The 135,610-nt window shown below is 45.7% G+C and overlaps 2 protein-coding genes across 2 annotated transcripts; both read right to left on the minus strand.

Annotated features, from left to right (window-relative positions):
• Positions 1-37,562: 37,562 nt before the first annotated feature.
• SMIM12 (small integral membrane protein 12) lies at positions 37,563-43,027 on the minus strand. The gene is made up of 2 exons (XM_054571943.1): positions 42,933-43,027; positions 37,563-40,715 (listed from the first exon to the last, which is right to left on the minus strand). Exon 2 carries the CDS (start codon positions 40,708-40,710, stop codon positions 40,432-40,434), a length of 279 nt encoding a protein of 92 aa, XP_054427918.1. The 5' UTR covers positions 40,711-40,715; positions 42,933-43,027; the 3' UTR covers positions 37,563-40,431.
• Positions 43,028-48,032: 5,005 nt separating this feature from the next.
• Positions 48,033-103,841, minus strand: DLGAP3 (DLG associated protein 3). Its single transcript, XM_054571944.1, has 12 exons — positions 103,781-103,841; positions 83,684-83,766; positions 81,090-82,247; positions 76,721-76,926; positions 76,356-76,428; positions 65,773-65,986; positions 65,189-65,502; positions 64,705-64,790; positions 50,455-50,939; positions 49,359-49,450; positions 48,960-49,103; positions 48,033-48,248 (listed from the first exon to the last, which is right to left on the minus strand). Exons 3-12 carry the CDS (start codon positions 82,194-82,196, stop codon positions 48,033-48,035), a joined length of 2,937 nt encoding a protein of 978 aa, XP_054427919.1. The 5' UTR covers positions 82,197-82,247; positions 83,684-83,766; positions 103,781-103,841.
• Positions 103,842-135,610: the final 31,769 nt, after the last annotated feature.

Consider the following 135,610-nt stretch of genomic DNA (forward strand, 5'->3'; position numbering starts at 1 on the left):
TTAAGTTTACAACTCAATAAAACATCATCGGCACACAGCATCATGTGCCCATTGTCCAAAGCAAAGTCTCTCTCTGTCCCCATCTCCCCCTTTGCCCAGCCCCTCTCCCTGTGGCTATCACCACACTGTTGTCTGCCTTTGTGTTATGTATACTTTTTTTGGTTATTCCCTCCCCCTTCTTACCTCTAGTCCCCCAAATCCCTTCCCCGCTGACAGCTGTCAGACTGTTCCATATGTCCATGCTTGTTTCTATTTTGATTGTCAGTTTATTTTCTTCTTTAGATTCCACATGTAAGTGAAATCATATGGTATTTGTCTTTCTCTGACTGGCTTATTTCATTTAGCCTAAAAGTCTTCAGGTCCCCCCGTGCTGTCACTAAAGTAAAATGTCGTTCTTTTTTACCACCATCTAGTACCCCATTGTGTAAATGTACCGCAGCTTTTTTATCTAGCCATGTACTGATGGTCACTTGGACTGTTTATGTATCTTTTTTCTTTAAGATTTTATTTATTTAGTTCTAGAAAGAGGAGAAGGGAGGGAGAAAGAGAGGGAGAGAAACAATGTGTGGTTGCCTCTCACATGTCCCCAACTGGGGACCTGGCCTGCAACCCAGGCATGTATCTTGACTGGGAATCAAACCAGTGACCCTTTGGTTCATAGGCTGGTACTCAATCCACTGAGCCACACCAGCCAGGGCCTGTTTCCATATCTTGACTATTGTAAACAATGCTGCAATGAACATAGGGGACCAAAAAAAAAAAAAAAAAATGGAATTATCTTCTAGAGGGCAGGGCCCTTGTAGTACAGGCTTCCCCCGCTAGGTGAGTGTTCTAAGAACCCATCTGTTTCAGTGTACCAACGGGTGTTGTTATGAAATGCTATGTTCGGCTTCAGTCCAGTTTTTTTGAAGACTCTTTCAACAGGTTTGCCCATTTCATGACGGATGATTTATGAGCACATCTATCCAGACCGCCCTGAATAGTCAGCAGTTTTTGACCAAAACCGCATGACGCCTGTGCCCCACCCTCCCTATTCACCTGGTCTCACCCCAAATGACTTTTTTTGTTTCCCTGGATGAAGAAAGTCCTCAAAGGGAAACATTTTGCCAAAGTGGAAGAGGTGAAACAAAACAGGGTAGAAGCACTAAAATCCATCAGAATCGACAAGTTCAAAAACGTTCTGAGCAGTGAAAAAAACGTCTCAGTAGGTTTGTTGCATCAAATGGAGAGTTCTTTGAAAGTGAGTGAGGTTTAAACATGTAAGAGTAAATGCACAATTTTTTATAAGTAAATTCCCAGGGGTTTTTGGGTCCCCCCCCCACCTCGTATTCTTTCAAAGTGGTGTTTCAGGTTTCTTAGGTCATATTCCCAGAGTGGGATCACTGGGTCAAAAGGCAGTTCCATTTTTTAATTTTTGAGGCATCTCCATACTTTTCTACAGTGGTTGTACCAGTGTGCATTCCCCCCAGCAGTGAACCAGGGTTCCCTTCTCTCCACATCCTCACCTGCACTTGTTGTTTGTTGATTTATTGATGATAGTCATTATAGCAGGTGTGAGCTGATATCACATTGTGGTTTTAATTTGCATCTCTATATGATAAGTGATGATGAGCATTTTTTCATGTCTATTGGCCATCTGGGTAATATGGACATTTTATTGATGTTAATTCTTCCAACCCATGAACACAGTATATGCTTCCATTTATTTCTATCTTCCTCAATTTATTTCTTCAATATCCTATAATTTTCTGAGTACAGTTCTTTTACCTCCTTGGTTAAAATTATTCCTAGGTACCTTATTTTTTTGGTGCAATAGTACATGGGGATGTTTTCTTAATTTCTCTTTCTGATAATTCATTATTGGTGTATAGAAATGACACTGATTTCTGAATGTTAATTTTGTATCCTGCTACTTTGAAAAATTCATTTATTAGATCTAGTAGTTTTTTGTTAGTCTTTAGGGTTCTACGTACACTATCATGTCATCTGCAAATAATGACAGTTTTATGTCCCCCTTTCCAATTTGGTTGCCTTTTATTTCTTTTTGTCTGATTGCTGTGGCTAAGACTTCCAAAACAGTGGTGAAAGCTGACATTCCTGCCTTGTTCCTGATCTTAAGGGAAACACTTTTAGTTTTTGTCCATTGAGGATGATGTTGGCTGTAGGTTTGTCATATATGGCCTTTATTATGCTGAGGTAGGATCCCTCTATTCCCACTTTGGTCAGAGTTTTTATCATAAATGGGTGCTGGATTTTATTAAATGCTTTTTCTGCATCTATTGATATGATCATGTGATTTTTATCCTTCATTTTGTTAATGTGAGGTATCACATTTATTGATTTGTGAACATTGTTCCAAACTTGCATCCCTGGAATAAATCCCATTTGATGATGATGTATAATCTGTTTACTGTATTGCTGGATCCAGTTTGTTAATATTTTGTTGAAGATCTTAGAATCTATGTTCATCAGGGATATTGGCCTATAATTTTCTTTCTTGTTGTGTCTTTATCTGGTTTTGGAATTAGGATAATGCTGGCCTCATAAAAAGAGCTTGGAAGTTTTCCCTCCTCTTAAAGTTTTTGGAATAGTTTGAGAAGGATAGGTGTTAGTTCTTTGAATGTTTGGTGAAGTTTGCCTGTGAAGACATCCAGTCCAGGACTTTTGTTTGCTGGAATTTTTTGACTACTGCTTCAATTTTATTAGTTGTTATTGGTCTATTCAGGTTTTCTGATTCTTCCTGATTCAGTTTTGGAAGATGGTATATTTCTAGGAATTTATCTGTTTCTCCCAGGTTGTCCAATTTGTTGGCATATAGTTGTTCACAGTATTTTCTTACAATCCCTGATATTTTGAAGATGTCAGTTTTTACTTCTCTTTCATATCTGATTTTATTTATTTGGGTCCTCTCTTTTTTTTCTTGATAAGTCTGGTTAAAGTTTTGTCAATCTTGTTTATCTATTCAAAGAACCACCTTTTGGTTTCATTGACCTTTTTTTTTTTAAGTCTCTATGTCATTTATTTCTACTCTACTCTTTATTATTTCCTTCCTTCTACTTAGTCTGGGCTTTGTTATGTGTGTGGTTTTGTTTTTTTTTCCTAATCCTTTTAGGTGTAGGGTTAGATTGTTTGAGATTTTTCTTGCTTCTTGCGGTAGGCCTATAACGCTATGAACTTCCCTCTCAAGACTGCTTTCATTGTGTCACATAGATTTTGGTTTGTTATGTATTCATTTTCATTTGTTTTCAGGTAATTTTATATTTCTTTCTTAATCTTGTTAACACATTCATTGTTAAATAACATGCTATTTAGCCTCCATGTGTTTGAATGTTTTTCAGTTTTTTCATTGTAGTTGATTTCTAATTTCATACCATTGTGGTCAAAGAAGATGCTTGATATCATTTTGATCTTCTTGAATTTGTTAAGACTTATTTTGTGTCCTAACATGTAGTCTATCTTTGAGAATGTTCCACATGCACTTGAGAAGAATGTATATTCTCCTGCTTTGGGATGATATGTTCTGTAAATGTCAATTAAATCCATCCAATCCAGTATGTTGTTTAAGGTCACTATTGCCTTGTTGATATTTTGTCTGGAAGATGTATCCATTGATGTCAGGGGGTGTTAAAATCCCCTACTATGGCTGTATTGCTGTCAATCTCTCCCTTAATGTCCATCAAGATTTTCTTTACATATTTAGGTGCTCCTGTATTGGGTACATATCTATTCATGAGGATTATAACCTCTTGTTGGATTGATCCCTTTAGTATTATGTAGTGACTTTCTTTGTCTCTTCTTTTGGCCTTTGTTCTGAAGTCTATTTTGTCAGATAAAAGTATTGCTACCTCAGCTTTTTTTTTTTCATTTCCATTTGTATGGAATATTTTTTTTTCCATCCTTTCACTTTCAGTCTGTATCTTTTGTTCTAAAGTGGGTCTCCTATAGACAGCATATATATGGGTCATGTTATCTTATCCATTCGGCTACCCATGTCTTTTGATTTGAGCATTTAATCTGTTTACATTTATAAACTTCTACCTTTATTACCTCTCTTTTGCATATATGTTACAATTTTATTTGGATTATAAAAACCTCTCTTTTGCATATATGTTAAAATTTTATTTGGATTATAAAGGTAATGCATGATCATTGTACACAATGAGACCCCACCATCCAGGGGTAACAACTGTTAATATTAAAAAGTAGAGGGAGGTGAGTGATGGGGGCATGGGAAAGCGGTGGCAGGAAGGTGGAGACAGATGTATTTGAACAATTAAAAAAATAATAAATGTGAAAAATAACATAAAATAAAATAAAATAAAAAGTAATTCTGCGCTGGCTGGTGTGGCTCAGTGGATTCAGTGCTGGCCTGTGAACCAAAGGGTCACCAGTTTGATTCCCAGTCAGGGCATGTGCCTGGGTTGCGGGCCAGGTCCCCAGTTGACAGAGCATAGGAGGCAACCACACATAGATGTTTCTCTCCCTCTCTTTCTCCCTCCTTTTCTTGGAAAATAAATAAATAAAATCTTAATAAAAAATAGAAGTAATTCCTTCCAGCCTTCTCCATGCATATTTTAAAATAAAATCTGAGTAAAGGTATACCTATAATTTCACTTTCTGCTTTTTTCATTTTACATTAAATTATAAGCTTTCCCTCCATGTCATGAAGTATTTTTGGAAATACCACTTAATGGTTTTATCATATGGCTTTATCATTATCTCCTTTAATGTGATCCTGATATTAGATTTCTAGATTGTTTGCAACCAATTATCTATTATCTATTATAAATTGTACTGTGCCTGTACTTAAATGTTTTCCAAACTGGCTATTTACTTAAAAGAAAGACATTCCAAAAAGTAAAATTACTGGGTCAAAAGGTATGAAATTTAAATGTAAAAAGTTAGGGGCTTTTTTTCTGATTGTGAAAGTAATTCATTGTGAATGATTCAGAAATACAGAAAAGCACAAGTAAATTATAAGAAGTGAAGGCACCAACGACCACTGAGAGTGGGAGAGAAGGTAGAGGTGAGAACAGAGAGCTGACTGATAGCCGCCCATGGATCCCCTCCTGCACCCCAAGCAGCTAGGCAATTACCCTTCCCCCACGCTGAGGAGGGCTGGAAGCTTATTCTCTGGGAAACGCAGGGCACAGTAGAGGGTGGGGATACCACAAAGAACATAAAGTAATTAAGTAGAAGTTCACATACTGAATGGTGAACCCTCAGCCTTCTCCCCACAGTTGACTACCCGAATGCAGGTTGATAGGTCAGGCTACAAAAAGAGGATCTGATCTAGGCTGAAGTTTGTGGGAGACTGCCTCGAGGAGGTGAGTTTCAACACCTGAAAGGTGAGGGGGAATGATCCAAGGAAGAGATGGGAAGAGCATCCCAGGCAGAGGGAACAGCATTCTCCACGGCTCTGAAGAAGGAAGGGGCTCAATATATTCATTGCTCAGGATTATTTTTATATGAATTGCAAGATGCTTTCCAGAAAAAAATCACTTATGTGTTCAATAGCATTGCAGGAAAGTGCCCATTTCAAGTTACCCATAACAGCCTTATTAAAAAATTTTAATTCATTTGCTTATTATTAAGCAGGCAAAAAAATATGGTATCACCTTTCAATGCATAAGCATTTGATTATTAGTGAAGCTAGCATTTTAACATATACTTTCTCAGCACCTGTATTTTTTCTGTACACTTTTTTGCCCATTTTTCTCTCATAATCCTATCGATAGATGCAGAAAAGCATTTGACTAAATCCAACACTCATGCATGAAAAAAACTCTGAGGAAATTCAGAATAGAGGTGAATTTCCTCAACTTGACAAAGCATATCTACAAAAAATAACAACAACAAAAAAAAGCGGCTAACACCAGAATTAATGGTGAGAAAGTAGATTTCCCACCGAGATTAGGAACAAGGCAAGGATGTCCCCTGTCACTACTCCTTTGTTGTACTCAAAGGAGTTGAAAATTAAGGGCACACAAAAACATGCACATAAATGCTTATAGCCACTGTATTCATGGAGACAACTGAGATATCCTTCAGTAAATGAACGAATAAACAGTGGTACATGCAGACAATGGAATACTATTCAGCACTAAAAAGAATAAAGCTATAAAGCCATGAAGACATGAAAGGAATCTTCAATGAATATTACTTAGTAAAAGAAACCAACATAAAAAGGCTACATACTATATGATTCCAAATAGATGACATTCTGGAAAAGGCAAAAATGTGGAGACAGTAAAAAACAATGAATGGTTGCCAGAGGTTAAGGAGGGGTGAAGGATGAAGAGGCAGAGCACAGATGATTTGGGGGCAATTAAACTGTTTTGTGTGATACTATAATGGCGTGGTATTACTACAAGGATAGATGGAACAAAATAGAAAGTCCAGGAATAGACTCATATGCATGTGGTCAGCTGATTTTTTGACAAAGATGCCAAGGTAAACAAGTGGGGAAAGGGTGGGTTTTTCATCAAATGGTGCTGGAAGAATTGGTATGGAGGGGGGAAGAAAGAACCTGAGCCCTATTCTCACACCATCATTCACAAAAATTAACCCAGAAGAGGTCAAAAATCTAAACATGAGAATTAATACTATAAAACTCCTAGAAGTTAAAAAAGAGAGAGAGAAATTCTTGGGTTGGGTAAAGATTTGTGAACTTAGGGTAGAAAATTTTTAGATAGAACACAAAAAGCACAAGCTATGGAGGGAAAAGCTGATGAATGGGACTTCATCAAAAGTAGTAACTGAAATACTCAAGAATATTAGTGACTAAGGACATGCAAATTAAAACCATAATAAAATTTCACTACAAAAAAAAAAACACTAAAAAGGCTAAAATGAAAAAGACCATCATACAAACAGCATGGATGAATCTCAAAAACATGCTAAATGAGAAAAAAAAAACAAACCCAGACCTAAAAGATAATATCACACATGATCCCATTTATATGAAATTCTAGAAAAGACAAAACTTCAGTGAGGGAAGGCAGATTGATGGTTGCCAGTTCTCTGAGCTGCAAAGTGGGCAGTCATGTCCACCGGTACCTTCCTCACAGGGTTGTTGCAAGAATTAAATGAGATAAAACCTCCGTAGGGATATTAGCAGAGTATCATGCACATGGAAAGAACTCAGGAAGTGTTGACTGTATTTTTTAAGTCATTGGTATATTTGTGGCAGAGCCTGCTAGGGCTCACCCATTCGATGTTGTCCTCTTCTTTCGGACACACTATAGACCCCGCTTCAAGCCTCCTTGCATCATGGAAATCTTGGTAGGACCATGCCGCTAATTCTCATACAGAATGTGAATGAATGTGATGGGAGTTGCCTTTGGACAAGGCTCTTAAGAGAGGGTCCCCTGCTCCACGCTCTCTCTGTTTGCTGGAGGTTGGAGAGGATCCAGTGGAGGACTCTGAGACCCTAGAAAATGATGGAGCCACAATATGGAAGGAGCCTGATGGGACTGCAAAATAAGCAAAAAATAAATCTTTATTGTATTAGGCCATAAAGGATCGAATGAGTTTTTATTGTCTTTGTAGCACTAGCCTATCTGACTGATCCAATATACATATCCAGGGTGAGGCAAAAGTAGGTTTACAGTTGTGGATACATGAAACGGAGTTGATTCTTTGATTATTATTTATTAATTATTGTATTATTTTCCATACCAACAACTCTAAACTTACTCTTGCCCCTCCTTGTATATATATAAACCTATATATATGTAGATCCATATACAGTATTGCTCTGTCCTTAGTCTTCCTACTCTGAACGCTCTGAAGTACTAAGTACTTTCTACTTGAAGTTAGGTTCAGAGAGGTTAAGTAACCTGATGAAAATCACACAGCCACCAGGTAACAGAGCTAGAAATTAAACCTACCCATATGTTTGACTTTTCACTGATATAGTCAACAATTATTTCTGCCATCTGCTCTGTGGCAGGCCCTGTGCTGAACCTGAAGACACCAAGATGCAGGGAGACAAAGTCCTCAAGGTGCTGGTAGGGAAACAGACCTATAACTCATTAGCTACAGCCCCAGGAAGAATGCGGCCTGAGCAGTGCAGGTCCCTCTCGGGTCCCCTCCCCCAGCTTCGCTACCTCCCAGAGCTGCGGAACCCCAGCAACAGCCCAGAGACATTTCCTGAGGCCTCTGTTTTCCTTGGCCCTGCCGTGGGAGACAGTGTGCCCAGCAAGGTGGAAAACAAGACGGGGTGGGGGAGGTGAGGGGGAGCAGACCTCCCAACAACCTGTCCGTGTGGCTGGTGGGAGCTGCAAACAGAGGGGGCTGCCCTTCCACCCACCCCACCCCCAGCCCATCCAGGCCATTGTTCCCTTGTTGTGACAGGGGGTTCAGCTTGCTCTGGTGCAGACCGAGGGCTTCCTCCCCGCCGGCCGTGCTTGGACAGCTGGAGGAAACAGGCGGCTGGAGAGCCAGCTCACCACTCCAACAACAACAGGCTGCCCGCCCGATGGCGGCCTTGCTGGGGGGCCAGCTTGGAGCCAGAGAGGCCACTCTACTCCACCCCACCGCTGGCAAAACATGTTTTCTTGTTTTCTGAGGGGGGGGAGGGATCCTGTACCCATCCTGAGCAAACACGGGAGCTGATAAGCCCGGACAGGCCTGGCTGCCTGGCTGCCAGGCGGCCAGCTGGGCCTGCCGAGGCAGGGACCCAACCAAGACCACCCTGGAGGTCATTCAGGCCAGAAAGCCAGGTTCAGAGTCAGGCGGGGCACAGCAAGCAAGGTCCTGGACCCTCTCGTGATAAAGTCCCCAAACCCAAGTCTTCCTTCACCGCAAAGGGAAGGCTGCAGGGCTGCCAGGCCACAGGCAGCATGGCTGACCTCGGAAGCACAGCGGGCCACCCTCTGAGGCGGGCTGCTCCCACCCACGGGGCACCTGCTTCCCGCTCAGCCTGTGCCTTTCCCAGCACCACCACTGTCAGTGCCCACAGAGAGTGTGACAAGGAAAGATTGCTGCCCTTACCTTTGTCAGATGCGGAGCCTCAGAGAGGCAAAGTGACTTGTGCATGGCCACACAGCAAGTGGTCCACAGTTGGGATACAAATTCACATCTGCCAGACCACAGAGCCCATGCTCTCTCCATCAAGCCCTAGCCAGCCCCCCAGCCACTTCATGTTGCAGGTTATGGTGTTAACTTCCTAGGGCCATAATGGGGGCCATTATCAACCTGCCATAGCTGCCCCTCATTTTTTTAATCAGGAAGCTCAAGCAAGCCCATTAGGTTAATGTCTTAGTTTGGAGTGCCCCCAAGTAGACCCTGAAGTAAGGGTCTGAGTGCAAAGCAGTTTCTTCGGGAGCTGGTCCCTCGAAAGCTCCCACAGGGAAGAGAGAGAGAGAGAGAGGGAGGAAACTAATACAGGGTGCACCAGTGGGCCAGGACCACTGCGGGCATCCGGGGCTTGTCCCATGGGGACCTCTGGGACACCACATAGAACACAACGGTCCCCTGAGATGCAAGGAAACTGAAATATTGACCTGCCACTCCCACCCATTCTTAGTTAAGGGCTGATGCTGGCACCCTAACTATTCAAGCTTCCAGACTGTGCTATGAGGGGGCTGAGCATCTTCCTGAAGCCAGAGAATGTCCTCAGGCAGAAAAATGCAAGTGGACAGGAACAGTCAATGCCAAGGGGACATGAGTGGGGCACAGACAGGCCCTGCTGCAATTAGTACAACAGGGATCATCACCCTCGAGTTAATAATACATTATAAATAATGCATGATTAAGGTCAAGTTAAGAGGCTTTTATAATAGTCCAGAGGAAAAAGTACAACCCACTCAGCCTCCCCCAAGCCTTACAGGGAACACTGAAGAAAATGTTTAAAACTTATCTGTGCAGAACTCAGATTGAACAACATGGATCTAACCACCACCCACTTTGCATTGCATTAATGACCCTAATCCTTCACCCCTCCCTGAACCCACAGCCTTTGTCATTTGATTTTGTAGTTTTTCTCTCTGCAGACATGGGTCTACTTTCCTACCCCTTGAATTTGGGCTGGCCTTGCAGCCTGCTTTAACACACACACACACACACACACACACACACACACACACACACACACAGAGGCAAGATGTGACATTGGGCCTATTCCGAGCCTAGGCTCCCAAGGCCTCCGCTCCCCTGCATCTCCACCACTTCAAGAGAACATTCCCAGGCTGGCATAAGCTAGGGGGAGAGATGTGTGGAGCAGAGCAGAGCAGAGCTACCAGCCACCCCACTGAAGGCAGCCTAGGTCAGCCGACAGCCGTCCAACCCCTGCACACGTGCATGAGCCCATCCAAAGTCAGCAGGTCTGTCTAGCCAGCCGCCCAGTTTACCCCCAGCCTGAAAGCCATGAATTCTTGTTGTTGTACACCACTGAGGTTTTATGGTTATTACGCAGAAAAATCTGACAGAGATACTACCCAACTAGGTATTGGATCATTGCACTCTAGCCTTTCCACCAATGGCTGACCAATTTCTGCTCACACACCTCCATCAACAGGAATCTGATTATCTTCAAAGGCAGCCTATTCCCAAAATCTTTTCATATTTTGGGGTTCAAATCCCTCTCTGTCCTTCAACCCTTGAAACAAATTCTTAAATCGACACGAAAGGGGCCCAACCGCTCTCCTGGGCCCATCCGCACATTCATATGGATGTCGTCCAACCACTTCAACGTCAGCATGTCCAAAATGAAAAGCCTCTTTTTCCTCTCTCTCTGTTTTGCACGGGGAATCTCTGAACTCTTGCTCTTCCTCACCCCCTACATTGAAATGGCTGCCAAGTCATGAAGATTCTATCTCCTCAGAGTCACACATCGCTCTCCAGTGCTGGCCTCATGTCTCTGACCTGGATCCCTCCAGCAGCTGCCTCCCTGCCAATAGCGAGTCCCACCCCTCCGCCTCTTCCTACACACCAGCCACGCTTCCCCATGCATCTATCTCTCATTCAAAAAATGTTACCCTGCACCCACTCTGCCCTAGGAGCTCTGCTAGGGATAACAAAATAAATGTCACAAGCTTTATTCTCAAGGAGCTCATTTAGTGACGGATCTCACCTTTCTAGCACAGAGATCTGATAATGATAATATTGTCTTTTATTGGATGACTATTATATACCAAGCACTTTTTTTTTTTTAATTTTGAGAGTACATTTTTAAAAAGATGACAGTGACACAAAAGGAAGGGCCTAGGACAGAAGCCACAGGAAAGCCTAGGTGGGACTGCGGTGGCTCTAGAAATCTTATGGGAAAGAAGGGAGCCAAGGCCGGGCAGCTGTCAGCTCACTGGGGAGTCAGAGAAAAGGGGCCTTGGGAACAGGTTCTGGGGGTTGGCCCAGGACAAGCTGCTGCTGCCCATTGCTCCCCTGGTTGCAAGTCTCGTGAGGTCCCTTAGAGGTCAGGAGATGCCTGCCTGTGGGGGAAGAAGAAGGGGAAGGGAAAGGTGCTGGCTGCTCCTGGGAGGGAGAGTGCCTATCCCAAATATTTTATATCATAAAATATCTCAAGTCCTTCCAACAATTCTCCTGAGTTTTATCATACCCATTTTTACAGGTGAGAAAACTGAGGCTCAGGAAGCTCAAGTGACTCACTCAAGCCATAGCTCGTAAGTGGCAACATTTGGTTTTTGGTCCCAAAACCCAGGCTCTTCCTATGGCACCTAACTGCCTTCCAGGCTGTTATCAAGTCTCTCCCCTTCTCAAAATGCTAGCAACTCCCATGTCTGACAGAACAAAAGCCCATCTCTTTAGCACGGACTTGGGTGCCTCAGCTCTGGCTACGCTCACACCAGGCCATCGTTGTCCAGTTTGCCCACCTCCCGTGGCTTGTGCCGTTTCCTTAGCCTGAGTTGCTCTCCCTCATCTCCCGACCTACCCATTCCTCAAGCCCCAGCTTCGGTGCACCTTCCCCAGGAAGTCTCCTCCTCAGCTAGCACGACCTGCCAGGGTTCCCTGGGCACTATCTCCCAGCAGACCTGGGGGTCCTCGTAGACAAAGGCTGCGCCTGACCCATCTCTGGGTTCCCTGGCTGCAGTCCACTGATGGTCTGCACTCAGCAGCTGTGGAACCAGACAAAATGAATTGAATTGGGTTGTGGAAAATAGGAAGTGGGCTCAATCACGGGACAGAAATTGGTTACATAGATTCATTCAACTGATATTTATTGAGTACCTACTATGTGCTCAGTCAGGATTCTAGGTTGTAAACAGCAGTAACAACCGTGGCTAACATACCTGGAAAAAAGTATTGAAGGGATATAGGGTAGTAACAGGAAGACTTAAAAACACCGTTTGAAGGACCACTGGGAGTCTAGGGTGAGGCTCATCAGGAGGAGCTTACATTTTGGAAGAAGAGGTGAGGAAAGATCTAAGAGGTCATCCATTGCAACGTTTCCCGGAGTGTTCTCAATGGAACACTAGGAGGACCGGAGCAGGAGAGAGGCTAAGTAAGCCACCCCAGCTAACAGGTCTCTTTACTTCAGGACTTCGCAGAGACTTTGCTATGCCAGCATGCACTGTGAAAGTCCAGGACTGGAAGAAGTCATCAACTTTGCCCTCATTTGACCATGCAGCCCTCTTGGTGGACTGATATTCAACAGGGAAACCCCGACCTAATTCAACCCTTAGTTTCAGACAGGGAAACTGAGGGACTTTCCTGGCCTTGCTGGGTCCCCAGCCTCCAGACTGTCAGCCCAGGGCTTAGGGGAGGGACTCGTTCCATGGAAGGGGAAACAAACATAAGGCAGGAACCTGGGCCACGGGGCTCGCTGAGGCGCTCCTCTGTTGGCACCACCAACATGAGCTCACCCTCCAGGTGCAACTGAACAATGCAGCCCCTCCAGGCCTTCAGGGCCCACTTCCACCCTCCGGAAACTCCTTCTGGGAAAGAGGGGAGAACCGTCATGGGCAGCACTAAGCAATGAAGGCCCAGCCCCCAGCTGCCTCAGCACCAGAGGACAGGGGGCAGCACGCCCAGCCATCAGCAGGGGCGCAGGGCCTGGCAGCGGAGCAGGTACGTCAGAGCCCAGCCCCAGCTCTGCTGTGGCTGTGGGACCTGGGGAAAGGTCACTTAACCCTCTGAGCCTTTGTTTCTTTAGCTGGAAAAAAGATCAATTGAAACATAAATGATTCAGTAAAGTATGACGCATTCTTCAGATATGAAGAGTTATTGTTATATTAGAGGTCAGCTATGAAACACGGGGGGACTTCCCCAAAAGGAGATGTCTCCTATTTGGTTTTATCTGGCAGACATAAGAGAGCATTAACACTGACATCTGCATTCCAAATATATCTCCCGTGTGCCACCACTGTGCCAGGAACTGTACTCAGTGTTACACACACAACTTCACCGCCATGCCTTTGATCTCTCAGCCCAGGCTGCCCACAATAGGCTTTCCCATCTTCACCTGGTAAGTTTCTCCTCATCTTTCCAAACTCAGATGAGGTGCCACCTCATCAGGGCTTCCTGGGCTCCCCTCCCTCCCAGATAAGTTGGGTGCCTCCTCTGTGCTCCGCCTGTACAGGTCCTCAGCACCGACCTTCCTACCCCAGAGTAATCTTACCTCTTTGTACCCTTGTCTCACCCTATAGATTGTGGATGACTTGAGGACTATGGGCCGATACAGGTTGAATGAATAAATGTGTAACCCAGCTTCCAGTTCTTTTTGCTGTGGGAAGCCTGGGGTTTTTCCTCATACCAACCCTTGAAGCAAGAGTCCACATGTCTTCACATTTGCCCCAAAGAAAATACATTCCACAAAGCATCTGCATGCCAGAGAATTTGTAGGGAAGACAGAGGGCATGCACACCCCACGGCAAGATCCCTCAAATACTCATCAGACATGTTCATTCCCAGTCTCCTTCTCACCGCCAGTAGTCCTCAGTGGTAGGCAGGATGATGCTCCCTGCAAGATGTCCATGTCCTAATCCCCAGAACTTGTGAATATGTCAGGTTACACGGCAAAGGGGAATTAAAGTTGCAGGTGGAATTAAGATCGCTGGTCAGTACTGACTGGTGTGATTCAGTTGGTTGGGCATCATCCTGCAAACTGAAAGGTGGTGGGTTCAATTCCCAGTCAGGACACAAGCCTAGGTTGCATTTTGATCCCTTGTTGGGAAGCCTATCAGAAGCAACCAATTAGTGTTTCTCTCACACATCAATGTTTCTCTCATTCTCTCTCCCCGCCTGCCATCTATCCCTATCTCTATCTCTTTTCCTCTTTCTTAAAAAAAAAAAAAAAAAAAAAAAAAAAAAAAAACAATGAAAAATATGTTCTCAGGTGAAGGTAAAAAAAATTTAAAAAGATTGCTAGCCATCTGACATTAAGATAGGAAGATTATTCTAGATTATCAAGGGGGTCATTAAGAAGTGGAGGAGGAAGGCGGAAGCGGAGTGATGTGAGGACTCAGGCTGGCTTTGAAGACAGATAGAGGAGAAAGGGGGCCATGCGCCAAGGAACAGAGGTGGCCTCTAGAAGCTGGAAAAGGCAAGGAAACTGATTCTCCTTTGGGGCCTCCAGGAAAGAATGCAGCCCAAGGACACCTTGATTTTGGACCGATGAGACCCATTTTAGACTTCTGATGTCCAGAACTGCAAGAACACATTGTGTTGTTTTAAGCCACTACATGGGCGGGAATTTGTTACAGCAGCAATTGGAGACTGCCACATCCTCTTACCCTTGTCCCTTACCATGCCCAGATCTCAGGCCCTGTCTCAAGCAGTTCCACTAGGGCCCCAAATTTGCAAGACTCCCCACAAGCTCTGCCATTGCCGAATCCCACCTTCCTAAAAAGGCCGTTTAGCGGCCATCTGTTGTTACGCAAGGACATATCACTTGATAAGAGGGCTCACAACCTAGCAACAAGTCAAAATATTCCTTCCAAACAGAGCCCAGTGTGCTCTGTCATCTCCCCGACGACTCTGGGACTCCAGGGGCGAGTTCTCTCCGTTTCAAACCTCCGTCTTTCCATAGAGGGTTAGAGCTTTTATTCTTGGGTCCCCTGATACCAGTTTTTGTAATGGGGATTTCTCTCTCTCTGCCAGTTACAGAGGGACAACCGCATTCTGGAAAACCAGCTGGATGGATGGTGTATCCCCTGCTAAGTGTTTGTCTCACTGGACTTCTGAAAAGGACAATCTGGAGTACCAGTGGCCACTCTGGGGATCTTCTGAGATTCTGAAATTACTATACTTACCTGCACAATTAGAGACTCCTAGAAATGTGAATCAAGGTGAATGGAAGGCCTTTTTCCATTGGTATTTAGAGGCTTCTAAAAAATTAAATGATTCAAAGAGAGTCTCAACATCTCTTTGGTCTTTTTGTCTAGCTGTGCCGGCTCTCAGGGCATTTATCTTTAGCTCGAGGTCTTCACCCTCTACAAGTTACCTAAAGTTTCCTTCCTCGGAAACTCTAGCTACTAATGTAGACAGACATTTTGGCCCTTTTCTCGTGTCTTTATAATAAAATGGACCAACTGAGTCAGAATAATTAAAAACTCCAATGGTCATTAAGGAAAAGTTTTGTTTGAAGTCCACCTCAAGGACCTTCCCTTGAAGAGAGAAGTCCAAACCTTCCCTGGACAATGGAATCCATTCTTTTATTGACATGCAGAAGCTTCTAACAGACAAATTGACTTCAAAAACAAAAAACAAAAAACAAAAACAGAAAAACCCTTCTAAAAGGATCCTAAAAGAAACTTTGCCCATCTGAGCAGGCATTTAAAATTTTCTTACTGTTTTCTCTCACCTGAAACCTGACAAGATATAGGAAAGGAATTAATTTTTTATCAGAAATGTGGCCAAGTTGGAAGGTAAATATTCAGTCTGGTAGGAATTTTTTTTAAGCCTCCTCTCCTAAGCTAAAATAAAACTATGTGCCCAGAGAGAAAGAAACAAATCAGGAAGATGGATGGGTAGATCCACCTATGATGTCACTTAAGTTCTTTGGAGATTGAGAGCAAACATCCTTAGCTGAGACATTTGCAAAACCAGAAATTCAACCCTAGAAGCAGTTCAAAGCCACCTGCCTTTACTGACAACCTCCGTTGCTCAGGCTGGGGAAAAAAAAAAAAGGATACAAGGATTTATGTAAAAAACACAAACTGCCGCTCTGGCTCCAAAGCTCCTTGCCAAGGACAAGTACACATCTTAATTGTCTTCTCCACAATTTGTCACAAGTATTAAAGAGAAAAAGCCTTAGCCATCTGAATGAATAAACTTAACTTATTGCAATTGTTATAAATTAATGGCGGGGGGGGGGGTTGCCTTATTGTACCTGTCTCATGGCTAAAATTTTAAAACAAAACTACCAGGTCTCTGGTTGTGTTTGTATATGTGTGTGTATGTCTACCTCCAGAGGTATTGCTAGAAATGGTTTGTAAAGAACTCTATTTAATTGGCTTAAAGGAATTAAGTACTTATAAAAATTATTAAAAATACAATAGACACTAATCCAAATGTTTTTTGGGATCCAAGAAAATACTTGATATTAAAACTAGTGTGAGTTTGGTTTGGTTAAACAGGCATGTCTTTAAAGTGCCAGCATTAAGTACAGTACTTTTTATTTTCCCTGGGACTACAAAAATAAGTTCACGTCATCTCTGTGACAAAATTTGTCAGCAGCAAAAAAAGTCTTGGGATAATACTCAATTATTATTGTTGCCTGACATCTCTTGGAATTTTCATGAGTAATCTAAACACAATTATTAAGAACGGATAGACTACTGCAGTAAAGTCATGTAAAGTCCCTGGGGCTGGGGGAGAACTAATAAACGAAAAAGATGTAAGTAGGATAAAAGGGCTTTTTAAGGCAAAACTTTTTAGCAATAATTTTATGAAAGATATACTTAAAGATAATTTCCCAAAATCTTTTGGTAATGTCAAACCTTAGTGTTTTGCTAAATGAAATTAGGAGTCAAATTAAATTCATTGACTATCTAGGTCATATCCAAATAAGACACTAAAACATTAACTGTTAAGTAAGTCTATCTGCTTTTGACTTCTTACAGAGAAACTAAGAGATAAATTTGAATCTGTTAATATGTTTTGTACTTTGTTGAGGAAGTATATGGTTCTAAAAATTATGAAATATATTTATTAGTAAAAGAAACTGTATCTCCAAGAGTTATGATATATACTCATAATTTCCCAATCTAAAGAAAGCAGATTGCTTACTTTTTAGTTGTCTTTAGAAATTAGGTTTTTAAGGGTTAAGAATTCTGACTAATATGGAAGGAAATAATAGGTGTTTTCAGTAAAAGAAGATAAAGGAATGGAAATGCATTTTTTATGAAATTAAAAGAAAATTGTTTACCCTAAAATAAGTTGGTTATTTCTAAATAAGAGAAAAACTGAAAGAGACAGGACAATTGTAGAGGTTTATGAAAAAGAAATCCTGAGAAATGGCTTCTATGTGTAGTCAAGTTGCATAAAATTTAAATTAATTTAATTAAATAAGTGAATTGAAATATTAAAAGTAAGCTGTTTCAAAATTAGAGCTTGTTTCTTTCTTTGTTAAAAGGACGAAGTTTTCCTGTACTATTGGCATGCTCTAAGAAAAAATTATAAAAAGAAGGAAAAAATTTTGTGTTTTATTAAAATTATTTCCTGTGCTGTCTCATTAGTCTTTGATTGCTTAGGTAAACAAAGTCTTTTTAATATTAAAAGAGCTAAATTTTGCTTATAACTAACATTCTCTATTTGCCTGTGAAGTCTTTGTCACAATGATTAAATAGATAACTAAATATCTTTTCACAGTGACTTATGATCCTATCTGACTGTTTTAAAACTTTTAATATGTTTGACCAAGTTCCCCAAAATTAAATCGTTTTTTTCTTAACCTGAAAATAACTTTAAAAATTTTAAGAATGATCCCTAAAACATTTAAAAAGACAGTACTCTCTCTTTATAAAAGGGCAAAATTAAACTAATTAGGCCTATTTGATATGCTAAAATTACACGGGAAGCATTGTCAAATAAGAAATAATAATTAAATTGTATTTGTATGCATATATTATCATTATTAAAAATAAATGTTCCAGAAATTATACAAAATTTCTAAGAATCTACAATGTCCTGATATAATGTTTTTATTTGTAATTCTAGTTGTAATATTAAAATGCTGTGTATTGCAGAAAAAAGTAAATTTCTTAGTCAATTGCACTGTGATCAGATCTTTAACCCTGTCATTTTAAGACTTTCTCATTAATGGAGTCATTATTTTGATCATACTTTTTGCAAATATATTTTATCTTCACAGAGATTCAGAGCAAGGACTCTGACACTTACTCCAAAATACAGGTTTCTGAAAAACTTTCAGATCATACCTTAAACTGAGTGAGGATTTGCTGAACTCTAGGTAAAAGTGGATTCATAAAACTGCTAACTAAAAAAACCAAGATCAACCCTGGCTGTTGTGGCTCAGTGGATTGAGCACCGGCCTGTGAACCGAAAGGCTGCTGGTTTGATTCCCAGTCAGGGCACATGCCTGGGTTTGGGCCAAGTCCCTGCTCGGGGGTGTGTGAAAGACAACTGATGGATATACCTCTTGCATGTCAACATTTCTCTCCCTCTCTTTCTCCCTCCCTTCCCCAATCTCTAAAAATAAATGAAATCTTAAAAAAAGAAGAAGAAGGAGAAGAAGATTAAGCCCAATATAAATTAATTACATGGGACTGAATAGATTTATGAAGATAATTATAATTTTTGTAGCTTTTTATTTAAAATCTTACTGATTCTTTAATCTTTTGTTTTCCAGACATATATAAAGAAACCTTTTCTCTTAAGTTGCTTTTCGAGTTCATTCAACACTACCATGAGTGGAAATAATAGAAGATTTGGAAGCCCTTACTGTAGGCCGAGCACTATTCTTAGTGCTTTACATGTATTAACTCATTTCATCCTCCCAGCAACTCACTGAAGCAGGTACTAGTCTCAGCCCCATTTCACAGTCAAGAGAACTGAGATAAAGGCTGTAAGTTACCTGCCCATGGTCACACAGCTGAGATTTCAATTCAGGCAATCTGACCCCAGAGTCTTAGTTGTTCACCACTTAGTTCACCAATCCTGTCTCCCAGTGCACGAGGAAATGAATAAATGAGGCATATGTACCGGGATGCATATGTGGATGTACGCCTGTGGGTACAGATGCTGAGAAACAGTCACTATGGCAGGGTACCCGTGCTCAGTCTCTCACCGTCCAACCAGGAGGCATAGACACACCTCATGCACACATGCAGTGCTCTGACAGCATCCTGCGTGGAGCTCTGGGCACACAGGGGAATGGTGTCCAGATGGGATGGGAGGGGACAGGGAAACCTTTCTGGAAGAGGTGGCACTGAGCTGAGTTTTGAAGAGTACGTGGGCAGGCAGCCATGGAGTGAAAGGTAGCAAAGGGCATCGAATCAAAAAGACCCTGAAGATTGAAAGAGAAATATAGAGACAGGACGAGACACTGAGAGACAGAGAAATCCTGTCTGAGGATTGTAGAATCCTCAGGATTGTAGAATTGTAGAGGCAGAGAAAAAGCCATAGAGAGAGAAGCAGAAACCAGCTGACTGTGTCGTGACTACTGCTCCTGGCCTGACCTCCAGCTCTGGGACAGAAAATAGCCTGGCTGACCCACAGTGTGCAAAGCATTTCCTGTGTAGCCCTGGGGACCCCTGATCTGTACTTTCTCAGGGGTGGGGCTGGCTGCAGGCAGTGGGGGCAGAGAAGGAGGGTCAAGAAGTCCTGGGCCTGGATGAATTCTCCAGGACTAGAGTGACTGGAGATGGGAAGGAAGTGGCAAGACCCCTTGTACGTGTGCGGGTGTGCGTGTGTGTATGAGGGTGGCTAGGGTGGGGGTGACACGCCTCCACATGTGCAAGCCTGGGACTCCGTGCCTCTTCATGAAAAATAAAGACTAGACGGACACACAACTGGTCATGGTGGCTACCTCCCAGCTCTAAGAGCCTTTCTAAGTACACAAGCCGTGTCCCCTGGCAAGCTGCCAGCGTCAGTGTTGTGGAGCAGCTTCCAGAACACTCTTTTGCCTGCCTGGCCCTCCAGGACACCACCTCTGCATGCTCCCTTCACAGGTCAATGATCTGGTCCCAACTTTGGTTGGGGACTGAGTGATCTAGCCAGAACCTTCTCTGAGCACCCTTCACAGGGAAAAGGGGAAGTGGATGGGGGACAGCTAGGCCTGGCTCCCACAATCCTGACATCCAATTGGGGAAGGTCTCCTCCCCTTAGGAAGGTCCCACACATCCCCCAGTGACTTCTCCATGCCTTCCGCCCAGCCCCTTCCCCAACCTCCCCACTGAGTGCCTGTCCCCACCATCTTCAAGGTTGTTCTTGAGATCAAACCGGCTCTCCCTGTCCTGCCTTTATCCCTCTATCCCTGACACCCTCTTTCCCTATTAGAGTCTTACCTTTGGATCTAGAGCAGGTCTTTTCCCATTTGGTGGACCTGCTCCCAGCAGCATTCTAGCAGAGAGCGCTGCCGCAGAAGGACCGCTACACAGGGAGTTCCTGCCAGGAGGGAGGCGGGGCTTCCACTTCAGCCAGGTAGACGTGCACACAGCAGGAGGTGTTCCAGGTGAAACAGGGGTTTTCAGGACACCCAGAATTATTTTCTCTCCACTCTCCACCTAAGTCTGAGGTCTCAGCCAGGTTACCTTTCCACAACCTTTTGGCTCAAACCCTGACACACCTAACCACCAGCCAGGATCCTTGATTCCCCTATGTGGGGATCCATGGGGCTCACCCCAGAAGATCACAAAAGGGCTGCTGGGCTGGAAGTACACTGGCTTCATCCATCTGGGCCATGCCAGGCCCTTCTGACCCTCACTGGGCCTGATCCCCTGGTCCCCAAGCAGCCACCATCCTATCTTCCCAAAAGGAGACCAATAGATTCCTGGATTAAGGAAAGGAGAGTAATATTTGGTGAGTACCTATCGTGTATCTCCTTTCCCTGACACACCAGCCCTTCTAAAAGGGAATTGCTTATCCTAGTGAAGAATGTTCCAGGTGATGCTACCTCAGGATTCAGAGTTGGGTTGTGCCTGACATATGGGAAGGACAGTGCCCCTTCCTCCCAGCATCCCTTCACAAGGGGAGGGTCTGACTTGGGGGTGGAGCGTATAGGATGCAGGATCCCAGAGAAAAAGAGGCCAGAGCAAAGTGAGATTTCCCCAGGCCAGCTCCCAGGACTGGGTGAGAACCTTGGGGAGAAAGGGGGCGGGGAGGCTGCTGGCAATGAGCTTTCTTTCCTGGTAGTTACGTGAGAGAAGGCTCACAGGCCACACTGCTCTGAAGCATGAGGACCAGGTACGATCTGGATTTGGTGAGAGGCGCCTTCTCCCCACTTCTTCACGGAACTTTAAGTGCTCCAGTTCAGAGAGGGCTGAGGGAAACAGGATGGGACCTGGCGCCCGGTCTGTCTGTGGGTTGGGGGCTCTGGGATGGCCCTGGACATGGCCTAACGGCTCTTTCAGGGCCCAAAGGCCTTCTGCGGCTTGCAGGCCAGGGCCAGCCACAGATGAGCGGGCTACTAACACCTGTGAGACAGCCTGGGGACTCTGAGTAGGTGGAAGTCTGGGTCCTAGGGATGGGGGGCTACAAGGCAGAAAAAGTGAGGTATTAAGGTCAGTGGGATTTCATTTGTAGCCACAGGTTGGCGAGGCAAGAAGAGGTCACACTTCATTCACTTTTAGGGGGAGATCAAGTTCAAAGAGGCCAAGTCAGGGCCGGAGGTGGTAGAGCTACTGCCTATCTGGGCCTCTGGCTCCACAGCCATGCTCTTTCCAAAATCCTAGTCCTCTAGGGCCACCTCTAACGCCCAACTCAATGCCAAGGTCCCAGGAATCCTCTGGGTGACTCCCATCTCAGTTTCATGTCTAAAGCCAGTGCACTTCCGGAAGAAGCCACCACAGCACAGAGAACTGAATGCACATGGCAAATCCCTGCCTGCCCAAGAGGCGTCGCACCTGTTCCTCCTCTCATGTCATCTGAGAGGCTGTCTGCCTTCTCTGGGACCTGCGGCCCTATCCACCGGCCGCTCCAGAAGCGGCCGTGTTCTTACCTAGTACTTCTTCTCCAGCCACTATCTGCAAGTCAAGGGACAGGTGGCTGGGCCGGTGTGTCCCGTCCCTGAGATTTTTGGAATAGGAAACCAAGGATCAAAATTGGTCCTGTGACAGAACCTGTAAGATCAGGCTTGGGAGCTCTCAACACCCCTGGTTTTCTTTCAGTGGGAGAAACGGGCCTGCAGTGAGAGGCTGGAGCCCCCATAGACAGAGACACGGGGGCGAGGGGGAGAATGCTGGTGTGCTGGCGGCCCTCCTGCCTGCCACCGAAGCTGCTCTGTGAACTGCTAAGATCTTTCTGCCTGAAAAGTGTAAGTTGGATTTTGGCCACTTGCCCAAGGCTCTGTCCAGCCCCCACATGCCCTTTTCCATCCATCCCAGAATAGGCAGGACAAAGAGCAGAAGCTCTAGGGAAAAGCAAAGCTGGAGAGGGAGGTGGACCAGTTGGGCTGTCCCTTGGGTTTCTCCCAACAATGGCGTGGGCAGCACATTGTGCATTTCTGGGCTGAGACACCTCCCCGGATACCCCCACCCCTCACCTGGCAGTCAAGTGAGGCGGAGGCAGGAATGGGTGGCAGGGGCAGTTGCTAGTATCTTTGGAAACCTTCGATGCCTGGGGACCACCTCTCTGACCCCAACTCACACAGGCAGGAATGGAAAGAGGTCAGACAGGAAACAAGAAAACAACTTGTTCTGTGCTAAGGAGGAAGGGAGTGACCCCAAGCTTGGGTGGGGAAAGGGACTGGGAGACCTATGGCCAATAGAAGCAAGATGGATGCTTGACCCTACTCAGACCTCCACTGTGACCCTGAGTCAGCCATTTCACTTTATTTTCTCTCAGAGTCCCCAGCTGTGAAAGAAGCAACCAGTTCTGAGCTAGAGAACCCTGATCCCCCTCAAGTCTGAGGACAACTTGGCCTCACGGAGATCCCAGACCCACTCCTAACCTTAGTGCCTGCCAAGCTCCTCCACACTCTTACTGCTGTGACTTGATGTCTGGGTACCTGCCCAAGCAAGGTGGGCAAGCTGATGGGACTAACACCAGTGGCCTCAGATGCCAGGTATGCAGGGATCTCACTGTTGTACAAACTGATGGGAAAGGACAGGAAGCTGGGACTCTCAAAATAGGCAGGGAGGGTAAGCTGCTCCAAAGGCAAGGTGCAGCCCAACACTAATGTCTTTAGGCCAGTCTGATGTGCAGAGCAGATCTCAGAACTGGAGTTTCAGGAGATGGGTGGATTCAGAGCAGGACCACAGTCCACATCTTAGGAGCTCAGAAACCTAGCCCAGCCCCTCCGGGGAGTTGAGGGGACAGGGGGAGAGGAGTACCTGTGAGCCAAGCAGAGCTTACAAACTGTATAAGCTGGGGCAGTGCAGCTGGGGTTAGACAGCACAGGTCCAGGGGTGCCCAGGTCTCATGCACACCAGGCTGTCAGCAACAAAGCTAATTCCAGGGCCCAGCGACCTGCCAAGGCTCAGGGATCAGGCCAGGCTGAGGAGAGGGATCGGCACCTGTGGCTTAGCATGGGCATTAAGGAGAGACTTAGAGTCATGTGCAAGAACTACGGTCTACCCTTGGGAGGAGGGTGTGCGATTAACATCAGGGCAAGGCCACGTGAATGGCTCTAGTTTCTAGGCCACAGATGGGAGACAAAGCGGGAAGAGAGTCTAGAGCAGCAGCCTTGGGAATAGAGAGTCTCATGGCAGTTGTGGCTCCCACAGCTACAGTTCAGGACTGCAAGGGGGCGTGGAACACAGGCCGGCTGTATTCGTCTGTAAGTCCCAGAGGTGACCCAACCCTGAAGGGCAGGGTCTACCTGGGCAGCTTTCTCAGCCCTGCCTCAGAGGTCCCTGGCATTTGAGTGTGGGCCCGAGTGTCCTTTGGGTTAACTCCACTGATGGAGGAGGAGTGCCACATGAAGAGTCCAGACCCCACAGACGCTCCAAGCAGCAGAAGACCCCTATTTGCCTCAGCTTGCAGTTACCCAAGTCCTCTCTTCCATTAATTTACGCTTATCAGGTTCCATGGTTGAGCACATCCTCCAGCTCAGCGCTGTCCAAGAGAACCCTCTGCAATGATGGACATGTTCTCTCCCCACTGTCCGATACAGTAACTACCAGCCATGTATGGCTATTGGACATTGAATTATTAATTTTAGCTCAAATTTACTTTTAATCATTGTGTGTAGCTAGTAGCTACCATATTGGACAGCTCAGTCTTGGCTCTTCCACATGGTGGGTGGGGCAGTAAAATCCTCTGAGGTCCAAACACTTAACTGTATCCACATGCCAGCGATGATCAGAGAGGGCTCTCTCTTCAGGGAAGGGCTGAAGTGACAGAGACAAGAGGGAAAAAAGAAAAGAAAAGAAAGGGAAATACACCCGGGTGGCGGGCTTATGCATTACCTTATTTCATCCTCGCAGAAATCCTTACAAAGTAGGTAAAATCATCCCCACCTTCCAAAAGAGGACACTGAGACTAAGCAAAGTCTCATAAAGTGCTGAGGGTCACATAGCTAGTTAGAGAGAGGGTCAAGGTTTGACCCCAAGTGCCTGCCTCCAAAGTCCACGCTTTTCTGCCTTATCACATAGATGAGGAAGAAAGCACCTCTTCCTGGCACCAACGGGTTAGCACTGAGCAGGGCCAAGCCACAGGCTATCACACAGTTCTCCAACGTGCCCCTTCCTGAGCGAGGTCTGCCCCGTCACAACTTCATTATTTGGCTTAAAGTGAGTTCTATTACTAGAATTCAGACATAATCAAATTCACACATAAGGCCAAAGGCACATGGCCAAAGAAAAATTATCTGCTTCTAGGCCGTCCATTAGTGCGGGTAATTAACGGCTGATTTGATATTCTTGGCATAAAGGAAGGCAGAGCTCTGCTTTGTTTCGGCTGATATTAAAACACCTCTTACACATGCTGATTCAGTCGCTCGCTGGAGGACCGGACAGCAGGGTCAGAAGTGAGCTGGAAGGGAAGGAGATGAGGGTGGGGAAGGAATGAACATTCCTTCGATATCTGTTCTGTGCCAGGTGCCAAGCTAAGAAGTTCAGCAGATTATCTCAAGTGATGATCATCCCTCGGAGGCAGCTATGACTATTGTTTGCCCAGCTCTGAAGCTCAGAGCAGGGAGGCGACTTGCCCAAAGTCACATACACAGTTGACAGTGGCAGAATATGGCCTGCCTGACTCCAAGCTCATTTTATATCACACTGCCTCTTGGCAGAGATCTAGAAAACCCAGCAACACTAAAAGAAGTCCTTAACTCCTTTCCAGCTCTATCTGGCATACTGCTGCAGCCTTCCCTTCTCCCATTTTCCCAGAAGTTCAGGCTCCCATGAGCAGGAGAGGACCCCCGCCCCCAACCCCATTGTGCAATCAATGACAATGAGAGGCAGGCGTCCCCTTCTTACCCACCACTTTCCTCCCCACCCCATGGGGTGCTGCCAGTTCAGCACAATAGTGCATTCTGTGTCCAAGAGCCTCTGCTGGCGGCCCCCAGCCTTTTGCTGCCCCTCCAGACAATGGCAGAGCCCAAAAGCCCTGATAGCCGGTGACAAATATATGTGAGCTCACGGGAAGTGGCCTTCAATAGTCCGATAGCTTCCTGTATCCTGACATTGTAAAGGGCCACTTCCTGTGCTGTCTCCGAAAATATAGCAAGGCAGTGCTGGGGGCAGGGGCAGACGCAGGGCTTCCCTATCTACCCCCCACCCTCAGGCCAGGCTCTCCTACAGATTTCCAACATTCATGTCCTTCAAGGATGCCACGCCTCACCTGCTCTCTAATCCAAGGGTGAATTCTCTGCTGGCCTCTGATCAGTCCCTCCACCTCCTGGCCAAACCCTACCCAAGCCCATTCACAACAGAGCAGCCTATTTTTAAAAGTTCTACCACCTTCCTAAATACCCCCTTCCCCGCCCAATTCCAGGATCTCGGGCTTTCTGCTGGGAAAGGTTTTCCCATGTCCACGCACACTGATCTCTGGTGTACATGAGACACATTTCCTGGTGTTGCTGGTCACTGGTCTCTGAATGATAACCTCCGATAGGCTTACAAATGCTTATTGAGTCGCCCCTTCCACCTTATCTTTGCAGAGTGAACATTCACAAATCCTTCAGCTTCCTCCCTGTCACAAAAAGCTAAGCACAGCAAGACAGCAGGGAGCCAGGTAGGGGTCTTATGACTTTGATTAAATTTAGTTTTAAAGCCTAGTTCTTGAAACCATATCCCTATAGGTAGTATGGAAAATAATGCAATAATTAATAACTAATAATGTAATAAACTCTGTTTTGCATACTCACAACTGTAAACCTACTTTTGCCCACCCTGTATCTACCCCTGAGGCAGCAGAGGACAGTAGCCTGGACTTGACTAGTGGTCACAAGGTCAGGACCTCTGACTGACTAACCTAACCCCTTTACCTAAGTTATGTTTCAGTTCCTGAGTCCTAAGGTGGAACCACCCCCTGGCTATTTTCCCATGAGAAAAGACCTCAGAGCTGTCCTTAAGACCTGAAGAAATGATCCATTGCTGTTACCTCACCTCTGACAGTCAGCTCCCAGAACGGCCCCAAACCCCTAACCCATGGTGTCTTGTGATTTTGCCCTACATAATCTGTAACCTACACGCCATCTGGGAGTTCAGGCTTTTGAGCATTAGCTTCCCGTTCTCCTGGGTGGCACCATTCATAATAAAATAGCCAATACTCCCCCACTGCATTTCCCGGTGTGCAGTGTTTGCCTTTTCTAGCACCGGGTGGACAAACTCTTTCTGTTCTGGAACACAGGGAGCCTCCCTACTCTCTCTCGAGGCTCCAGCTGGACATGGGAAAAATCTTTCCCACACACCTTGCCTGTCTGCAGAAGCTGGTCGAAGAGATCAAGACTGCCTACCAACTGTCAGGGAGGCAGGGGCAAGAAGGGAGCTGATGTACTGAGTGTCTCTGTGGAGCCAGGCATTAGGCTTCCCGAATGACAAAGGTGGTGACGCAGGGAGTAAATCCTCAGTAAAGACAAGGAGGCAGAGAAGTCAACTCACTGGCCCAGGGACACCCAGCTAATGAGAAGCAGAGCCCTACTACGCCCAGTGCTCCTTGGCACTGAGAGACAGGTTTAGTTAGGTCTATGGGAAAGGGAGGATACCACTTGCACCCTCCTCTCACACCCCCTTAGGATCTCCACGCCATATCCCAGACATTGAAAGCCCTCCCCCAACTTCCTGGCGCTGGAGGAGCAACCCTGCAGAGGGGCATGGGACTTCACCCACCCTGCCAGCAGCCTGCCTGGGGAGGGGAGTATTGTTCTCCACATTCAATAGAGCAGGCACTGAATCAGCCTCAGGCTATTGTGGTCATCTGGGGGGTGGGGGCTGGTGAGGAAGACAGAGACGGGTCAAGAGGTAACAATCCATTCATCTCTCCTAGCCACTGGAGACCTCAGAGCTGCAGCTCAGCCAGTTCAGAGCCCCAGGTCCAGAGTGTCCAGGAATTAAACAAAGAGGTCTCTGGAGATAGGAGGAAGGAGAAGGGGAAGAAGCTCTCCTTGACTTTCCCACCCTCCTCCCACCACAGGACACTCCTATCACAGGAGCAGAAAGGCAAAGAGCACAGTGAAATTGGGAGGGATACATCCTGCAAGCCAGGGAGACCTCACCAGAGACCCTATCAGTTGGCATCATGGTCTTGAACTTCCCAGGCTCCAGAAAGAGACTTCCAGTGAAGACAGAGGTGTAGGTAGACACACACTTCGTCTCCTCACGCAACCATAGACAGAATTACAACCAGATCTCAAAACAACACCCAGAACCATCAGAAAATCGAGCTGTATGGAAGTCTGACAACCAAGGGTTTAAAGAAAACACATTCATCCAGACAGGTGCCTTTTCTACACAGGCCATGCTACTAAGACCCGAGTCATAGCACTTCTACCTAATACACAGAAACAAACACAGGGAGGCTGCCAAATTGAGGAGGCAAAGAAAAATGGCCCAAATGAAAAAAACAGGACAAAACCCCAGAAAAAGAACTAAATGAAACAGAGATAGATGCAGAATTCAAATCACTGGTGATAAGGATGTTCCGAGAACTCATTTAGTATGGCAATAAAATAAAGAAATGAAGTTTATACTAAGTAAAATAAAGGAAAATATATAGGGAACCAACAACGAAGGGAAGGAAGCTGGGGTTCAAATCAATGATTTGAAACAAAAGGGAGAAATAAACATTCAACCAGAACAGAAAGAAACAGGACTTCAAAAAAAAAAAAAAAAAGTGAGGAGAGGCTTATGAACCTCTGGGACAACTTTAAACATACCAATATCCGAATCATAGGGATGCCAGAAGAAGAGGAAGAGGAAGAAATTAAAAGTTTATTTGAAAAAAATAATGAAAGAAAACTTCCCTAATTTGGCAAAGGAAGTAGACATACAAGTCCAGGAAGCACAGAGAGTTCCAAACAAGTTGGACCCAAAGAGGACCACACCAAAACACATCATAATTAAAATGCTAGAGGTTAAAGATAAAGAGAGAATCTTAAAAGCAGGAAAAGCAGAGAGTTACCTACAAAGGAGTTCCCATAAGACTACCAGCTGATTTTTCAAAAGAAACTTTGCAGGCAAGAAGGGACTGGCAAGAAGTATTCAGTGATGAAAAGCAAGGACCTACAACCAAGATTACTCCATCCAGCAAAGCTATCATTTAGAACAGAAGGGCAGATAAAGTGCTTACCAGACAAGGTAAAGCTAAAGGAATTCATCATCACCAAGCCATTTTTTTAAAATATTTTTTTAAAGATGTTATTTATTTTTACACAGAGGGGAAGGGAGGGAGAAAGAGAAAGAGAGAGAAACATCAATGTGTGATTGCCTCTTGCATGCCCCCTTCTGGGAACCTGGCCCTCAACCCATGTGCCCTGACTGGGAATTGAACCAGTGACAGTTTGGACTGTGACCAGTGCTCAATCCACGGAGCCACACCAGCCAGGACACCAAGCCATTATCATGTGAAATGTTAAAGGGACTTATTTAAGAAAAAGATCAAAACTATGAACATTAAAATGACAACAAACTCACAACTATCAACAACTGAATCTAAAAAAACAAAAACAAACTGAGCTAACAACAAGAACAGGAACAGAATCACAGATATGGAAATCATTTGGAGGGTTATTTGGAGGGAAATCATTTGGAGGGGGGAAAGGCAGAGAATTGGAGGGAAAGGTACAGGGAATAAGAAGCATAATTGGCACAAAATAGGCAGGGGGATATAAAGAATAATATAGGAAAGGGAGAAGCCAAAGAACTTATATGTACAACCCATGGACATGAACTAAGGTAGGGGGAATGCTGGAAGGAATGGGGGTACTAGGCAGGGGGACAAAGAGGGAAAATTGGGACAATTGTAATAACATAATCAATATAATATACTTAAAAAAATAAAATTAAAAAAAAAACCCATAAAAAAAAGAAACCAGGAGGGACAGCTGAGCCAGCTTGACTTCTCCCCCACGACTGAGAGGGTGACTGCCTCTGTGTCTCCCTGATCTGCAATAACAGAGACATCGCTCTCTGCCCTGCAGGGACTGGAGGAGGGTTAAATGAAATACTGTGAAGTGCCCAGTCCAACACTTGGGCTGAGTTTGGTGAGCAAGCAGGTTCCCCTCTTTTTCTCTGGGACTGGTCTGCCTCAGTTTTCCGAGACTAACAAGGTCCCCAGGGGAAAGAGGGTGGCTGCCTCCTGTCCCTTTTCCAAGCCACAGAGAATCCTGGGACTCAGAGAACTGCTGCCTCCTCTTCCGTGGCACTCTGACAGAAAGCACCCATCTTCCCACCTCCTCTGCTGGCTCCTGGACCCTGGGGAACCAGCGGCCACGAGAGACCCAGGCTGCTGACCTCAGAGGGAAACACCGAGATCTGGAGAAGAGCAATATGCCATCAGAAGGCCCTGAAATGCTCTCTAGCCCACCTACTGAGGCCGCATGAAAGTGACAGGGAAAGTGGGGTTCCAGGTCAGGTCCAGGTGCTCACGTATTATCTGTGGCCAGTTCAGATTCCTAGAAAACTACTTCTGAGCCACTTCCCCATCCTGCATTCTGCTTACATGAGCTCAGTGGGGAAAGGCTTTACTAGACCATCAGCCTGAACCAATCCAACCAGGCAGGCCAATCTTCTGGAAAAAAACAATGAGAGCGACGTTTGGGTTCTCAGCGCTGTTTCTATCGCTCCCTACCTGGAAGAGCACGGAGAGAGGCAGGGTGCAGAGGTACAGAGTCATAGGGTACACAGGGTGCCGAGCACGGCTAAAACAAGGGCGGCCCCTTCAAAGTCAGTGTGCCCCCACTGGGAGAGCCTGGGCCGCGGCCAGCCTGTTAACAGTCGTCTAGAGGAAGGGCATCTAGGCTCTGATAAGGCAGGGGAAGAATAGGACCCGCGCTTGGGGCCCCCCCGTCTGTTCCTTCACCCCAGAGACCACAGGGATAATCAACTCCTAGGGCCTTCCGGCCTCAGCCCTGGGAGTTTAGGTCCTACCCTAAGGCCTCTTGGGGACAGGAGGAGGAGGAGCCAGCCCCGGCCTCAGCCCAGGGCCAGGCAAGCAGCCAGGACTCGCAGGAGCTTGCCTCCAGAGGCTGGCACCCCACGTCCAAGGCTCTAGCTGCTGCCATTCTCCCCTGGGGAGCTTTCCCAGACAGTCCCTTCCATGCTTCTGTCCTGTCTAGCCTCCTGTTACAGGCTGAACCATTCCCCCTACCCCCCAAAAATCCATGTGTTGAAGCCCCAACCCCTGTACCTCACTCAGAATGCGCCTGTTTGGAGATAAGCCCTTTAATGAGGTGATCAAGTTAAAATGACGCCATTAGAGTGGGCCCTAACCCAATCTGGCTGGTGTCTTTACACGGAGACTTGGACACAAAGAGAGATACCAGGGCCTCCTGTGCACAGAGGGACACCGTGTGAGGATGCAGCAAGATATAGAAATCATCTGGAGGGTTATCAGCTGGGAGGGGAAAGGCAGAGAATTGGAGGGAAAGGTACAGGGAATAAGCAGCATAATTGGCACAAAAAAATGGCCACCTGCAAGTTAAGGACAGAGGCTGCAGAGGAAACCAACCCTGCCGGACCTTGATCTCGGACTTCCAATCTCCGGAACTGTGAGAAAATGAATTTGTTGTTTAAGCAGCCCAGCCTGCGGTATTTTGTTGCAGCAGCTGTAACCAACTAAGACGCCTCCCTGCCTCATCTGGGGGATCGTGTGGAGAGACCTGGGGGGACTTCCTCCTCACCCACTCTCAGCTGCTCCTCACGAAGGGTTGGTGCTCCAAGAGCCACAATAACCAGGCAGGACCCCTTCAGCCCAGTTTCTACAGCCTCCTTCTGAAATCTCCATTTGCCTGCAGGCCAATCAATCCGTGAGCCAACCAAGGTAGGGCTGTGTGGGTGCTGGGGACCTGCCCCACAGTGGGACAAAGGCATAATTGCCACTGTAACGAGGAGGTATCTCAAGATCGACAAGCAAAGCAGGCAACTCCACGGAATATAACAAATTTATTATAGGGTAATTTACTCACAGGATGTGGAGTTGGAGTGGACAGATGACCAGAGGTTCTGTGAAAATGATTTTCCGCTAACACGCCCCCGTAACAGTACTTTTTTTATAGTGTAACTCAGGTACTAACAAATGAGAAGACCAAGAATGCAGGGCACATACCTCCTGGTGGTCTGTGATAGGTGACTGTGTACAACGGATACTCTTACCAGTTCAATATTTAGCTTGGTTGTAATATCATTCCAGCTATTACTAACAAAAATATTTATGGCTACATATCTAAGGAACACAAATGATCACCTAGGCGGCTTTGCTATGCTTTGCCCAGGACATTAAGGTTGGTCGAAGGTCCCAGCATGGAAATTCCAGGTTACAAAGATGGAGTTGGTTTTGTTCACATCTACATCTATATCGGACCCCTCTGGGGCTGGGGATGCCACAAGGTTCCAAGGCGGTGCAGGAGGGGCTGGGTGGTGGGGGACCCAGCAGGAGGCGGAGAAGCATCAAATGGCAGAGCCTCAGGGCCTCAGAGCTGAGCGTCAGTGAGCCTCACCGCTCTCCAGCCTTGGCCACAGTGTGACTGTGGGCCTCAGTTTCCCCTCTACACTCAGGCAACCCCTCACAGTGCCCAGAGAGAGACCAGAGTCTAGAAGTGTGGGGAAATCCATGGGATGGAAAAATACTACTAACCAAAATAACCAATTCTTCCTAAGTGCTAATTATATTTGGGTCTCTGCTCCAAATGCCTTGCATGTTTTATTTTAATCCTCACAATAACCCTATGAGATAAGTAGTTCATTAACCCCACCTGACACATAAGATTGAAACACTGAGACGTTAAGCAGCTTGGCGAAGGCCACACAGCTACAAGTGGCTGGGCTTTGAACCCAGTCTAACTCCAGAACCGAGTTTCTTGGAGGGGCTTAGGGAGGGCTTAGATCTGAGCCCACTGAGGCCCCAGCATGTGTCAGCAAGGCAAAAGCCAGCCAAGAACAGGCCTTTAGGGACAACAGCAGCTGAACAATAATCCACCTTGTCATCAATTGACCAAATTATAAACGCACAGGATGCCAGCTGTGGGAAAGGCTGTGACCTCCTCCATACCACATGTGAGGAAAACAACGTGGAGAGCATCAAAGGCACAGGTCTGTCTCTGGTCGGTGCGCTGGGAAAGAAACCGGGAACAGGGCAGGGAAAGCCAGCTGCCGCCTCCACCAGAGGTTCAGGGCACACGAGCTGCCGGCAGAGGGGCTGTAGCTGTGCCCACTCTGTGCCCGACAGCAAGCTGGCGCTGCACGGTGTTTACCCTCATCAAGTCAGCTGGTCTGCAGGGCAGCTGACCTTTGTTTGGTGGGATGACTAGATGCAAACCGGGAAGGGGACAGGGGGCACAGGGTGGCTGCCAGCCCAGTTCTGCCAAGAATTCCCTGTTATCTTGGGTGAGCCATTTCCTGCTCTCCGCCTCAGATCCCCATTGTTAGCCTGGGGAGAGCCAGCGCTCTCTACCTTCTTTTTGAACTCCTTGGAGATGAAGGACACATGAAAAAAGGACTTCATATAAATGCAAGGAGTTTACATCAGCTTCTTGATGAAACAAGGGAAGCAAAGCCTGCCCGGTTTGCAAGGATTCCTTCTGCCTCACCCTACCAGTCTGCTCTCCCCTCCCAGGCCTCCGCGCTAAGGGGCAAATGGAGACAAAGCAGAGACCCAGGAGCAGCGGTCCCTCAGGCCCCCAGGCATTTCCACACCTCCTCCTCAGGATTTCCGTATCCCCGGGGTCAGCAGGGGTGTGCTGAGGCTCAGGGTGAGCCCCACATTGCAAGGGCTTCAAGTGGTCCCCTGGGCTCCAACCCAAGGCCTTGCCGGATTCCTTGGAGCGTTCCCACCCACCCTGCTGAGCTGCTGCAGCGCTTTGATCGCTACTACACGAAGGGTTTCCTGAATGCTTTCCTGAGGACATTGTTCCCCACTACAGAGTCATCAGGGTCAAATGCATCATGGGCTATGCTGGTCCAGGTCCTACCCAGTGGGGAAAGCCAGCCCTCTGCCCAAGCCCTGCTTCCCCTGGGAAAAGTAAGGCAGCCATTTCTTTGGGTTTAGCTCTTTACCAGCCTCAGGGAAAGCAAAGCTGTAGCAAAATACTGCTGCCCCGAGCTCGAGGCTGCTGGCCCCTCAAAGTCACACCTGGTAGTCCCGTCTTCCAAAGGGGCTTGCTTCTGCACCCAGCCCCAGGGCCTGCTCCATCCCAGAATCACTCTCAGGGGCCTCTTCCTTCATTCAACATTTATTGGAAACAACTCTGCAACCCTCTGCAAGGAGCAGAGATGAGCGAGACCTGGTCCCCACCCTCAGGGAACTCAGGGTCTAGCGGGGAACAGATACAGGCCCGTGACAGAGCCTTGTAGTAAATGCTGCAGTAGAATGGACACAGGGCAGCAGAGGCAGAGAGGAAATGACAAGCTCTGCCTAGGGGAGGGCGTCTGGACCACAGACACTAAACCTTGTAGTGTGCCAGGAGCTCACCAGGTAGCCAAGGAGGCATGAGGCACAGTGCACATGGAGGGGTCAGGATTTGAACAAGCAGGCTGCACTCAGGAAATGGCAAATGCTAGGTATGCCAAGTTCTGTCCTGGGGGTGATGGATGAGGTTGGGAGGCAGTGAAGGATCTTGCGTGGCTCGCAAGGGGCTTTGATGAGGAGCCACAGGGGTCTTTAAGGAGTGACCTTAATAAAGATGTGTTTGAGAAAGAACACGCTGGCAGAAATGGGGAGAATTTTCAGATCAAAATTTTAGGCACAGGATAATGAGGGCCTGAAGCAAGGATGTGCGAGGAAGAAGACAATTCCAGAGAAGTGGGTTGCCACAGGTTGGTGGCAGAACCCAGGAGGGGGGGTGGAAGGGAAGACAGTCAGGAACCACTTGAGCAACAGGACAGAGGAGTCAGACTCTAGGCCACACCGTGCTGGGATGTTTACAAGCATCCTTGCAGCCTTCATCACTCTGTAAGGCAGGTAGAATTATCCCTACTTTATGATGATGCTTAGAGAAGTGAAGTGACTTTTCTAGCCACACTAGATCAGAGTGAAGCTTCAAACCCATACCAATTCTTTTAATCATCAGGCTATTTGGGAAATCTAGACAGTGATGTGCAGTAAGCTGTTTCAGAGAATGATCTAGAGTTTAGGAGGAAACTCACAACTAGAGATAGACATTTGGGAGTCATCAAGTTACATACAGGTAGTAGCTGAAGCCACAGAGGCGGCTGAAACGGTCCCGCAAGAAAAAGCCAAGGATGAAGCTGGAAGAAGGCTCACATTTAGAAGAGTGGGGAGAGCTGAGACAGGACACTGCAAAGGTGCCGAGTCAAGAGAGAATCCCAATCAGAGGGCTGAATCCTGCAAGTAGCCACCGTCTGACTAGGACCAAAAGGAGGATGAGAGATTTGAAACTACAGAGGCTTTTAGCCAAAATGGCTTCGCTGCTGTCGAGGTGGAGGAGGAGAGCAAGCAGCAAAGGGCAAGGAGGAGCCCAGGGATGGGGTGCGGCACTTGAGGAACTTGGGTTTAAAAAAAAAATCTTGAAGATTGGATCCAGAAGCTATAAATGGAGAGCGCCAGGCAACAGGGTTATGCAAATATTTCCAGCTGCACTTGGCAGCTCAGGCCTCGGGGCAAACAGAAATGGACAGTGGAGCCCAGGCTGGAAGTGAGGGAACGGGGCAGTGGAGGGGGCATAAGGGCATAAGGTCTTTGGAACCTTCCAGAGAGAGCTGCCCCTGCGAGGATGCTAGTAAAGATCTTTGAAAATCTCAACTATTTGGAGGACCCATTTGGCATTTTTAAACAAAAATAAAGCCAGGATCTACCTTTGTGTTATGTAAAAAGGATGTGATAAACAGATAACTGATGTTAACAAATTCAAAATAAATGAATTTTTTAGGTCTATCTCTGAAGCACCACTGGAACTGATCACTAATGACTAATTATTCCACTTAACTCTTAAAGCTGATTTCCCAAAGACTTCTATTTAGCAAATACTTTAAGAGACTGTGTAGGGAAAAGGAATAAAAGAGCATTTACTTCTTTTTCATTAGTTAGATTGGCTGCCATTCCAAGTCAATAAAAGCGAGGTTTTACTGGGATGTAATATACCACTAGCATGTTTTCAAAGCACTTTCTAAACTGGTTTCTCACTCTTTTTACCCTAGCAGCAGGGAACACATTAGCACTCCCATTTTGCGGTGAGGTCACCAAGACCAGGAGAGGTGAAGGCACATGTCCCTGGTCACCCAGATGTCTTGCCTCAAAGTCCAAGGCTCTCCTCTACGCATTCTCCTGAATGTGCCACTCCTGGGTATGACCTTCCTCCCCACCTCCCATCTCTGGCCTTGCAGACAGCACCAACGGAACTACGCCTCAGCAGCACAGGTCTAGAGCTTGCAATCCCCCAGCCACTGTGGTTCTTATGTAAGGCAGTCCTTACTGTAAAACATCCCTACAAAGCCCTCAGCCACCAGGCCTGAGCTGCGACGGTCCCTTTGACCACTCTCCCAGCCAAGGCCACTCTCATCTCCAGCTCCCTGCCTCACCAGGCTGACAAGACATGCAACTATTGCAAAAAAAATTAAAGCAGCTAATATACGAGGGGGAAGCCCCCCCCCCCCAAAAAAACCCTGAAATTACCTTCTGGAGGGCAGGCCCCTTGTAGTACAGACTTTCCCCACTACATCTCTATCAGTGTACCAGCTGGCGTTGTGAGATGCTCTGTTCGGCTTCAGTAAATTATTTTGAAGCCTCTTTCAACGTTTTGCCCATTTCATGATGGGTGATTTACGAGTGCATCTGTCCACACGACACTGAGTGTTCAGCAGTTTTTGACCAAAAACAGCATGACCCATGCCCACCCTCCCTATTCATCCCATCTCACCCCAAGCAACTTTTGTTTGTTTCCCCAGATGAAAAAAGTCCTCAAAAGGAAGCGTCTTGCCAATGTGGAAGAGGTGAAACAAAACAGGGCAGGAGCACCAAAAGGCATCCACATCGATGAGTTCAAAAACTGTTTATAAGCAGTGGAAAAAACAGGTGTATTGTATCAAATGGAGAGTACTTTGAAGATGACTGAAGTTTTAACATTTGGAAATACACAATTTTTTATAAATTCCTGGGTTTTTTGACCCGCCCCCCCTTGTATACTGAGCATGTACTGGTTGCCATGGACTCTGAGTTACCTTCTTCTCACAGCCACCCGACAAAAATAGGCCTCCTTGTCCCCCTTTTACAGATGAGGATGCTAAAGTTCAGAAAAGCTAAGTGACTTGCCCATGGTCAATCAGCTAGTTGTTGAGGCTGTATTCACGATTCAGGTCTGTCAGAATCCATTCCACTTTATTTTCACTCTACCACGTTGCCCTGCTTCCCCATTCTACAAGTACCTACAGGCCCAGGCCAAAGCATAAAAGTGAGCTTTTCCATGGACATCTGGCCCCCAAGTGAGTCTGGGGAGCCTAAGTCCACGGTGCTTCACCTCATTGGCAGCTCCTGGGAAGCCAAGAGTCAAAGGACTCCCTGGCAGGCTTGTCCAGGCAGCTGCTCAGCGGACTTGTGCTAACACAGCAACAGGCACAGGAAAGGCTCCAGAGGGAATGGAAGACCACCAGACGCTGGGCTGCTGAGGGAAGAGAAGGGATTCCTGCTGTGCCCAGGCAGCATGGCCCTACTCTAAGGCAGCCACCATCACTGGGCCGGGAAGAGACCCAAGGCAGGGCAAGCGGGAAGCCCCAAGCAGGTCTACTTACTAGTGTTTCAGTAAATGTGACTGCTGGGCCAGTCCAAGACGGTCACATGCCTCCAAAGTGAATCAGCAGGCATGGAAGAAAACCAGCTCATGCCCTGGTTCATCCCAGCAGCCCTGGCCTGCCTTTGCTCACACCCACTTCCACCCTGCCACTTCATGTCGCCTAGCATACAAGAAAGCATGCATGCTCTTACTGCAGCAGATCTCAGCCAGCCGTGGGAAAGAAAGCTCACCGAGAATATTAATAGACTTGCTGGAAGCAGAGATTCAGTGAGGGCAAGACCTAGGAAACGAAGTTATTTAAAAGAGGGCATAACTAACATGAGCCTGGAAGAGGGAGCAACTTGGGTTTCCAAAGAAAGGGCTTCCTCAGTCAGGCCCTGGGAGGAGATACACCGGCAGTGACAGGAATCTTCTAAAATATCTGAAAATCCACAATGTCTTAGTCTATCTATGGAAAAAACTTTTTGGTGTTTGTGTAGCTTTTTCTGTCCGCTAATGTTTTGCTTAGGCTGACCCTACGTTTGTGCAATATGCTCAAAACTGTTCCAAGGGTAACCACTCCTAGGATCTAATATTTGCCACAAATCGTTAGGTTGCCAAATAATTAATCACTCAATTAAGAGGAGAGGGACAGATGAGAAGTCACAAATTGGCGGCCAATAGGTCCAATTAACCCCATGGGTATGCTAGCATGCTTAGAACATTTTTAAAAAATGAATTGTTGCCCTGGCTGGGTGGCTCAGTTGGTTCAAGAATTGTTCCATGCAGCAAAAGGTTACAGGTTCAATCCCCAGTCAGGGCGCATACGGGAGGCAACCAATAGATGTTTCTCTCACACTGGTACTTCTTTCTCTCTCTCTTCTATTCCTCTCTCTCTAAAAATCAATGAAAATAATAAAAACATATCCTTGGGTAAGGATTAAAAAAATTAAATGAATCAACATTTAAAAATCAGAAGACCACATATACACACAAACACATGCGCAAAAATCCTAAAAAAATCTGGTATCAGCAGCAGAAATTGGAAGATGCTGAGTAGTGACTGCCCCCTTTAGGCAGACCTGCGCTTTCCAGTTCCTGGCCTGGCGCAATCATTTGAGCCACCTGACTGACCCCTGTAAGCACCCCCATTTGCTGTTCCTAGTTAAGCCCAGGGAAGCGATGCCAGGCTTGGTCATGCTCAGGCCTGCCACAAGGGGGAGAACTGGTCTGCCAGTGCCTGCCCATCAGGCAGAGCCTGTAACCAAGCTCAGCCTGGCATATCCTTTCAAAACGAAAAGCTCCATCCTTGCTTCAGTAGCAGACACTCCTTCCCCATTCTCCCCATCCGATCTGTTCCCAGAAAAGCAACAGCAGCTCATGTCAACATTCCCTCTAGGCCTTGGCAACCTGACTGGCTCCTCCTCCTCTCTAGCCACCACCTCCCACATCTTCCCAGCTCCTCTCATTCCACAGCTAGTGCCCCAACCTGTTCAGGAATTCTACCTGCATCACCTGTTAGCACCATCAGGCCTCAGATCCTGAGATACGAAGCAGGTACACACCCTTTCCCTTTTTAAAGGCACTTAGTTCTTCATCAAATGCACATTACCCGTCTTTGAAAGCTCACTTAGGTTAACTGTCAGTTGACTTCATGAGGCAATAGGTTCTTCTGCCTCCTCCTGCCCTCTGCTCTCACTCCCCTTCCAATCTCACCGGCAGCACCTTAAGTGGTAGCTTCTAGTATAAACTTCTACAGCCCTTTAGGAAAGACATTTGGTATAATGTGTTGAGATGCTTAAATTTGTTCTTACCATTCCACCCAAAATGCCATTTACTATTCCCACCATTTAGTCCAAAACGCAGGAAAAGCCTTATACCCATGTAAGATACTCATTGCACTATTTATGCCAATGAACAGTCAGAAACAATCCAAATGCCCACTAGCAATAGGGGAATTGTTAAAAAAACGTAACAAAATGGTAGCCTTTTAATTGTGTTAAGGGTTCTGGGAGTTGTACTAGAGCCCTTTTCTTAAAAATCCCTCTCCAATGCTCTTTAAAGGACATACGTTACTTTTGTAGGGAAAAGGGTGTGTTTGTGAAATTGGAAAATTTTATAACTGTTAAGGTTCCTGGTCTGCTCTTAGATTTTTGAAAGGTCCAATAAGCCTCTTAACATCACAATAGAAAAGCTCCTGGGAACCTGCGCCTCCAGAACGCAGGCCTCCAGGACCCAGTGCGACCACACCAATAAAAAGAAGCTCCAGGACCCTGGAGTCCCCGGTTAAGGGCCAATGTTATCCCACCCTGAAATGCCTGCACTTGCATAACTCCTAAGGAGACCCCAACCACCACCTGGAAGATCGGATTAGATTACTATGGTTCTCAGATGCCACTTTAATCATCTTTTGCACTACACAGTGACGGGAGGTGGAAGATGGTGATTTTCAAGCAAATTCACCCGCCCCGAGGTGAAGCGCCTGGGCTGCCAAGAACAGAAAAGTGCTCTCCTTCCCAAGGGAATCCCCCACTTCCTGAGCTGGGAGGGCAGGATTTCAGAAAGCGAGCACAAAGGGCAGGGCAAATGAGTGAAGGGAACCAGGTGGATATCTGAATTCTTCCCATTCAAACGGGAACCAGAGGTGTGGGAGCTCTCCTAAGGCAGCACCCCAATCCCATGCACTGCTGCCTGAGGCCAGCTGCCTCCCCACAGAGACAGACAGCCAACGTCCACTTCATAACACGACTTCCAGCAGTGCGCCCAGCAGCCCAGTGGTCGTGGCCACCACGCAACAGATGCAGCCTGCAGGCCGGAACCCTCCAGGGCCTTCCTCTTCACTTGGCCTTTCAGCGCTAGTGTGTCTTCCTGACCAAAGAGCAGGCGGTTTGTGCGTGGCCGGGTTGTGCCGAAGGGGCCAGAATAAGCAACAAAGCAAATCAGATGTGGGTTCTGGAGCTGGGTCAACATGGTGGCCAGCACCAGTCACAGCCCACAGAAGGGCCTATATGGCCCCGTGTCCTCTATTAATTCTTCTCCGGGCGGTTTCTGTTTAGGACAGCTTTAGGGGCAAATTCCAGCTTGTCCTTAAGGCTCACCACCTGCGTGTGGTCCTTGCCTAGCAGCTCATCCAATTTGCGGTCCTCCCGACGCTCTGAGATGCTCTTCTCCTCCTCCACAGGCTGGGATTCCTTTCCCCTGATGAACCATTCCAGGTGGTAGCCCACAGCCCCAACCACGAAGGCCACAGGAAATGTGACATAGGGAGCATAAGTACGCACCACGGTCCAAAGCACAGGCCACATGACATCTGCAGAAGAGCACGAGCAGCATTAGGGAGACACCAGCACCCCCTCCCCACCAAATGGACCACCTACCAGGGCTCCCTACTTACCAGGCAGCTTGGCACAATTTACTGAGCATGCACCCCAAACAGAGTAATGCAAGAGGGTACCCTGATTTATGCAAGAGTTAGGTTCCTAACACAATCTAGAAAATTTCAAAAAATTCAAGTGTTAGAAAAGGGGAGAAGACTCTCCATTTTACTCATAGGTACTACACTTTTTGACAATTATGCAACCATGTATGGCAAAGTTTCCCTTGAGGGGACCTCTGGGCCTTACCTAATAAAGCTTCCAGCCTGTTCTTGACACCAGGCCTTCCCTCCAGTTTGCCAACCATTCAAGAATGGGAATGAAGTCTTTTTCTCACGTCCACCTCCTGAGGTGGATGCCATTATCAGAGAATTAAGTAACTTGCCCAAGTCTCAACTATAAGATCATTCCATTTGTGCACCTATAGATACTCCTTCAACTTGGCTACTTCTGGTCTAAAGTGAACAATCAAAACCTCACCAAGGTTAAGATGACTCTCTCCCTTTCTCTCTTTAGGTCCAGTTCTCTTTGGAGAAATCCCAGCATTCTGTGGACGTAAGACTATAATGGGCGATCATCAGGGAAAAGAACTGCAGCAGCTCCAAGATTCCCCTCCAGGTCCTGTCTTAGCGCCAAGCTGGACAATTCACCCACCAGTCCCCACCGGATCCTCACAACACCTCTATGAGGTATGAGCCCAGATTTCTAAGGCCACAAAAGCTCTGGGACATTATAGCAATATGCCCCAAATCACTAGAAATGACATGGCCACTGATTTTGAACCCAGGCCCTCCAAATTCAAATCCTGTGCTCTTTCTCGTGGAAAGAACACACTGCCAAAAGGTGTGTGGTTTTGGTGCAAATCCTGAATTTGGGGTGAGCATCTATGGTTTTTTTCCCATTAGCTTGGCATTTCACTGCCTAGAAGAGCTCCCTTTTCTGCAAACTCTAAGGTTATACTCAGAAATTTGAGCAATTATGAAATTTAGAAGTTGTTAAATGAAGCACCACTGAAGAATCTCAAACCTGACACTTCTCCATCCTCTTTCCCACCTTTTGAGCAAGTTTTCTCTTTTTAAGTAAATACTTTCCTTAAACAGCTACTTGCCATTCAGAGTTCCAATTTTCCTTAAAACATAACAAGTCTGAGTCCACAATTACCTGTCACATGTAGAGCAAGGTCTCTCTGTCCTCCTAGTCACACCCTAATCATTTTCAAATAAGCCAATTAATTCATTTATTTAACACTTATAACCACTCCCTGCGTAATGCATGGTGCTGGCCTACCCTACTTGTCTTCATTCCTCAAAACACTTTAAGCTCCAAGAGGGCAAGGACGATGTTTGTAGCCCCCTGGGCCCCATCCGTTCCCCCATCGCTCCCACCTGGCCTGGCATAAAATGCTCCAAAAAATGTGCTGAATGAACGAGAGCTCACTAATGTAAAACCACAGCAGTCATCCTCCCACCCGCCTTCAAAAGGTAGCAGGAGCACAGCAGGTGCCTTTGCTGATTACAAGAAGCTAGATGCTCTAACAAGTCATCTCCAGGGTTGTGACATTAAAAAGGGAACGTGTCTAGCAAGTGCTGTGACGCCTATTTCCAGCCATGCTAGAAGGGAGCCAGCCTGAGCGTCCGGTAAAGGTCAACTGGGTTGCCGGCAAACCTGCCCTTGGGCCGGGGCTCCGGCCGCCCAGCGAGACTCAAATCCACAGCCTGAGATTTGAGAATTGCTAACAAAGGCAGAGGAGACCTAAGAGGGTGGAAGATGATTAACCCTGACTGTTACTCGAGCCCGGTCCAAGGATGGGGGCGAAGTGAGGTTAGGGACCAAGTATCTACTTGACTCCCTCCGTGGGCTCCCTGTCCCCTACCCTATCACACCGCACTCAACGCCTTGTCGGCAGCGTCCTTCCTCTCACTCGTCCCTGAGGCCGAGAAGCCCAGGCCGCAGAGGGCCGGCTGGGCGGCCAGACTCGACCCTCGAGGCCCGGGTAGAGTGGGAGCCGTCAGTCCTGGCCAGCGCCGGAGCGGACAGTCGGAATCACCCCTCCTGTAACTCAGAGGTCAAAGCCAGGAGCCGTCGCCAAAATAACCAGCGGCCACGGCAGCGGGCCTGGGAAAGGGAACTGCTGGTTGGGACCGCGTGCTCACCTGAGCCGCCGCCACACTCCTCCGGCCGGCCCCCGCCCTCCGCCTGCTCGCCGGGAACGCCGTTATCGCCCCTCCCAGCGGCCCGTGGGGCCTCACCCGGGACCCCGCCCACCGAACGCCGGCTCTGTCGGAGCTCAGGGATTGGCTGAGCTCCAGTCCAAAGACCAGAGCAAGCGAGGCATCCGCAACAGCATCCCGTGGCGCTGATTTGAACACACGCCCCCTGGGGGCTAGGAGGTTTACCAGTGACGTAATCACGTGCTTTTCGGACGGAGAAAGTAAAAGGTCATCCATTCATTTATTCAACTAATGTTTACTAGGCGTCTCCTAAGACCCAGGTGTAAGGCATGACCCCTGACCTCAGGAAGCTCTCTTTAGCAGAATAAAGTCTAGCACTTAAGAACTCTTCAGATCTGGGCCAGCTTTCTGTGACCCTGGGAACCGTGTTAATCTGTCTTAGCCTGCTTTTCCTCTTATATGTAAAGGTAATGACACATATTTCACAGAATGTTGTGAGGGTTAGATAAGATTATGTATGTAAAGTGCTGTACCTGGTACATAGCAAGCAGAGAAATAAATGGTACTATTGTTAGTCTACAAATAATATAAATTGTACAGTAAAACCTAAGCTTTACCTGCCTGACCCTTCAGGTACAAGTATTCACTCCCTGCTCTGTGTCCCCGCGGCTGCCTGTACAGAGTCTCTTTTATTGCGTATAGGAAAAAAAACAAAACAAAACAAAACAAAACACACCAAAGCTCAGGCTCCATAATGCTCTTGCCTAGCCCAGACTTTCCATTCTCATTCCAATGATCTCAGCCAGGAATATTTATTTATCATTAGTAACACACACTAAATCTTCCTATTCCTCTTTGCAGACCAAATTGTTTCACACCGCTGTGCTTTTATTTATGCTTTTTCATCTACCTGGAGTGCCCTTCCCATCCTCTTTACCAAGTATCTCTGGCTCATTTTTGAAGCTTTAGGAATACTGCTGTAGAAGTCTCCTGACTGCCTTATTATCCTTCCTCTGTCATCTCAAGGAGCTCAATGCTAAGCTCTGGCAGTGGAAATGGAGAGACAGGAACAGTTTAAAGAAATATTCAGGAAACTGTCATTAGCAGAACTTGATCACTAATTGAGTAGGTAGAGAGGAGAAGGAAACGGAATTACCTAGAATAACCAGCATTCAGTTAACCAGTAAGCATGTATTAGGCACCACAGGAACGCAAAAAAAATGACTGGACCATCCCTGCCGTCGGTTCTCTCACTGATGGGCAAGCAGGCAGGTCTTCAAAATGTGAATAGGGTGTGAGAAATGTGGCCATGGAAGTATGCACAAGTAGCACAGAGAAAGAATAAAGAATTAGGGAAGGCTCCACAGAGCAACCCGCCCTCGAGCTGAGTCCCAAGTGACGGCTAGCAGTCCCATCAGGCAGAACTGAGTGAGACTCAAGACTTAAGAATCAGATAGATATGCGTTCAAATCCTGACTCTGCTGTCTGCGAATCCCAGGAAAGCTATTTATGTTTCTAAAAAGACAATAATAGCCCTGGCTTGTGTGGCTCAGTGGACTGAGTGCTGGCCTAGGAACCAAAGGGTTTCTGGCTCCCAGTCAGGGCACATGCCTGGATTGCAGGCCAGGTCCCCAGGAGGAGGTGCACAAGAGGCAACCGCACATTGGTGTTTCTCTCTCTCTCTTTCTCCCTCCTTTCCCCTCTCTCTAAAAATAAATCTTTAAAAATAAAAAGACAATAATAGTACCTACCCCCTGGGCTGGTTCTGAGTATTAAATCACCTAATGTATATAACATGCTTGGCACAATACTCAGCATCTCCTATGTGCTCAGTAAATAGTCACTGGTATGTTCAATATACTCCAAATTTATTTCTACTTCTGTAATATCCTATGTCCATTTATGGTATTACTTAGTCACTAACCCAATAACCTAAGTGACATTTTCAAGGTCTCTTCATCTTTGCATTGTTCCCAAGATCCAGCTTATGCATAGCACCTATGCCTCCTGAATGTCTATCAATTTAATCATCATCTCTTACCTGAACCACAGTAGCAACTCCCTCAGTGGTCTCCCTGCCTTCCATTTCCCCTTTCAGTGCATTTCCATTCTGTTGGCCAAAGGGTCTTTCAAAACTTAAAATTTAAATGAAATCTCCAGTTTAACCATCCCGCCAACCATGGGTCCCTTTCAGTCACATCTCCTCTCCTGTTCCCTTCAGTCTCTGCTCTCCCCATCATTCCCCACACATACCCTTCCATGCCTTTGCCCAAGCTGGTCCTTTTGCCTTCAATAAATGCCCTCCCTTTTCTTTCTTGACTGCAAAACTCTAATTCATCCTGCAAGACGGAGCTCAAAAGGCCCCTCTTACAGAAAGTTTTCCCACACTTCCTGGATGCTCCCTGGTCTCTTCAGTCCCTCTGAGAGAGCAGGCCTCCCTTCACCCTGTACCTTTGTTTATTTGCGTGGCTATGGCCAGATTAGGAGGAACTCAAGCATAGGGAGTGGATTAATCCTTCACTTATCCAGCACAACTACCCGGGACATGGTACCCAAAGGAAACTACCCCCCACTGGCCCCATGTGGGGAGATTTTAGGAATCCTGTCTGTAGAAGGCTGCCCCTGACACAGTTGCAGATGCTAACCTGTCTCCTCCTGTCCACTCCCATATATGTACTTCATGGTCCCAAGAAAGCGGGCCCAGTTTCTGGGAAGACACCAACCCATTGAAAACTATATAATGTAGATGGTTAAACTCAGAATCAACCACTTCCCAGCTTTGTGATTTGGAGTAAGTTGTTTAGCCTCTCCAAGCCTCAGTTTTCTCATCTGTAAAATGGTAGTGATGACAGTATCTGCTTCATACAGTTGTTCTAAAGATTGTCTAGTTCAAAACTCACCCATGACCCAAATTAGAGAAACCACCTCAGGTAAAGTGACCCACCCCAAGCCTCTCTTGGCAAGTCTACAGGAAATAGATAGATGAACCCTTCTAGTGGAAACTTTTGGACAGTCATATGGTGTAAGTGCTCCCAGACCTACATGCCCATCGCAGTCACTTGGAGTTAAAAACTCACTTGAGGGCAGAGAGTCTACTCACTAAGTCTTGGACAGTGTCCAGCAATCTGAGATCAGCCTGAAGCCGATTCACTTTTGGGAATTTGGACCTCTCTACTGTCCAGTGGTCATATAAGTGTCTGACCTCTTGCTTTTCAGGCTGTCTCCTAACCCAGTTTGTAAAATATCTGTTCATGATGCCCTCCTGTTCAAAACCCTTCTGTGGGTTGGTCTAGCCACTGTGGTTCCTGGGCTTTCAGGACCCAGGCCTATCCTCCTCAAATTGTGCATTATGATCAAGCCTCTGCATTCCCAATGCTGCTTTCTTCTCCAGACCCTTGCACAGCTGCTGTCTGATCTTGGAACATTCTTCCTAGCCTCAGCCCCCATTCAGTGGCTAATACCTTATCATCTTTCCAGGACTCAGCCTTATATTTTATCTGCTTGTTCACTGTTTTTTCCCATAAGACTGCAAGCTCTGTAAGGGTAGAAACTACCTTTGTTCAGGGCCATCTCCCTGGTGTTGGATGCCAATGGTGATTCTTGATGTTTGCTGAATAAATGAATGAGAATTGGCTAGTCCCATGTGGCTCAGAAGAGCAGCCAGTCCCCTGGAAAGCTTTTCCTCCTGCCTCAGGGTGACACATCAACCCCAGGAACTATTTAAAGAATGGTGGCTTGCTGGGTAGACATGCCATCAAACCCTGCCTGGGCTCACAAGGCCATAGAGCTAAAAGTTCATGGTCAGTCAGGCCTGGGGCCACCACCCTTAACCCTGTGATTTTGGACAGGTCACTTAACCTCTCCTGAGATTCCGCTTTCTCATCTCTCATAGAGATGAATCACATTCGTGTGATGCACTCACCCTTTGCCTGACCCACGGTAAGTATCCAATAAATATTAGCCATCACCACGAGGTTTGGATTGCTATTTAGTGTCCCAGGAAAGTTCTGTTCTTCGCTCCCACCAAGGTGCCCAACCACAGGAAGCATCAGAAAATATGGTAGCACTAAACTGAACAGTTTTCCTGGCCTTCAGGGGAAGGGAAACCAGTATTTGTCCATATAGAAGAATAACCACACTCCCTGTTTATTGAGCACATGCTGTGTGCAAGGCCTTGGGCTGGCTCTGGGCTCCCGTCTCTGGGAGAACCCTGGAGGACTGGGAGGCAGAAAGGGAAAGGAGCGGAGAGGTGGAACCCCTTCAGGAGGGCTCAGGTCTTTCTGTGGCCACCCAGAGGGCTGAATCTTTCCCCAGCTGGCTCAGGCGATCCCGACTCTCCCCAAACCAAGAGCTTGGGCTCCCTGCCTCTCCTCCCTCCACCCCCAGCCCCCCATGCAGTGCAGAGGTGGCTTCTTCAGGAGAGAGCAGCTGGCGTGAGTGCAGTTCTGCCGTTTTATTTTTCCTGGGATACTCAAGGGGATGTGGGAACAGCCACAGGTGTGGTGAGGGGAAGCCCCCATCTCTCCTTCCCAGTGGCTGGGAAAGGAGAGAGGCCCAGGCGCCCTGGTCCTGGGTTGGTCCAGCCACTGTGGTCCCTGGGCCCGGTGGGCTGAGGGCTGAGGGTGGAGCCTCTGGAAGGGTGGGGCGGGCTCCTAGGCAGGGTTCGGGATTCTTCATAAAAAGCCACGAAGCTGATCCCCACGAAGCCCAGCCCCGCGGGGTGGTGGGGGGGACGCAGAGCCCAGATGGGGGACCCGGCCCGGCCTGGCCCGTGGGGGGTGTAATGGCAGAGATGGTGCCCATGGGTAGGTGGTGAGGACGAAGCGTCGGACCAGGAAAGAGGGGGGTCCAGTTGGGGGCGCAGGGCGGAGAGGCACGGCCCCCAGCCCAGCCCGGGCGCCTTCGCGTGGGGTCAAGAAGGTAAAAAACCCACGAGAGTGTGACGGGCAGGAGGGGCCGGGGCGTGCGGTGCCGGCGGGGCGGGCGCACGGGGCGGCCCGCGTTCACAGTGACCTCGACGCTGGGTGTACAGTACGGGTAGAAAACCGCGGGCCCGGGCCTGGGCTGGGCGGGCCGGGCGGGTCACAGCCTGGTCTGGGCCTCGGGGATGTAGATCTCGATGCTGTCGGCGCTCTCGGTTGCCGAGCTGTGGCGGAAGGAGGCGGCGCGCTTGGCCGCCAGGAGCCGCTTGCGCGCTTCCTGCCGCTGCCGGTCCACCGAGTCCAGGGAGCGCTCCTTCACCGGCACGCCCCGGCCCCGCGAGGGCTTCTTTGGTATCGGCGGAGGGACCTTCTCCTCCTGCCAGGAGACGGGCGGTGGCTCAGTTTGGGGGCGGGGTCCCACCTGACTTCGCTATTCACACCCCCGGCGCCCAGAAGGATTAACCTGCTTCGGCTCCACCTCGGGAAAGCAGTTAGCTGCTTTTTGCACCAGCACCGTTAGCCCCAGGTGCACCTGCTCCCACAAGGTCAAAACCCTTATTTTTCTTTAAAAAACTGATAGATTCGAACGCCCCTTGGTGGCGCCGTTCTTGACAACTCGAATCAGAGGGCTCGCTCCCTCGGGGAAGTGAATGTTTTCACTCCAGGTCAAGAGACCAGGCAAAGCAATGGGGGTCACACACCAGGCTTCTGGGCCCCATCACAGACAAGGTCTAGTGACAAGACGGCCTGGGGGACCCTCGCGGTCCAAGCTGAGGGCAGCTCGCCCTTCAGAAAGCTCTAGCTCTGCTCCCTCAAACTGCAGCTAGCCCAAGGTCAAGCAGGCTGCTGCCACCACGAGGTTCTGGCAGCTTAGGCAGTGATAAGCTCTGGGGCCAAGCAGACAGCAGCGACCAAGAGTGTGGTCATTTTGGAAGAAGATGGTCACCATCACCTATCCAGGGCTGCCTTTGCAGCCCATGGGTCTCTCCTCCTGTCTCCACCACCCGCCCCCCACCCCCAACATGCCTCCACAGGGAAGGGCGTTTTCCAGGGTCTGGACTCTTGGCTTGAAGGGCCCTCCCCCCACCTTAGGCTCCAGGAGTTTCCAGCTGTTGGCCTTGAGTTGCTGTAGCTCCAGGAACTTGAGGGTCACATCCTCGATAGAGAGCTGCAGGAGGTCCCAGAAACCCGCCAGGTCCTGGAAGGTGGGCACAGGGAACGCAGTGGGGTCCTGCAGAGAAAGGAAACAGATGAGAGCCAGCCAGTCAGGGAAGTCTGAGCTCCAGCCAGGACCAGAGAAAGCCTTACCCACCCTCACTATGAGGAAGCTCAAGCTGAGAGCGGGGTGGGTACTAGGAGACCAGGAATCAAGAAAACCCAGGCCTCTTCCTCTTGGGTACAAACTCCTGGTCCCACCTCTAGGCACACACACACTGGGTCACAGCAGGCACCACATCTGATAGGCTCCACACCCAAGGGCACTCACCATGCTTTGCTGACACAGCCGGAAGAACTGCTGAACCTTCTGGGACAGGAGAAGTTGTGTGCTGCCCACGGCACTGCGGATCTTCTCTAGGACTGGGGAGCAGAGGGAGGTTCAAGGGCGGCGGGCGGGGGGATGGAGGGGGGTGCGGGGAGGATGCATTTCCTTGCCTAGCCTCCAGGAAGTCTGCCCTGATGGATTCTCACCATTCCATTATCTGACACTTTCTGTGTCTCCTCCTGCCCCCTCCCCGTCTCATCCTCAGCTTCCTAACAAGCAGCTCCTATTCCACTTCACCAAGGAGAAGTATCCTCAGACACTGATGTTTCTTCCTTCATACAACCTACATTTCTTGAGTGTTTATACTCTCATGTCAGAGAACAGGGGACACCAGCCCAGCCTAGTCCTACAGCCCTATGGCTAAGCAGGCACTAGCTCCATGGCCACCTACTGGCTGAACTGGGTCACTCACCAGTGCACAGCTCCCTAACTTGTTACGAATTACTAAATAACTTCATGCCTATGACTCCTGTCCTCCAAGTCACTATCCCATATGTTGGGGACTCTGGGGTAGACTGTATCTCCCTGCAGGTTGAACTTCAGGGAAGGGGCACATCTTCCTGGTTTGATCTTCACGTATGCAAATACGGTCTGACACTGTACACTGCCCACCCCTCTGCCTTAAGTCCTGGTCCCGCCACCTGGATCTGACCCAGATCCTCACACCAGCGCAGATCAGAAGCGTTTCCTTGGCCCCCACAGACTCAGTGACTTGCACTAGGAGCCGTCTCCTTGAAGGCCTGCTCCCTCAAACTGCCGCTAGTCCAAGGTCAGCTGGCCCCTGCCACCTCCAGGCTCTGGCAGTTTAGCCCAGTCACTTTCCCCAGTCCAAGCCCTAGCCTCTCCCTGTTTCCTTTGAAGAACTCCCAGAATGCCCTGCTGCCAATGTGGACCATCAGGGTCTGGTGCCCGAGAACCCACCTATAGGACAGCAACCTCATGCCCAACCAAACAGCTCTCCTCTTGTGCTGCTGGCCTCCCCAGCCATGATTGCCCCCCCCCCCCCGCATACACTACGGTGTAGAGTCCTCGCACTCACTCTCCTCGGGCAGCTCGTAGTCCTCCGCCTCCCTCTCCATCTGTTGGCACCAATGCTCCAGCTTCTCCACCTCTGCCCTCAGCATCTTGATGAACCACTCGCCGTCCCGCGGGCAGGGGGACGTGCGGCCTGAGTCGGGGAGGCTACGTGAGCCACGCTCCATCCAGGAGTCACGGCGGCCAGCCCCGGGGCCAGGGGTGGGGGCAGGGGCAGGGCCTGGCGACCCATCGGTGGCCGGCGGCTCGTACGGCAGTGGGTAGCCCTCGCGGTAGGCCCACTGGCCCTGCGTGTGGACCGTGCGGAAGACTGAGTAGGTGGGGGCCCGGGGCCCGGGCTGGGGTTCAGAGGCGTGCCTCTGGAAGGAGCGTCCGAACTGTAGGGCCTTGTCTTCTGTGGCCACCGTGGCCAGGCCGGCCAGGCCCTCCAGCTCCAGGTCTGCCTGCACGCCAGCCGTCACGCTGTTGGAGCGCTTGAACCTCGCCCGCCTGGTGAAGAGAGGTGGCCGTCATCTCTGCCCTTGCAGAATATCATCCCAGCCTTCACCCCCAACCCAGGCTAAAAGGAAAAGGGATGAGAAAAGACTCCTACAAAATGATCCACGACCTTTAACTATATTATTCCTTGCAACAGGTGGATACATAGTATACTTACCTGTTGTACCGCCTCTGGACAGGGTGACATTTAAAATATTTAACCTGCACAGAACAAGCTGCTGGCATATGCCAAGTAGAACGGACACAGTTCAAGTGCTAGAGCAATGCCCTTAGAAACTGGATTGGGGGCAAGGGGGGAGTACTAGAGGGGCTAGGGAGGGGCCAGGGCAGTGGCTCTTTACCAATGAATACAGAAGTATTTCAGCATTTTAACAAATGCTATGTGTTTCCTCATTTACACCAGCTGTACAGGTATGTCCTTGGCCTGCAGAGAGATGAATAAATTAAGGCCCAGAGAGGCCCAGGGGCTCCCAGGTACAAAGTATTAATAGCAGAGCCAGGATCTGGATGCAGGGCTGCTACTCTGTCCACAGCCCAAGCATTTCCCAAGGCACCAGCTGCTAGAACATCAGGGAGAGCTGCCTTGGAACAGCTGAGGGGAAGGGAGGTGGCAGCAGCTGGGAGGACTTCTCTAGGGACCCCCAGGGCTCAGCCCAGAGCCTGGCCAGACACTGTCAGCTGGTGCCAGTGGAGTTGAATTAAGTTGTTGGCAGAAATGCCATAAGGCCTGGAAATTTCTTGTCTTTGAGTTAATAATATGCAAATCGTATGCAAAACCAATCGTCAATTGGCCTTGTCCTTCCTCCTACTCCTGGGTTCTCTGAAGAAGTCATGACCCCGTGAGGGTGCCCGAGGCTGGGAGGGATCAGACAATACTTGATGTGGGAGTCAGGGGGTGCGGGGGTGGGTGGAGAGGTGAAGAGAAGTTTGAGGTCTGGAAATTCAAGGACCACAAAAGAAAGTCTCCTGTGTCCTAAGCAACTTGCACCCCTGTATGGTCAGCAGAAAGGGGCTTGGGGGCCAGCTCTAGGGACCCCTTCCACAACCCAGGGGCTTCCCCAGCCCCCACAACTCCAGGCTTCCTCTTGCTGCCCAGGCCTTCTCTCCCTCCCTCCCTGCCTGCCTGTCTTGCCTGCCTGGTTCCCTCCAGCTGGCGGGCTGCCTGCTGGGAGCCTGTTGCCATAGAAACCAGACCCAGAAGGATGCTGCAGGACCCAGGAAAAAGAGATGCACTCATGTGCAGTCTCCAGCAAGCCCTATGTCCCAACCCCCCACCCAGAGAGAGAGAAAGCAAGAATACATCACAGTGCCTCCCACACGGTCTTCACCTTGGTGTCTGTCCTGTCCTTCCCTGGTCCAGACTTGCATCGCCCTCTGTCTTGACTATTGGATCAACCTCTTTTCAGACATCTCTGCCTCTACTCAGTACAGCACAGAAGAGCACTGGAATAGGAGTCAGACCTGAGCACTGAGGCTGGCCTTGTCACTATGTGCCTTTAGAAAGTCACACCCTCCAGCTAAGCCATCTAATCACGCGTGTGTATAAAATATATTACATATTACATATAAAATAATAGGAATGGACCGGTAATTGCCAAGGTCCCTGCTCTCTCTAAAATTACACCTTGCATATTTTAAGATCTGGGATCCAACAATCCCTCCCCAATCCACCCAGGACCAGAGTAGTCTTCCTCAAGTTGACCTCTGCTCAATTCATTCGCCTGCTCAAACCTCTTCCATAGCATCCCACTGCCAGCCAGATACAGGTCAAGCTTCCTCTGCTGGCATATACCCAATGCATTCTCCTACTTCCCCAAGTAGATTATACTGGCCCTGACTCAAAGCCTTTTCCCATGCTGTTCCCCTGCCTGAAGTGGCCTTCCTCCTCCTCTCTCCCTGTCTATTCTAGGCCCAGGTCCCCTCCTCCTCCATGCACCTCCAGACTGCCCCCAAGACCATCCTGTGTACCGCAGCTCCCTCAGCAGACTGTTTGCATTTGGACACAGTCCCACTGATTAAACTGCTCTGTTTCTGGTGAGAGTCTTGTGTGTATAACTGAACTATGAGGATGCACTTTGGCTCCCTTTGAATATTTTCGCGCTTTGAGCTCCAGTTAGCCTTTGGCTCCTTCAGCACTCCCAGAGCTGCAAACTACATAGATAACGGTGGGAGCATGTCCCAGTAAAAATGGTATTGAAGACCTGCCTTCCCTGTTTGTTTTCCTGTTATCCCCACAAAACATGGATTGTCCTTTGGCACCACTGAGTTTGTCTGCTGCCTTTCACCTGCCCTCCTAGGGGTCCTGAGAGGACCATACTCTGTCTGGATGGAGTAGGCTACACAGTTTGGAACAGAAGTGTAAGTGCCCTGGGCTTCATGGTTCTCAGCCAGTAACTCAAGGAGCTCTCCCATTGGGTTTACTTCAAGGAAGACCAAAGAAGTTTAGTTTACGGGACCACTGAAAGCACAATCTTCACCAACACTCGCAATCACGGGCCAGAGACTTGCCCAAGGCAAGCTGGGGTCAGTCTTCCTTGTGCAAATGGCATTTACAACCAGAAGTGTGGGACAAGATCACCCAGCAAAGAGCAATGGAACAAAGATCCAAAGTCCCAGGAAACATGGACATTTCAGGGGGTGGAGATAGTGCAGCCCCCTGAAATGTGTGCCTAAGCCAGAAAGGATAAGGAAGAAAACCAGGACAAGATACCTAAAGGCAGATAGGGGACATAGGGTCTCAAGAAGGGATGAGCAACCAACATGGAAAATGCAGCCAGTTAAGAAGGAAAGATGCCCATTGATCTGGCAATATAAAAGAAGGCAGGGATTGTCAGGGGGTGGAGAAAACTAGGCAAAACAACTCTTGAAAAGAGCTTAGTTGAGACTGGAGGAAGAGAGAAGACAGTATACCTTCAAGGGAGAGAGATTTTGATGATTTGTCAATTACATCTCAATAAATCTGGGGAAAAGAAGGGAGGGGTATTGTGTTGAGGGTGGTTCTCACACATACCCCACGGCAGGGGGAGCGTCTGGGTGGTAAGCAGAATAATAACTGCCCAACAGGCCCATGTTCCTAATTTCCAGCACCTGTGAATGTTACCTTCCATGGCAAAAGGGGCTTTGCAAATATGACTATTTTAAGGATCTTGAGAAGAGCCTGGATTATCCAGGGGTGTCTAATTTAATCACAAAGGTCTTTATAAGCGAAAGGGGGAAGCAGGAAAGCCAGTCAGAGAAAAAGGTGGGACGATGGGCTCAAGGTTGGAGGGATGCCATGTGAAGACTCAGCCTGCCATTGCCGGCTTTGAAGACAGGAGTGGGCTACGGGCCAAGGAATGTGAACAGTCTATAAACTGGAAAAGGCGACGAAGTGGATTCTTTCCTGTGCCTCCAGAAGGGATCGGTCCTTGATGTTAGCCCAGTGAAACCCAGTTCAGACTGCCAATCTCTAGAAATACAAAATAATAAATCAGTTCTATTGAATGCCACTAAATTGGTAATAATTTATTAGAGCAACAATAGGAAATTAATACGACCTGTAAAGAGAAGTCAATTGAAGAGAGAGAAGAGAGAGCCAGTGGTCCAAGGAAGCAGAAATAAGGGGGATAAATAATAACTAACACCCTCTGAACACTCAGCGTGTGCTAAGCACTGTACATGAATAAACATGCTCAGTCCTCACAAACAGTCCCATGAGAAGGGTGTTAGTACCATGCTTCATTATAGATGAGAAAACACTGAGGCTTCTAGAGGTTACGTGACTTCTAACATCAGGCAGTTATCAATTTCATACAGTCTGGTGGCAAAGGCCAGCCCTTAAACCACCACCGTCCACGAGCCCCCTAGGATTGAGGGTGAGGGGCAGCTTTAATCAGGAACTGATGCCTCAACCCTGAGGCAGGACTCGGGGAGGAGGCACGGGAAGAGATTCAAGTAAGGTAGGAGTTGGTCCACAAGTGAAGAGAGGACCCGCCAGATAACCTCAGCCATTACCGTGAAGTGAAGAGGGAGGCGGGGTATCTGGGAGCGGAGAGGTAAGGGAAGAAATGAGAATGAGCAGCTTTGGAGGGCGGCCTAGCAGAGTGGTTAGCACATGGACTCTGGAGCCAGACTTCCTGGGTCCAACACCAGCACTACAGCTTGTGCCTCAGTCTCCTCATCTATAAAGGAGAATGATAATAGTACCTGCTCAGGATTGTTATGAGATAATAAGTGGCAGAAACTTAGAATAGCACCTGGTCTGCTCATTGTAAATGTTAGCTATTATGGGGAGAGGCAGGAAGGATTGTAGATTTGCTTAAAAGAAAGGAAGCTGAACAAATAAAAGAATGGGAATGTAGCACTGAGAACCCAGCTAGGGCGTTGTAGTTATTAATTATTGTGATTGCTGTTGATCGTTTCCATCTGTTCCCCCACAGCATTCTGAATAAAACCTCTTTTATACTCCATATCACATTGTCTTGTGATTAGTTATTTGCATATTATCTATCTCTCTTACTAAATAGGGCAGTTGCTCATCTTTAAATGTTAGTTGAATGGCTGGCTGGAAGAAAGGATGATAGAGACCACCAACCATGCCCAACATCCATTCTTCCTTAGTAACGGAATCCCGCAATTTTGAGCTGGACACACGTCCACTTTTAATAAAGATTCATTTACCAATCTCCCTTGCAGCTAGATGTAGCCTTGTGGCTAAGTTAGCTCAGAGGATATAAGCAGGAGTAGTACGTGCAACTTCCAGGAAATGTTCTTAAAAGGAGAAATGCCCTTCTTTGTTCCTTCCTCCTCCCTGCTGACCAGAATGCAGACATGATGGCTGGACCTCAAGCAACCACCCTGGAACATGAGATAGAAACCAAGTGCTAAGGATGGAGGAGCAATAAGATAGCAGGGGCCTGGGTCCTGACACTGTAGAGCACCTACCAGCCTTCAGCTGGCTCTCTCTGGACTTCCAAGCAAGAGGGAAATAAACTTCTATCATTTTTAAGTCACTGTCACCTGGGGGTTATTTGTAATGCACAGCCAAATCTAATCCTAACTATAACAGATGAATTTTCAGGGTCGTGAAGTCCAGGGCTTATGTTCCTATTTAGTTTTGCATTTGGCAGTATTTGCTGTGGTCTTCACCAATAGCTGTAAACACAAGATGGAAACTGGCTTCAGTTACAAATTGTCACTAATTCATAACAACGCCTTTTACAATATTTTTCTCCCCATGCCTTTTGATAAGGTTGAAGAGGCCTCCTTCCCTTGAGTTCTTTAGGGTGACAATGACCACATTTCTGATGAGTCTGGAAGTTGTTATCATGGTCACTTCAGGGAGACATTTCTACTGTGATTCTCTCAGGGATAACACAAGAGGCTCTGGGAAATAAAAAAACGGGCTCATCCCAAGAGACGCAGTGTCCAAGGAATGCTCACCATTTGGGAGCTGGCAAGGGGTTTTGCCAGGAGTTCTTGGTAGCAGGCTGGCCGGGGCATGTGGGGGAGTGGGCAGGGACGCATAAGGGCAGTGGCACTTCAGCAATGCTCAGCCGTTGTGCTGGCTCTCACTTTGAGAAAGCGTCTAAAAGCTTAAATATGTAGCCAATCAGGGTCCCCGAGTTCAACACCCCAGCCTGCGGGCTATGACAGTGATGCCAAGGTGGGCGTAGGGTGGGAGATACAAGTAGAACCGTGACGGTCAGTCAGGAACCACCTTGGAGTTGAGGGCTGAGGAAGGGAGGCAGCAGTGTCCACGGCCAGGGCTTGCAGCCCGCCAGCAGCTATGCAACTGAGCACAACTATGCACTAGGTATAGGTGAGCAAGACACAGAATCCCAGCCCTTGAGGGTTTTACAGTTTCTGCCTGGTGAACTCCTATCCAACCTTCCAAGCCCAGTTCAAATGTCTTCTCCCACATCTTCAGGCAACTCATCTCTGCCGCCTCCTCACGGGTTCTCTGCACATGGCCATGTGAACTTCTCTGAAGCTTCTTGAGGCCAAGTTCCCTCTTGAGGACCTTCACCGCTGCCCCCTCCGAAGTCTCCCTGAACAACCTTACTCGCTCTCCAAATCTCCAGATCTAAAAGCAATAGTCTTGCTTTTGCAGCACTATTCTTGGACTGTAACTTCATGAGGATGGAAGCGTCCTTCTTCTCCAGGGCTCGAGGGGCTCTGTTCTTTCAGCACACTCCCTTCCCATGGTCCCAAAGCCAGAAACGACCAGGGTGCCAAGGAAGGGGTATGGGAGTAGGACGGCCTTCCTACACAGAGTTCTCCAGGTGGCCCTTATTGGGCACAACTGGGTTAAAGTACGATTGTCAGATAAAATACGGGACTCCAGTTAAATTTTAACTTCAAATAAATAACAGAAATTTTAAGTGTAAGTATGTCTCATGCACTGTTTGGGAAGTATACTAAAGATTATTAATAATTTATCAGATAATCACATTTAGATGTTCTGGAGTTTTTTTGTTTGTTTTGTTTTCTTTTTGCTAAATCCAGAATTTAATATAAGGTCTTGGTGGGAGGGATCTAGAAGTGGAAGATATGGGGGATCCCTCCAGTTAGAAAGAGTTAGAGGCAAAGATCACATGGTTTCTGTGTTCTCCAAGGGCCCCAGGAACATTCTACTGATATTCAGCAAGGACATTTGATGCATTCTCTTACCACGGCCCAGAGTCTGCTGGGTCCGGGAAGAAGGTAGGGTGCCCCAATACAGGGCTGGAAACTGCTTCTTCGTTATGCTCGCTCTCACCACAGGGCCTTAGTGCACGCTGCTCCTTCTGCCTGGAACACCCTCATCCTCCATTTTCACAAAGTTAATTTTTGTTCTTCTTTCAGATCTCCACTCAAATGTCACTTCCTTGGGGCAGCATGCCTGACCCCTCTGGCTGGGTCAAAGCCCCCTATTGTACACTCTCATGACCTACATACCTCTCCTTGTGGCACTTTTCACCGCTGTAACGTCTACTTCACGTATATGAGGTTCTTAGAGGAATGTGGCCATAAGCTTCACAGAAGAGAGGCTATGTCTGGTTCCGTTCACCTTTGTATCCTCAGTACCCAGCAGAGTAATTGACAAATAATAAGGATGCAATAAGTATCTGTCGACCAATGAATCTTGGGTGGGGGCGCAGTGGAGGTGGAACTGAAGAGGCACCAACTCCCACCCCCGTGTAGTTCTAAGCCAAGTCACCGCTAGAGATGAGCAACTGGAAGGACCCAGAGGTGACTCCCAGGTATCAGAGGCAATGAATCTGAACTCCTCACCCAATAGGGTAGCAAAGAACACCCTGAAAGGCAGAAAAGAGAGACCTTTTCTCCCTGGCAAATTTTAAAACCAAAGTGCAGAGAAAAAAACAGATTACTGGGACCAGTGAGACAGGAGCAAGGACAAGAGAGCCCAAGACAATGGGATGGCAGCGGGTGGGGGCTAGTCCTGGATATTTGCCTAGAAAGGCTGCTGGTATCCATGGCTCGCATTTATGTACCAGTTGGGGCATGGTGTGTGGTCAGTCAGACTGAAAGTGCCAGGGACATAAGGGACAGAAAGGACAGTGCAGGTGTATCACTAAGGATGCCTTCAGCAGACAAGCAAGGGAGCCTGGCCAGAAAGATGTGCCAGATTTCTTCTCTCCCCACCTGTCACCCACTCTGGATTTCTGGTGTGATCACTTGTCCCAAGTAATTCAGTCCTTTAGACATTTACCCAACAGCATCTCACCATCCCACCCTACCAGGGCCTCCCTGAGCACCTACACAAGAGCAAGGAGGACCTCACTGTCTGCCTGTCCCCACCCTTCCTGACTTCACTCCAAATACTTCCCAAATTGGTCCCCTTCTCTCTGATTCTTCTGCTTTCAGCCTAGTCCAGACAACTGATCAATATTGTAAACTGAACGGACTTAGGAAGCTCCCACCCCTTAAACATATAGAAATGCTGGATAAAACAAAGTGAAAAAGATGGATGGGCTATAATGCCAAGCTTGAAATAATCAAGAGAAATCTTCAGGTAACCAGAAACAAAAAACAAATTCAATACACGAGTGATAAGAAGGAATCTAAGCCAAATGAACCAGGGGAATATCAGGCTAGACATACGCTGGAGGCTAGATGGTAACAGTCAGAGTGTACAAGAGAAGAGACCCCAGACCTGTGCTTCCTGGGGAGCTGGAAGGAGACCCCATCCATAAAGCCAGCAGCCAAGAAGGGTCATTTCATTTACAACCTTGGACTAGAAAACTCACGTCATGATTCAGGAAAGTGGCCAGGAAGTAAGATGCTGAGAAAACAAAACATTAAGGCTGCTTTGTGTGTGGGTGTGGGGTTCAAATGAGTACTACCAGTGAAATACAGAAATCTCAAGCTAAGATATTAACTCTGAAACTGGTCCCAAGCTCAAGAAGTACTTCGGCATAAAGGAAATTGAACCCATGAGGAAGGTGTGGGCAGCAAAAAACAATAGTGAACACATAAATTGTTAAAACTGTTTGTAAAACTGAACTATGAAACCATAAAAGATACAACAATGACTGCTTCAGAAGAGTTTTTTAAAGAGGTATAATCAAAATACTATTAGATAAATATAACATGGAAGGTGGGAAGAGGGAGTTAAGAAGGAAATTAAAGTGTTACGAGGTACTTGTTTTGTGCCTAAAAAGGATAGAAATAATGGCTAATTTTCAACTTTATCAGAAAAATATAAAACTAAGCCCTGGCCTGGTAGCTCAGTTTGAACATTGTCCCAATACACCAAGGTTGTGGGTTCGATCCCCAGTCAGGGCACATACACAAATCAACCAATGATTGCATAAATAAGTGGAACAATAAATCAATGTTTCCTTCTCTCTCAATTTAATAAATACATTTTTAACAAGAAAATATAAAACTAAATATATTTGTTAAAAATTTGAGAAAACTTACTACTAAAATGTAAACTTACAAACCAGTGAAGGAAAAAAAGTGATATTGCTCAGTTCAATAGAAGGCAGAAAAGTAGGGGAGGGGCACAGCAAAGAAAAGCAGATCAAATGGAAAATGTTTAAAGAGATGATAGAAATAAACCCAAATAAATCAGTAATCAAAATACATGTTAGTGGATGAAATATGTCTACTAAACTCTAGCTCCATACAAGCAACACATCTAAACAGGAAGATATAGGAAGGTTGAAAATAAAACATGGAAAAAGATAAATTGGAAAATTAATCAAAAGAAAGCAGCGTAACAATAAAATCAAACAAAACAGATTTCCAGGCAAAAACCATTAGTAAAGATTAAAAGCAGCCTTGTTTAAGGATAAAAAAGCCAACCTACCAAGAAGACAACATCAATCATAAGCCTGAATACTTCTAAATAGCACCTAAACTAAACTAAATATAACTAAATCGCACTAAAAATAACAGTAATAATAATAAAATCAGTAAAAATGACACATCCTCAAACATGCTGAGACACTTTAACACACCTTTCTCAAAAATGGTAAATCAAACATCCAAAAAATCAAAGATAAACATTTGAAAAATATAATTGGTATGTTCAATCATATATGTGTACATAGGAGGAAGGAAGCCTCGACAAACTCTAAGGAATGAATATCATTCAGAAGGTATACTATGACCACAAGGTAGCAAATTTAGATTCAATAATGAAAAAGTAGACCTCTCCCTAAAAATACATTTGAAAACAAAAAAAAAAAGTTTTAATAATTCCTGAGCTAAAAAGGAAATTATAATGAGAGTTACAAACCATTTCAAACTAAACAATAAAAACAGTGCCTCTCAAAACTTATGAAATGCAGCTATAGCAATTTAGTTAGAAGGGAGTTTATAGCCTTAAAAGCACACATTAGAAAATAATAAATCATGTTCAAAAAGCTGGAAAAAAGGGCAAATATGGTAGAAAAAAAGAATATAGTAACAGAAATAGTAAATCAAAGAAAATATTAATGATAAATAATTATTAAATAAATTATAAATTAAATAATTGAGATGCTCACCAAAACTAAAAGCTAGTTTTTTAAAGACCAATAAAATCTAATTTAAAAATATATTTAAATGATAAAATATTCAAACCTCAGGCAAGATTGATCAAGAACAGGAGGAAGGAATGAAAAGGGACATAACCTATAGATATGATAAAAGTTTATAAAATTATAATACTATACCAATATCTGAGCCAAAATTTTTGAAAATTGTCAATTTTGTAAACTGGTCTATTTTTTAAAAGAATACATATCAGTAAAATTAACTCAGGAAGAAAAATAAAACCAGAATAGATCAATATCTACTAAAAAAACTGAAGCTGTAGTTCAGGAAGTTTCTCCTATTCCCAAAAGGCATCAGGCTGAGATAGTTTTATAGGCAACCTTTACCAAAACTTTAAGGAATAGCTAATTCCTACTTTACACAAATTGTTCCAGACAACGAAACACAGAGAATGCAATCAAATTTATCTTAGGAGTCTAGCATAACCTTAACATCTGAACTAAATAACAACAATAAAAACAAAATAGTAGGCTAATATCACCTATGAACATAGATATAAAAGTCTTAACATAACAGCTATTCAAAAAACCAGCATATATAAAAATCATATAGCAAGTTGGTGACCAAAACCGCTGGAGTTCAATATATCCATTCTTCTCTTTGTCTATTCCATAGCCTCCCTTACAGCTAGATACCACTATGTGATGAGGTTTCGGCCAATGTGATGTCGGTGAAAATCTATTTCTTAAAAGGAAGGACTGCATCTCTCCTCTCTTTTTCCCTCCCACTGCTCAAAATGCAGACAGGATGGCTATAGCTTAACCTTCAGCTCCCTGAATGTGAAATGATACACAAAAGGTGGTAAAGCAGCAAGACAGAAGGAGCCTCAGGACCTGACACCTCACTTCTATATCCAGGCTTTTTTTTTTTTTTTTAAATGAGAGGGGAAAATAGTAAGACACTATTGAGGCCCTATTATTCACAATCAAACTTAATCCCAATTGATAACAGTATCAAGCATGGTTTATCCCAGGAATGAAAGAATGGGTCAACATGGAAAATCCATTAATATTGTATAATTCACCACATTACAAATGAAAGGAGAAAATCTATGATCATCTAAGTAGGTTCTAAAAAAAAAGTTCAATAAAATTCCACTCTGATTTTCTATTAAAAAATTAAAATAAAAACTCTTAGCCAACTAGGAATAGAAGGGAATTTCCTCAACCTGATAAACGATATTCATCAAAATCTGTAGCATGCATCATCATACTTATAAGAGTGAGAATTGAGAAGATATCCACTAACATCAGGATTGGGACAAGTGTGGTACACTCAACAACAAACTAGAAGTCCTATTCAATGCACTCTTGCAAAAAAAAAAAAAGAAAAGAAAAGAAAACTGGTTTAAAGAAAATATCCTCATTTGCAGGAAAAAAAAATTGACTATATAGAAAACCCATTATGATTTCCAGATAAACTATGAGCCCTAATAAGAGAGAGCAGCAAAGTTGCTGAATATAAAACCAATATATAAAACCTAAGTGTCCCCATACACCAGCAGTGCCGAATTATAAAATACAATAGAAAAAAACAAAAACAAAAAATCCCCAACACAAGAGCTTCCCAAATGCAAAAGACCATCATCTTTCTTCCCTATATCCACTATTACGTCCCTCAAATTCACTCTCCACTCAGCAGCTAGTGATCTTTTGTAAACATAAATTAGATCATGTCACACTGCTCTAACCTTTTAATGGGTACTCATTAATTATAATTCAATTCTACTTCATCATGCCCATGCTCCGCATGACCTGGCCCCTGCCACTCTCTCATCCCATTCCACACCAGCTACATGACCCTTCTTTCAGCTCCCCATGTAGGTCAAACTTTTTCCTGCCCCAACCCCTTCACATATGCTATTTCCTCTTCCTGGAAACACTGTATTCCCACCTCTGCACCGCAATTATCACCTGAGTGTTTCCAGTCAATATTCAAGTCTCAGCTTAAATGTCACCTACTTAACCTAAATAAGGTCCCTTCTCTCTTAGCTCCTGCTTTTTTCTTTCATATTCCCACCCTAATGTGTAATAATACCTTATTACATATTATACTGTAGTGAGTAATTGTATTTTTATTCATGGATGATTTATTCATTGCTTTGATTCACCTCTAGACCATAACTTCTATGAGGGCAAGAGTCATGTCTTTGATGTTTCCCTGAGCATTTAACAGGAGCTGTCATATGAAAGATGCTTAATAACTATCTTCTGAATGAATGACTCAACGAATGGATGACAGAGTTTGTTGATTTAGCCGAAGTCTCAGTAGAATGCCTACTGCACTCTTCCCCGGATCCAGGCTTGTTAGGAGGAATGGGGGGACCCCAGAGGCATATCTGGATGAGGGACCAAGAAGCCTCATGCGGAAGTAAGTGGGAGCACATGGACTTGGTTTATGATCTATGGGGCAGCATTAGAGTGGGGCATGGAGTGCGGGTTCTGACACAGAACTGCATCCACCGTAACTCCTAACCTATCTCTCAAGAAACACGAGTCATGGACTTGGGAAATTGGGTTGACCATAAAGTGCTACTTTGCTGCGATCTTTGTGTAATATTAAGAGTTTGCAGGACAGTAGCTTTCAGGGGTGGTAGGGGCAACAAGAGCAAAATTTTGCCACACTTCATGAGGGCATTACGGGCTCAGGAGAACGTGGCATTGCAGAGAGCTAGAGTAAGAGTGGAGAAAAATGGTGAATCCCACAGGAAACCCAAGAAGATTTGTTCAGGGATGGACACACACACACACACACACACACACACACACACACACATACACACACACACACACACACACACTACAGCCCAGGGGTTCCCAAAAAGAATTGAGGGAAATTTAGGGGAGGCCCCCACAAATGGCATCTGGGAACAGAGCTGCGAGAGGCTGCTTCTGGGATTCTAGTTTTACTCCTCCAGTGGGTGTGGCCTGGGCAACACAGATCACCATGTAACCCTTACAACCAGCCCTGGGCAGGTTCCCAGACACCACACTTAGGGCCACTGGCCTGGCAGCACTGCAGCCCAGAAGGCAGGTGGGCCACTCTGGCACTGCCCCATGGTCGTCAGAGAGAGCATCTTTCCACGGGAACTCAACGACAGAGGGACTTCTCCCGGTATGCCCCCCAGAGCTCACAATGCTGATTTTTCCATTGGAAATTAAGGAAGCAATGTTTCTGAGGCCATCTACTGCCAGAATGCTGGCTGCTGGTAATTCTACCATCTTGGGCACACCACAGACTCAGGCATGTAATACCCCCAACTGATTCAATGCCGCATGAGCCAAGTGAGGAGGTGTGTTATATCTGCCAGGGGCCCCTGAGAGGCAATCTTCATTTCTGTTTGTTTCTCTTGGAGCCCACATACTTTGTACACCACAGTAAGTAACAAGCCATTGGCAAAATCCTGTAATTTCCTCTAAAGGACAATTGTTGGAGGGCCTGCTCAACACCTATCTGTAGCCTCTCCCTTCCCTTAATCACTGTGTATCTCCCATCCACTTCAGAGCACCTGGGACAGGCACGGGTACAAGAAGAATTCACTTCAGATTTGATGCCTGCCCATCTCTGTGGATAACCCCCGGGGCTGCTCAGACTCCTCCCAATGAAGAGGGTTTAGTCTCATCCAGGAGGAGTGGGTGCCCAAGGAGACCAGGCCACTGAAGCCGATATGCTGCCCTCTCTCCTCACCTCCCCCAAGGAACCTTGACATGGCCCCACTCAGACCTACCTCTTGTCCTCTTCCACCTGCACGCCTATGGAGTGGAACTCTCTTCGACTCCTGTTCTCTGTGTCTGAGTCTGAGATAGTCTCCACCTGGTGGCAAGGTTGGGGAGTCAGTGGAGGGGGCCAGCCCAGGGATGCCAGCCCTTCCCAGGGACAGAGGCCAGCACTGTTTGAGCCCCAAGCCAGCTGGCAGGTCCTGTAACGACAAGCTGCCTGAACAAGATGAGAGACCCAGGAAGTCAGTGGCATCCAGGTGGCAGCCCCTGGGCACTACTCTCCACTCGCCAGTAGGGATGACAGTGCCTGGGAGAGGCACGAGGGAGTGGGCTAGGGCTGGTTTGAAGCAGCCTTGTTGAAGACCAAGCACAGGGGTGCCTGCAGCTCAGAGTAAGCCACGGAAAAGGTCTATGTGTCCAGAAGCTCCCAATCACCCACTCAACCCCAACAGGCCGGGGCCCGAGCTTTCGCCCACCCCCCTCCTTCCGTACCTGCACCCCAATGGACGGCCGCCACTTGCGCTGCCGCGCCAGGCTCCGCAGCTCCTCCCTGCCAGGAATGGTCTTGATGATGAGTGTGGGGGGCTTGGGGCTGGCCCGAGGGGGCACCGGCGCCAACTCCAGAGTGCGCGCACCCATGGCGGGGCCGTCCAGCCCGTCGGCGGAGCTGCAGCGCCGGGCGGGGCCCTCGGCCGCGGTGAAGCTCTCGTGGGCGGAGTCGGTGCTGCTCTGGGCGGTGATGGAGATGCGGGGCGGGGCCTGGCTTCCCGGCGGGATGGGGGGCGGGGCCTTTCTGAAGTTGAAGGCTGCGACCGGGAACGCGGAGACGCCGCGGGTGACGAACGCGCCCGGCCAGCGCCTCTGGCCGACCCCCACCCCCCGGCACGCGGTCCCCAGGTCTCCACGGGCTGCCACGCACAGAGCCAAGGGCTGTTCTCCCCATCACCCCTCCCAGAAAGGGCAAGCGATCTGCCCAAGGTCACACAGCACTGCTGTGACAGGGGCCCGAACCGGAACCCAAGGCCCTCTCCAACCCAGGGCCCAGGGCCTGCTGGGGGCAGAGCCGGCGTACTCACAGGAGCCGGGCCTCCCTGAGACAGAGGCGGGGGCAGCAAGGAGGGGCAGGCAGTCGTCGTCTTGAGAGCAGCCGGCCTGGATGGCCCGGAGGTAGCTGTGGCTCCGCATGCGGAAACAGCCGGGCAGGTCCAGGGCGTCCACGGCTTGGGATTCAAGCTCCCCAAACACAGACCCGCACACAGCCTCCAGTTGCTGGTTCAGCTCCTCGCTGAGCTGGGGGACAGAGGCCAAGGGGATAGTCATGGGGGTGCTGGGATGGGTGGAGGGGGCCTCTGAGGCCCTCTCCCACAGGAGTGTGTCTAGATCTGCAGCGGCTGTGTCTCTGTGCCGACTCCTCTGCCTTTGGACTAAAAGAAACTCTCCCCCTCTGCAAAGAAACATGGAGGCACCTTTGCCCTGTGCTGCTCCCCAAAATGCCTCAAAGCCAGAGTTAGGGGTTTAGTCTTTCCTCTAAATACTGCTGTACCCTAGCCTCCAGACCACCGCATCTTCCTTTCCACCTAGTCCCAGGCCCTCACGTTTCTCTCACCTGACCATGAAGGATGGACCAGGGACCTGACAGCCACCCGCCTGCCCAGTATGGTGGCGGGGAGCTGCAGGGAAGACCACCTTTTATTATTCATGATGCACTACGTTGCTGACTGAAAGCAACTTGCAGAGATACATACCATGCTGCAGGACAGACATAAACAGGTAAGTGATAGAGCAAAAATTATTAACCTTCAAGTGTTTCGGGCCTCCCCCCACCTTCTGCCCACTAACTAGGGCTCTGGTTTACTCCACTGGCTCCTTCCCTGCCCTCCACCTCTAAGGAAAGTTCAGCCATTGTTGGACGAGCTTCTCATTTGTGTTTCTGATATTTTGTGGTGCAGAAACCACACTGTTAAAAAAAAAATAAAGCAACTAAGAAAAAAAAACACAAAAATTGTATTCACAGAACCGTGTCACACAACACTGCACTAAGACTAAATATACCACTTTCATTTGTGTTATATGAGAAAACTGGGCACAAAGGAAAAAATAAAGGCAGGCAAAGAAGGCGGTCCAGTGGTAAGCTCTACACCCAGAGCACAGGATGGGTGCACATCTGACCCTGAGCTTCAGAGCAGCCAAAGCATCAAGGAGCACAGCCTACAGGGTGCCTGCATGGGCTGTGACGTGGGACCCATGTAAACTCAAGTGCTAGCTCTGCTACTTCCTCACAGCACAGTCTGAGAAAGTGACTTAAAGTTTTGGGGCCTCAGTTTAATCATCTGTCAAATGGGAATAATAATGGTACCATCTCCGGGGTCAAAAAGAAACCCCACAAACCTGTGAGACAGTTGGTGCAGATACTGGCACATAGTAAGTGCTCAGTCAGTGGCATTTGAGGGCCTCAGAGCCTGTCTGGTAAACACAGGCCAGCGCTCCTGCCACTGAGCCCAGGAGAAGTTCCCCCACGAGTGACTATATAACAGCCAAGGAATGAAGTCATGGACAAAGGCCTCAGTAGCACCCACATGGTGAATGTGACAGCAAGTATCCCAGGGCTGCATCTTGTGACATCTCCCAGGAAAGGCCCATGCTATCATATTTATGTGCAGAAAACGGAGGCCCAAAGGAGTGGCTTGATTCATGTGTGAAATGCAGTTCAGTGTCTCCATAACTGAGCCTCCAAAGCATAATGTGGTACCATGAGATTCTACATCAAATTGAGAGGAATCTCCATCCCATTCCACTGGTGGGCAAACAAAGGCCCAGAGAGGATAGATAAATTATCTAGGGATGCCTATCTTGTTAGTGGTAAAACCAGTTAAATGCCAAATGTCCTGGCTCTCATGCCAGGCTGGCTGACCATCAGAATCTCTCAGGGAGATTGTTAAACCAACATTAACTAAAGCCCCACCTCAAGGATCTGAACTCAGGGCTCTTTAACTATATGCCTCTCCTTTCTTCGGCTCCTTTGAAGCTACGAGCCAAATTTGCTGGAGATTCAAACTCAGTGGTTCCAATGTGGTGTCAGTAATTTAAAAAAGGACTGCCTAGATTTCTTTTGGCAGCTTTTTCTAAGGGAACTTTATTACAGGTGTATAGAAGTCATAGGCCATGGAAAAATCAATCCAAGATCCTGTGGGAGTTAAGTTCACCCGCATTTGACTGGCATAAGCCACATTCCTGTGGCAGCTGTGGCTTCGCCAGGACTCCTGTGAGTCTCCCTCTCAGCTTCCTATCTGTGGACCTCTGGGGTATCAAGGACCAGCAGTGGCAGGGTAGTTCCTGAAGCTAAGGTGCTGATCTAACTCCTGCTACTTCTAGGCCAAGCTCAGGATACCCCCCTCCAGAACCAGTCCGGCCCAGAGGGTCCCCTATGGAACACAGGAGGGCTGACCTAACCCCAGCAGAGAGCATTCTCACGTCAGGGCACCAGGGACGGAAGGACTCTCACTCTGCAGCTTATCTCTGTACCTCGAGCCCTTTTCTGTGTGCAAAGCACTAGGCATGCTATCTGGCATATAGCAGATGTTCAATGAACATCAACTACTATTAATAGTAGCAAGAGGTTCCTAAATCACAGTGAAAATGCCTCTCAGAGACCTCTTTTTCTCAGGGGTTATGAAGCTCTTGAAATCCTAACCATATGCTATCCTCACAACTAACTCTACAAGAGGCAGAGAAGGGGGTGGGGTGAGAAGCTCCCTGGGGTCACATACCTCCCCTCTCTACAGGCCAAGAGAAGCTTCTGGAGTTTCAACAAGAGACTAGGACCCAAGGGAAATACAGAATCATATAGACTCGCAGAGGAACATTGCATCTGAGTTGGTCTTTGCTGGCTTGTGATTATGACATGGTAACATTATCCTGGGAATTCTTCTATTATTCCTGGACTGCCTTCCACCCCGCTCCCCCAGCTCCCACCCTCAGGACAGTCAAAGTCAAAAGAATCCTCTCAGGAAATAAAAGCCTTTTTCCAAACCAGACTCAGAACCAATACGTATTTCCAAGGGTGTGAGGTATTTAAAAGAAAATACTTCGTTTGGGACTAATTGAAAATTGTCCATGATAGAATTGGTGGGTCCAGTTGGGGGCTAGGCAACATGCCATATACTTTATATATTTCATTTAGTTTAGATAACCTTAAAAAACCCTCCCATTTCAAAACACTCTAAAACACTGGATGAAATATAACAATCGTTGATTTATATGCATAGCCGAGCTCACAAGAAAGCAAGATAAGTCCCCAGAGGACAAAAGCAAAGAGGAGACTGAGAAATCAGAATATTAACTATGTGAGCCAATGCTTCCAACAGCCCAGTGGAGGTGGAAGGTGAGGGGAGGGGTTGCTGGTCTCAGCAACCAAAGGGCTTGGGTTTTAACACCCACTTGGGGGCAGCTGTGAGGCTTTGGGCCTACATAAAGCACAGAATTGGAATGAAGCGCAGAACTAGCATAAAAGTAAGAAAGTGGAAACCTTTGATGAAGACGTAGACTAGGAAAAAATATTGTTAGACACACTGATGATAAGGAAGCTAGCCTATAGTCTAGGCACTGCGGGGAAGAAAAAGGAAACAAATCTTCTAGGAATTTGTAACCGCAAGCTAATATTCACACAGACATAGGATTCTGTGTCTGCATGGTCTTGTATAGGCCAGATCCACCTAAATTAAAAATTAACATAAAATGGTCCCAGCCAAGAATAGTCTAATAGAAGTGATTCCAAAATATTTCCTGGGAACCTACTCCTAAACCAGGCTGCCCAGGATTCTCATTGATAAAACTCCATTGAAAGTTAGCTAATATTAAACTGAGAGATAGACAATCTCTAACATGGCCCCTAATGACTTCCAGCTCCTGGCATTCACACCTTTGTGCAGTCCACTCCCATTGAGTGTGGACTAATTGGTCCACTTCTAATTAATAGAATACGGCGGATACAATGGACTGTCACTTCTGATATTTGATTACAGAAAGGGTGTGGCTTTCATGTTAGATATCTTCTTTCACCCTCTCTCAGAGCCTTTGCTCCGGGGGAAGTAGGCTGTTAAGTTGTGAGTAGCCCTATGGTAAGTCCCACACGTCAAGAAACTGATACCCCTGGCCAACAGCCAGCAAGGACCTGAGGCCTGTGGACAACCCTGTGAGTTAGCAGGGAAGCAGACCTTCCTCCAGTCAAGCCTTGAGATGACCGCAGCCCTGGCTAACACCTTGGCTGAAGTCTTGTGAGACACTGATCCAGGTGCCACCCAGCTAGGCTGTGCTCAGATTTCTGACCCACAGAAACTGTGAGACAATAAAGATTTGTTATTCTAAGATAAAATGTTTGGGGTAATTTATTATGTAGTAATATATAACTAATACAAACTATGACATAAACAAGAACTAAACTGTTACTGAGTTAAGCCATTGAGAATTTAAGGTTCACCTGTCATAGCAGCTTGTGTTATCTTAGCTAAAACAGATTAGCTTTCCAACTATGTTTAAAATTTCTAAATCAAAAGATAGAACTGAAAATGTAAGAAGAGAATAAAAGTTTTGAAAAAGACTATAAAGATTTCAAAAACAAAATCAGATTAAGAACTGAAAAGAAAGTCAGTGAAATTAAAAACACAGTGAGATAACAGTAGATGAGACACAACTGAAGAAAAAATTAGTGAACCAGAAGATACATCTGAGAAACTAACCAGAAAAGAGCACAAAGACAAAGAGATGGAACACATGGAGAGGTTAAAATACATGGAGGAAAGAAAAAGAAGGTCCTACATACAAGTAATAGGAGTTTCAGAGAAGAGACTAGATAGAATGTGGAAGAGGCACCATTTGAAGAGATAATGATGGCAGTTGAAAAATTTCTATACTTCCAACTTAAGCATAACAAAGAAAGGATGACACCAAATCCTATCCCACCAAGACAACTATAAAGCTGGACAACACTGTCAAAAGTAGCTATTTAATCACGCTGAAAATCAATCAAAAAATTTATTAGTGAAAATTACTGAACTTTGGGTAAGAACAGCAGGAGTCTGTGGTATGTTTGCCTGGGGCTGCTCTCAATACCTAAGCTCCCAATAGCTTAACAGGGTGGGGCAGGTGGTGAAAACCAGCTGCTACACTGCCTATGGTAAAAGGGCCTCACTTAATTTGGAGCTTCATCAGTTAGAGTGTCAAAAAGAGAAAGAGCCAGCAGCACTGAGAGGCTGAGGTTTTGACACTGTTTGGGGCAAGCTATGGACTGGCAGACTAACCAGAGATTTAATGGGGGAGTTCCAGGGGAGTAAGACAGCCATTAGCAGTTTTATAAGCTCTTCACATATCCTGGGTTAACTAGAGGCTGGGTGCATGCACAACAGAAGCCAGAGAGGTCCTGTGCCAATGAAGCCTGTGCGCATGTATGGAGGAAACACAAGAGAGCCTGGTGAAAAGTAAAAGTTAGGGCAGGTCTGAAAACAGCCTGAAGGTTGTACTCCTGAGCCCACACATCAAGCCAAAAGCTGAGAAAAAATGTCTTATTGGCTTGTGGATTTTGAATATAACCTCTCACCAATCTATGGCTGAACAGTAAGCTATGCAGACATGGGAGCAATCCCTAAAAAACAGGCCTAAAAATAAAAACAAGAGTTTGCATTTGGAAAGAAAGATGGATTTTACAGATTTAGTCCTGAGAGTAACAAATAAATAAAACAATAACAACCTTCAAGAAGTAAAGTAAGAATCCAGAGCTGCTATCATATATTAGCTAAAAATGTTCAGTATTCAACAAAAAGTTGTGATACATTCAAATAAATAAGAAAATGCAAATGTTCCCAAATGTTTGATTTATCAAAGACTACAAAGCAGTTATTATAAATATGTTCAAAAAAGTAAAGGAAATCATGTTTGAAGATTTAAAGAAAAGTATTGCAACAATGACATAATAGAAAATCATAACAAAAAGATAGAAGTCATTTTTTAAAAAAGACCCAAATGAAAATTCAGAAGCTGAAAAGTACAGTAACTGGAAAAAACATTCACTAGAAAAGCTCGGAATAAGCAATGATCAGTAAACTTGAAGCTAGATCAATATGAATTACCCAGTATGAAGAATGAAAGGAAAAAAGACTAGAAGTGGAAGAAAAAAGACTGGAAGACTAGAGCCTGAGAGACCTATGGGACAATATCAAGTATACCAGTATACATGTAATAGGAATTTCAGAAAAGAGAGAGAAAGGGGAAGGAAAAATATTTCAAGAAATAATGGCCAAACACTTTCCAAATTTGATGAAAAACATTAATCTACAGATGAAAGAGGCTCAATGAACCCCAAATTAGTTAACCATAAAGAGATCTATATCCAGACACATTACAGTCAAAATGTTGAAAGTCAAAGGCATTAGTAGCAGCAAGAGGGAAAACAATCCATCACATACAGGAAACAACAATATGATTAACAACTGGTTTGTTTGTTTTTTAATCAGAATCAATGACCTCTAAAGACACTAGAATGGTACAAAGTGCTGAAAGAAAAAGCTCTCAACCAGAAATCCTATAACCAACAGACTCTCTTTCAAAGATGAAGTAAAAATGGCCCTGGCTGTGTGGGTCAGTGGGTTGAATACTCGCCTGTGAACTGAGAAGTCATGGGTTTGATACTTGGTCAGGGTACATGCCTGGGTTGTGGGCCAGGTCCTCCAGTTGGGGGTGTACAAGAGGCAACCACACATTGATGTTTCTCTCCCTCTCTCTCCCTTCCTTCCCCTCTCTCTAAAAAAACAAAAAACATCTTCAATTTTTTTTAACAATTAAAAAAGGAAGTAAAAATATATTTTCAAATAAATGTAGACTGAAGAATTTTTTGGCCACAGACCTATTTTACAAGTAGTACTAATGGAAGTTCTTCAGGCTAAAAGGAAGGAACACCCATAAGTAACTTAAAATCTGATTTCTATAAAGAGCACCAGAAATGGTATATATGTGAATACATATAAAAGACTCTATAAATATATTTTCCTCACTTCTTTAAAAGAAATAAGATTGTATAAGGTAATTTATAATATCATTGGTTTACAATAATTGCTGGGTTTCTCACATATATACAGATAGTGTGTATAACAATAACAGCACAAAAAGGGGAGAGATGAAGAAAATATATTGAAAGAATCCTTCTATATTTTATAAGAATTAATTAGATTTTTATAAGTTAAGGTACACATTGTAATTCCCAGGACAACCGCTAAAAATTTTAATAATATTGTAAAAAGAATTAACAATAAAGAAATTAAAATATTATACTAAAAGTATTTTTTTATTTAATGCAAAAGAATGTAGTAAAGAAAGAACAAAGGAACAAAAATTACACAACGCAATTCAGTTATATCAATAAGCACATTATATGTGAATGGATAAGACATGCCTATTAAAAAGGCTGGGACTGTCAGATTGAATATAAAAGCAAATAGGATGAAAGTAAAAGGATGAAGAAAGATGTATCAGAAAAAAGGATGAAGAAAGAGTAACCATGAGAAAATTTTCCAGATTTAATGAAAGACACGAATCCTCAGACTCAGAGAACACAGATACACATATCACAATGAAACTTCAGAATACCAAAATCAAAGACAAAATCTTAACAGCAATCAGAGAGAAATAAAAATTACCTACAAAGGCAATTTTATTAATGGTAGACTTCTCAACAGCAACAACAGAAGACAGACGACAAAAGAATATCATCAAAACACTGAGAGAAAAATAAATGTAGATCCAGAATTCTATAATAAACTAGATTATGTTTAGTTTACTATTTAGCATTCACTGAAAAATTACAAAGAATGGACTTTAGAAGGAAGAAATGACGTGTAAGAAGATGTAGTGGGGGGATGTAAAGATATAAGTACATATAGTCAACTACTAATAGCATAAAATGTGACAACAACAATAAAGACTAATTTGGAGTGGTAAAAAGAATATGGAACTAAAATACTGGGGACAAGCAGTGTAAAAAGGGAAGAGGAGATCAAAATTAAAGCATCCGAAGGTCTTTCCATTGTTCAGGAGAAGGGTAGACTAAATTGTCAACCTCAGACTTTGCTAACTCAAATATACACATTAAAATTGTAAGAGTAACCATAAAGGATAAAAACAGAATAATAACTGCCAAGCCAGTGTGATATTTGGTGGGAAGAAAAATGAAGAAAACTCAATTGACCCAAAAGAAGGCCATAAAGAAGCATCACCCAGAAGGCAGGACATATAAAAGGTAGGATGTCAGAAATAAATCTAACTATATTAGTAAATCACAATAAATATAAATGTACTAAACTGTCAAGGACTTGTTGGAATGCATATTTAAAAATCTAGCTATAAGCTATCTACAAAAGATATACATAAAACCTAAGAGGACAAAATGCTTTTGAAAGATGGAAAAAGATGTTCTGAGGAAATACTAAACAAAAACATAGACTTAGGGGCAAAAAACATTATTATAGATAACAGGATGACATCTCTAGTGTGTTAAACCTGCTTCATCTTCTATAAAGCAAAGATTATAAGCTATACCTCCCAGGAGAAATATGTAATGTATACCCAAAGTGGAAAAGGAGGAGGAGGGGAGGAGGAAGAGGAGGAAACAGAGAGGAGAAATAGGGAACGTTGGGATGGGAAGGACTAAAATTTACATTTTACAATATTTGGGAAAAGACTCGAAAGAACTGAGGGAGTGATCCATGGGAGTGTCTGGGAAGGAGAGATCTAGGCGGAGGGAGCAGCAAATGCAGAGGCCCTAAGACTGGGGCACGCCTGCCCTGTCCCTGAGGCGGCAAGGGGGCCAGCGTGGCTGGGGCGGATGACGGGAGGGAGCAGTGTGAGGAGAGGAACTCAGGGTAGCAAGAGCCAGATTACGCAGGGCCTTATACGTCACAGTAAAGTCCTTGACTATTCCTCTCAGTAAGCTGAGGGTTTTGAGCGAACAGCATTCTGTATTTAAGTGGTCCCTCTGACTATATTGGGAGAGAATGAAGCGAACGAGGACAAGCGCAGGAGACCAACTAGAAGGCAGTGCAACAGTCCAGACAAAAGAACATGGTGGCAGGGGAGGTACTGAGGACCGGCGGGAGCCTGGCTATGCTTTGAAGGCAGGACCAGCAGGATTTGCTGAAGGATCAATGTGGGATGGGAAAGAGAAGGAAGCCAAGACTGACAAAAGCTCTTAGACCAGAGCTCCTGGAAAGAGAAAGTTGCCGTTACCCAAAATGGAGGAGACATCGATGGAGCAGGGAACCTGGGGGAAAGGGTAACAGCAGTTTAGTTTTAGACATCTTAAGTTTGAGATGCCTAATAAACATCTAAGTGATATTTTAATATACCATTAGATAAGCATGCCTGGCATTTACGGGAGGGTGTGAGCCACACATAGACATTTGGGACTCATCAGACTCTCAAAATAATCAAAGTCATGAGCCTGGATGAGATGAGCTCACCCAAGAAGTAAGTGTAGCCAGAAGTCCAGGAACTAAGCCCTGAGAAGCTTCAGTGTTCAGATCCTGGAGAGATGCAGGCACAGACAGGATAAATAATCAGAGGCAGAATCTAGAACCTAAAAGATGTGGGGTCCTCCAAGCCAACTGAGTAGGGTGTTTCAGGAAGGAAAGTTTCATCGCCTGTGCCGGATGCCGCTGACTGGTCAGGTAAAACAAGAACTGCCTATTCACTAGTGGGTTTAGCAACAGAGGCTGGTCTGATGTGAAAAGATAACTCTGCCAATCAGATTCCCAGATTCAGGAAATGTAGCAAAGAAATGCTGAGAGACTGCAGCAGCAAAGGATAGGAGCCAACGCAGACAGCCTTTTGCATTGGTTTTTGCGTGGCTTTTTTCCCCCAGCAAACAGTAAAAACTAACCAACCTTTACGGACTGCTGGCTATGTGCCAAGAACACTATTATGAAGCCTATTTTTAAATAGGGGCTCAAAAAGTCAAGTAACTTGCCCCTGGTCACTCAGCTGGTAAGGAGCTGAGCTGGAATTTAAACCCATCTCATCCATTTAATTACTAAACTGCCTGCTTCCCTTCGGTTAAGGGAAAGTCTACACTTAGATATGGAACTCACAATGGTAAAATACCAATTTGGGACCATCTACCTTGTGTTCGCGTACATTTTCTCACTGAATGATCACAAAACCCCTGTGAGATAAGTATCACTGCTACTTGTCATTTTAAAGATGAGAAAACAGGGGCGCTGAGAGACATCTTGCTGGTGGTCCCACAGGTTGAGGTGGTGGGCAAAGACCTCAGGCGCAGCTCATCTGCGACCACAGCCGTCTGCCCTCCTGTGCAACCGATCCTGCCTTTTGCATCAGAAGCGCTGGGAGCAATCAGGCCAGGACGGGCTGGGGAACCTGAGAGGACTAAGGTTGCCCTTACAGGCTCGTCGCTTTGAGGACACTTGGTTTTTAAGGATGTGACCCTGAGATTCCCTGTCCAAATCAGGTCCAGGAGTCCCAGGGCAGCCTTTCTAGCGCCCCAGAATCAGGCCTATGCTCTCTGCCTAACCAGACCCTTGATGTCAAGGTCTAGGCCAAGCATGGGACCCAATCCCCTTCCCGCCCTTTCCTTCAGGCAGGCTGGGCCTCTCCCTACCTGTCCGGTGGTGAGGGACCGGCTGTAGCCAGGGATGGAGCTCCGGGGATGGATCCGGGGTGGGACGCAGCAGCTGGGAAAGGTCAAAATTCCAGATTCAGAATGGGGGTCAGGGGAAGGGAATGAGAGCCCCGGGGCCCCAAGCAGGTCCTATCCCTCAGAGACCCCCAGACAGATATGCCACAGAAGACTCCTGGGTAAAGGGATCCTCCCAAAGAGGCTCCCAGAGGCTATCCCAACGGCCCAACTGAGCCTGAAGGAGGGACCAGACTGGTACTCACTCCACACACATCTCCTGCTGGGACCCAGTATCTGCTTCCTGTTCCCCCTGCCCTCCCCGCCACCCAGGCCCTCCCACTCCTTACTTGATCCGGGCCTGGTCCACACTGGAGGAGCGGCGGGAGGTGAAGCGCCGAGCCACCGCTTTGGGAGATGTCTTGGGGCTGCCGTCTGAGTCTCCGCTCTCCTCATCCCCCATGGCTTTTATGTAGCTGCCGCTCCGCATCCTGCGGCAGGGGATCTCCCCATCCTTGCCCCCGGTTGGGTAACCCCCCCAGTCATCTTGCGGCACCTGCAGGGACAGGGGCCTCTGTCTCTCAGAAACATCCCTACTGCATCTGCAGGCCAGGACCCTCTTCCCCACTCCCAGTGAGAGCGGCTCCACTCGGACCTGGGCCGGCCAGGCTCAGGAGCCTACAGACCCAGAGCAGGAGACAGGTCTCCGGCCATCTCCTCCCTACAGGAGACGCCTCACCATCCTGCAGGAACATTTTGCCACTCATCTGAGGGACACCTACAGAGCCTGGGTAGGCAGTGATGTGCTAGGTGCCAAAAGGTTGAAGATCAGAGGCCAAGGTGACCCGTCAACCCACCCCCAACAGCAAAGTATCACCTGACCTCAGTCGCCTGTCACCTTTCCTTGTCCTTCATCCTCATAACCTGCTTCTAGCCCCAAACCTCCATCTCTCCTGCCTTTCTGCTGTGAGGAGCCATAGAGGGTTTTAATCAGGGGAGTGACACCAGGTTTGTGTTTCAGAAAGAGCATCCCAACAGCCCAAACAGGGGTTGGATTGCGGAGGGCGAGGCTCAAGTGGCGGGAGAGAAACCAATTAGGAGGCTGATGCTGTTATCCAGGCAAGAGATGATGAGGCCTAAATTAAGACAATGACAATGAGGAGGAAGAGAAGATGGAAATGAGAGGTGTTAAGGAGCATCAGAGAGCCTGATTAGATGTGGGGGGTGCGGGGGCGGGGAGTCGAGGATGACTGGGAGGCTGCTGGCGAGGACCTGGAGGGCGGTGCTCTCGCTCACTGAGCTACAGAATCCCGGAGAAACAGGTTTGGGGCGGGCCGGCGGGGGGAGGTGATGGGCTCAGGGTTGAGCATCTTGAGTTTGGCAGAGGACTGTCGAGCAGGTGGTTAGATGCTTGGTTCTGCAGTTCCATGGAGAGAGCTGGGCTGGAGGCAGACACGTGGGAGTCATGGGCGGCAGCTGAATCCATAGGACTGAATGAAAGAGCCCCCGGGGGTGGCGGGCGGGGGGGAGAACTGGGGAGGGATCTACTGACATTTAAAAAGGGACTGCAAAGAAAGGAAGAGGAGCCTTTGAGGTCACCTGCAAAGGAGTGGGCAGAAGGGTAGGAGGGAAGTCAGGAGAATGACATGTCATGGAAACTGGAGACATTTCCAGAATAAAAGGAGTTGATAATGTCAAATGTCAAGTGTGTTCAGAGGTTAGTAATTCAAGCTCAGGAGTTAGATCTATGTTCAAATTCTGGCCCCATCACTTGCTAACGAGGTGAACTTAAACAAAACCGATTACTCTCTAAGCCTCAAGTTTCCTCATCTGTGAATTGATAATGATAATTATGCCTACATCCCAGGGTTGGTGGGCAGGATAAGTGTGCCACTATAGCGTGCCAGCACATAGTAAGTGCTCAATAAATGCCAACTATTATTATTCCAAGCTTCAAAGGGTACCTTTCAAGGAAGGCTCTCAAGAGACCACTGCCGGGACATTTTAGAGCATGGGGTGTGGAAGTCAGACTGTAGTAAAGGGCAGAACGAAAGGAACAGAAGAAGTGGTGTCCCTAGTCTAAGAACTTGGTTATGAAGGGAAGATAGGAGATGGAAGGGGGAATAGGGTTAAGGAAAGATTGTTTTTCTAGGATGAGAGACCTGGGCATGTTTTCAGGATGAGGAAAAGAGCCAGTTAAAACAGTCTTTAGATGTGGGGAGGGAGGAGTACAGACAGTTCAGTGGTAGAGGATCCTGGGGAGACAGGGTAAAGCCATGTTACAGGCATCAGGCTGGGATGTGTGGTCCTGGTGTCTCTGGAGCCAAGAAGGAAGGGCGTGAGGGTGGCTGGGGGTCTATGTGAGTCTATAGGTGGGGCTGACAGAAAAGTGAGGGAGTCCGTGATTGTTAGCTTACACTGTAAATAAAGGTGCAGGGGAGGGGTCTGGGGCAGGGAGGGAAGATTTAAAACACCTGTTATTAAACAATAGGTTAAATTGGGGTGGGATGGAAGGTCTGAGAGGGTCAGAGTTCAGGGGAGAGAAAGAGACTCTGGGGATGAGACTAGGTAAGGAGACAGAGATGATGTGCACACAGGGACCCAGGGATGCAGATGGGGCCCCATGAAGGAACTCACAGGGACACACAGGCCTGAGGGAGAGCTGGGGTCCAGTGAGAACAGTCTCCATAAATGGTTTGAGGACCCAGCAACACCTAGTCTGATGGGGTCTGCTTCCCCTGCTTTGTTTTTGTGCCGGGGGAGCACCAGGCTGTCTGGAAGGTCCCTGAATCCCTCTGTTCTCCCCCAAATGGGTTCAAAGCCCCCCAGTCTTAAGATGCTCTAGAACCCTAGACCCTGATGGATCATTTCCCTTCCCTGCTCCACAGAGAGGAGCCACAGGCAGGCAGAGAGAGGCAGGCTGGCCAATGGGACAGCCGAGGCGCACTCTGCCACACTGCAGGGTTCCCACTCTGTAGCCACTGCGGAGCTCCTGGCTCCTCTGCAGGACATTGTGAGGTGCATATTAACGAGGAAGCCCCCAGGGAGGTCACCGCTCGGCCCTGGAGTAGCAGCAGGGAGCAGCGGAGTGGCAGCGAGTCTCCAGAAATGACCAGGGCTCGGTTATGGGAGAAGGGTCAGTCCTCCCTCCTTAGCCCTTCTTTTTGGACCCTTCAATTGCCAACTTAGAGAACCTCTCTATCCATGGAGGAAGCAATCCAAGGCCAGACCCGCAGTCCTGAATCCTAGCAGTCTCCAACCTCCCATTCTGTCTCCCACCCCTTCCTGCTTCCACTGTGACCCATTTGTTCCCTTGAGCTTTCGCGAGGTCCCCACCAGGAGAGTCTACACATGTGAACAACTCACCAGTAAGACCAGGGACACCCAAGACATATGCGAGCTCAATTCCCACACCTTTGAACATGCTGTGGCTTCTTTCTAGTGCTCTTAATCCTTAATCCACTCCCTAGCGCTCTTAATCCTTAATCTACTTCCGCACTGAGATTCAGTTCAGGGGACATTCTTCCCAAAGCTGCTCTGGCCACTATCACCCCAGGGTAGGTGAGACACCTCCTCTCTGCCCCCATGGTGCCCACCGCTCTCTCCTGTCACAGCCTTATCGCACTGAATTCTATCTGCTCCTTTACCTGTCCCACCTCTAAACTGAGCTCCTCACAAGCAGCATCTGGGTCTTCGTCTTTGTATCCACAGCACCCAGGAAACACTCACTGAATGACTGTGGCCAGTCATCATCAACGGATGACTGTGGATTAACTATGTGGAATGTGGGTTTGGGGGATAACCCTAAATCTGCGAGACTTCTAGAATTTGTATTGAGTTGTCCTCCTGAAACTATGAGAAGGCTCAAGAAAACATCTCAGGGGGTGTGGGCGGGATGCCTGAGGCAGAGAAGAGGAAGGGTAGTGGCGCAGTGGGCCCCTGGCCCCATCTCAGTAAGAAGACGGAGCATGGGCAGGTGGGATGGATGAAGGCAGGCTCCAAGAGGAGGAGTCGCAGCGTCTAGTCTCATCTGCAGAGACCATGGACACAGTGAGACAGGTTGGGGACAGCATGCCAGCTGCACCATCCAATCCCAGAGGCCCCGTCCTGGCTCAGACTTCAGCGTGACCCCCACCCAGCCTTGAAGAACCCACGGGACAGGCTCCAGGGCTCTTCCATAACCTCATGGGTGTCCTACCACAGGCACCCAGAATGACAAACCTCAGCAGAGGCAAGTCCTGGAGCTGACCTTCGTATTCCAGCAGTATCTGGACCACCCAGATTTGAGAAGAAAAGAGGCCTGGAGAAGGCCTGGGGGCAAGAGAGCTGCTTTCCAAGTGCTGACCTCCAGCCTCAAGGGAAGCCACAACCATGGAGCCCCACACTGTCCTGTCCACGGCCTGCCCTCACCCTCATTCTGCCTCCAGCCTCACAAGACAGAGGCCAGCACAGCTTCTCCAAAACAGTCAGTCAAGGGGGGAGTTTTCCTGGCACTGACGCACACGTGAGAACAGAAGGGCCCCTTTGTTGCACAAATGGGGAAACTGAGTTCCCAAAAGGGGCTCACGGTCTTACAGAATAAGGCAGGGCAGAACCTCCCTGCGTCCAGACCCTCTATCACGGCGACAGCGGGCTCCCATCTGACCCTTCCCACAGCTTACTGGGTGACGACGCTATGGGGGCTGACGACCGTGTTCCCCACCCCCACCAAAGCCTCACCTGCAGATAGTGATAAGTCCTGGTTTTGGCCTTGGCCTCTGGACCCAGGAGCCCCTTGCCTGGCCCGGCCCCTGGGTAGCCATCCCGGCCCTGGCCGACCATCATGGTATGCCAGGCACTTCGCTTGACCGATTGTCCATCCAGTGACATGGACATGCCAGTGCAGGCAAGACAGCGGCCTTCTGACCCACCCGAGCGCCCCTTGAAGCTCAAGTCCCGGTAGGACCCATCTGGAGCCTCCAAGCAGAAGGGGCCACCTGGCTCCCCAGGAGGCCGCCCACCCGCCAGGAAGCCGCTATCACTGTCCAAGTTGTCATCCGAGCTCCACCAGCCCGCGGCCTTGGCCCGGTGCCGCCCGTCCCCCTTGCGGTCCTTGCTCTTGCTCCTCTTGCCGTGCCGGGACTGGTGGTGGTGGTGGTGGTGGTGGTGGTGGTGGTGGTGGGAGGTGTGGGGTCCTCCAGAGCCCGGGCCAGAGTAGCTGTCTCCCCCGGAGCCACCTCTTCCGTCAGCCTTGGGCCCATTGTAGTCCCGCTTCCCTGGGGCCTCCAGAGAGTGGGACTTGGCGAAGAGCTTCTGCACAGAGTGAACCAGATGCCGGATGCGGCTGGGGCTCTCACTGCGGGCCTCCGGGGCAGAGCCAGACCCCGGCCCTGGCCCAGGCCCTGCTCCTGCTGGACCTCGCTGGTACGGTAGTGTGTGGAAGCCATCCTGTTGAACTGGCAGCTGCTTTTCAAACTGGTCCAGGAGTGTAGGAGGCAGGCGGGGGGCACCCTTGCCCTGTGGGTGGCCCACGCAGTCTTCACAGGTGTCGAAGGGGCCCTGGCCGGGGTACATCCTGGGGAAGGTGCTGCTACCCACCCCAACTCCAGTCCCCCCTGGCCCTCCCTCGGGGCCTACCGATGGCCCCTCACTCAGGCTCAGAGGCCCTTCGGGAGAAAGATGTCCCAGGCCAGCTCTCGGGGCACAGAAGCGGGGCTCGGTGGAGAAGGCCTCCCCGGAGCCCAGCAGGTACGGGGCCCTGGCAGCTGGGCCCACGTCCATATGCTGTTGGTCAGCAAAGCGGGCTGGGCGGGGATGGCTGCCTCGGTCGCCATGGTAACCCCTCATGGCCTCAGCAAGGGCTCTTCATAGTGTTGGGGGCCAGGCCCCAGGAACCTCCTAGGGAAACAGGGAGAAAAGGGATTCAGATTGAACAATAGGCCGCTTTACCTAAAACTATCTTTTATTAGGTATTCTGGTATCCTTTTAGGTAATGCGTATCAATTTATGGTGATTAATTGTACTGTCTTTCTACCAATGGGCTTAAAGTCCTTAAAAGAGTCATACTAGACAAAGACACTCACAAGGGCAAACATAATACCATCATTCATCAAATGCTGCAAATTTGATACTTATTCACAAGAGGAAATGCCCTCAGCCAAATGTGTTTTTTTAAATCCCAGGGTTATCAAAAATAAAAGGGTACCCACACAGATGTACAAAATATTCAGAGAAACCAGTCATTAGGTGAACTGGCTTTTAACAAGCAGACTTTAGGCAAATTGATCCAGAGCCACACCTCTGACCTATCCCTACCCTCTGGCACTGCGGTGACGAGCCAGGCCTCAGGGTCACAGCTCCCAGCAGCAATAACCAAAGGGAACACAGACCCAAGTCTCTGTATCTAGCTTGATTAAGCAGGAAAACCCCTCCCTTTTCTTCCACACCCTGTTCCTTCCATCTGGCTGCAGGCTCATTCTCCCTCCCTGCCAGGACTGAGGTAAGAAGAAATAACGTGAGATGATTCCTTTCCTCTTCCGGGTTTCAAATACCCCCCAGTGAAATTTCCCCTTTTGCCTTTCACTCCCACCTGCCACCCCCATTCCACTAGAGGGAATCATGAAGGGAAGAGAAACCACAAATGAGAGGAATGTACAAGGCGGCATCTGAATCCTAAACTGGGACTGGAACCCAGGAGTCCCCCCTCCCAGGAACAGCGGGCTTGCAGGGCTGGGAGGTGATGGAGAGAAAACGCTGGAAGCAGTGCCCCTGGCCCCCATCCCAGGCTTGCCAAGGCTACAGGACAGAGAGGTCAGCTCTCAGCAAGAACTGCCTCCAATCAGGACTCCAGAGCTGCCAGGACAGGAGCTATGGCAGGAGGGGGTGACAGCAGGAGGAACAGGGACTGAGAGGCTGGCAGACGGCGCCCTCCCTCATCCCAGACCAGGCTCCTGGGCCATCTGCTGACTAGGAGGGGATAACAGCCTCAAAGGCTCCAGACAGCAACCCCTTCAAGACTCATCCTCCCTTGCTCCCTTCTACCACCTCCCAATGCCCACCATGTTTCAGGCTTCCTCCAGACCCTGCTCACAGCTCACCTCCCATTCCCCAAGCCCTTGCTATGTCCCAGGTACTGCGCATAACTAATATTCCCTAATCCCACTGATATGCTGTGTGTAGATATTATCCACATTTACCCAGGAGAACACTGAGCTCAAAAGGTGCAGTCACAAAGCCAGTAAGTGGGTGAGTCACTTTAAATCAAGATTCAAACCCAAGTTTCTCTGATTATAGAACCTCAATCTAATCCCATCTCCCAGACTCTTATCACTCACCATCCTGGACGTCCCATCCTTGGTATCAGGATCGCCACCACCAGGCAGATTCCTAACTTCAGAAGGCTCAGGACCACTGGCTCCTGATGGGAAAGAAAAGACTGGTGAAGGGCGCAAAGGGGAGAGATTCCCCCAGAGTCTTCAGAGAACCAGCCTCTGGCCTTGACTGGTTCGCTTCCCACCCCCACCCCCAGACGAGGACTGACTGTATTCCCCATGATGCAGAGCCTTTGGACCCCCAGGGAAATGAGGTTGGCTTCATTATGCAAATACATGGAAATGAGCGTACAGGTTGGACTACCTCCAAGCGCAGGTGTCTTAGAGATCTGTCTATGGTGCTGAGCCACTGCATTTTCATTGCCCTCAAATACGATTCTGTTCCACAAAAATTGGTTCAGCGGCTACCATAAACAAGACTCTGAGTGAGAAGTGTGTAGAGGAGATATAAGTGTGATCCCTGTCATCGAGGGGCTTATAGTCTAACCGGGAACAACCTCTTACATAACAGGGTTATTTTAGGTCCCTGTATTTTTATACAAACTGGTCCCTCCTCCTAGAATCTCCTTTCATCCACCTCCCTCCCCCAACTCTTTCCCTTTCCCACTTGCTCATATTAAGCCCCACCTTCCCTCAAAGACTTTCTGTACTCTTATTCTGGGTTATGCCTCTCTATTGGGCTTTTATAACACCCTGGGTTCCCCATGAAAGTAGCTATCATACTGCACTGAAATCGTCTGCTTCAGTTTCTGTCTTCCCAAGTAGAATGTGGTCTTCTGCAGGGTAGGAACCAAATCCTATTTATTTATCTCTGAATCTCCAGCACCTAACCCAGGGATTTGCCCAAAGCAGACCCTTAATAAATGTTCACTAAGTAGATGAATAAGTGAATGCATTGGAAAGAGGTACCAAGATGTTAGGTTAAGTCAGATGAGAGCAAGACCAGATGTAATAGAGGGAAACTGAGGAAGACTTCCCAAAGTAGAGTATGTTTGAGACGGGAACAAGATGGCTGTGTGTCCCATGGACAAACGCAGTGGGAGAGACAGAATTCCCAGTGGTGGAAACAGCAGCCACAAAGGCAGAAAAGGTGGGCAAACAAGGAATTCTGAGGGGTGGAGTAGGAGAGTTCCAGCAGACGTTTAGGGTTTGGCAAATACTGTCAAGAGGTAGGAGAGAGAGAGAGTCAGAAAGGAAGACAACTCTAACATTTGCAACAGCCGTGACTGGAAGACTAATGATGCCATTATTAGACACAGGGATATCAGGAAGAAGAGCCAGCTTTGCAGGCATGATTAATAGTAGTGGGAGAGATGCAGTCAGACATCAGGAAGAACTTCCTGACCCCAAGGGATGAGACAGTGAAGGAGATTGTGGAGTCTCCTGGGAATCTTCCACAAAGGAGAGGGTGAGACACACCCCACTCTGTCCACCCTGTGGCTTGGGCTGGAGAAGCCATTGGTTTTCTTGCCTGGAGGGAAACTGGGTGACCTCATAGATACCAACTGCCTGGCTCTAGGTGACAATTCTCCTCTGTTTCCCATCTCTGGGAAAGCAGAGGTGACTTCAGACCAAGATAGTATCGCAAGCCGGTATTGGAAAAGCACCTGGCAGCATCTCCTTCCTTTAGAAAGAATCTTGGAGAGTCTGGTTCTTCATCCATGGTGTGGTCCTCCTCTTCCCACCTCAGACAGGACCTGCATCTGGGACTCACAGCAGGAAAGGCCACTTCGGCAGAAACCAAGGCCGTCTTATTTGCTTTGCTTGTGGTCACATCAAGCTGGAGCCTCATGCTGAGCTTCCCAGGGGTGGGCATTCCCAGAAGCACCACCCCCACCTCACTCTCACCCCACACAGGTGCTGCTGTCAAGCCACTGAGCCTTCGTCAACATCTTGTCAAAGGTCAGTCTCTTTAGCATCAATCCTCATTCTCCCCGCTCTAGCCTCAGGGGAGATGGGTCCTTGCAATTGCTCCTCTCCAAAAAACCCACCAACTCCCTTACCCATGTCTGATAGGACAGCACTGTCTAGTGGAAAAAGCACAAGCTCTGAGACCAGAAGGTATGCGACACTAGCCAAAAGACCTACCCTTGTAAGCCTAATGATGCCTGCTCACCTATCTCCCAAGATTTTAATAGCAAATTATATAATGTATATGAAACCACTTTAAAAACTCTGAAAGGTTACACAATGTAAACCTCTTATGTAAAAGCCTTTATTCTGGATTTCCAAAATTTCCAATGTCCAAATAGTAAACAAGACAAATCCAAATTACTAAGAGAAGGAGATACCCAATTTATGGATTTACTAAAGAAAAGATTTAATTGATATTGATTTAATGCTATAGGTTTTCTCCTTAGTATTGTTTTACGATCACATTCTTCCTGACGCCACCTTAGTGCTAAACATAATTAATAAGAAGGAAGAACAAAGAGACTAACAATTTGATTCATCACCAAGTGCTCTGGTTTTTGCTTCCTAACAACAGATCTGCCCACCTATTTCCATACCCACCAAATCATTGTTAGCTGACTAGCTGAAATTCATTGTCAACCTCCTGTCCCCTTACCCAGCCTCCCTTGGAACTAGGGGACACATGATTCACTTTTAGCTAACGATATATACATAAAAATTGGATAAGGCTTTTGAGGGAAGATTTTAGATTTGTGATAGAAGGGAATAAAGCTTGCTAATACCACCCCCCCACACCACCACCCTCTTTCTTCTAGGCCCGAATACAACGGTGATGCCAGAGCGAGGGCACCTGTCCTGCCACCACAAGAGAAAAGCCTAGAGAACTGCAGAAATGCTAGTCTTGGAGATAGTGAGCCACGGAACTAACACAAGCAGTTGCCTTCCTCCAGGCCTAAACGTGGTAAGAAATAGACTCTGTATTTAAATCACTGTTGGCCAGATTTTCTGTATTTGCAGCAGAAAGCACTGCTAACTAATCCAACTACCTCAAAAACATCGCCTCCTGCCTAGACATCTGCAAAAGCTCCAAACTGCTCTCCCTGCTTCTGTTCTTACCCTAACGCAATCCCAAATGGTCACTGGAAAACACAACAAATCTCATGATGTCACTTGCCTGCTTAAAACTCTTCATTGGCTTCCTGATGTCCTTAAGATAAAACACCTTAAGCTGTCCAACAAGGCCTGCAGGGTCTGGCCCTTCCTAATTTGCTCAACTCCTCTCGCAACATGCTCCCCCCACTTCCTCTGCTCCAGCCAGGCCGGTCTTTTTGCAGTCCCAGGATCCCTCCCATCATGGGGCCTGTTGCCCCTGTCCAGAAAGCTTTGCCCGCCCACCCCTGCCTTGCTAACTCCTACACACCCTTCAGATCTCAGCCCAGTTGTTGCTTGCTGGGGAAGCTTTCTCTGGCCTCCCTGACTAGGTCAGATCCCCCTGCTGTTTGCTCTCAAGGCACGGTGGACCTGGATAGCTCTTAAATCATTACCATTCGCAATCTGAGGGACTCAGGGACTGTCTTTCTCTCCCGCTAGGATGTAAACTCCATGCAAGTGCAGGAATTTCATCCATCTTATTACTGCATTGTCCCCAGACCCTAGAACAAGAACAAGGCTTGGCATATGACAGGTGTTTGGTGAGTGAATGTGAGCCTACTAAGAACAAGATCCTTTCACTTACGACATTTTTCTTTAATTCCTACAACTATTCCAGAGGATAGATATTATCCCTCTTCCCAATTTACAGAAGAAGAAACCGAGGCTTGAAGAGGCTAACTGACCTGCCTAAGGTCACAGAGTTGGCGCAGAGCCAGAAGTCAAACCCAGTGCGGCCTCACGCCCATGCCCTAGCTTTTCTCCCACCTGCGACGCCAGCCCGGAGCAGCCGAGCTCATTCAGCGCCATTCTGAAGTACACACAGTAATGAAAATGACATTTTTTAAAAAGGAAACAAATAAAACAGCCTCACACATACCACATACTCTAGAGCTAACCAGACTGTGGTTTAGCCTTTTCCCCTGTGTGGTGAGTACGGAGTTTGTTCCAAGTCCAAGGTCAGATAAGTAAGGAATAAAGGAAACTCCCTGCAGCCCTGTAACAACTCTGGGTGCTGGTGTTATGTTCTCCATTTTCCTGCTCCAAGTCCTGTCTCTGCAATCCCAGGACACAGAGAGCTGCCCACATGGTGAACCTCTCGACCCAGGGAAGCATTCACTTTTTAATTGCCTGTGGCCGGCTGGCAAGTGGGGAGTGAAGGAGTCTGGGAGAGTGGCATGTGTGACGAATTCTCTGATGCAGCTCGAATCTATCTGGGAATGGAAGCAGTGGCACACATGCCGTCACCAAGAAATTACCCAATTTAGCACCAGCTACACAATCCAGCAATTAGTTTCCTAAACCGGAACTTGCTGGGGGCTGCCAGGCTGGCGGGGTTGTTGTTACAAACCTCACTGGGAAACCAGCTGTGTAATTCACCAGGAGGTTGTCACTGCCCCAAGCAATTACCTTCCAGAAAAAGAATGGAAAATGAGGGAAGGAAAGGACTGCAAGGAAGGAGTCAGGGCGTTTTCTTCTCCCCCAGGGCCCTGTCCAGCCAGATGGGTTAACTTTCCTTTCTCGAGACCTAGGCAACTCACAGACTCCCTGGATCATGGCACTTATTGTTGAAGACTCTGAGTCTTCAGCAATAAGTTGAAGGGGAAAACAGTAAGTTGAAAGGGGGGAAAGTCCCTTTCCCCGCACTCGAGCTATATTTACTTGGGCAGGTGATTCATCTCCCTTAGCTTATTTTCTCATCTGTAAAATGGGGATGATAATAGAGCCATCAGAAAGGTACTAATGATATGATGCTTAATGAGGTAAAGCACATAAATCCCTTAGCACTGTACCATGCTGAATACTCAATGAGGGTAGCGATCATTATATGTACTTTCATTTTCATGACTGTCATTGGTTTACAGTGTGTCCTTGGCTAGGTCACTTAATCTCTGTGGGGCAGCCATATGAGACCAAAGGTATTCTGCTGAGGAAAAAAAAAAACAGTTCTCACTCAAGACTGTCCACACCCGGGCACCTAGGCATCCAAGTGTGTTTGTCAGTGTTTCAGAGGTTGACACAAAGCGATGCCTTGGGCAGAGATAAAGATTTCAAATACCAGATATTAACCGATTCACTCCTTCCTCACAAAGCTGTCTGGGAGAGAGAGCCGTAAGCTGGACATGATGGTCCAGATGGCAGCAAAGGGGTACAGTTACTCTCTTGCTGGGGAGCAGCCCAGCTAGTCCCTTCACACTGGAGCCTATGAGGTCATCCCCATACCGGTTCCAGCACAGCAGAACTTACAGCCGGTGAGGCCTGGAACTCATTTGGCTGCTGTCGGCCTGGGCTCTTCCATGCCTGAGGATGAACCGTGTGTGCCCTTGGGATCCCAAAGTTTCAGGCTGTGCCTAGCCATCCCCTTTTCCTGTGTTGACTTAGCGAAAATGGCCAGGATTCTGTGTCAGTATCTCTGTCCAGTCCTCCACTGCCCTCCCACCCCATCCTGACAGCAACTTGGGTGGGTGGGCTGTGTGCCCACTGTGAAAGGGCTGTGTGCCTGCTGTGGAGCCTTAACACAGAGCCTCCAACCCACAGCCCACACTCCTGAGCCGGTAGAAAGGCATTCTCCCCTAACCCCCCGCTTCCTCCCACATCCAGCTTTGCCTGAGCTCCCGTGACCATTTCAACACTGGCTTTGTCCACCTGCCTTTGGCGGAGTCTCTGTAGCTGGGCCCGTGTCCTCGCCCCAGCCTCGCTCAACCCCTTACCCAGCCCTGCAGCTAAAGACTCAGTATGCCCTGCACCCAACCCCAGCCCTTAGGACCCGGAGGGGAACCTCCTTCTCCTACTCTCACTGCCCCAGAAAATGGAGAAAGAAGGAGAAACAGAATAGAAGGAGGGAGGTCTGGAGTCTTTTTCATACACCTTTATTACCTTATTTGATCAGTTCTTCCTGGGTGGGGGTGGCGGTGGTTAAGGTGAGAACTTCACAGAAAATCAACTTATTGTTCCGAAACACTCAAGACATTTAGGCAGACCCAAATCTAAATCCATCTCCTGAACCCATTGGACAGTGCCCAGCCTGTGAATAACCCACTGTACCGGTAATCTCTTTGAAAATCCCACTTCAGGGGGCTTTGCACTTGATGTTCTCTCTGCTGGAACGCTCTGCCCCAGATATTCCCATGGCTTTGTCTGTCTCATCTTCTGGGTCTCAGCTCAGAGTGGCCTTCCCTGACCACTCACTAAAGTTGAGCCCCATCCTCCATGTATGTTCTACATCACCTGTTTCATTGCCTTCATAACACTTACTGCCCTTTGAAATTATTTTCATTATCTATCATGTTTATACTATGTCTCCCCATAGCAGAATGAGGGACTATGTCTGCCTCATGTGCTGTAGTATTCTCAGTATCTCGAACAATGCCTGGCACTAACAGATGCTCAAAAAATATCTGTTGCATGAAGTAAAGTCTTCACTCGCTGCCTTCATCCGCTCTCCTCCTGTGCCCCACAGCCCATAGAAAGGACCTCCACTCCTTTTCCTCCAGAGGCTTCAGGGGGCCCCTGGAGGATTTGGTTTTAGAAATCCAACCTGGATTTCTGTTTGCCTGGACCCCTTTGGAAGACACCCCCTCCCCCACGCTCCACCCCCCTCCCTGGCCTCTTGGGCATGCCAGGGACAGCAGAGCAGCCCTGGTGGCCAAAGATGGTAGCATCTGAGAGAACTAAAGGCCCTTGATTTGCAGACCCCTTCAGCCAGGACTGGTGGCCCTTCTTACAACTCCAGCGATCTGGAAGGGAAAGCGCAGTCCCTTATTGCTGGGTGTTGGAAAGACAATGATCTGCCTCCAGCCATTATATTGCAGCTTACCTGCATGACCATGAACAATTCGTTTAACCTGTCTGAACCTCAATTTTCACTTCTGTAAAACAGAGATAACAATACCTACCTCCTCAAGTTGTGACAATGGGTAAAGAAACTGATCCACCCAAGGTAACTGGCACACATATCTCCATATTTGGCTTCTCCTGACTTGAGTGCCCTAGTGCTTTCTTTTATTTCTATGTATGGTATTTGATGAGATTTGGGCTGGTGTTGCCCTGGCTTCCAGGATGCTGCCAGACCTCAGCCAGCCATCATTAGAGAGTACAAGGTAGAACCCCAAGCCAATGTCAAGGTCCACTTGACCTTGGGGAGGAGCTTCTCATCTAGACTAGGCCCATGGCCTTTCCTACCTTCTGGCCCACATGTCTGGTTCCCCTATGGAGTCCAGAGCTTAGGGACTGCCTCCTGGGTTAGCACACTGTCCTATAAGCTCTCTCTGTGTGAGCTGGGACAGGGGCTGCCTACACCAGGGCCTGTCTTCTCCTCTGGGCCTCTCTCATAGAGGAGTCAAGAACAGGACTGAGCCCCTCACAGCTAGTTAGTTGGCTGACTGCCAGGTTCATGTGGTGGCACCTTCCACCCCTCGGCTCTGCTTGATCCTGCCCCAGCCTCCAGGGTATCCTAGCCCCTGTCTCATCTCTGGATTCTGGGCTTAGGAGTAGCCAGGACCACAGTGGGAGAGAGCATGAGGGGAAGAGGCAGCACAAACTGTGAGATCCTTCCACATGGAAAGCCTGTCCTCCTGACTTTGCTTTCTGATGCAGTTCGGGTATCTTCGTCTCTAAGAAAGCTTCCCTAAGAGTGCCCTTCCCATCAACCCCAGGGCACAGCACTTGCTACCTCACCTTGGGGCCCATTCTTCAACACAGTGGGGTAAATACTGGCAGGTTGTGAGCTCTTTGAAAATAGTTTTCATCTGCCCTGGCTGGTGTGATTCAGTGGAATGAGCGACGGCTTGCGAACCAAAGGGTCGCCGGTTTGATTCCTGTTCAGGGCACATGCCTAGGTTGTGGGCCAGGTCCCCAGTGGGGGGCGTGAGAGAGGCAACCGCACACTGATGTTTCTCTCTCTCTTTCCCTTTCCCTTCCCCCCTCTCTAAAAATAAATAAAATCTTTAAAAAAAAAAAAGAATAATTTCCATCTGATCTATCTCTGTATGGATAAGAGCTGACATATAGTAGGTGCTCAGTAAGTTCAGGATCAGTGATGGAGCCACAAGGAAGTAGTACCCCTCAGCTGGGGCATAGGGAGAGGGGGAGAACAGAAGGCAGGAGGGAAACGACTTGCTGCAGCTGAACCAGAATTCCTCAGCAGGCCGAGCTGGTCCAGGGCGATGTGGTTCCCTGAAGAGCTGGCAGTATCCTGTCCAGGGAAGCATGCAAACAGGGGTTGGAGGGCCACTTTGGAAACTGGTATAGGATGGACTCAGGCACTGAACACATTTCAGAGCAGACAACCTTTGATGTCTATGGCTCAGAATGGCTACAACTGAGCAGGCATTATGCTCAATGCTTTAGATGTATTTCTTTCGTACAGTCCTTGCAACTATCATTAGATGCCATTATTACTCCCACTTTACAGATGAGAAAATTGAGGCTCAGAAATGTAAAGAAAATTTTCCAGGCTCACAACAGGTGATGGAAGAGGAATTTGAATGTGCGTCTCAGTCTCAGTCGAGGCCCGACACTCTCAACCACTAAGAGACCAAGTCCTGGCAGTTCCAAAGTATTGTGTCTCTCTGACCAAACTGGTCTGACGAGGCCATTATGCGGCCCCCCAGTGAGCCTTGACTCATCACTCAGCCTCTGCGAACCTCCTCCTCTGCCATCCCTTCCTCACCCGCGGGCATACATATTCCCAAGACTTCTTAGTCACAATTCAACATATGTGTTCATCCAGGGGCAGATTACACAGCCATGCAGAGTCATCCAACACAACTCACGTGGCATTTATTCTCACATACATAGTCATCGTCACATACTGTGCACAGACGTTCCTGCAGGATTCACATGCATGTGCATTTTTGTCCAATGGACACTGATGCTTGTGCACCCAGAAGCTGCACAGATATAGAAACTTATATACATGCCCCCACATTTATACCCATACAACATACACATTTTCACTTCACATCACTTAGGCACTTACGTCTCCTCAATATCACACACCAAATCCTCCCCCAACAAGAACTTTATGCATTGTTCCCCGATCCAAAACTAGGCCCAGGTGAGCAATGATTCTCCCTCCCTCTGGGATTGGCCAGGCAGCCCTGAGAGGGGTAGAAGACTCAGCCTGCCTGTGATGGATGGAATTAATCTACTGAGCTGGAGAAACTAAATAATTAAATCCCTAATCACCCCCCAAGCCAGCCAGGCCAATATAGCTGAGGGAGGGAGGGGGCTCTGAGGCCCAGACCAATATCCTAGAGAGGGGGGAGGGGCTTGGAAAGGGAGGCACAGATAGAAACGTCTAGGAGGGTTCTTTGGCACAGACAGACAGACATGGCTCTTCAAAGCCACAGGCTCTCCTTTTCCACATGGAAATTGAGCAGCTTGAGATGACAGCCCACCACTATTCACTAATACAGAATGAGAGGAGAGGGACAGTCCTGCCACCTTACCCAGAGCCCAAGCTGCCCCTCCACACGGCAAGTCCTGGGGGAGTATGGAGATGGTGGACATGACACTCAAAAGTGCCCAGGACTGTGACCATCGAAGGGTCTCCCCAAAGTGGAGCTGACGGTAGGATCAGTCAGGTTCTGGCTCACCGCTGTCCCTATCAGAACAGAACCCCTCCCCAGCCTGGCGCAGATGGCAGAGAAGGACCCCTCCACCCAAGTCCCCCTGCTTCCCGCAGGAAGTGGGTCCAGCACGTGGCTAATAGGCTGAGGATGGGGTAGAGGCCTGGGCAGGGGGGCTAAGGCAATCAGCCTGGGAACAGGCTCCAGTCCGATTGGCTGAAAAGTGGGTCATTTTCCTTTTGAAAATAGTGAGAAAATGGAGAAGTAGGTCGGGCTCTCATCCCCTCAGCCCCAGGCACCATCCCGGACTCGCAGGGTGGGGAGAGAAAGAGAGTTCTTCACATGTCAAAGCCCCATCGCCCCCAGAACCCCGTGGGCCCCCAGTACGGGAAGCCAAGGTCATCACACTCAGGACACCCAAGGACATGCACACTCTGAGGACTGGAGCACAAGCCCCACCATGCCCTGGGGGGCCTGGGGTGAAAGGAGATAGGGCCGGGCCAGGCTGCAGGGGTGGGGGCTCCGGCACGCAGGACCCTGAGGAGCCCCCTCCCATCCTCTCACGTCCGTAGTGATGTCTTCTCTCCTCTCTTCTCCTCCCTTTCCTCACAGTCCACGTGAGCAGAGTCGTTGCCATGACACTGCGGGCAGGTGGGCGGCTCTGGCGGCTGTTTAGTCCCAACCCCCACGCTCAGAGCCCAGGTGGGAGGGGAGCAGCTGCAGCGCCCCCGCCCCTCGTCCAGAGGAGAGAGGAGGTTGGCACAAGGCCCCCATGCACCCCAGAACCTGCGAGGGGCTCTAGCACTGGCCTCTTGGGATTGAGGCAACCCAGGCGCTGGAGGTCTGGGAAAGGAACTCTCAAAAAGGCTCAAAGATTTTGAGGTCCCTCTTTCCCCTGCAGAGGTCAGGGAACGGTGGAGAGGGGCTGACCCTCAACTCCCATTCTTCCTCCACTTCTCATCAACCTTCCTCTCCGCTTTCCCCACATTCTAAGCCTCAGTGCCTTCACGCTTGCAGCTGATTCTAAACTCAGCTCCTCATTCTGAAACACAAGCTCAATCCTCCAAGCTCTCTTGGGAGAGAGGAAAACAGCCAAAGTTGAGACTCAGAGAGATCGCTTCCCTATCACCAAACCCCCGGCGAGTCCCCTAGAAATGTGGCCCCCTTTCCCTGAGTGTCACCCATACCTGACCTCACAGACTGGGGGCACACTCACTCCCTGCTAAGCCCATACGTGGTCCAGGCACCCACCCCAGGAGGAGAGAGGAGCAAGGGTGCAGCAGGGAGAGAAAGAGAGGAGCGAAGGAGGTGGGGGCTCCACTGCACATGCTGTCTGAGGACACGGTCCTGCCTCCCACCGCGTCTGGCAGCAGGAAGTCTGAGCCAGGCTGGAGCGCCCTTCAGCCTCTGTGGCTCTGATTTCCTAAGACCCTTCTCACTGTTCAGGACCCTGCTCTCCACCTCTCTGTTCCCTAAGTGGGAAGGCTGTGTCATTAACTGAAGAGAACTGGAAGGACCTGTGTACGGCAGCCGTGTGCACCTGGCTGACAGGGGGAAGCATATGTGGGGAGGTGGTGACAAGATCCAAAAGAAAGGGAGGACCGCAGCCAGGGTTAGCTGGAGGGTGTCATGCATGCCACACATACCACATATACACACAGACACTCCTACTTTCTCCTAACCCTTCCCCTACTGACTGAGACAGATCTGGCTGCCTAAAATATATAGTTGTGCAGTGTGTACGCATGTATGCATGCACATGTGTGCTCGTTCATTGCATCTGCTTGTGTCCACCTCCACTGCCAGTGTCCTACATCAGGCTGCTCTCATCCTAAGGTCTCGCTCGCCAAAGCTACTACAACAGGTCCCTAACTGGTCCTCCTGCTTCACCCCTTGGCCCGGCTCCATCCGGCCCCCTTACTGGCTACCAGTGTGATCTACATCAAATGTGTTCATTTAACAATTGTGTATCGAGTGCCGACTCTAAGCCAGGAACTCCTCTGGAGACAGCGGATACAGGAGTACACAAAACAAATGAAGCCTCCATTCTCATCAAGTGTATGTTCTGGTGGAAAAAGAGAGATGATAAACATAGGTGACACAGAGGAGGTGGTAGGTGCTAAATCTAAAAAAAAAAAAAGGCGGGGTGAGGGGATAGAATGGCAAAGATTAACTTAAGTTAAACTTTGGCCACTCCAAAAAAGTGACTTTTGAGCAAAAACTTGAACAAGACAAGGGAACATGGGTCCCTAGGGGAAGAGCATTGCAGGCTGAGGGGAAAGCCAGGACAAGGGCCTCAAGGTGGGGCTGTGCCCAGCATCTCTGTGGAACCAAAAGGAAGCCTGTGTAGGGATGGCCCCTGAGACCAGAAAGGTCACTGGGGGCTATTTTACACACAGCACTTACGTCATTCAGGCCCCACTAAATGCTTTGTATCTCACTCTGAGTGAGATGGAAAGCCATTGGAAAGGCATGACCTCATCTTACCCTGGCTGCTCTTCAGGGTGGGATCCATGGAGGAGGGGCTGGCAGGGTGGAAGCAGGGAGACCAGTTGGGACATTTCCTGTCACTGAAACAATTCTTCCTCCAGTTGCTCACATGATGAACACCTGTTCAACTGTCAAGTCTTGGCGCAAAGGCCTCCTCTCCTCTAGATCCTTTGCCAAACCCCGCCCTTCCCCACTCCAGAACTGACCAACCCCTCTTCAGTCCACACTGCCTCTGATGAACACTTATGTTCTCCCGCCTTCCTTAACAGTTTCCTTACTTGGTTCCAGGTTTTTGACTTTCTCTAGATTGTAAGTTACCCAAGGTCAAGAACCATCCCCAGGGTCCAGCACAGAACATGGCACATCACAGGCATAAAGTAGACACTGGCTGAAAGAATGGATGTACTGGGTGAGCCACTGGGGATGGAGACAGGACTATGTACAGGCTGTTATTCACCTGGGTGAGTGAGATGCTCATGGAGGCAGTAGACAGGTTGCAACCAGGCCAGTGTTAGCATATGCCCACGTATTTCTGCATACTGTGTTCCTATATATAAAATATCTATGCATTAGCATGTATGTACATGTTGACAAATCCCTGTGTTGATATCATTCTTGTAGTTTTTTCATGTGTGTACATGTTAGAAAGTGCATTGACTTTGAGATTTGCATATTAAGCCATAGACAATATACGCATACACATGTACACACATATTGCTACATGCCCCAGATATGTGAGGATTATGCACACACGTGGGCCTACCTACTATCCCTGCCCCTTTCAACCAGTGCTGCTTGAGTCTTGAAACCTCTGTAGTACTGTGACTGTTCAAGCTCTCGGACTCTTTCCCCACATACACCCCTGAGCCCCATGGCATCTAATCAGCCTGAGCCTCAGATCCCTTACCCAGCTGTCCCCAAGGCTACAAGTTTCGCCTCTGCAGAGTCCCTTCATATGGATGGTGGTGGGGAACAACTGGGTCCCCATGACATGAGAATTTGAGAGACCTCAAGGATCCTGCTTTCTGGAGAAGAGCCACAGGCATTAGTGTGGATCAAGTTCAAGTTTGTGGGAAAACAACTTTTGGACAACCTCAGTGTTTAGTCAGAATCAATCAATCAATCTCTCTCTCTCATTCTTTCTCCCTCACATTTATTCACATGTAAGATTAAACTTATGAACAAATATTCATATGCTATTAACTCATATATGTACTCCCACATACATGTTTCACATGCACGCTTACTCTCACATATATGCATCACTCGGTGAGCACCGCCCACATACACACATATAGGTTTAATTAATTGCCTTCACAGTCACAGATATACATGGATGCATATATGTCATACATACATATATACATGTATATGTGTCTGTACTTATACACCAACTCATAAATATGTTTGTACATATTCATACAGCACACTCACACACAAACAGAAATACACATGTGCAGAGGAGGGGTATTAGAACAGAAGAAATATCCAACCCCTCCTCTGGTTTCTATCCTGTGCACAAAGCCAGAAGTCCGTATTCCCTCCAAAGGGCACCATGGGTTTGCATTTGCTCTCTACTCTTGCCAGTCTCCCACTTCTCCATTTAGAAAGCTGTTTCTAATATCCATGCAATATGCCAAAGAGGCAGTCCCCACCCCCTATATATTCAACTCTTTAATTCTAAAAGGGAAAAATGAAGAGAAAATATCAAGGCTAGAGTTCTTCCTCCCAGTACCTCTGGGTATTGTCCATTGTTCGCAGACTCCAAAACAGTTATTGGAACAAAAGAAAAAACAATAAGAAAATTATCTCTGGGCCCTAAAACCTCCAAAGATGATTTCTTTCTTCCCTAGGGAGCAGCTTCATGATATGTTCAGTGAACCCCTCCTATCCCAGCCCAAAGGCCCTGCCAAGGAGAGGGGAGACCTGGGGGCCTAAAAATGTAAAGGGGGTGACCTGGGCTCAAGATGACAAAAGCAGCAAGTATTTAAAATACAGGAGCTGGGTAGGGAGCAGAGAGGCAAGCTGAAGACACCTCCCAGCAGGAAAGCTGCCGCTGGCACACTGGATCAGGAAGAGCAGGGCTCTCCACGAGGCCAGGGAGAAGGGGGTGGACACCCAGCATTCCACATGGGGGTGGAGGGGTGACTGCTTCAGGCAGTGGCAGTAGCTCCAAAGTAAAGTCTTATCAAAGCTGTTATGTAACCAAGGGAGCTGAGTGGAGCACAAACACCTCCCCTCCCCAAACAGGCACCTACACCCACACCCAGCACCCACAGCACAGGAAAACTCAGCTCCTCCCAAGCAGCTAGAGAATGTGAGGAATCAACTTGAGTTACATCAAAAACATGAGGGGTGATGGGTTCCTTACTAACTAGAAGTCACTTCTGGGAAGGGGTGAACTGGTACCACTGGGGGTTCCTAGATACCCAATCTCTGTTCTTGAACTTCCTGCCACACCTAATTTCACCCAGCATCATCTGGAAACCCTCTCCTGCCTCTCTCCTCAAGAAGGATCCCATTTGAATATTTGATTGTGCTCTTGAGGATGGGAGGCAAAGCTGCCATCACCCTTCCTGCCTGTTGTTCCCCCACAGTCTCATCTGCATGTCCTGACATTTGGCTCTCGTCCCCCTGAGATGACAAGGGAAGGGGCCTGGAGAAATAACTCCTTGCTCCTTGCTTCGGAGTTACAGAGACAGTACAAGAACCCAGAAAACTGAGATGACCCTGACCCTAGGGTGGCGGGGAAAAGATTTCCGAGGGAACTGAGAACTGAAGCCCAGACCCTATCCTCCAATTTGAATTTTTTCTCTGCCAGCTCTTCCTCTTTCCCCATCGCCCCATCTCCAGTAGCCTCCTCCTTCTCGGCTCTGTGGCACTGAACAACCCCACCCACTCCTTGAATCCTTTGCTTGGAAATCTTCCTTCCCAATAAAAGCCTCTCCCAAATGCTGCTCTGAGCTGTGGCTGGGGTGGGCAGAGCATAAGACTGGCTTGCAGGCTATTTCACTGTACCCTGTCCAAAAGTCCAAAGTATCATGGGTAGGGGGGATGCCACATAGTCAATGAAATTACCTTGAACTTTTGAGTTCTCACCACCCAGGCCTAACCAGCAAAACCTCAGCTCTACAAATCCAGAACTGTCTGGAGCCTGAACTTCTGGAACCCAGGAGGGGAAAGGCTCGTGCCAGTGTCCCCAAGCCTGTCTTACTAAAAACTAAGTGAGAAGAGAGCTCGCAGTCACAATATCAACCCCCATCCCTACCTCCACACTAACAGTTTGGGGAAGGGGAGGGGGAACTAAAACAGGGAAAGAGAAGTCCCTTTTCAAATACCACGAATAACTGTGAGGCCTAAAGCCACAGGGAGGACCCCCAAATCTACATTTCCATCCAGGAATTCTGTCCTTGGAAAGTGGGTTATCTGGGAGAATTTTTCTAGTGAGCCCTCAGCACTGCCCAACTGCCTTTCCATCGTCGGCCCCAAGGCAGCCCTATTCAGGACCCAGGACAGTTCCAAAAGGGCCCAAACCCCCTCCGAGTCCCCTTCAGCACTCGGGACAGCTCCCAGGGATTGCGGACCGCGTAGCCAGAAACCCAGCCTGCTGGAAAGGAGCAGGCTTACCCTGCCACAGCCCTCTTTATAACAGAAGCCCCTCTGCCCTGCCCCTCCCGTACTCGCTGTCAGCCACCGGAGGCATCTGGTACCCCACCCTTCAGTCTCTGCCCAAAGAGAGAAAAGAAACCCAGACAGGAGGCTTCCCCGAAGGAGCCTAGAGACAGGACCCCACCCACCTCCTTTCAGCCCTGAGCCTCTCAACGCCACTCACAGCTGGTTCTAAACACCACTTGCCTTCCTAACCACCACCCCCAAAATAAAAGAAATACTCACGTGGGGGCTCCCAGCCCTGTAGGAAGATGTAGTGAGGGGAGGCAGAGAGAGGTAGCTCCCCACACCCTGTTGCGAGCCCCTTTTCTGAAGGAGCCAGCTCCCATCTGAACTGGGGGGTGGGGGGGAGGAGAGACATGTGGAAGCACAGAGTGATGGGGAGGGGAGAAAGGAGAGGGAAGGAGGCAGGAGCAGGGGACTGCAGGGTGGGGGTGTTGGGATGGGGGTGAGGGAACCCTTTTTAATTTCATTCTCTTCCCATGCCTACATCAGCCCTGCAGGCTCAGCTATTTAATATTTACACACAGGAAGAGGAGAGGATGAGAAAGAATAAAGTGAGGGGGGCAGAGGATACCTGAGCTCAAAGGACATAGAGGCTGGGGCTTTGGGGATCGCGGAGCTTGGGGGCCCCATACCATCCCCAGCCCACTCCCATTATGAGCTCTTGACTGGAAGGAAGAAGGAACCCTGGGACTATTCTGTCCCTTTGTTAACAAGACACTTTGAAGCTGCATCAGAAAAAGATCAGATCTCAACCCACATACCTGGACACCCCCACAAACCCAGATTTCTTGAGTGCCTTATGTGCAGATGGTAGAGGCAATATTCATACACAAGCATGTTCTGATGCTTGAAAGCATGTGTGCATGTGGGCTGCTGTGTAAAAGCACATGAATGTGTCATCTATCACGTAGAGGTTTAATCAAATATATTCTGAGTGTATTGACATGTAAAAGCTCAGACAATCATACACAAATTATGTAACCAAATGTGTAAACCAGCCCCCAAGTGATCGCCCCGGGATCTTCAGCTACAACCCTAAGGACAAGGCCACCCACCTCCCCAGACTCCCTTATTCACAAGCCCCTCCATCGCAGCCTCACTTTTTCTTCCTGTGACATGGGGAGAAGGGATGGTGGGAAGCACACAGCATTTGAGCCCGGGGACTTGACAAGTTATTAGCAACGATGAGCGGGCAGCCCGTTACCATAACGATGGTGCCACTGCCTCACCCCAGCTCAAACCCAGACTCCCCAGACAGCAGGAGGCCCGCTGAGCCAGCAGCCTTCAGACTGGAAGGGGGGTGAGTAGAGAGGGAATCGAGACAGATGCTTGGAGAGTGGAGGATACACAGCTGTTCTTCCAACCCCCACTGCAAAATGAAGCTTTGAACCCACCACGTGGGAATGAAATCAAACTCTGGAAAGGTTTCCTGACCATGGGGATGGTGAGAAACTGGAAGGGGTCTGTACAAGCCCCACCAGGCAGAAGCTGCCGTTGTCACTCACTCCCTCCATCCTCTCACTCCAAGAACCTCTTCTACTGATCTTAGTAGATTAACAGAAAACTGACCAAACAAGAGTAGCTCTCTGAATTTCAGTCTTCCCATCTGTAAAATGGGAACAATTATCTTTATCATTTGCCCTAGACTCCTGGAAGGTTTAACTAGAAAGGGTTTAAAGGTAACCACACACCTTTCCAAAATCAGACAAACCCCAGAAGTTTCTTTACCCAAAAGGAACCCAGAATGGAAGGGTTGCCAGGCCAGCTAGAGCCAAAATGCATCAGAAACTGGGTGGGATGAAAGAAAATGGAACTCAGCCGGCTCAAGCCCCAACATCAGCTGGAGAGATGAAAGCAGCAGGAAGCAGGTGCTGCCACGGAAGAGAGTCTGGGAGTCTGGCTTGCAGCAGCGCTAGCCCCTCACTAGCAGGAATCAAGACAAGCCCGTGGCCTACACTGGTGGCAGACATGGCTAGGAATCCCTATCTCCAGAAACATCTCTACCTCCCTCTCTTTAGAAAGGGGTCCCAACTGGAAGGATCTATAGTCTTGTACTTATTGAGTCTTTAACTCTTCTCCTCAAATCTCTGCTCAGTTCTGATGGGCATGGGGAGAAGGAAGGGGTTCCCAGGAATAAAGAGCAACATGGAGGGTTATGAAATTCCTGGGCTAGGACTAACCAGAGACCCACAAACTTGCTGTGTGACCTTGGGTAAGTCCCCAGCCTTCTCTGGGCTTCAGTGTCTTCACTTTATAATTAAGAGGTTGGACCAAGTTAATTCTAAGGTTCCTCCCCTAAGAATCCTTTCACAGCTACAAACAAGCTCACTCCTTGGAAGAGAGCCCCCGGCATAAAATGCAGTGGACACTGCTTGTCAGATCAGTGGGGTCACAGGGGTTGCGCATGCGCGGAGGGTATTGAGGATGTGCATCCTGTGTTCATGTTCCTTTTAGCAACACCTGCCACCCTAGCCCTCCCAGCTCCCTTTTTAGACCCTGATTCACTGCCAGCTCACGAAGCCTCTCCCTCTCCTCCCTCCTCTCTTCTCCTCCCCCCTTCCTTATAGGCCTTGGAAGCTGGGTGCAGAAGTAGCCCCAGCGCTCAGGGGATGCTGGGCAGAGGTGGAGGTCAGTGCCCCCTGGGTCAGGGAGAGCACAGCAGGGAGTACCAACCTCTAACCATGGCCCAGCACAGCTCCTTGAGTCACCAGAAAACCTCGGTTGGAGCCTTCCTGTACCTCTGACTAGCAGTGTGGGATTACAGCAAATGCAATTCAACGCTGAGCCTCAACATCCTCATCTATAAATTGGCATTAGAATAGGCTGAACTACATGAAATTGCTGTTTTTGTAGGTAAAAAACAGAAATAGTTGAATATTGGCAATTTCATACAGCTTAACCTGGCCTGCCTGCTTCCCAGGGCTGCTGGGGAGATAAGAAGAAAGAGTTGAGAGGGGAGCATTTTTCAAAAGCCCTGGACTGCTAAAACGGCACTGGGTTTTTATTATTATTATTATTGTTATTATTATTTCAAAGAGCTTCAGTACAGACCCACCTAGAGCCAGTAAACTAAACCAATGACCCAGAACTTGGAAATTTAGGGCTTGAAAGTCTGGGGGACATCCACCTGCTCTGATGACTAAGAACAGGGCAGAAGCTTCCACCTGGCCTCCTCAGTTCCTGGTTCTAAAGGTCCCTCGGTGAAACATCGCTGAGATGACACAAGTTCTCAGGCCCCAAGAAGAAGCGCGCAGACTCTCCAGCCCACCTGAAGCCTCCGCACCACCAGGGACCCCAGCATGCAGCAAGGACACAACCGGAGCATCACAGAAAGTACCCCCTGAGGTAGGAGAAGGTGGGGACGAAGGTGGGGAGTGCGACGCGGCTCTGGCCTGAGAGGGGAGGGTGGGGGAGGAGCCCCTGGTGAGAGGGGATGGTCTTACCTCCGAAAAGTCTGATCTCCCTGTCCCATGTCCCCCCACCACCATGGATCCCCTGAGGGAGTGGGGAGGGAATGAAGCCCAGATGTGGGTGACTCAGAGTGAACCCTGTTCAGATATATTCTCATACGTCCAACACACACACACACACACGCGCGCGCGCGCGCGCGCACACACACACTCCTACAGGCCAGAGATACCTGTATCCACTCACAGAGACAGTCACACTGGCACACACACTCACAGAGACACACACAGGCACATGAAGTGACAGCACACATGTCCACAGATACATACACAGTAACACCCTCCACACTCACACTGCATACACCCACTGACACGCACGCACACTCGCCCACAGTGACATGCACTTACTGGCACACACAATCACCCACAGACACACACGGTGACACACACACACTCGTCACAGACACATAGTGACACGCACTCACACTCACACACCTGCAGAGGAAACTTCTCTCCGGATCTCCCCAACACCACCACTTCCCCCCACAACCCAGTTGGCTACTCGCTCTCAGACCCAAGCCTCCTGCCGGGCCGAGCCGGGCCGGGCCGGGCTGGGGCTGGCCAACCCCCGCGGCGCTACCTGGGAGAGTCGGTCCTCGCTCCGCGTGGTCCCTCCGCCCGTCCCTCGGGTCAGGCCCGCGGGCCGCCAGGCCGTGGCGAGGGCGGGGGCGGGGGCAGCGGAGGAGGCCCAGCCCTTGCCCCTCACGGGGCCGGGAGCCGAGGCCGCCGGAGCCCGGGGCGTGGGCGGCGCCGGGGCGGCAGCCAGGCCGAGGATGGGGGCGCTGCAGAGGGCGCGGCGAGCGCGGCCGTCCCCACCCCTCCCCGCGGCTTACCTGGCCCGGCTCGGGCTCCGGCCGGGTTACATGGTGCCGGCGGCCCGGGCTGGGGGCGCTGCGGCGGTGGGCAGGCAGGCAGGGACGGGGCCCGGCACTGCGGAGCCCCGAGCGAGCGCCGAGCGGCAGCGGGCGCGGGAGCGGGAGGCGGCCAAGCCACGGAGGCTGGATTTCCCGGGGACCAGGAAGGGGAGGCGGGGGGATCCCGCCCGCGCGCTCCGCCCCCGCCCCCGCCCCCGCGCAGGGCAGCCGAGCCCGGAGCCCGGAGCCGGGAGAGGGAGGGGTACCGAGCTCCCCGCCCCCGCACCGGACCCAGGAGGGCCGAGGTCGCAGCCCGTGGCGGCCGCCGGGGTCTCCACGGAGCGCACGCCTCGCTCAGCGACAACACTGGGGAGGCCCAGCTGGGTTTGTGTCCGCCGGGGACCCAGGACTAGGCACACAGTGCCACGGCCAGGCACAGCCGACCTAGGCACAGGGACCGAAGCCCAGTGGCTGGGCTGTTGGGGAGACAGTCACCCAGTCTCACAGACACGGTCTCGCGCCCCATCGAGGCAGTCACACCCTGAATGTCACACACAGCCCCCCGGGCACATCCCCTAGGAGTCTCTCCCTCAGCTTTTCCCGGTCATCTCCTCGACTTCAGTTCCTGGCCTCGGTTCAAGGAGCCCCCTTCCTCTGCCCCAGCCCCTGCCAGCGCGGGGCGCTGCGCCCGGCCTCAGAGCCACTGACAGGGGTCCCCCACCCTCAGCCCGCACAGCCGAGGCATCCCCAGTGTGGAGGGAGAGCCCCGCTATACCTGCCGAGTTTGCTGGGGCCCCCACCTGTGCCCACGGTGTCCGCCCACCTCTAGGCCCTGAGCCAGGGGTTGTGCCAAGGCGGGGCGGGGTGGAGGAGGGAAAGGGGACTGTCCGAAGCACAGGCGGAGGCTGCAGAGCCTGGACACAGGCTGCGGGAGCCAGCAGAGGAGGAGGAAAGCTGACTGCAGCAGTCCCTGGCTTGAATCCGTCTTGGCGCCCAGAGCGATGCTGTAATGGGGGGGAGGGGGCCGCACTGGGGAAGCCGCAGGGGGAGGGGCTGAAGATATGGGGAAGGGTTTGGTTCTGGGCTCTGATTTCCCACGATCGGGGTGAGGGAACACTACCTCAGGCACCCAAAGTTGGGATGGAGAATAAGAATAGCGTGCGTCCTTGAAGCCCTTGAAGCCTCCCTCCCTTCCTTCACCTTTTCTGATCTTGAAAGCTTTGGGGTGGTGAAGTGTGGGTTTGGGAGACTGTCTTCCTCTCTAGAAACAGACCGTGAAGTAGTTCTTACTCAACACTTATTCAGCAATTGCCTTCTCCGTGTACCAATTTGTGGTCACAGGCTCTCCTCCTGGTAGAAAGGAGGAAACCAAGGCACAGAAAGTAGAAGTCAGGGGCCCAAAAGAGTTAAAACTGAGAGCCAAGCCTTTTCTCCTTTACCCAAGGAAATGTTTAAAGATGCCACATAAATGGACATAAATGACATAAAGGAGTTGGCAGAGCCTTTCCCCAGGGAAACCTAGAAGTCTGGTGGGAGGCTGGCAAACTGGTCATCCACCTGTCTTGCTGCCTACAAAACCAGTTCAACCAAGCCTTTTCAATCATGGGCTAAGGTCACAGATAATTCCCAACCCAGGGATCAGCCAAGAGCAGATATTAGAGAAAAATAACAGAAGGTTGGTCCCAGGAACCCACATTAGAACTGAAAGAAGCACTTCATTTTCCATGAAGCCTAAGAACAACTATCATGAAGGGTGCTAAGAGGCACCACCATGTTTTCTCGGTTCTAAGATGTAAATTTTGTTAACTGAAATTGGAAAACATCTTAAACTGGAGAGGGACATTTAATATGATTTTCTACTTTTTTCATAAAGTTGTTATCAAAGAGTTGATGTGCTTTAGATCATAGTGTAGTTTTTATTTGTTCATTCAACAATCATTTACTGATTGTACATGGCACCCTGCTAGCCTGTTGGGGCATAACCATTAAGCAGACAGGTTTTACCTTGAAAAGTGTTCTCTCGCACCCATCCAGGGAAGTATAGGGAGATAGAGACGTAAAACAGTAATTACTATCAGGGCCACCTTCGTGAGAGTGTGAGCTATGCAGTCACACAGAGCCCAGACTTATAAAGGTCCCCACTCTTGGTTTAATGCTCTGCTGTCACTGTTTGAAATTCCTAGTAATTTTTTAGCAAGGAGCCATACTCTCTACAAATTATGATAACTATACTAGGAATCCCATGACTTAATAGAGACGGGTACAAAGTCTAGAGTCAACAACAGCTCTGCCTAGATGGAAAGGGGCAATCAAAGAAGTAAAGAAGCAATAAAGAGGCATTTGAATAGTCTCAAAGATTGGGAGAGAGAATTAGAGTAGAGAGCCACACGTGTGCAGATACAGAAATTCATCAAAATGTCAATCAAGAAGTATGGCAGACTAGGTGCTTTGTTGACCGTTTCACTGAAAACATGATAAATATTTTTTTAAATGATAAACAAAATATATTTTTAAGTCTTCTTAAATGCATCAGTGAGCTGGGGAAAAAATTACTCCAGCCAAAATTTAAATGAAGGCAGAATCAGAAAGGTAAGCAGAGCACTGAAGCCAACTTTATTTATCCTGGGGGCTGTGATACATTGGTTGCAAAAATGGCACCAATTCACCTCTCCCTGAACCCACGTCCTTTACCACATGACTTTGCAACTCCTTTTATCAAGAGGTGGACCTCTTGAATCCTACCGCTTGAATCTGAATGGACTGTGACTTGCTTTGGCCATGAGAATATGGAAGGAATCATGGTATGCTAGTTCTAAGCCTAAGCTTTAAGAGGCTTGTATACTTCCAGTCCTTCTCTTGGCCTTCTGCTTCCTCTGTGGGAACAAGCCTGGTGAGGGATGAGAGACAAGGTGTAAGACAGCCATGCTATTCCAGCTAAGACCACCTTAGATGATCTTATAGCTGATCCTCAAATATATGATAGAGCCCAACCAAGAGCAACAGAGATACAAGCTCTGTCCAGGAAGTATCCAGCCATGTAATATGCAAAATCGAGACATTTATTGAAGAACATACAAGATACAAGAAACATTGGACATAGAACAAGGATGCCTCAGTCCCCTTCAAAGTAGGCACCTTGGGACCTCACACAGTTCTCCCAATTGCCATCACCTACCCTCTTGTATTTTCCTGAATTTCATCAGCAGTCTGAAACCTCTTCCCTTCCAAAGGTGATTTTAGTTTTGGGAAAAGCCAGAAGTTGCAGAGCACCAAATCTGGGCTGTATGGGGCTGAGTCACCTGGGTGATTTGATGTTTCACCAAAAAAACTCTGCACAAGATGTGATACATGAACAGGCACATTGTCATGATGAAGCTACCGCTCACCAGTTGCCCATAGCTGTGGCCTTCTGAATCACCCAAATATCTGCAAAGGAATGTTCAAGCTTAATGCAAACTTTAATGCAGATTTGTTGCTCTACTCACTCAATCATTTTGAATGAGACAGCCACAGAGTGCACATACTCATTCAACATCGTCTACCACCCCCACTGACTAGTACAGTGAAGTCATCATTGTTCATACATGCACACTCCAGTCTGCTCTCCTTGGCTGCCAGTTTGCATCGATGTCACACACACCAGTCTCATTATATTAACAATGACTGGACTTTTTCTGGACAGACCTTGTATACCAGACCATGGCTGACTGCAGACAGTTAAGTGAGACCAGCTGAATGAGAACTATCCAGCCAATTTTAGGACTCTTGAGCAATAACAAATCCTTATTCATTTAAACCACGGAATTTTTTAATGCTTTGTTGTGACGCAATATAAATAAATGATACAAGTATGTTTGCTAACAGATGACATTGAACTTCAGTTTTCATGATCTCTCAGGGCATATAGAAGAGAAGATAAAGCACAGGGTCTGCCCAAATTGAGAAATTATTCCACTGCATAAACTTAGAAGCCAAATGGGACCTTGCTACTCTAATGTACAGGTAAACTAGAGAAAAACTCACCTCATCCCCATACCTAGGAAACTGCAAGGAAAATTACCCATCTTAAACCTTAATAATAATAATGAGTGTAGGGAGGAAGAATCTCCTCCTGAGAATCCATAACTACAAGGTAGAACTCCCACCATATGCAATCAAATTCGCTCTACCTAGGTGATCTGAAAAATCTCAGGTCAAGAAGTTAGTATAAAATTGTCCCAGGATGATAGTACCAAGGGTGCCTGGCAGAAGGAAACGTAAAATCTTTGTTAGAAGAATTCACCTTCATCTCAGACCTCAAATAATTTCCACAGATAAAGTTCCAAAGAAGATAAACAGCACACAGTCAAATATCATCAAACGCACAAGGAAAAATGGCACCAAGAACAAGAACCAGCAAAAACAACAAATAGCAAAAACACATCTGTAAGAATTCAACTGTTAAAATTATGAGATACTATAAAATAACTGTGTGTATAAATATATATCTATGTATATGCATACATATATTTAGAGAAATAAAATAGTCCTGTTGCCTTTGGCTTATTTCCTTCTCTTTGGCCAGGCCCAAGAGAACAATGTTAGACAGAAGTGGTGATGATGGGTGTGTTTGTCTTGTTCAAAACTTTAACGCTCTAACATTCCCTCTTTAGGATGATACTTGTAAGATTTTTGTAGACCTCTGTTGATCAGCTATAGGAAGTTCTATTTTATGTCCGACTAGGAGTTTTAATCAAATGTATGTTGAATTTTATCAATGACTTTCTGTGCATCTTTTGACATAATCATACAATTTTCTCTTTTAATCTGTTGTGATCAATTACATTTAGAGTTTCTTAATATTAAATTTTACTTTTCTGAGATAAACCCAACTTACTCAAGAAGGTTTATTATTTAGTTTACAAATTGGATTTGATCCGCTAATATTTTGTTTTCAATTTTTCATCTACATTAATAAATAAAACAAGCCTGGTATTTTCCTGTATTTGGTATCTAAGTTATTCTAGCTTCATAATAAGTTGGGGAAATATTGTCTCTTTTTTCTTTTCTCTGTAAAAGTTGGTATAAGATTGGAATAATCTGATACTTGTAAGTTTGGTGAAGCATCTGTAAAGTCACTGGAACTGGTGTTTTCCTGGTGGGAAGTTTTTTGTTTTGTTTTGTTTTGTTTTGTTTTACTAATGCTTCTGTTTCTTTAATGGAACTATTTTAGGCTTTCTATTTCTTTTTGAGTCAGTCCTAATAAGTTATATTTTTCTAAGAATATGTTAATTTTGTCAAAGTTTTCAAAGGTATTGCCATAAAGTTGTTGATAAAATTCTCCAATTACCATATTCATCTCTGCTTCCTTTGTGTTTGTGCCACCATTTACAACATTTATTTGTGCCTTCTTTTTCTTGATTCTCAGTGCCAGAAATTTGTGCACATTTTAATCATTTTAAGAATCAATTTCTTAGCTTTGTTGAAATTCTCTATAATATCTTGTCTGATCTCTTGATTTTTGCTCTTATTTTTATTATCAAGCTCCATCTAATTTCTTTGGATTTATTCATTCTTTAACTTACTGCTTACATTGGAAACTTAGTATTTTTAATTTTTAGTTTTTATTCTTTTTTAATATAAATTATTCTTGACTAGCTATTTTATATACATCTCACAGGATCTATAGGGCACCACCAAGGGGCCCAATGTATTGTGGGAATCCCAGGAGACAAGAAAGAGAAAGAGGTAGAGAGAATATTTGAAGAAATATTGGCTGGAACTTTCCCAAATTTGATAATAGACAAGAATATAAATATCTGAGAAGCTCAACAAACTCCAGATAGGATGAACTCAAAAAGACCTACACTGAGACACGTACAATCCAACTTTTGAAAACAAAGAATTTTGAAAACAGCTAGAAATTGTCACATACAAGGAATCATTAATAAGATTGCAAGCATATTTCTTATCAGAAACTTTAGAGTCCAGAAGAGAGTGGTTTATATGTATATTTAAAATTTTAGGAAAAAAGAAAAACTCTCAACCAAAAACTCTATACCATCAGACCTGCCTTCCAAGAAATGCTCAAGGGAGTCTTACAGGTTGAAGTAAAAGGACACTAGATAGTAACTCAAAGCTGCATGGAGAAATAAAGCTATCAACACAGATAAACACAAGAACAATTACAAAAGCTAGTATTATTATAACAATGATTTATAACTGTACTTTTTATTTGTTTTCTGCATAATTTAAGAGACTAATAAATACATTCAAAGAAAAAACAACTCATATAAAAGTTAGTCTTATTGTAATTTTGGTTTGCAACCCCAAATCTTGTTTTCTACATAATTTAGGATACTAATACATTTAAAAGAAATATTAGTTTATGTTTGAGGGTACACTGTGGAAAAAGATGTAATTTTTTGATATCAATAACCAAAAAGGGTGGCGACAGAGTTTTTCTTATGTTATTGAAGTTAAGCTGGTATAAATTCAAAATAGAATGTTATAACTTTAAGATTTTAAATAATATCCCCATGGTAACCACAAAAAATAGCTATAGAATATTCACAAAAGGAAATGAGAAAAGAATTTAAATGCTTTGCAAAAAACAACAACAAAACACAAGAGAAGACAGCAATGCATGAGCAAGAATGATTATACTGATATCAGAAAAAATAAATTCTTGTTTTTATTTTTTAAAAGATTTTATTTATTTATTTTTATAAAAGGGGTAAGGGCAGGAGAAAGAGAGGAATAGAAACATCAGTGTGTGAGAAATACATCAACCAGTTGCTTCTTGTGCCCCCCCCAGCTGTGGATCTGGCCCGCAACCCAGGCATGTGTCTTGCCTGGGAATCAACCAGTGACCTTCCAGTTCATAGGCCAGCACTCACTCCACTGAGCCACATCGACCAGGGCATAATATCAAACAAAATATATTTTAGATCGAAAAACATTGCTAGAGATGAAGAAAAATTATGATAAATGAAAAGCCAGTCATAAGAATACAAATAATATATGATTCCTGTTATATGAGGTATTTAGAGTAGTCAAAATCATAAAAACAGAAAGTAGAATGGTAATAACCAGTGACTGTGGGGAGAAAAGGAATGGGAACTAATTTTTTAATGGGTATAGAGTTTCAGTTTTGCAAGAGGAAAAGAGTTCTGAATATGGACAGTAATGATGGTTATACAAGAATATGAATGTATTTAATACCACTGAATTGTACATTTGAAATTGAAATTTTATGTTAAGGGTATTTTAACGCAATTTTTAAACATTGAAGAAAAATACTGACAAATTGAATTCTGTTAACATTAAACTTAAGTTCATCAAAAGACACTATTAAGAGAGTAAAAATGAAAATCACAGACTGGGGAAAATATTTGCAATACATGTATACAGTAAAGAACTCATATTCAGAATATATGAGGAATCCCAACAAATCAATGTGAAGCAAAGAAAGCCAAGAAAAAGCTTGAATAATCATTTCTCAAAAGAGGATCTCCTAGTGGCCAAAAAACCTCAACTGAATACTACCACACACCAACAAAACGGCTATATTTTAAAAAGAACAATACCAAGTATTGGTGAAATATGGAGCAACCATAATTCTGATAAAATGCTGGTAAGAGTATAATGGTACAACCATTTTGATAAGCTTTTTGACAGTATCTCCTAAAACTAAATATATTCCTACCTTAATTACCCAACAATTCTACTACTAGATATACACTCCCCCAAAATGAGTGCATATGTCTCCCCAAAAACATGTACAAGAATGTTCATAGTAACTTAATTCATGATGACCCCAAAATGAAAACAACAAAAATGTCCATCGATTATAAAATAAGTGAATAGATGTTGTACTATAAATACAACAGCAGTAATGCATCAATAAGAATGAACAAACTCATGCTACTTGCTACAACATAGAATTTATATTTTTGCCTCTCAGAGTGTGGTCCACAGACCAGCAGTATCAGTATCACCCAGGAACTTGTTAAAAATTCAGGATCTGAGGTCCCACAATAGTCTTACTGAATCAGAATCTGAATTTTATCAAATTCACTAGTTGATGTATATGCATATTAAGATTTGAGAAGCACTATTCTATATCTTATTTTGAGTGACAGTTATGTGTATGCTAATGTAAATTTTCATCAATCTGTATATTTAAGATTATACTTTAGATTGTACATATTAAGATCTATATATTTAAGATGCACTTTATTATGTCTTTTTAATGTAATATAAAATTAAGATGATCAAATGCAATGATTTTGTTTATTATAATATTCCAAAGGTTAGCAGAGGATTTGGGGGGGGATTTTTTTAAATATAAGTACAGGCTTATGGATTAACACATATTTTATGTATTTTAATTTATTGAAGTTATTGTTCTATTTATGCTGTATTTTCCCCATCTTTGACCAAAGGGAACCCCATTAAGTTGCCTGCTGGGTCTTTTGCAACCATAGAAATATCAGTAATTTCTTCACTTTCTAATGTAATAAAATGTTTCAACTCATTTTGTACATTTTCTGTCCAGATCTGAAAAATAGTCATTTTCTCAAGGATCCAGGGGCCATTTAATTTGAAATGGTATTAAAAGTTCCAAACTGGGTACTAAAAGATCTCATTAATTACCCTCAACACTTCTGAAGAAGAAGATAAAGAGATGTGATTTGCCCTATCAGTTATCAGGACTTACTAAGAAGGTATAGATAGCATCAAGATCATGTGGTGCTGATTCAGAGACAAAATGATCAGTACAATAGGCTCAAGAGCTCAAAAACAGTTATATATGAAACTTAGATATATAACAGAGGTGGCATGGCAGGTAAGTGGAAAAGAAGGGGAAATTATCTATTTATAAAAATAATCAATTAGACTCCTACTTCACATAATACACAAAACTCAACTCTAATTAAGTTTAAAACTTAAAAGTCTTAATAGAAGTTATGTTAGCATTCTTCAGAGAAACAGAACTAATAGGAAATATATGTGTGTGTGCATATAGGTATGTCTATACTTATATATACACACATATTTATTTAACATAGGTTATATTTATTAGATATATAAATATGTATTTAAATATGAGTATATAGTTTAAATATATAAATACATGTAAAATTTTAATTAACAAATTATATATTGTTAATAAATGTAATTCTATAGCTATGAAAATACACAATTATAATAATATGATATAGTTTATGTATTTATTAAAGATATATATATATATATATATATAGACACACACACACGGATCTGTATTATAAGGAATTGGCTCATGTGATTATGGAGGCTGAGAAGTCCCAAGATCTGCAGTAGGTCAGCTAAAGATCCAAGAGGACCCAATGGTATATGTTCTAGTCCAAGTCCAAAGGCTTGAGAGCCAGGAAAGCAGGTGGTATAAGTTCAAGTCAGAGTTTGAGTCCAAAGACAGAAGACTGATGTCCCAGTTCAAAGACAGCTGGGCAAAGAGAGAGAGAATTCTTTCTTACTCAGCCTTTTTGTTATTTCGGCTTCAATGGATCTGATGATGCTCACTCACATCAGGGAGGGTAATTGGCCTTAATCAAATGTTAATCTGATCCAGAAACACCTTCACAGACATACCCAGAAGTAATATACACTTAAAGAGATGCTCACACTTATTGCCAAACTGAAAATACAAATCAAGACCAGAATGAGACATAAATTTACACCCATTTGATTGGCAAAAATTAAGATATCTGACAATTACCAATGTTGTAGAGAATGGGTATCAACAAGATCTCATATATTTCTGGTGGAAGTATAAATTAGAAAAACCATTTGTAATAATTTGGCATAAGCTTGCAAAGTTTGTTATTCGTAGACTCTGAAGGATAATATTCTAAGTATTAACAACCAATACCACATGAGTACTGACCATTCAGATGCCTGACCAACCAGACTGGATGCCAGTAGCTCTACCGGTGGGTACTGGGCTGACCGCTAATTCTATGTGCACTACAACCCAGCATTTCACCCCTAGTCATGTGCCCAGTGGAAACTTCTGCTCATGTTTATCAAGAGATAGATACATGAATACACATAGCAAGACTGCTTGCAGTTGGGGGGAAAATACTAGAAACAACCAAAATGCCCATTAACAGAAGAATGGATAAATAATTATGGAATAGTCAGACAATAAAATGTTGTACAGAGCATGGAAAAATTAATAAAGATAAATCTTTATTAGTAGAAAGTCAGGTTTCTTAAAGTCCCAGAAGATTATATATACCATAATAGTCTTTTCAGAAAGTTCAAAACTAACTAAAACTGAATGCTGTATTTAGGTCACATATATATTTGATATCAAAACAAACAAGAAAAGGAATGATACTTAGAAATCTGGCAAGGGGAAGCAGAGTTATAGAATGGGAGGGGCAGATAACTCTTCCAGCTCTTGGGTTAGGGTGGTGGGATTATAGGTATTCATTAGATTCTTTTATAAATATGTACATACACACAGATATTCATACACCAATAAGAGGTCTTTGTCCCATGATGACAGTGACCATGTAGCAAGGATTATGATTCACCCAATTCTGTCTCAGATTCATTAAAAAATAAAAGACAATTTTGAAATATGTGCAAAGAAAAAGGAATTTTAAAGAATTACCAAGCCAATAAGGAAAGGAACTAAATATAACTTCTAGAAATGAAAAATATAGTACCTATAATTAGAAACTTAATAAATGGGCTTAACAGCCAAATGGATGCAGGTACTAAGAGTATCAGTGAACAGAAAGGTACAGCTGAAAAAATACATGCAAAAAGCACCACAGAGAGATAAAGCTCTGAGAGATTAAGAAACATGAAGGATAACAAGGGATAGCCTAACATACATCTAATCAGAAGTCCCCCAAAAAGAGAGAGAATGGGGCAGAGGCAATATGTGGAGAGATAATGGCTAATGATTTTCCAGACCTGATAAAGGTAACAAGCTACAGATTACCAACAAATTTTAACAGGGATAAATAGAAAGAAATCCACACCTACAACATCATATTACAACTGCAAAACCAAAGGTAAAAAGAATTTAAAAGGAGCCAGCAGCCAGAGGAAAGGCAGGTTGCCATCAAAGAAGCAATAGATATGCTGACAATTAACTACACGAAGCAACCACAGACACCCAGGGGACAGTGGAATGGCCTGCTCAATGTGCTGAGGAAACAAAATGGTCAACCTAGAAATCTATGACCAGTTTAAAAAGTTTTCATAGATCATGGTGAAATCAAGGCATTCCAGAAAGGAAAAAATTGTAAGATTGCCATTAGCAGACCATCACTAATTTAAATTGTAAAGGAAGTCTTTAGACAAAATAGAGCTTCATGTAAGAACTGATCTTAGGTGGAAGGTCTAGATGCAGGGAGTAATGAAGAACAAAGAAACTATGTGAATACTTATAAATAAACCTTGACTCTAAGAAACAATAGTAAGGTCTGCTGGATTTTTCAAAGATAGAATTAAAAACATGACAACAACCCTGGTCAGTGTGGCTCAGTGGATTGAGCACCGGCCTGCGAACCAAAAGGTCACCAGTTCGATTTCCGGTCAGGGCACATGCCTGGGTTGGGGGCTAGGTCAAGTCCCCAGCAGGGAGCATGTGAGACACGGCCATACATTGATGTTTCTCTCCTTCTCTTTCTCCCCCCTCCTTTCCCTCTGTCTAAAATAAATAAATAAAATCTTCTCAAAAATTATAAAAATTTAAAAAACATGACAGCAATAGCATATATCTCTGGAAAGGACAGAACAGAATTAAAATGTCTAAGATCCTCGTATTGGGGAGAGGGGAAGGAGGATAAACAGATCGATTAACTGCAAACTTTGGCAAGTTAAGTATATATGTTAAAATTTCTAGAGTAATCAATAAAAGAATAAAAACAGAGCATAAAACTTCCAAATAGTTGTAGAAAAATTGAAATAAGAGACACTCAATGAAAGTGAGAATCCAAGTCCCATTTCAGAATAATTAGACTGCAGAAGATGACATCAATGACATAGGCAGGAGTCAGGTTACCAAGGGTTTGGCAAGCCCAGCTGAGGAAGTGGACTCCTAAGCAAGGTGGAGTCAGTGAAGAGTTTCAGTTTAAGCATGACTGACATGATCAGATGTGTTTTAAGAAACAGCGCTCTGACAACAGTATGGATATCAACTGGATTGCACACACACACACACACACACACACACACAAAACCTCAGGAAGATCATCAGAAATCTCACATTTTGCCAGTGGGTGAATGCAAATGTCATCTATTATCTTTCACAACTAAATCTTGGTAGTTTAAACCCCAGAATTTTTGCAAGCAAGCAAAATGTGGAGGCTTCAGGCCATGGCTAACCAAGCCAGGAACCTGCACGCACAGGACCCAACTGCTCGAGGAAGCGCCACTCCACACTGGCAGCTGATTCCCATCATTGCCATGTGCCATTGTTAGTGAAATTGAAATGCTGCCGCTTTGGCTTAATGCTTGAGATTAAAGTTATCTCTTGTGAAATAGAGAGAATGCTTTTTCTATGTTATGCTCAGTTGGAGGGGTTCTGAAGTGAAATTGCTTGAATTGTTAGTTATATCATTCTTTTTCTCATTACCATGGACACCCAGGCAGGGACTCCATAACCTCAGGCCCTAATGACTCCACAAGAGTCATGCTCCTGCTGAGACTCCATTCCTACTGATGTTACCACCACCCCTAGGAACCGGTGAAGCAGGACCAGCCATGCCACATTCTGGTGGAGCTGAAATTCAGCTGTAACCTGAAGGCCATGAAACTTGGACTCTGCATTGCACTCAAGGCACAAAGTCCGTGTCTGTGCCCCTTGGAAGTCAGAAGAGACTCTCCTGAAGAATATTTAGTGGAAGTGACACAGCCCCATGGTGTTTTAGAGATCAGTAATTTTTAACTGTCCCAATTCTAATTCATAACCCATGTCCCCCAGGTTGCATGCCTGCCAGCAGAGGGCAGGGTTGGAAATTCCTCTGCTATAAGCCCCTGTTCTGTACCTGGAACCAGCGCTCTTCTCCATTACGTAGGACCTATTGCTAAAGCCAGTTCATATACTCAAAAATGTTTCTACTTATAGGGAGCTCTTCTTCAGTGGCTTCTGGTCTACTTACCTACCATTAGGCTTCTGTTGTGGTCACCCCGTCTGTCTGCCATATTTGCATATGTCTGAAAAAATTCAGAGCTTCTCTTCAGAGTTTCCTCAAACCTTATGTAAATCGGTAGATGTAAATGTATCAGGAGGTACAAATGGAGGAGGATTTGCCCAATTTCTGTCAGAAACACCTGAGCTCTAGCTTATACCCAACATTTATATCTTTTGAAAACAGCTTTTAAAATACTTTTTAAAGTATCTTTTCCTTTTTTAAAATAATTTTATTATTTGCAATTGGGTTGCACATACATATGCAGATATACCTACCATGCAGTGCATAAATTTATAAGTGTATCACTTCATGAATATGTCACAAGGTAAACATATTCCTGTAATCAATCCTAATCAAGAAATAGCACATTATCTGCATTAAATAATGTTTGTTTAAGTAAGGGGGACTTGGTGGGAGAAGAAAGGGAGGGCCTGACGTCACCCCTGGGTCTGGCTCAGGCGACTGACATTCGCTGAAATAAAAAATACGGAAGTAAAATAAGCCTGAAGGAGAAAATTACGAGTGTGATTTTTGAACATGTTGAGCTAGAGAAGCTTGAGGGATGCCCCAGGGAAAGGCTGAGGCTGGATAAAGATTTGATGACCATATTTTCTGAAACAAGGACCTGAGAGCCATAGTTTTGCAATGGACTTTTGTGCTTCTCACAGATTCAAAAGAGAAAGATTTAATATCAAAGTGTTGACATTGTTGGGGCTTTTCAAGGTTTAGGTAATTTTCTTAACATTCCTATTTTCAGTCTCCTTATATGTAAAATTGGTATAATAGTGGTACCTACCTTATAGAGTTTTGTGAGTAAATACTGAGTATTTCGTGAGTACATAAATAGGAAATACTTAAAGCAATGCGTGGAACATAGGAAACAATAAATGTTAGTTATTTCCACTTATGGAGACAATCAGACTAAATATTTTAAATGAAAACCGTTCTTACTACTTGGAGACAAATTTTCTTACTACAAAACAGGTAGTAGTAGTTTCCTTAAATTGTATCAAAAGCGGCCTATTTGTGGTCCCTATACTTTGAAGAGGCTTGCGTACCACACGTAAATACACACATGCACCACAGTTTATTTAGGGACACATTTATGCTTCTGTTTCTCTGATCTAGAGCTGTTGAAATTGCATCAAGTAATTATGTCTCACAAGAGGACTAAAAAATGGTAATACCATTGATAGTACTAAATAAATATAAATGTGGATATAGAACATTGGCATGATATTCTTAAAAGAATATTATTTTTTGATGTTTAAGCAACAAAACCACAATATTTCCAGAAAGGAATTTTTTTGTAGAACTTTTTTTGAAATTTAATGATACAATGGGCAAACATGTAAGATGGATTTAAAAATAATAATAAGATAAATAATCACCATCTGAGATAGAGAGTTTAAAATAAGACTAGTAAGTTAATGGCCAATATAGTAAAATAAGAAATTGCATATATTGATAAAATTTCAAAAATAACTGTTACTCCACTCAGCTAGAGTGTACAGGAACAAAAGTCATTTTGAACAAAAAAAATTTTTCCCCTATTTTATTATAGTAAAATACACATAACATAAAATTTACCGTCTTAATCTTTTTTAAGTGTACACTTCAGTGGTGTTAAACATATTCACCCGACTGTGCAACCACCGTTATCTGTCCCCATAATTCTTCATCTTGTAAAACTTAAACTCTATACCTATTAAACAACAACTCCTCATTTTCCCTTCCCCCAAAGCCCTGGCAACCACCATTACACTTTTGTCTCTGCAATTTTAACTATTCTAAGTACCTCATATATGTAGAACAGTATTGCCTTTTTGTGACTGACTTATTTCCCTTAGCAGAATATCCTTAAGTTTAGTTAATGTTGTAACATATAGCAGAATTTCCTTTTTGAAAGCTGAATAATATTGTTATGTGTACACACCACATTTTGCTTAGCTATTCATTGTTAAATGGACACATGGGTTACTTCCAGTTTTAGCTATAATGACTAACACTCCTATGAACACAAGTGTACCATCTTTTCAAGACTCTGCTTTCAATTCTTTTGAGTATATACACAGGAGATGAATTGCTGAATAATATGGAACCTCTATTTTTAATTTTTTAAGGAACAACCACACTGTTTTTCACAGCAGCGATACTGTTTTATATTCCCACCAACAGTGTACAGTGGTACCTCGGAGCTCTTCATTAATTCGTTCTGGAACTTGTGAACGTCCCAAAATCAACGAGTCCCAAGCAAGCGCCCAGTGCTGAAACATTTTTTCTCTTCAAAATGTAGCCAGTACAGGGTTTGACAAGTTCTGAAGGTGATGTACTCACTGAGGCATGATGTACAAGTATTCCAATTTCACCACATCCTTGTCAACATTTTTTATTTTCTTTTTCTTTTTTTAATAGCAGCCATCCTAATAGGCGTGACGTGGTATCTCATTGTAGTATTGATTTGTGTTTTCCTAATGATTAGTGATGATGAGCATCATTTCTGATTTTAGTAATTTGAGTTTCTCTCCTTTTCTCTTAGTCCATGTAGCTAAAGTTTTGTCAATTTTGTTAATTTTTTTAAAGAATTTTTAGTTTCATTTATTTTTCTTTATTGTTTTCTATTCTCTATTTCATTTGTCTCTTCCCTAATCTTTATTATTTTCTTTCTCCTGTTTGCTTTGGGTTTAGTTTGTTCTTCTTTTCTTAGTTACTTAAGTTGTAAAGTTAGGTTGTTGCTTTGAGATTTTTCTTTTTTTTTAATGCAAGCATATATAGCTATAAATTTCCCCCTTAACACCGCTTTTACTAAGTCTCATAAGTTTTGGTATGTTTTATTTTCGGTCATCTCTAAGTATTTTCTAATTTTTTGTGTGTGTGTGTGATTTCCTTGATCCTTTGGTTGCTTGAAAGTGTATTGTTTAATTTTCACAGTTTTGTTAGTTTTCCCCTTTTATCTTTCTAACCTTATTCAATTGGGGTCAGAGATACTTTGTTGATATCTATTCATTTAAATCTAATGAGACTTAATTTGTGGCCTAATATATGGTCTATCCTGGAAAATGCCCCATATTCACTTAAGAAGAATATGTATGTTTTTGTTGGGTAGCCTTCTGCATATGTCTTTTATTCTTGGTGGTTTATTGGTTTATTGTGTTGTCTTCTATTCTCTTACTTATTTTTTATCTGGTTGTTTTATCCATTATTGAAAATGGGGTACTGAAGTCTCTAAGTATTAGCCTAGAACAGAATTATTTCTCCTTTCAATTCTGTCAGTTTTTGCATCATATATTTTGATTGTCAGTAGGTACATATAAATATATAATGGTGATTTCTTACTGTTATATTAAACCATGTATTAATATATAATGTCCTTCTTTGTCTCTTATATACTTTTTATTTAAAGTCTATTTTTTGATACTCACAAAGCCACCCCTTCTCCTTCGGTTACCATCGCATGGAAAATCTTTCTCCATCCTTTCACTTCCTAGCTGCTTGTGTCTTTGGCTGTCAAGTGAGTCTCTTCTAGACAGCATGTGGTTGGGCATGTATTTTTATCTATTCTATCAAGCTTTGTGTTTTGATTGGAGAGTTTAATCTACTTGCATTTAAAGTAATTACTGCCAACAAGGGACTTTTTTATCTTCTTTTGTATTTAGTTGATTTTTTTAGCAAAATGTTTACGTTCCTTTTTTATTTCATTTCCTGTATATTCTAGAGCTATTTTTTGTGATTAACCATCAGGTTTACATTTAACATCTTAAAGTTACAACATGCTAATTTGTATTTATACCAACAGAACTTCAATAACACAATAAAGCTTTGCTCCTTTACTGCTTTGTCCCCATCCCTTTCAGTTGTTGATGTCATAAAGTTACATTTTTATAAACTGTGTGTCCAAAAGCATAAACTAATAAATGCATTTTTATTCTAAATTATGTAGAAAACAAGATTTAGAATTACAAATGAGAGGTACAGTAATCCCAGCATTTACACTGATAATTGTTTTTTTCTTCTTTGAATGTATTAGCCTCTTAAATTATTTAGAAAACAAACAAAATGTACAGTTACAAACCATGGTTACAATAATACTGGCTCTTATAATTGTCCATGTATTTACCTTTACTGATGTCTTTAGTTCTCCGTTCAGCTTCAAGTTACTGTTTATTTTTCTTTCATTTTTCTTTGCAGAACTCCCTTAAGCATTTCCTGTAGGACAGGTCTAGTGATCACCAACACCCTCAGCTTTTGTTTATCTGAGAATGTCTTAATCTTTTCCTTACTTTTGAGGACAGTTTTGTCAATAGAGAATTCTTGGTTGACAATATTTTCTGTTAGCCCTTTGAATATATTAACTACCCTCTTCTGGCCTCCAAATTTTCCAATGAGAAATTTGTTGATAATTTTACTGACAATCCTTGCGTGTAGTGATTTGCTTCTCTCTTGCTGCTTTCAAGATACTATCTTTGTTTTCTAATCTCACCTATAAGTGGAACTTAGTCGACAAAACTAACAAGCAAGCAAAATATAACCAGAGACATTGAAATAAAGAACAAACTGACAGAAACCAGAGAGGAGCAGGGAGAGGGGTAATGGGGGAAATTAGGGGAAGGGTCGTCAAGGAACATGTATAAAGGATGCATGGACAAAGCCAAAGGGAGGGGGTTCGAGGGTGGGAGGTGAGTATGGATGAGGTAGGTGGGAGTGGTTGGGGGAAAATGGAGACAACTGTACTTGAACAACAATAAAAAAAGATATTACTTCTGTTTTCTGAATGATCATAATGTTTCTTGTTGTGGGTGTTTTTAAGTTCATCTTACTTAGATTCATTGAGGTTCTTGGATGTTTCTTTTTTTTCTTTCATCAAATTTGGAAAGTTTTAAGCCAGCATCTCTTCATATATTCTCTCTGCTCCTTTCTCTCTCTGCTCCTTCTGGGACTCCCATAATGCATATGTTGGCTTGCTTGATGGGGTCCCACAGATCTCTGAGACTCTGTTAACATTTTTTTCATCTTTTTTCTGTTCCTCAACTGAAATATTTTCCATTGTCTTATCTTCAAGTTTGATGATTCTTCTACCTGCTCACGTCTACTTTTAATTTCTCTAGTGAATTTTTAATTTCAGTTACTGCACTTTTTATCTCCAGAATTTGTTTTTAGTTTCTTTTAGGTTTCCTATCTTTTTATTGATGTTTTCAATTTGTTTATACATTATTTTCTTGATTTCCCTCACATATTTCTTTAGTTCTTTGAGCATAGTTAAGAGAGTTGTTTTAAAGTCTTTGTCTAGTATGTCTGTCATTAGGTGTTTTTCAGGGACTTATTTTCTTTCTGGTGGCTTATTTTTTTTTTTCTTTTTACTGGGACACACTTTTCCTGTTTCTTTCTATACTATGGGATTTTTTTTGTTAAACAGTGACATTTAAATCTAATAATGTGATTACTCTGGAAATCAGAATACTTTCCTTCCTCAGGGTTTGCTCATTTTTGTTGTTGTTTTGTTTATTGTGTGGTTTTTTTGTTTGTTTGTTTTAGGTTATATTTGTGACAAGGATCAGACTGAAGCATAAATTTAGTGCCTTAGTAGGTTTTTTCTGAGTCCCTGGGCAGCTGTGGCCACTTTCTAATTTTCTCCATATATACAGTTGCTTTTAAATGTCCTAGTTTTTTATATTTGGTTCCCAAAAGGGGGAAAACATACAAATGAAGGGAGGAAAAGGTGCTGGCCCTTTAAGTCCCCTGCAAGTCACTTCAGCCAGAAGGGGTGTCTCTTTCAACAATTGGGGCAATGCAACAACAATGTATTCTTGTCTCTTTGTCTGCAGCTCTGTGATCAAAAGCAGCAACCATATCAAGATCCCCTATATTTGGAGGACAGGATCATGACTGCCCACCCTTTCTCCTACACACTGTGTAGAAGCTGCTCCAGGAACACGGGCACAGCTGACTTGAGAGGTGGGAATTGTGTCACCACTATTGTGCTAAAAGCTGAAATACAGCAAAATTAACAGCAATTTACTGTCCAAGTTTTCCCTGGAAGTCACAGGCCTTCAACAGACTCCAGAGTTCCAAAAACAGTTACAGCAGACAGATTCTGTAAGTGTAGTTGTCTAGGTGGGGAGACTGATTCCTGGCCTTTCTCCTCTGCCATCTTCCTAGTATTCCCTCCAAACAGAAAATTCTATGTATATATTGTGAACTACCAGCAGAAAATACAGAAGTCAAAAATAATTATCACATCATTAGTTTTATACATGTTGTTGTAAGTTCAAGATTTTCTTTTTTATTTGGATATACTTTATATGTGGTAAATTGCACAAATCTTGATTGTATAGCTCCATGAATTGTTACATGTGTAAATGCCATCCAGATGAAGACATAGACATTTACAATACCCCATAAAGGTTCCCTTATGCACTATTCCACTTAATACCTCCCAAGAGATATTCTGAATTCTATCACCATAGAGTAGTTTTGCCTGTACTTTCTATAAAAACATAATCATATGTAGTGTAATGTTTTGTGTCTGGGTCTTTTGCTCAATTTATAACTATAAATTCATCCATGTTATTGCACGCAGTAAATTCTTTTTAATTTTTGTTTAGTACTCCAGATATGACCATACTATAATTTATCATCCATTCTACTGTTGATTAACATTTGGTTTGCCTCCAGTGTGGAACTATTATGGAAAATGCTGCTATAGCTATGCTACATACATGTCTTTTACTGGACATGTGCATTTGTTTCTCTTGGGCATATCTCAGGAGCTAAGTTGCCCAGTAATACAGCATACGTTTGTTTAGCTTTAGCATATGCTGAAAAATTGTTTTCTAAACATTTGTATAAATTTATACTCTCATAAGCAATGTACAAGCCATTCTAAAATTAAATGTGTATGAGGTGGTATCTCATTCTTCCTAGTCTTAATTTGACTTTTCCTGAAAGATAGTGACATTGAACTCTTTTACAAATATGTATTAACCATTTGGATATCTTCTTTTGTAAACAGCCTATTCGATAATTTTATCTTTTTAAGACTTGGGTTGGTCATCTCTTTTTTATTATTGATTTTAGGGGGTTCATTATATATTCCAGTTGTGAGTTATTTTTTAAAATATGTATTGCAAACATTATCTATAAGTCTGTGGTTTTCCTTTACATTCTCTTGATTTTGTCATTTGTTATGATTTTAATGAAAAAAATTACCAGTCTTTCTTTCATAGTTTTTTTTCTTATATCCTGTTTAAGAAATTTCCACCTACCTGAAGGTCATGATGATATTCACCCTTGGTTTTCTCTAGAAACCTTATCATTTTACCTTTCACATATATGTCTATGCTCCATCTCCAAATAATTTTTTGGTACAATGTGAGGTAGGAACCAATGTTAATTTTTTTCTATATCATTTATTTAAAAGATCTTCCTTTACTCCCACTGAATTGCAGTAGAATTTTAGTTATAAATCAGAAGACTGTACATGTATAGACCTTATTTCTTCTCCTCTATTTTTTTCCATTGGTCTTTTTGTCTATTCTTGGACCAATTACATATTATCTCAAAGCAGCCTCTGTCTTGACTGTTGCTTCAGGAAATGATGGTGTACTAGGCCCATGCTTATCCTTCCACCAAAATAACTAGGAAATTTAACAAAACATAAAAGAAAAGTGTTTCCATACAGTAGACAAATAGTGCAGAACTGTGAACCTGAGAGTAGGAAAACAAATGTAGCACTATGAATTCCTCACCTATCTACCTAGAGATATATTATGGACCATTGTGAAGAGTAGACGATCCCAAGCAGAATAGAAAGTTTTGTTTAGTTGAGGAGAAAAGAAATTTGGGTCATGGAACCTGAAGTAGCATCACATAGTAGGGCAAACTTACAAATAAGAACTCTGTAGAAAATAAAAACAGCCTATAGATCAGCTTAGGGGTCGCCTTTTGTGTATTCTGACATCCAAGCCATGCATAAAAAGGGTGAATATCACAAGACAGGGCAATAAAAACATGAAAGGAGTAGTAAACTGAAAAATTATCTGAGTTCACACAAGGTTGGGAGACATTTGAGCTTTGACCAGCCAGAGTGAAGAGTACTCATGAACACCCAAGACATTTTCCGAAGATCTCAGGTGGATCGTGCATTAGCAGTAGGGCTAAATTACCCTTAGAGTAAAGACTGCCCCCAAAACCAGCCCCAATAAAACTTAAAACCAATTCTCAAAAGGTTAAGTATAAGCTGAAGGTAATTTAGCTGCCTCATAAGACAAAGACCAAAGTTCAGAGAGGAAGGCACCAAAGCTCAATAACATAACTTTTACAATGCCCAATATCCAATCCAAAAATAATAAACATAAAAAGTAGAAAAATGTGACACATAATCAAAAGAAAATTAGTAAATAGAAACAAAAATCAAGAATGAGAAAAATGATGGTATTAGGTATATGTTGAATATATTCAAGATTTTGAAGAAAATTATAAACATAAGAGAAATAGAAGATTTAAAAATAACTAAAAGAATTTCTAGACATGAAAAATACAACATGAAAGTCACCGGATGGGATTAATAGCAAATTAGACACTAGAAAATAATGATCAGGGAAGCTGAAGACACAATAAAAATGATACAAAGTGAAGAACACAGAAGAGGGGAAAAGACACAGAAAATGAACAGACTCAATGGAACAATTTCAAATAGTTGAATATTCCTGTAATTGGAATCCCAGAAAAGTGGGCAGAGAACACAAAACTATTTTAAGAAACAATGGCCAAAACTTGATGACAACTATAAAGTCATTTAACCAAAAGGCTGAAAGAACTCCCAGCAGGAGAAAAAACAAGAAATCACACAATAGCACATTATACACAAATTTCTGAGAACAACAGTAGAAGGAAAATATTAAAAGCAGCAAATGAAAAACACACAGTACGTTCAGAGAAGCAAAAATGAAAAGGGAAGCAAATTTCTTGTGAGAAACAATGCAAGCCAGAAGACAATGGAAAAACATCTTGAAAGTTCTAAAAGGAAAAAAAAAATACCCTGTCAACCTACAATTTTATATGCAGAAAAAAGTATTCTTTAAAAATGAAGGCAAATGTCCTGTCTGGTGTAGCTCAGTGGACTGAGTGCTGAACTGTGAAGCAAAGGGTTGCTGGTTAAATTCCCAGTCAGAGCACATGCCGCGCTTGTAGGCCAGGTCCCTGATAGGGGACGCATGAGAGACAACCACACATTAATGTTCTCTCCTTCTCTTTCTCCCTCCCTTCTCCTCTCCCTAAAAATAAATAAATAAAATCTTTTTTAAAAATGAAAGCAAATGGCTTTTGGTATAATTTGCATACCAAATGGATTTCATGGTATATAAATTATACTTCAATAAATCTGTTATGAAAATAAAGAGAAACTAAAGATTTTTTCAGAAAAACAACCAGAAAAAAAAAGCTAAGGCAATTCATAATCACCAGGCTGCACTTAAAGAGATAAAGGAATTCATAAGGAGGGAGAAAAAAAATACTAGATGGAAACATGGATTTACACAAAGGGGGAAAAGTGCTAGAAACGGCTACTACAAAAACACCTGCGCCGTCCTCTACAGTTGGATAAAACTGAGTGCATGGAGGGGCCGTGCCCTGCCAAGGTCCTGTATCTGGAATGTGGTGAAAATGAAATTTCATCCTGGACATCTCTAACTCCAGACTCCATGGTTTTCCCCTTCTGTATCCCAAATTTCTGTCATGCTTTAATTTCCATGCAGAATTTAACAGCCCAAGCAAAAGAATTTGAAAATTTTGAATATTAAACTGTACATTTTCATTCAAAACATACGGATAGAAAGTTTTCTCCGATGACATTTTTACAAAAATAGTTTGCTCCTCTGGCTTATTTCCTTCCCTATGAAAACTGCGGTTGTTCTTTGAATTTTCAAGTGCAACCACCCCCACCTCTGCTTCCTTCAAATGCCTCAGGACAGAAGCCTGGCAGGCTGCCACTGGGAAGGTTATTCGACCACTCATCCTCCTGAGAGCCTGAGGCCAATAAACTATTTGATAACACTTTTCTTATTTTGTTTCCATTAGTATTGAAATGCTAATGATCCTTTCTTTCCAGAAAAATTACCATGGTAAAAAATTTACCCTGTAGCATTAATTACTCATGTTTATTGATAGTTTTGCTTCTAGCAAAAGGTCAATTAATTTGTTTTACTTTTATATATAGGTGTTTGACAAGGGGAAATTATATGTGTGAATTCCGCTTATTGACTTATTCTATTATAAAAGAACCCCAAGTCCTGTCACTGTTACCTTCTCTGTGATTCTCAAATCAAACATTTCATTTCTTTTTGTGAATTCTATGTCGAAAGTAGAATATTTTTATTCATTTTGTTTATATTTTCCTCTATTTTCTGGAATCATTTTAATTAACTATAATTACATAAAGTCTTTGTCTTATTACTCCAACATCTGGGTCATTTACGAGTCCATCTCTATTGCCTGTTTATTCTCTCACTGATCAGTCACATTTTCCTGCCTTTTTGCAGGGGGAGTGACTTTTTATTGCATGCCAAACATTGTATATAAAAGATATTTAGAGGCTCTGTGTGGCATCTCCCACCAGAGAAAGTTCCGCCTTTCTTCCATTAGGCAAATAGGGTAAGGGACTCGACCCCTCAATCCAGTCAGGGGTTAAGTGAGACAAAGCTGGACTGTTGTGTTAGTTCTATTCAGACTACCTCCGATTCATTCCTGTTTCCAGGCTGGCCTTGAAAGATCTGCAGGAGATTCAGTTCCACCCTTCAAAGGTTCTGCACTTGGCATTTTAACCTTTTTTACTGCCTCCCCTTTACCCCCACCCAGCTTCAAGATCTGGACATTTTATTGAGGGAAATACCAGCTATGTTTTTGCATCAGGTTGCATTTCTCTAGTTGGACTGTGTGTCCTAAGCATCTTAAGATTTTATTTTGCATGTTAGCCCTCTTCCTAGCTTCCAAACTCAGTCTCAGAGCTTGAAAAATGTATTGTTACAATCAGCTGTGTTTTTAGAGACTAATTTTTACAGCACCCCTATTTAACTGTCTAAAACTTGCTGATTCCTTTTTCTACTAGTAGGGGCTCTCTACATGGATCAAGCTCAACATTCAATTCATGCACAAAATGAGCAAATGCTCCCAGGGAGAAAATATCCAGTGCCCATCATCTTAACTCAAAAGGGATACACCCTTGACAAATACAAATCGCTGCTTGAGTTCCAATTCCTTTAGTCATTGTTGCTTCCATTGCTCCCCAGTATCTGTAAAATACATTTTTTTTGTAATTTATTTGGTTCTTTTCAGTAGTTTTAACTGGAGTACAAGTACCAAAGTACAAGTTCGACCTCAATAAAGAACTAAAATAAGAACTTTCAATTTTCAGCATTGATTTAAAAATGCCAAGGATAAGTCTATGGCCATGGTGCTAATATGATTAACAACCAAAAAAAGTGTACAAAGTAAAAGTTTGGTCAAAAATCCAGAAATATTCTTTGGCTATATATTGTACAAAGGTTAGATTTACTAATAATATGCCTTCAGCTGTGCTGACAGAAACATTTTTTGGAGTAATTTAAAGATTATACACACTGTAAGAGATTACCAATCGATGTTTCTCTCTCACATTTATGTTTCTTTCTCTCTCTTCCCCTCTCTTTAAAATCAATAAGTATGTCCTTGGGTGAGGATAGAAAAAGAAAAAGAAAAATGTTAATAAAAAGTTATGGAAAACTTTTGACTAAGTTTAAATATTTCATTCTTAAAACTAAAAATACATATTCTATACACACTAGAAAATATTTTTTCTACATTGAAAAAACTGCACGTGAAATATAAAACCAAACCAAGATTTCAGTAACATATACGGCAAGTAAAACAACAAAAGGAAAATGTTTACATGACAATGAATAAGATTCACTGACAATCCCAAAACTAATTTCTATAGAGAATACTTTTAAGCTGTTATAGATTGAGGTAAATCTTTTTAAAATTATTTTTATTTTTCAATTACAGTTGACATACATTACATTAGTTTCAGATGTATATCCCAGAGATTAGTATTACATAACTTACTAAATGATCATCTTGATAAATCTTGCACCCCTCTGACACCATACATAGTTAGAATATTATTGACTATATCCCCTATGCTGTATTTTACATCCCAATGACTATTCTGTAACTACCAATTTGTACTTCTTAATCCCTTCACCTTTTTTACCCATCCCCCTCAACACCCTCCCATTAAGCAATCATCAAAATGTTCTCTGTATCCATGAGTTTGTTTCTGTTCTGCTTGTTCATTTATTTTGTTTTTTTAGATTCAGTTGTTGATAGATATGTACTAACTGACATTTTATTGTTCATATTTTTTATGTATTTTTTTCTTCTTCTTAAAGAAGACCCTTTTACTTTTCATGCAATACTGGTTTGGTGGTGATGAAGTCCTTTAGCTTTTTCTTGTCTGGGAAGGTCTTCACCTGTCCCTTGATATTAAATGATACGTTTGCTAGGTAAAGTAATCTTGGTTAGAAATCCTTGCTTTTCCTCACTTTGAATATTTCTTGCCAATTTTTTCTGGCCCACAAATTTTCTTTTAAGATATCAGCTGACAGTCTTATGGGAGCTACCTTGTAGGTAACTAACTGCTTTTCTCTTGCTGCTTTTAAGATTCTGTTTTTGCTTTTAACATTTTGCATTTTAATTATGATGGGTCTTCTGTGGACCTCTTTGGGTTCATCTTGTTTAGGACTCTTTGTGCTTCTTGAACTTCTATGTTTATTTCCTTCACCGAGTTAGGGAAGCTTTTAGTCATTTTTCAAATAAGTTTTCAATTTTTGCTGTCTCTCTTCTCCTTCTAGCACCCCCATCATGTGAATCTTGGTACACTTAGAGTTGTCCCCCAGGCTCCTTACACTATCCTCATTTTTTGGATTCTTTTTTTCTTTTTGCTGTTCTGATTGAGTGTTTTTTGCTTCCTTATATTCCAAATCACTGATTTGATTTTCTACTTCATCTACTCTAATGCTGATTTCCATAAATTATTCATTTCAGTTAGTGTATTCTTCATTTCTGACACTATTTTGATGCTATTGAAATTCTCACTAAGTTCATCAAGCATCCTATAACCAGTATTTTGAACTCTGCATCTAGTAGATTGTTTGTCTCCATTTTGCTTAGTTCTTTTTCTGGCATTTTGTTCTTCTTTTCATTTGGGACATGTTTTTTGTCTCCTCATTTTGGCAGCCTCCCTGTGTTTGTTTGTGTGTATTAAGTAGAGCTCTTATGTCTCCCGAGCTTGGGAGAATGGCTCTATGTAGTAGGAGTCCTATAGGGTACAGTGGCACAGCCTCCCCAAACACCAAAGCTGGGCGCTCAAACTGCAATTTCCATGTGTGCTGTGTACACCCTCCTCTTGTGGTGGAATCTTGATTGCTGTTGGCACATCAGTGGGAGGCATTTATCCCCAGACCTGTCACCTGCAAGGACTGACTGTGACCACTGACCTCCAATGACCATGGAGGATCAGGTGTACAGACGCTCACCCCACAGAGCAGAACTTACTTCAGTAAGGCTCTGGGACCAGCTGAGTCCACCACTTGAGTGTGCCACTTGTGGAGGTGGTTGGGTGGTGATGCTTCAACATAGCTGTGCTGTCCATTGGGTACATTGTTTCTGGGGCCTCCCAGGAAGTGCAGGTAAAGATCAGCCACCACCTATAGTCTTCCCTGGGTCAACCAACATGAGCTACAACACAATCTTCAGATGGCTGCTACTTGTGATGGGCTTGGAGGTGCCCAGGCAAGGCAAAGCTACAAACCAAGGTGGGCTGCTGCTAGTGCCAGGCCTGGGTTGACTTAAAAAAAGGTATGGGGCTCCTGAGGCTGCTTGTTTGAGAGATTTTAGGAAAATCTGAAGCATGAGCCAAAACAAGCCATTAGTATGGAAAAGCCACGGGAAACAGCGTGGGTAGGTCTAAAAGTTAGGTGAAGTTGGGCCTCAGGGAATCTCCTAAGTGGGCAAACAATGTGAGCCTGGTTGGTAGTCTAAGATCTGCCAGCTCATCAGAAGAACAATGGCCTCTGCCAGCAGTTCTGTCTGGGAGAAAACTGTCCCCTCACCCAGTTCTCACCCTGATGCCAGACAAATCAGTTTCTCCCCAATTCAGTTCCTCCTCATATGTCTCTGGTACCTTTCAAGCTGGTGCCTCAGGGCTATAGCTCAGAGAGAGTGAGTCTCAGAAAGTCCCTGCATGCCCTCCAACTCTCTCAGCCTCAGTCTCCTCTGGCTTTTACAGCCAAGTCATGGGGACTTCTCTTCCTGGCACTGGAATCCTGGGCTGGGGGGCCTCATATGGGGCTGGGAACCATTGCTCCTCGCAGGAAACCTCTGCAGCCAAGATATCCCTCCCAATTTGTATCTGCCACACGTGAGTGTGGGACCAACCCATTCCACATCTTCACCACTCCTACCAGTCTTGATATGGCTTCTTCTTTAATTCTCTGGTGTAGGACTTCCATTCAGCCAGATTTCAGGCAGTTCTCAGTGGTAGCTGTTCTGTAGCTTAGTTATAACTTTGATGTGATTGAAGTATACTCTTTTTTTTTTTAAAGATTTTATTTATTTATTTTTAGAGAAGGGAAGGGAGGGAGAAAGGGAAAGAAACACCAATGTTTGGTTGCATCTCATGCACCCACTACTGGGGACCTGGCCTGCCACCCAGCCATGTGCCCTACACTGGGAATCCAACTGGTGCCCTTTTGGTTCACAGGCTGGCGCTCAGTCCACTGAGCCACACCAGCTGGGGTTGACTGAAGTATACTCTTGATTGAAGAAATATGTGAACAAATTTAGCAACAAGTTGTCACGTTCTGTTTTTTAAAATAATAGTTCATCACTAAATAATTTGAAAAAAGAACTTATGAAATTCTATATGAATACAGAAATGTTTTAAACAGATGGTAAAAAAAATCACATTATGAATTATAGTCATTTGTGTGGTTAAAAAAATTTTATATTTTTGTGATAATTTTTTACACATGACCCCAATACAATGTATAAACATAGTATTTAAAAGTAAATGCCATCATCTTTGATAATTTGCTGACTGTGAATCCTGAAAACCACAGCTTTATACATATTTTTCTATTCTGCCATTATGAAGGTGTATTTGTCAGGGTCAGTAGATGGAATATATTTTATTTAACAATGTGTTTGCTTGATTTAAAACATCTAAATATTTAGACATATAGTGTGTGGACCTCCATGGGTACTCTTGCCCAGGATCCCACAAATGCTAGGGGACCACCATGAGCCCAGCACCCCAATTACAAGTACATTTCCAAACTAGACTGGTGCTCACTGAGAATTAGGGGTGAGGAAGAGTGATTTAATGGCAATATATCTCTACTGGGGCTAGGCGGTGGCACGAGTGAAAAGGGCAAGCCTGGGAGAGTCCTCGAAGTGATTGTTCTGGGCCACAGTCCCTCTAACTGGAATGTAGTCCAAGAAAGTGGCTTCAAGGTCAGTGTAGGAGAGCTGCAACAATAGGGAGGAAACTCAATTCTCCTTCTAGGGCTGGAAGAAAGGGAAAGAGAGAGTAAGTCCCAGCAAGCCCCTGCATGTCCTATCATTATCATTTACTATCACTGCCAAGTCACTATCACTATCATTCATAATGTGATTTTTTCTTTTTACCATTTGTTCAAGCCATTTCTGATTCCTATAGAATTTCATAAGTTCTTTTTTTCAAATATTTCAGTGGGGGGTTATTATTTTAAAAAACAGGAAATGACAACTTGTTGCTAAATTTGTTCACATGTCTCTTCAATTAAGAGTATAACTCAATCACAGCAAAATTATAACTAAGGCAAATAATTAGCTGCAGAGAGAGAGACCTGAAGACAGAAAGAGAATCCAACTGAAGTCTGACAGGCTCCTCTATTGAGGCCGTGGCAGCACGTGGGGCCTGGTCTGGAGGTGAAAGCTCGGCAGGAGCAGACAGGAAAACAAAGGCTGAGGAGCCCGTGCTGCATTCTGCAGAGCCCAGGACCTGGACCAGGCCCGGCCAAGGGCAGGAAGGGGGCTGGGCTGGATTCAGAGACCGGGACTGTGATTGAGCTGAAGAGAAAGTGGGATACAGTTGAGAAGGGGAACTTTGTTCTTTCTGTGCCAGGAGCAGCTTGCCTGTACCACGTCTGGACCCAGCTGCCATAGGGTGTGGCCTAGATGGGTTGGGCTAGGGACTGGGCATTTGTGGCCCTGACACAGGAGAGGGAGTCTAGGCACAGTCACTGATAGCTACTGAAAAGCAGTTGGCAGGATCCTGTTTCCCTGGATCCTGGAGAAAAGGGGTGTCTGACATCTAATCGAAGACCCCCTTGGGCTCCCTTTTCTCCATTCTGGATTAGACAGGGTTTTACATCAAATTCTTGAAGGTTTGGAGTAAGTAAGGGAACCAAGAACCCAACAGGAGTGACAATGAACACAGTCTGTTCCCTGTCATCCCTCAGGTTCTTTGCCTCCGGGTCCTCACCCCTGCTCTCCTGAGTGATGACGGGGAGGGAGGGCGGTGATTCTCAAATGCTGTAACTCTAGACAGAGGCTTTCCTTCTGCAGAGCCTCAGCTCCCAGAGGCAATCAGCTCTCAAGTTCTTTTTTCTCCAGGTCAGACACAGAAGGCTAAGTTACACATTTCCCAAAGGAAACTGACTACTTTACTAAGGGAAAAGTCACATCAAAAGCAAGATAGTACAAGACCACAGGGATGAATGGGGCCACAGGGAATCATGTTTTATCTGGACAGAATCAAATTCGGCCTCAGGAGATTCAGCTGGCTCTACTGCGGACACCAGATCATTTCTCAGAGACCCAGCCTTGCATCGTCCCTGGGGCTGAGCAATTCATCCCAACGACAGAGCAAGCAAATTCCTGATGGGACCCTGGCTGCCTCGTCGCCTTGCCAGGCCTGAGGTGTTGGTCGGCATTCCATGGAATGAGCCAGCCTACTTCCCGAGAATGGAGAGAGAACTAACAATGACTGGGGGCCTACCAGTGTGTACATGGGTCATTCCTATTTAATTCTTCCAACAAGCAAGATAAGCTAAGATGTGGTTGGTGTAAGGCCTTAGGTGACACCCTTTCTTTTCCCACTCCTGCCCTCACCAGGTTTCAAACAGATATGAAGGAGACCGAGAAGCCCTCAAGGAAAAAAAAATTAATCATGCCCACAGTTGGAATGCTAACAGGAGTCTAGATTCAAGAAGGCGGCAGGTGACAATACTCAGTCCCAGTGAGGAGGTGTAAAACGGAAACCATTACATGTTGCTGATGGGTGTGTAGTTGGTACAGCATTGTGGGAGGAAATTTGGTGATGCAATTAAACAACTTAAGTGTGCACACGCACTCCTTGACACAGCAATTTCATTACCAGGAATTTACTCTACAGGTTTTAAAGTAAGCAAAGATTTGTGGACAAGAATATTCATTGCATCGTTGTTTTCCATGGTGAAAGAATAAAAACAAATGCTTATCAATAGGGAAACGATTCAGTAAAATATTCTACACCTATTCAAAAGAATGAGGTAGATATCTATATGTGTTTATATAAAAAGATATATAAGGTATAGTAAATGAAAACCATGCCCAAAAAAAAAGCCTTCTCATACTACATCATTTGCGAACTTTTGAAGAAAATTGACTATACATATATTTGCAATGGAATAGAAAACATCTGGAAAGGTACATATAACAGAAACTGTGAACAGTGGCTGCTGTTGGGGGAACCTTCATTTTCTATTTTACATTTTTCTCTATTGCTTGGATTTTTTTTCATGAACATGTATTACTTTGTAAATGTAAAGGAAAAAAATAAAGAAGGAATAAGAGAACAGTGAAAGATAGTTTATCAAAAAGAAAAAAGGGAATTTGTCAAGTTTATCATTAGAAGACAAATTCTTCAACAGGACCTGAAGGTCAATCAGACGTGGTGGCTGATTACTGGACCCTTCAGCCAACATGGCAACATTAACATGCTGCTCCCATTCATTAAGCTCTCATTCCTGGAAGCCCATGTAGTCTTGCTGTGGGGCCTCCAAAAACATGGCTGAGGAGAAAAGCGGCTCTGTTTCCCTCTTGACCCCAACTCCTGAGTAATCAACACATTAAGAGGGAAAGAACTGGTGGCCAGAGCCATGGGCAGGGATTTGCACCCAGTGACAGGGTGCCTGCTCCGCCGAAGGAAAGGGCAGAAAGTCTGGTGGAGCACAGTCCCAGCTAATAGCAGAATGGATCTCCGGACTGGCTACCGTGAAGTCTTGGTACACCAGTCTTGGCACAGTGGAGGTGATGGCAGAAGTGACGGTGTCCACCAACAGCAGAAGGAAGCAGTCAGCAGGACTGGGTCAGGAAGGCACCTGGATAATACAAGCTTGGAGAATCCAAGAAACACTTGAGGAAAATCTACCAGAGACTGGAATGGCTGCATGAGTCCTTCAGCATTTTAATCTAATGATAATCAGGTTTCATTCATTCATCTGATATCCTGAGGTCTTACTATGTACAGTAGTGAGCACAGGGGATACAGCCATGAATACGGTAAGCATGG

The sequence above is a fragment of the Pteronotus mesoamericanus genome, unplaced genomic scaffold (assembly GCF_021234165.1).
Source record: "Pteronotus mesoamericanus isolate MK-2021 breed Mesoamerican mustached bat unplaced genomic scaffold, CSHL_Meso_final contig_221, whole genome shotgun sequence".
NCBI classification, from domain to species: Eukaryota; Metazoa; Chordata; class Mammalia; order Chiroptera; family Mormoopidae; genus Pteronotus; species Pteronotus mesoamericanus.

Bases quoted from the DNA above. Each gene is read 5' to 3' on its own strand.
- DLGAP3 (XM_054571944.1), bottom strand. From the start codon at position 82,196: ATGAGGGGTTACCATGGCGACCGAGGCAGCCATCCCCGCCCAGCCCGC. The intron at 76,429-76,720 runs GTAAGGAGTGGG...GACCTTTCCCAG, and splicing joins GTGGACCAGGCCCGGATCAA to CTGCTGCGTCCCACCCCGGA. The intron at 49,104-49,358 runs GTGAGTGCCCTT...CTTTCTCTGCAG, and splicing joins GGCTGTGTCAGCAAAGCATG to GACCCCACTGCGTTCCCTGT.
- SMIM12 (XM_054571943.1), bottom strand. From the start codon at position 40,710: ATGTGGCCTGTGCTTTGGACCGTGGTGCGTACTTATGCTCCCTATGTC.